The 144,179-nt window shown below is 37.6% G+C and overlaps 2 protein-coding genes and 1 pseudogene across 2 annotated transcripts; all 3 read left to right on the forward strand.

Moving 5' to 3' along the window:
- Positions 1-772: 772 nt before the first annotated feature.
- On the forward strand, positions 773-79,359 carry LOC106985827 (olfactory receptor 1052-like; annotated as a pseudogene).
- Positions 79,360-98,041: 18,682 nt separating this feature from the next.
- Positions 98,042-99,011, forward strand: LOC106985828 (olfactory receptor 5V1-like). Its single transcript, XM_027051496.2, is given in 2 exon segments — positions 98,042-98,097; positions 98,099-99,011. Coding segments are annotated over 2 exon segments (969 nt in total).
- Positions 99,012-119,673: 20,662 nt separating this feature from the next.
- Positions 119,674-120,657, forward strand: LOC106985829 (olfactory receptor 5V1-like). The gene has a single exon (XM_015084007.3). The coding sequence runs from the start codon at positions 119,698-119,700 to the stop codon at positions 120,655-120,657; it is 960 nt and encodes a 319-aa protein (XP_014939493.2). The 5' UTR covers positions 119,674-119,697.
- Positions 120,658-144,179: the final 23,522 nt, after the last annotated feature.

The following is a 144,179-nucleotide window of genomic DNA, read 5'->3' on the forward strand; positions in this document are numbered from 1 at the left end:
TGTCCATGATGCAAGACCACACTCACATAAGAGGAAAGGACCCATGTGGCCTCAGGGAAGATGCCATCTTTGGGCCTGCCTGCTCTCCCACCTTTAGAATGTACTGTTGTTTTAATAAAGTTGCTATCTGCTTTCACTTTGGGCACCGATCTCTAATTCTTTATTGCCTCGGTGCTAAGAGCCAAGACACAACGCTTTTTGTACTGACAATTTCAATATGCAATCGATACAAAGGATTATTAATGGGATAGTGTACATTCTTCTTTCATACTAAGACTTTGAAATCTGGGTTGATGGGGGGGTGGGAGGCAGGGGAGGGTGGGTGATGGGTATTGAGGAAGGCACCTTTTGGGATGAGCACTGGGTGTTGTAAGGAAACCAATCTGACAATAAATTTCATATATTGAAAAAAAAAAGACTTTGAAATCTGGTTATGTATTCCGCTTTCAACACATCTCAATTCAAATGGTGAATCTCCATTGGAAACACACGATCTGTATTTGGGTTTAATAAAATGTACAGTTGAAAAATAGATTCCCATAGCTACATTATTCGAAACATACGTAAAGTTTTCCAATAACTGAATCGCTTTTTAAAACTTCATTGAAATGAAATACATTGGACTTGCAGTTTCAGCCCCCAAAAAGAAAGAAAAGTAGGAGCTCAGAAATGGTGACTCTCATTCTTGCAATAAAATAAAAGCTAAACAAATCAGTGAAAGTCAGTGACTTCTCTCGGACCCATTAGAGTTGGAGTGGCAGTGCAAAGTGCCATGCCGAGATGTGGAGAGAGGCAAATACAGACAATCACATTTAAGCTCTACTTACCTGGAGCACAAGTCTCTGCAGCCAAAAAATTACGAGTCAAAGCTCCATTCATTCCCTTTGGTGGGAATAGCTCCACGTCTTTGGGAATCAGGAGCCAGTCTTTCCCACTATGGGACGACCCCCCTCTACTCCTTCAGACTCACCCTTGGGCTGTGTTCTTAAACGCTGGAACAAACTTGACTCCTAGGCCTGAGGAAAAACATCTCATCTTGTTTCCTGGCCTCAGTGCAAACTCCCAGATCAAGAGGTGTGGCCCTTCAATGGAACTCTTTTGTTATAATACTATTTTCCAGCTTGACCTCCTTTGCCAGAACTCCTCCAAATCATTGGAAGTCCTACATGTACAAGCCTTCATGGCATTGTCTCCAAACCCTGACCTCCACAAAAACCGTAGCTTGTGTCTTGCTCAGTTTAGTGGTCCTAAATCAGGACCCTGACCTAAGGGCCTCTTGCGGAATGTGTTTGGCCACTAACCAAGCTAATAGCCCCCCTCCCAACATATTAGATGACTCTCACTTTCCTCATCCTAACAGACCCAGGATACTCTTGTTGTATGTGGGGGCTACTCCCTCATTTATTTCCCAGGTTAATTGGGACCAACTGTTTCTGATTAGTCTACCTCAGGATGGGGACTTTAAGGAATATTCCAAGCAGCTGCCAAAGCTTCTTTTGTTTTGGGGAAGTTCCCGGTCTTCTCTGGCCTGACCTGGATTGCCTATTTTTACTTGTTGGTGAAAAAACACGGTGTCCGCTTATGTGTCTAAGCCAACCAACTTTAGAACCAGGAATCCTCTTTCTCTTCCTTCTGGGTTTTTATCGGCCTTCAGCCTTGCTGGTAGCACCTCACCTCTTCTTCCCCCCGCCCCCCTCTCTTCCTGTTTCTGCACCACCTTGGGTGCGGCCGGCATAACTGATTCCTATACCATCCTGGGTGCCCCCGGTGCCTTTGGCTCCTTCTTCTACCCTTGCTGTCAAGGAGTAAAGAGCACCCCCTAGACTTATACTACTTCAGATATCCCCACTGGTGCCCTAGGTAAAAATTGACAATGAGGAACAAATTGACCTTTAAGTGGACACAGGTGGAACATAATTCGGTATTTAAACTAATTTAAGTTTGTTGGTTTAAGTAAGATAGGCATGTCTCTAAAATTATCAGCATTATGGGGCTCCTGGGTCAGTTAAACATCTGATTTCAGATCAGGTAATGATCTCAAAATTCGTCAGATTGAGCCGCAATGGACTCTGTACTGACAGCACAGAGTCTGCTTGGGATACTCTCTCTGCCCCTCCCCCACTTGCAGTCTCTCTCTCTCTCTCTCTCTCTCTCTCTCTCTCTCTCTGTCTCTCTCAAAATAAATAAACATTAAAAAAATAAAATTGTTAAAATGATTAGTATTAAGTATGAAATGTTTATTCTACCTAGGTTTACTAAAGGTCAAATAAGCTTGTGTTATCCCTGTTGCAATTTGTTAGCAAAACAATCACTAAAATGATGGCTAATTTGGGGGCACCTGGGTGACTCAGTCAGTAAAGTGTCTGAGTCTTGATTTTGGCTCAGGTCATTATCTCACAGTTCATAAGTTCAAGCCTTGCATCAGGCTCTGTGCTGACAGCATGGATCCTGCTTGGGATTCTCTCTCTCTCCCTTTCTCTGCCCCTTCCCCACTTGTTTTCTCTCTCTCTCTCTCTCTTTCTTTCTCAAAAATAAATGATAAACATAAAAAATGATGAATAATTTTGTCTGTTTTTTTTTTTTTTTTGAGAAAGAGAGAGCGTAAGCAGGGGAGGGGCAGAGAGAGAGGGAGACACAGAATCTGAAGCAGGCTCCAGGCTCTGAGCTGTCAGCACAGAGCCCGACGCGGGGCTCGAACTCACAGACCCAGACCGTCAGTTCATGACCTGAGCCAAAGTTGGATGTTTAACTGACTGAACCACCCAGGCACCCCTCAAAGTCTTTGTTAACCTGAAACTTGAAAGTGTTTTTGGATGATAAATTGGATTTAATTCATTGGATATTTAAGTCTTTTCCAAATAAAATACTGAAGGATTGATCACTAAACATAAGGTTTATCTGCTTTTGACTTCCTATAGCAGAAAAACTAAAGGTATTTAGGGTCTGTTGTGTTTAATTGATTCACAAATTTGCCCTCTAAAGAATTCTGATGTAACAGGTCACAATTGGTTACTACTTAGTTTCCACTGGAGACTAAGTTTTCTAAGAGCTAAAATTCTGCTAAATGCAACTAAGAGTGATGGAAATAAGGGAAGCAACTCTGTATGTAGAAAAGCAGGAGATGTGTAAAAAAGATCTAAGGAATGGGAATACGTTTTTGTTAAAGGAAAAAGAAAATAAATTTGTCCTAAAATGAGACTAGTTGTTGGGAGAAAAAATGGCTTGGGACAAAATCTGCATGCAAAAGAAAGTTGTGGAAGGTTTGTGAAGGGAAATCTTTGGAAAGGATTTTTTTGTGTGTGGTGAAGATGGGCTAAGATTGAAATGAATGGATTTTAAAAATACACTGGTATAAGATTGAAATTCTGCTTTTTCTCTGATGAACAGACCAAGTTTTCTTGGATTGTTTGTTTGCTCTTGATAAGAAAATGTAAACAAAGTTTTTTTTTTCCTTTTATCTGCCTAGAAAACCAAAGTTTTGTCTTTATCAGCTCTTTGATGATCTGTAATCCTATTTAGGCATGTGCTTTTAGACTTTCTAGGGTTTTAGGAGTACCTGGGTGGCTCAGTTAATGGTCTGACTCTTGGTTTCAGCTCAGGTCATGATCTCACGGTTCATGGTTCATGGGATCGAGCCCTGTGTTGGGCTGTGTGCTGACAGTGCAGAGCCTGCTTGGGATTCTCTCTTTCCCTCTATCTCTACCCCTCCCCCATGCCCTCTCTCTTTCTCTCAAAAGAAATAAATAAACTTAAAAAAAAACTTTCTAGGGTTTTAACAAATTTGCCCAATATTTGAATTGTAAATGAAGTCTCTTGGACTAATTAGGCTTGTTTATTTGGTATGTTATGTTCTGGTATAAAGTCTTCACTTCATATTCTGATTATTGAAGTGTTGTGTGCAAAGAATTAACTGAATTTCCTTGTCAATTGCATCACAATGAACTCTTATATCAGATCTATAACAATGTCCATTTCTGAGGGTTTGTTTTGCCTTTTATAATTGTTTTGATGCTCTTGAGAAACGTGTTTAATCTTCGAGGAGATTCATAAGAAGGACTTTTGTTTGTGACAAATATGGTATTTGATATCTTTAAGATCATGAAACTGAGATGGGTAAGAATTTTCAGAAATAAAAAGCTACATTCAAACTAAATAAGAGTTAGTAAATGGGACTAAATGAGTTGAGGAAGATGATTATAGTTTTGTGACTCTTGTTTGAAACATTGCTGCTTCTCTAGTGTTTGCTCTTTCAGATTAAGGAAACTTTCTCTTAAGATATCTAGGATTTCAAGAAATGTGATAAACTATTCATTTGTAATAAATTGAAGTATTGAACTTTTCTCTGTCGCCTGAACTCTCTGAAATTCAAAAAATCTCAGTAAGTATTTTTTTCTTCCATGGTAAGTATAATCATTTGTGTGAGTTCAATAAGAATCTATTCTCCTTCAAACAATCCTAAAATTTGTATGGAACCACAAAAGACCCCGAATACACAAAGTGATGTTGAAAAAGAAAACCAAAGTGGGAGGCATCATAATCACAGACTTTAGCTTCTACTACAAAGCTGTAATCATCAAGACAGTATGGTATTGGCACAAAAACAGACACATAGACCAATGGAATAGAATAGAGAACCCAGAAATGGACCCATAAATGTGTGGCCAACTAATCTTTGACAAAGCAGGAAAGAATATCCAATGGAAAAAGACAGTCTCTAACAAATGGTGCTGGGAGAACTGGACAGCAACAGGCAGAATAATGAAATTACACCATACACAAAAATAAACTCAAAATGAATGAAAGACCTAAATGTGAGCCAGGAAGCCATCAAAATCCTCAAGGAGAAAGCAGGCAACAACCTCTTTGACCTCCGCTGCAGCAATTTCTTGCTTGTCACATCTCCAAAGGCAAGGGAATTAAAAGTAAAAATGAACTATTGGGACCTCATCAAGATAAAAAGCTTCTGCACTGCAAAGGAAGCAATCAAGAACACTAAAAGGCAACTGACAAATGGGAGAAGATATTTGCAAATGACATATTGGATAAAGGGTCAATATCCAAAATCTGTAAGGAACTCACCAAACTCAACACCTGAAAAACAAATAATCCAGTGAAGAAATGGGCAGAAGACATGTCTTTCCAAGAAGACATCCAGATGGCCAACCGACACATGAAAAAATGCTCAACCTCACTCATCATCAGGGAAATACAAATCAAAACCACACTGAAATACCACCTCACACCTGTCAGAGTGGCTAGAATTAATAATTCAGGAAACAACCAATGCTGGTGAGGATGTGGAGAAACAGGAACCCTCTTGCACTGTTGGTGGGAATTTAAACTGGTGCAACCACTCTGGAAAACAGTGTGGGGGGGGGTCCTCAAAAAATTAAAAATAGAACTACCCTACAATCCAGCAATTGCACTACTAGGTATTTATCCAAAGGATACAGGAGTGCTGTTTCCACAGGATACATGCACCCCAATTTTTCTTGCAGTGCTACTGACAATAGCCAAAGTATGGAAAGAGGCCAAATGTCCATCAACTGGAATGGATAAAGAAGATGTGGTTTATATATACAATGGAATATTACTTGGTGATCAAAAAGAATGAAATCTTGCCATTTGCAACAATGTGGATGGAACTAGAGTGTATTATGCTAAATGAAATAAGTCAGAGAAAGACAAATATCATGACTTCACTCATGTGTGGAATTTAAGATACAAAACAGATGAACATAAAGGAATGGAAGCAAAAGTAATATAAAAACAGAAAGGGAGATAAACATAAGAGACTCTTAAATATAGAGAACAAACTGAGGGCTCCTGGAGGGGCACTGGTTGGGGGGATGGGCTAAATGGGCAAAGGGCATTAAGGAGGACACTTGTTGGCATGAGCACTGGGTGTTATATGTAAGTGATAAATCACTAAATTCTATTCCTGAAATCATTATTACACTATAGAAACAAAAAAGGAATTGAGGTTGACTTTATGAAACATGAAGTCAATAAAGCTCTTTGGAAATGTTGGCCTGACATATTGCTTACAGAATTCCCAGCAGCCTCACCAGGTGAGTAAAGAAGGTCACTTCCTGGCAGGTATAGGAACCTCAGGATATTTTGGGGCCTCGAGAAGAGGAATTCGCCCGATCTACAGATATAACAGGCATATCTGATGGCAAGTATTTGTTTGGATTCTGGCCTAGAAAGGCTACTAAAAGTTCAATCAAGGGGCACCCGGGTGGCTCAGTCAGTTAAGCATCTGATTCTTGATTTCAGCTCAGGTCATGATCTCAAGGTTCATGGGACTGAGCCCTGCATTGGGCTCTGTGTTGACAGGGAGGAGCCTGCTTTGGATTTTCTCTCTCTCTCTGCCCCTCCCTCACATGTGCTCATTCTCTCTCTCTCTCTCTCTCTCTTTCTCTCTCCAAATAAATAAATAAACATTAAAAAATAAAAGTTCCATCAATATTTCTTATAAAAGTTCCAGCAAAGCAGATTTTAAAAGGTCTATATGATCAATCACTATTCTTGCTAGCTTATGTAAATAATTAGGCCAAGTTTGTTAAATATTGAACTTGTTTTTCATAAGAATTTGTCTTGATTTGGCTATCTCTGGAAATAAAGGTGATTTTAGAGAGAAAAATTATGTTTCAATAACACACCTTTGTGGATGTTAAAGTCTAGTTCTGATTGTCTTTGAATGTTTATTGTGTGCCTACGCTACACAACTTGTGGTAAACTTCAGAAAAATTGCCACAATAGCTCGTGTATAGACGGTTTTCATGTTTGTTATTCTGTGGAGATAGATAACATGACCTCTTGGGTATATGATTATTTGAACAGCTGGGAAATGAGATGGACTCCCCACCAATTGTATAATTCAACTAGCACTTGACCAATTCTGTGGCTGGAATGACACAATTGCTCTTTAAAAGCCAAAGTGTACCCCCCTCCATGGAGTTAACTATGTACTTATGAAGATAATGGATGGCCCCACTTTCCTTATGATTGGATTGGATGATGCACTTAGTGATACCCACATTCCCAGACAAGTCGTCTTCTGTTTGCCAGTGATTCCTCATAATTAGGATATTGTTAAGGCTAAACATCAAAAGGGGATTCTTTTGTTCCCCCAAATTTTATTTAAATTCTAGTTAGTTAACATATAGTCTAATATTGGTTTCAGGAGTAGAATTTAGTGATTCACCACTTACCTATAATACCCAGTGTTCATCATAACCAGTGCCCTCCTTAATACCCATCATCAATTTAGCCAACCCCCACCCACCTCCCTCCATTAAACCTCAGTTTATTCTATATAGGTAAGAGTCTCTTACGGTTTGCTTCCCTTTTTTTTCCCTCACTTCCCATATGTTCATCTATTTTGTTTCCTAAATTCCACACATGAATGAAATTACGTGGTGTTTGTCATTCTCTGACTGACTTGTTATGCTTAGTATAATGTACTCTAGCTTCATCCATGTTGTAGCAAATGGCAAGATTTCATTCTTTTTGATGGCTGAGTAATATTCCATTGTGTATATATACCACATCTTCTTTATCTATTCATTAGTCAATGGACACTTGGGCTCAAAGAGGGATTTTTGATGGTTTTATCCCTTAGCCATTACTTGTCCTAGAAGCCACCTCTATTGATGTAAAATTACAAATAGAATCTTTAGCAAGCATACAGGAGTCACCTTTAATCAAACCCAACTTGTAGTCACCCACAAATTTAAAAGGTAACCCTCTAAAATCAAATGGCCCTTGACTGCAGCTCAAGGAATAAAACTATGCTTTATTAAAACAGAATGTTATGTATATACTCCAGATACCCACAAAAATGTGACAGGGTTACTAAAAGACTTAAATACTCAAATTGGTGCTTTAAAGGACTCCTCCCTTTCCTTTAGTGATTGGTTAAACTCCAGGACTGGAGGAGGATTTTTGTCAACTATCAAGGGACTCTTATTTGGGCTTCTTTTTCTTTTTGTTATTCTGGTTATGTTTTCCTGTTTTCTCCCACGTATCTCCACCTGGTGGCGAGATTCCTTCACTGCCATATCTTCAAGCCGACGGATGATCCTTTCTACCTGGAAAATTCATACGTGTGGTCTACCTTGGATTCAGCTGCCTCTGCCTTTTCTAATTCCTCCATATAAGTTCCCCCACTGACCAATTTTGATCCATAGGGAGGGACATCCTACACCACTATTCAGCAAGAAGTTACAGAAGGACAGACCTTCTACTCTCAGCAACCTTCAAGATTTAAGGGTCAAAATTGTTCAGGCTTCTTTTAGGCAACAGGCTTGAACAGTGGAAACTTGAGCAAGGGGAAAGGGCCCACAGCAACCACTTGGCTGAATACAGACAGGCCCGTCAGGTGACTCACCTCAAAACATCCACAGGCCCTGACTGACCAATGGGTTACTTACAGCCAGGCACAGGTACCAAAAAGGGGAGAATTCCATACATCCCCATACTTCCTCACCTTCCCCTTCAAATACCTACTGCCTCATTGTAGACAGTCTCTCCTCTGCTATCCTGCCTGTGGCTCCTTTCCGGTGTATTCAATAAGCTTCTATCACCTTTGTTTTGTCTCAGGTGAATCCTTTCACTGCACCACATTTGGGGGGGTCCCCATCTGATCTAAGGGACACACACTAAATGGTTATTTTGATGAATTGGTGGAGGCTGGGTGTGATTTAGTAGGAGAAGCAGAAACTCCTGGGGCCGCAGTCTTAAAGGTGCCTCTCCACTTTTCCGTGGGTCACAATCCTCCAAAAACTCCACCAGGTTTTCATAATGAAGAGCCTAAGAAAAAATGTCCTCAACGCTCTGGCAGGGGGAAGGGAGAAGTAGCCATTGGAATGTGCCCTGAGCATTTACTATAATAAAGGTCTAGGGGCACCTGGGTGGCTCAGTCAGCTGGGCGCCTGAACTTCAGCTCAGGTCATGATCTTGTGGTTTGTGAGTTCGAGTCCTGCGTCTGGCTCTGTACTGACTGCTCGGAGCCTGGAGCCTGCTTTGGATTCTGTGTCCCCCTCTTTCTCTGCTCCTCCCCTGCTCATGCTCTGCCTCTCTCTGTCTCTCAAAAATAAATAAATGTTAAAAAAAATTAAAAAAAAAAAGGTCTACTCTCCCAGGACATTTTATCAAAGGACAATTACCCAACTCCAGCCATCTTTAGCCTTCCTCCACCACCTATACAGAAGCTAAAAAGCAGTTGTTGGCATTACAGTCTAGAAACACTGGTCCACTAAAAGGCTGAGATTTAATCACAAGTTTATAGAATGTTTCTCCTCCTCTGCACTTTGCCATCACATTAATAGAGCTTCAGAATAATAACAGTAGATTATAGTTGAAAGAGCTACAAGGTAGAGTCAATATTTAAGGAGGAGACAAAAACAAGGACAGTGGAATCTGAACCTTCTGGCACCTGTAACTACAGCAAACATGAAGCGGCCCAAATCCTAGCTGGAATAACATAAAACGTCACACTAAAGGCCTTTTACTTCAGTTCCTATACCCATCCATAGGTCTGGCTTTCAACAAAAATTAGAAAGCACACTAAAACACACGCAAGCACACACATACACACACAATTAAAAACAGTCTGAAAAGACAAAGCATGTCTCATAACTAGACTCAGGTATGACACAGATTTTGGAATTGTCAAACAGGGAATTTATTTGTTTTAGGGAGAGATCAAGAGCGAGCAGGGGAGGGGCAGAGAGAGAGAGAGACAGAATCTCGAGCAGGACCCACAGGGTCAGCGCAGAGCCCGATGGGAGGCTTGAACTCACAAACTGTGAGATCAAGACCTGAGCGGAAATTAAGAGTCAGACGTTTAACCGACTGAGCCACCCAGGCACCCCTCCAATACTTCTAACTGTTTAACTACTCTCAGTTAACTATTCTTATCATCTTTGGGAAGCGGGGATTATTACTTGTATTTTACGTTTTGAGAAAACTGTTAAGATAAGGGCCTCCAGTACACCGTAGACAAGAAATCCAGCACTCTCCCACATGGCCTGTACTTAGTCTATGAATCTCCACCACTCAGTCCCCATGCATTTGTTAGTACCCACTTCCTTGTCCTCTGCCAATCCCATGGTGGTTTTGTAGGAAAATGGAGCATCATTTCCTGAGGCTATGAACTGTGCATCTTTCTTTGGCTTTAAAATATCAGGAAAAAAACCCCAAAACACCAGGCATGTAACAATAGCGATCCAGCAAGCTACGGAAAGGAGATTGCACCTACAGAAATCTCGGGCGACTCTGTCTTTTCCTTCTTCTCTCTTGGTCCTGCTCAGAGTTGTCTCGTTGGCAGGCAGCCGCCTGTGAAATGTGCACATTTCAAAGCAAATGGCTCCAGGAGCTCATAATTGCTGCCAAACGTGTGTGGATTTTAATAGCCCATTTTCATTAGCCTTGTGTGAAATCACCTGTCTCTGTGTTGTTACCCAACTTAATTGTCAATTATGGTGATTAAGCTTGGCTTTCACTACCATCGCTGGTAATCATTAGTATTATCTCTGAGGCTGAACGGAGGGGGAAAAAAATCATGCCAGAAAAAGTAATTTTGTAGGTGAAGGCAAGTATTTTGGTGTCAGTGAAAGAGGTAGCGTTTTTCTTCATTCAGGCCGAACCAAACCTGAACCTAGCTGTCATTTCCAATCTGCCTTTAGATGTCTTGGGACAAATCACCTCTCATCTGTCACTTGGTTTCCTGTCATCAAGGAGGGGTTCCTGATACCCACCTCCTTCCAGTTCTCCAGAGGTGTGCCCCATGGCTAATTGGGAAACTCGCTAAGATAATACCTTTAAGATGCTTTCAGCAATGTTGATGATTCTAAGTAGAACAGGTGAACTGAAACATTTTGGGTGTGGCCCAGAAAGTGGGGCCAGTGAGATGCATGAGATTTTGATTGCTGATTTTTTCTACTTTCCTCAGCCCTGTTAAGTTTCAAACACCTTGCCTTGGCTTCCTATATTAGAATCACCTAATTGTCTTAACTAATCATTTACTTTTTCCTGGAGTTTGGAATGAACAATAACAAAAATCAAGTAAATCGTCATTTTTTTTCTCCTCCTCCCTTACACATTTCAATTTAGTAAAATACCCAAGCCCATCTCTGTTAGGCTTTTATGGGATTTCAGGACATGATAAAATAATGAAAGACATTAACAAAATGATATTAGATGTCATCTCTAGTATTTGAATGCCATGTGTGTCCCCAAGCTTTCTAAGACTCTTAAGATTTGATGGTTTCCTTGATCTTTCCAACACACTTTGAGAAAATGAAGAGATTTTTTATTCTAATTTAATGGGAAGAAAGAAATTAAGTCATTCAAGCTTAAGGGATATAGAGAGTGAATTAGTAACTGCTGCCTTGTGGGATAGAGAGGGAACAATCCCACACCATCCTTAATAAAAACACCCAAGTCCATAACATAGCAAAGACCCTCTGGCAAGTCAAAACTGAGGCTGTGAAGAATTATAATGGAACCAGTTTTCTGAATAGTTTGCCTTCTCTTCCAATTTTCCCATTCTCATTTACTGTTGTTTTGAGTTTTTTTAAAGCTCTGATTACAACAAATACTTATGATTATCACTTTTTAAACCCTCTGTACTCAAAATTACTGTCAGAGTGTCTTCTTAAGCTTCATGGCCACCTTCCCATACACAGTAGAGGACTGGAATCTGAACTGTTATGGGATTTTCTAATTTCTATGAATATGTGTTTCTCTTGGGATACGAAGTGATATATATATGTATATGTTTTTAAATTGATATATTGGGATATATCAATTATATCAATATATAAATTGATATATTGGGATATGAAGTGATATATATATGTATATGTTTTTAAATCTTGGGATATGAAGTGATATATATGTATATGTTTTTAAATTTTATTTTAGTTTTGAGAGAAAGACAGCATGAGCGGGAGAGGGGCAGAGAGAGAGGGAGACACAGAATCTGAAGCAGGCTCCAGGCTCTGGGCTGTCAGCACAGAGCCTGACACAGGGCTCGAGCTCACAAACCATGAGGTCATGACCTGAGCTGAAGCCAGACACTTAACCGACTAGCCACCCAGGTGCTCCTGAAGTGATATTTTTATTTTCCCAAAAAAGAGACTATAATGTAAAATATCTAGGAGGGGCACCTGGGTGGCTCAGTCAGTTGAGTGTCTGACTTCGTCTCAGGTCATGATCTTGCAGTTCGTTGGTTCGAGCCCCGTGTCGGGCTCTGTGATGACAGCTCAGAGCCTGGACCCTGCTGCAAATTCAGTGTCTCCCTCTCTCTTTTTGCCCCTCCCCTGTTCACGCACACACACTCTCTCAAAAATAAATAAATTAAAAGAAAAAGGAAAACAATACCACCTAGGAATAAAGGAGGAGGACAAAGTACAGCTCAAATATTTTCTCTTCTATGAAGCTTTGCCAGCCTTTCCTCTCCCAAGTATCCAGGACAAAATACATCACCCCCTTTCCTATGTTCCCATGTTTCCTATGTTTCCTACTTTGTCCAAATGGGTTAAAGTATGACCACATCTTATTACAGTTTTTTGTTGTTTGACCCAAACTTGATGTCTTCAAGTTTTGGTCAAGAGAGAGCTTCTTTTTCAGCTATTCTGTAAGTAAGGATAAGGGTGATGAAGGAGAGAGAAAATTCAAACACCCAAGAACTGTGAAGGATCCGTCCCTGATAGGGAACTTACAGGGTGCCTCACAGTGAACTGATTCAAAAGAGAATAAACTGCTTTGATAACCTGGTTGTGCTGTGAAGGCTGAGTGGTTTCTTTATTGGACAGCATTCCCCACATTCATGGAGATCCCATGTAGGCTTGTGAATGCTTGTGCTTTGTGATAGAAATGCCTCTGGAGGAGAGTAAGTCTAATTCAATACTTTCTTGTTTTCCCTTACAGTGTATGTATCTCCTGTTAGGATAAATTATGTATTGAACTCATTCTTCCCCATCACCTAGCACAGTGACTGGCCCAAAGAAGACAGTAACAAATGTTTGCTAAATAGGCTCAAAGTATTGTATTCCATCCCTATAACTCTATAAGTCAATTGTGAAATTATAAGTAAGGGAGAAACAATGTAAGATACTAATTTTCTTCCTTCAAAGTTTGCAACCTTACTGGATATTCAAGGCAATGAATGAAACAAGGCATAATGATACTTGATATTAGGATCTCAAATTCCAGCTGACCTCTCTCTACCTCTATTTTTTTCATAGAACCTATAACTTCTCTCAAGAGGCTGGCAGGACAAGAGATTGCTGTTTCTAGACCTCCTTTAGCTTCTCTTTTGTGCCATGGAATCTGTTTCTTTCTGGCTATTTAAATTTAGAGCTGCCTTTAAGATTTCAGCCCCCAGTACCAAGTGCTCCCAGTGTATCCCTGCAGAAGTTCCCTGATTCAGCCATCTCTGCCAGTTGGGGTTTCTGAGGAAATGAACCAAAGCCGGCAGTGGTTGCCATGGTGATCAAGTCTCTATGGCATGAAGTCAGGGGAGCATCCATTTGAAGGAATGGGGGAGCCATATTCTAGTAGAATGGCCACCCGCTAAGAATGAAGTGGTCCTGAAAAAGGAGTGGGGTTGGGATTGGGGTTGGGGGTCTCTTAAGGAATGTGGAGAAAATTGGAATGGGTACAAGGAGGGGTGTATCAGGGAGTCAAAAAGCAGTGAGTAAAGTAATTGTCTGAAAAGCAGTGAGAGTCCAACCCATGTGAGATTGGATGTATCAGAGTGGACCCTGGGATTATGGCTTTGTGGTTACTCACAGAAACTTTGAGCAGCCTGGGCATGGCAGACATAAGGAATAAACAGACATAAGGAATAACCCAGAGTTGGGTATTGGCAAAAAAGATACACAAAATATGTCTAGATCAAACACACCTGTGAAACATAAACACACTTCAGATTACTAAGAGCTACACTGTCAGAAGTTTTTGCTTGAATAGTTTGCCACAGAATGAAAAGACTTAAGTGTGCTGGAAAGCAAAACCTTTTATTATTGTAGTAATAATCCCTAAACCACAGGGTTATTATGAAATAAACTTTAAAATTTATTAGTAGGTGCTAACAGATCACCTATTATATACCTTATGTTCTGTAAATTCTTGTCTAGATATTTAAAAAGTTATTCTCTCATTCCAGTTTATGTCCAATCTTAAGCCATACACTGGCAACATTTCTTCAAAGAGATCATAGCCCTTAAAAAGATGTGATGAACTCACCAAATAGTCCCACAAGGTAACTGAGAAACAGGCCTTATTAACCTCGTGATATAAAATAGCAATGTTGACCTCTGGGAGACAGTCAAAGCCCCTCTTGGCTTCTCTGTGATTTGGGATCCAGGAAAACTCTCCCCTCTAACAAGGAGTCGAGATTTGGATTGGCCAGTTGCCAGCAGGTGAAGCTCTTGAAGAGAGCAGACTCAGCATACACACATGTGGTATTTCCTCTTCTCTCCTTTCGCTTCCTTCCTGGGTAGTGCCCGCCATCTTTCTTCCTCCTCTCCCACACCAATGCCGGATCTAGTGCTCAGGATTGAGAACCCAAGGCAGGCAGCATCAGAGGCCAAGTCCGTGAGTCTATGTGGAAACTACAGCAGAGACTTGTCTTTTCCTTGTTGTCCATTATGGGTGCCAGATCTGGGATTGAGGATTGGGTTTGTGGAAGGTCCAAAGAACAGGCCCCACAGATTACTTTCTTTCCAGGCCATTCAAGTCAACTTAACATAGAGAAAGGACTTCTCTCAGCCCAGGCCACTGGAATTTGGGAATGAATCTATAGATACTGCACAGTGTTTCTTTACCTTTACTTGGTTTACTTTGTCCTTTGTCTATAAATATTAGAATCTTTTCAATGGAGGGGTCATGGGGGCAGGAGCGGGGTTTGATCATCCCTGAAACTCCTGAATAAAATACCATTTTAATACAATATCAATGTCACTCTTTAAGAGGATCTCCATTCTATCATGTGCCAACACCTGGTCCATTATTCATCCTATGTCTTGAATCTCAATTCTTTCATCAATAAATGAAGCGGCAAAGATGTAAATTGACTTTAATCTCAGCTATGGAAGGGAGTACTTATCTTCTTGTCTGTCTTTTTGTCTCCAGGTTGGTAAGTAATTTGAAGGCAAGAATCACATTCTGTTTATTTTTTATGCTTCAAAGCTCTGGTTTAGTGCCTTTTGCACAGTAGCTTTCTAATACCTAGTTTGTTGTACCTGAATAAGAACTTCTCTAAGTTGGAAGGTATCTGAGAGGTCACAGGACTCAATCCCACAGCCAGGGATGAATCTCCTCTCAAACCTCCGGGGCAAGAGGTATTCAGCCTCTCCATGGATGCTGCCAGGGATGGGGAGCCTGCGGTCTCACTCATCGGCCCATCCTGTTGTTGGACAGCTCTCACTGCTGGAAAGTGCTTCCTTCTCTTGTGTTGAAATTTATCTCGCTGTGAGGTTCACCCATTGCGCCTTTTGCTCGACTCAGAAGCACGCATAGTCTGTTCCCAGATTCATCTCATAGCTCTTCAAGTATTCAAAGCAGCTTCCAGGTCATCTGGGTTTGAATATCCTCCATTCTTTTATATGTTCTTCAGAGGAAAGGTCTTTCGAGATCCTGTATTTCTCCTTTGGGCCTGGTTGGTCAAAATTTCTCATAAATTGTAGAGCCTGGAATGAACCCCACATAACAGTGAGGTAAAAGCAGCAGAGAATCCAGTGGACAAGTCTTCCACTCATGTAGGTATGAACACTTAGCTTTGCTGGCAGTGGTTCCCTGGGCTCCTGTTTAACTTACAGCCAGTGAAAACACATGCTTCATCTCATACAAACTGCTGTGGAGTCCACTCTTACCTATTCTAAAATTGTGTAGCTGGGCTTGGAGTCTGGGTAAATGGCTTTATATTAATCCCTATTAATTGACTGTCCCTATGGATCAAGCCTATTGAGATGTTTTTAAACCCTGGTTCCATTAGGACTATTGTTCCCTTCCTCAAGTGTTGATGTGAAGATTATCTGAAATAATGCATGCAAAGCACTTAGAATACCCTGCACATAGTAGGTCATATTACGAACTACTTCATGTAATATGAAGTAGGTCATATTATGAACTACTTAATTGTAGTTCATATTATTGAAACCAACTTACTGATAGGTTGAACCGGATAAATTCTAAGTTTTCCACCAGTTGTGGCAATTCTGGGATTTTATTTATTTATTTTTTAGGATAAACATGTAATTTGGAACTCAGTTTAATACTCAGTATAACATTTTTGTTTCATGTTTTTGTACCCTGCCTCTAACCTAAAAAGAGAAGTAACAGTTCAAAGGCAAACCATTCCTTTTCCCACCTCCACAAATGGCTGAGCCAAATGAAGTAAACAGTAAGGTCATCAGATGAATAAGTGTCACCAGCAGTAAATTCTTTACTAAGGGAAAAGACAGAAAATACACAGAAGCATTCATCAAGAATGATTAAGAAGCAGCAGGTTCAATGCTGGGAGTGAAATTGGACAATATAAATAAAACATGATGCCAAAAGAGTCATATTTGTATTTAATGCAAATTTGAGTCAAAAACAAAATAAGTGGATATATGTAAGTATATAAAATGAGTTAAGTATAGCTTTTGTGAGTGAAACTCAACTTTGAGCTGGTTGCATTATTAGGGCCCTGAAAGTTGCCCTCCTGTCAGTAGTGCCAAATTTCTCAAAATGTGACTCTAGGCCTTTGTATATATAAGAGAATCACCTGAGGTCCTTGTTTAAAATGAAGATTTCTAGATATTGTCCCAAACCACTGAACTGAAATTGCTAGAGACTGGCCTGGGAATTTGAATTTTAACAGATTTTCCAGTTGATTATGGTATGCACAAAAGACTGAAAACCTCTGCAGTATAGCAAGTGCCCAGAGGCCAAAGACTACCCCTGCAAGGAGGATAGAGAGGGAACTTGACCACACCTACCTTCACACACATCTACTATAGGCCTTAACTCACCCCCTTGGAGGATATATACTTTGAGAGTCCCATTCATTCTGGACCATACAGGACACCATACAGAGAAACTGGGGTCTTTACAATCATCAGACCTCTGAAATGCCTCAGCAAGATAACCTACCCAGGAGTCAGCTAATTCCTGGGAGGCCAGAAAGTCCCCCACCATTGCTGACCCTGTATATCCAAAAAAACACTTGTAAGAATTAATTATCTTGAGTGCATTGGAATTAATTTCCTGGATCACAATTTGGGACTGTGCTCCTGACCCACTGGAGTTCAGAGTTAGTTGTCATGTTTGTCGCACGTGACTCTGCTGTTCTGGCTAGTAGGAACAGGGATGGACACCTACCCAGGCTGTGACAATCAGATCTTTTCTGGGATTTTGGAGTTGGGTCTGCAGTTGGTTACAATTTGCTAACTCATTTGGTTAGAAGCAACATGTAAATTTAAGATATGTGTCCGCTCTGTGTACAAAGGCACAGAGAAAACTAATTGTAGAGAAGATAGAGATATGATGTAGAGATGAGATGTGTATATAGATAGAGGTAAGAAGAAAGCAAATGGGCAGGGAGAAACAACGACAGTAGTTCTTGCTTCCAGCATCTTCCTCAGGTCCCACTGCTTTTCTTACCTTTGGTTTCAGGAGAGACCTCTGAATCCTTCTACCAAATCGTCCAGCACTCCTTTTTTTTATAACGTATGGATTCAAGGAACTTTCTATTACTTTCAACTAAAAAGATCCTAATTAGCTAAGCCCATTTTGCCACAAATCCGTTTATCCTTTCTCAGCACCCAATATGAAACCTTGTCCTGTTATCTGTCCCTCCGCTTACATCTCTGTGTTCTGTGTTTTTGACTTAATTTCCCACTGTTGCTCTCCCACCCAGAGTTTCTGTGGCATCTGTCATATGATAAACTCTCCTCCATCTTTAACTGATTATTCTGCTTCCTTTAGGCTTTCAGTGAAGTTCAGTTCTCTCCAGAGTCTAACAATTCTCTGTGGTCTTCTGGAGAGGAGGCTACTCTTTTCATATGCCTGTCAAGAGAAGAATGAGATCACTAAGAATGGTTTCGGCCAATCATGATTTATCCTGTAGGCTGGGGTGGAGGCCTATTTCCCTGTGATTAAGGAATGTCCTCTGGAAGTTTATCTGGGAAGCAGTAGGAGATTGGCCCCAGGGTAAGCAATGGTGTGTGTTTGAGATGTCCCCCACTGTCCCCTACCCACCTCATGTGCACACACACACACACACACACACACACACACACACACACACTCCGTTCTCTAGCCACACTAGCATTCTTTTACCTTTGGGCTTTTCCACATGTTGTTCCTACTGCTTGATAATCTCTTTACCTTCTTCTTCACCAGATTAACTCCTACTCATGCTTTAGGTCTCACAAAAATGTCCCTCACCCTGGGAGGTTTTCCCTGACAACTTCAAAAGGCACTTTTCCGGTGCCTTTCCCTGTACACACACTTTCCCACCTTAAAACATGCTGGTTTAGTTGTCAGTCTTTCCTAAAGATTCTAAGTTCCACAAAAGCAGGGGCTTTGTAATTCTTGTTCACTCTTTCCCAGGACACATGATAGAGAGAGGGAAGGGTGACTTACTTTGCATTCTCTGTAGCTAGAACAGTATTAGGGCCATCATGGCAAGAATTCCATAAACAGGGGCACCTGGGTGGCTTGGTCAGTCAAGCACCTGACTCTTGATTTCGGTTCAGGTCATGATCTTATGGTTGTGAGATTGAGCCCCGCATTGGGCTCTGTGCTCGGCATGGAGTCTGCTTTGGATTCTCTCTCTCCCTCTCCCTCTGCTCGTACGCTCTCAAAAATAAATAAATAAACATTAAAAAAAGAATATATTGACCCCCAAGTTTCCATAAAATGAGGACACATCTGAAATCCTAAGAGATAAAGAGGTCTCAGATAGATGCAAAAAGAGACATGAAAGAGTTCTGCAGCTACAAAAGAACAATGCATTATTTTGCAATGAGCTGATTGCAGAACTGAGGGAATTTTTTGGATGAGAGTCTGCCTCCTGACCTGAAGATACAGGACAGATTCAGCAAATGTCTGAGCCGTATGACAGGAGATAACATGCCTGTGCTTATCTGTGTCGCTAGATGGATGAGTCCCCCTCTTTGCCTTCCCCTTCTCTGGATATTCATATCTGGAGCAGCGAGTGGAGAGAGTATGGCTCTGGTCTTTTAAATTTGTCTTCTAGTCTTAAAATCCTTCTTCCCTCCCTTCTTGTTTCTCACCACTCCCCCCCAGGACAAACAATGGTGTCTTTTCTTTCTTCTAGGTATATTAGACAAGAAATTGAATTTAGTTGAGGCAGGAAGCTTTTGGCTAGGTTTCTACCTGGAAATGCTATACAATGGGGAATAAGATAATAAGGAGCAAATAAGAAATAAGATAATAATGGGAGGAGAAGATAATAGAGGGCAAATGAGAGGCAAGTAAGATAATAAGTAAGAAACATCCAAAACTATGTAGAGTGTTATCAGTCAGGATTGGCCCTTTTTTGGAGAGAAAGCAAGTAGCCAATCATTTTCTGAAATTTTCCTTCACACCTGTGTTTCATAATTATCTACATCATGGTCCTGTGTACAGGTGACACAAAGAGAAGGATTGGCAAGATTTCTATTATATTGTTCTTCATTTTTTAAAAACAAAAGCAAAATTTCTTATTTAAATAGCCAACATTTTAAGCAGATGGAAAGTACAAGATTCAAATAAGTCAAACATTTAAGTGAAACCAGGAATCTTTCTCACGTTATCTACCACTGATCAACCTAACCTTGATTTGTGTTCTCAGGCTTCGGCAAAAATTTCCTTCTGACTTATTTGAGTTCTTATGTTGCTCTCACCCCTGGAATATTTTATTGGGATAAATCAGGGGTTTTAGGAGACCGTGATTTCAAAATCTACCTGTCTGCCACTGCTTCCCTCAGTCCAAACCACAAAAGACTTTTCTTTTTAATGTTTATTTATTTTTGAGAGAGAGAGAGAGAGAAAGAGAGCACACGAGTGAGCGGGGATGGGGCAGAGAGAGAGGGAGACACAGAATTTGAAGCAGGTTCCAGCTGTCAGCACAGAGCCCGGTGCAGGGCTCAAACTCATGAACCGTGAGATCATGACCTGAACTGAAGGCAGACGCTTAACTGACCGAGCCACCCAGGCGCCCCCACAAAGGACTTCTTTACTCTTCTTGCCTACTTGACTCTTAGGACTAAATGTAGAACTACTCTGCCTTCCTCTCTGGTTCTTCTGCTCCTCTTTCCTTTGCTTCTTCTCTTACAAACAGCGTAAGTGGAAAGAGAAGGATTAGTCATGTTAATTGTTTGTATCAGTAGTGTGAACCTCTGTGACTATCTTTTTCATGATGAGGGAATAATATTTTATCCTCCTCTAAAAAGAATAGGAGCTATGTCTCTTCAGAAACAGCCTTTTCTCACTAGGGAGCCCTTACTTTTGCACAAAATTATTTTTCATAGCAATTAATTTATGAAGTTGTTGCAGAAGCAAAGTGCTTGAGTTAGAAGAACCATGTGCCTTTTTGTACAAGACAAGCTTTAAGAAAAAAAAAACATGCAAATTGAAAATTTGGCAATGCTTTATAGCAAATATGCTCAGTAATTCCATTTTACCACAAGCCTCCATGAAGAAAGTCAGATGAACACTCCTGTGCCACGATCACATCACAGCTTTTTGTCTTTTCTTTACTTTCTTTCTTTTTTTTTAGCTTCTAAATTCATTTTTTCTCCTCAACTCCAAAAAAGTGCAGAAATGTCAAAGGCTGCCAGCAACATGTCTAGTTGAGCCACTGAGTCACTCCACCCCTGGGAAAATACGATTAGCCTTCTCCACATCCAGAGTCATTTACAGGAGCGAGTGGCCATGTGAGATGCCTCCTTTGCACTCATTCTCCTACATTCAGTTTTCTTTCCTTGAAGTCCCTACCTCCTATGGGTATCATAAGATGAGTCCATGGAGGACGTGACCCACAGGTTTTCCACAGTCACCTGTACCTGCCTTTTGTGTTATTAAACTGAGCCAAATAGTTGCAGGGGAGGTGAATGAATGTCAGAAAGAAAACATTTTCTTTACATTAATTCAGTAGAGGTCTATGTTTTCAGAATACCGTCAAAAGTTGCTAGTAGAGACCCATTCTTTTTCTAGTAACTTATATTTATCACTTGATGTTCTGAACAAGTGACTTAGTCTCTTTTTCCTTACATTTATGTAGGGAGGATACTTAAGTAAGAAGAGATAGAAATCTTAGCAACAATAACTAGTATTTACTGAGTACTCTATGTCCCAAACTCCGTGCATTATTCACTTAATCCCCCAATACTTCTGTAGATTAAATACTATTATTATCTCTATGGTACGGATGAGGAAGCCGAGGCTTAAGTAGTAACCTGCCCAAGGTGAAATAATTATCATAATTGAGATATAGACCTGGGATAAGACCTTTATTTTATCCCCACTCAGCTCCTTCACAGCCCCTGGCTGGCATAAGATAAGGCTAGAGGTATGGCAGGGGCTCTGGGTCTGCCCCAGAGTATTTAGGCTCTTCTGAATGGGGCCACTAGGAGAAGCTGAGAGTTCTGCACTATTATCTAAGGGTTAGTAAGGCAAACAAAGGAAACCAGGAAGATAGAAGGGGCTCCTTACTTACTTACCCAAGTCTGGTAGTTCCAGTCATACCTCTTCACTTCACTTACTCCGGGGGGGCAGGGGTGGAGTGGAGGGTCTTTGAAGGTTATTGTTAAATTTTGCTTTTTTATTTTGGCAGAGTCCTTATGCATAACCTGTTCTTGAATCCCCCTTTTCAACTGAAGGGTTCAATGAAGTATGACGATTGTTTTAGGTTTATAAAATATATCAGTGACAGACAGGTGCAGTATGAAAATTACCCAGTCCTAAATCCTTATGGGAATAATCTTTTCCCTCACGTTGTAGGTTGGAGTTAGCTGGTATAACATGGAGGGCAAGGTAGGAAAGTGTGTTTCAACCACACATTGCTTCAGAAAAGCAAATAATGCCCTGCCAACATTGCTGATTCACTGCCAAGTTGCGCAGTTCTGAAAGGAATCAATTGAGTTATCCTGGGTGCAATCTTTAACCAGCCCTCTCCCTTTTCATACATACATATTCATCACTTTTATCAGAAGATAATCCATTCTGGAAAGGCAGCTGCTTTCTAAATAAATTGCTGTTTCTTAGCAGCTGAATCCAACAGGCTGTTTTTCTCACTTCAGTGAATTTGTTCTGACAACAGTGCATGCCAGTTATTTGCTCTTTTTCTTTCATGATTTGGTTTTATTATTAATCTATTCATTATGTTTATTGGCTCTGTCCATTATTTGAGAGCCTCAATGCATATTTACAAGTGCAATAAAAAGAGACAGCCTCAGCCATTCTAGCTTATAGTCTAATAGGCAATCCAGACAGAAAATGATCCTTCTGTCTCCTACCTCTGACTAAAGCTATGTGGGCAGTTGACTATTTGGCCAGATTAGCGAATACAGTATGATCTAGTCAGATGACGAGATAACATAACAATGAAAGTAGTTTGCCTGAGTTTTTCCCCCACCTAATTCAAATTCAAGGGTTAATTGTTCTATTTAACAATTCACATACCCGAAAATTCTCGCTTGGTAAAGTGTACAATTCAGTGGTTTTTAGTATTTCATCACCACTATTTAGTTCCAAAATATTTTTATCACATCAAAAAGAAACTCTTACCCAGAGCAGCCCCTCTCCTTTATGTCTGTCCCTCCCCAGGCCGTGGTAACCACAAATTTGCTCTCTGTGTCCATGAATTTGCTTATTTGGGACATTTTCTATAATGGAGTAATATAATACGTGACCTCTTGTGTTTGACTTCTTTCAATAAGCATAACGTTTTCAAGGTTCATCTGTGTTGAAACATGTATCAGTATCTCAATATTTTAAAAAATTATTATTGTTAAAGACTTTATTTTTTAGAGCAGTTTTAGGTTCATAGGAAAATTGAGAGGAAGGTACAGAAGTTTCCCATATACTCCCTGCCCCTACCCTCACATGCATAGCCTCCTTCATTATAAACATCTCCCACCAGAGTGGTGCATTTGTTGCAATTGACCAGCCTGCATTAACACGTCATAATTAACCCAAGTTCCTCATTTTCCATGAGTTCACCCTTGGTGTTGTACATTCTTTGGGTTTGGACAAATGTATAATGACAGGCACCCATCTTTACAGTATCACACATAGTGTTTTCACTGTCCCTCAACTCTTGGCAACCACTGATCTTTTCACCATCTCCATAGTTTGCCTTTTCCAGAATGTCATATAGTTGGAATCATACAATCTGCAGCCTTTTCAGATTGGCTTCTTTCACTTAGTAATATGCATGTAAGTTTTCTCCATGTATTTTCATATCTTGATAGCTCATTTCTTGTAAGCTCTGAATAATATTTCGTTGTCTAGATGCATCACCATTTATGTATCCGTTCACCTACGGAAGGACATCTTGGTTGCTTCTAAGCTTTGGCAATTATGAATAAAGCTGCTATAAATATCAGTGTGCAGGTTTTTGTATGGACATAAGTTTTCAACTCCTTTGGGTAAATACCAAGAAGCATGAGTTCTGGATCATATGGTAAGAGTATATTTAGCTTTGCAAGAAACTGCCAAACTGTCTTCCAAAGTAGCTATATCATTTTACATTCCCACTAGCTGGCGTATAAGAGTTCCTACTGCTCCACATCTTCACCAGCATTTATTGTTATCAGTGTTCAGGATTTTGGCCATTTTGATAAATGTGTAGTGGTATCTCATTGTTTTAATTGGCATTTCCCTGATGACTATGAGATGGAGCATCTTTTAATATGCTTATTTGCCATCTGTATATCTTTTTTTTTTTTTTTTTTTTTTTTTTTTTTGGTGAGATATCTGTTAAGGCGTTTGACGCATTTTTAAATCAGGTTGTTTGTCTTCTTTTTGGTGAGTTTTAAGAGTGAGGGGATTCCCACTGAAAGAGATTGTAAAGAATTGGTACAATTACGTCCTTTAATGTTTGGTAGAACTCACCTGTGAACCCATCTGGGCCAGGTGCTTTGTGTGTTAGAAGGTTATTAATTATTGATTCAAAATCTTTAATATTTGTAGACCTATTCAGATTGTCTGTTTATTTTTGTGTAGGTTTTGGCAGCTTGTGTCTTTTAAGGAATTGGTCTGTTCCATCTAGGTTATCAAATATGTGGGCATAGAGTTGTTTAGAGTAATCCTTTGTTATCCTTTTAGTATCCATTAGGGGCTGTGGTGATGTCCCCTATTTCATTTTTGATATTAGAAATTTATGTCCTCTCTTTTTCTTAGTTTAGCTACAGCCTTATCAATTTTATTGATTCTTTCAAAGAAACAGCTTTTGGTTCTGTTGATTTTCTCTATTTATTTCCTGTTTTCAGTGTCAATAATTTCTGCCGATTCATATTATTTCTTTTCTTCTGCTTCATTTGGATTTAATTTTCTCTTCTCTTTCTAGTTTCCTAAGGTGGAAACTTGGGTTATTGATTTTAGACCTTTCTCCTTTTCTAACATATGCATTGAATACTGTAAGTTTCCTTCAAAACACTATTTTCACAGCATTTCAAAAATTTCGATAAGTTAGCTTTCATTTTTGATTAATTTAAAATATTTTTAATTTCTTTGAGATTCCTTCTTTGGATCCATGTGTTATTTAAAAGCATATTATTTAATCTCCACATGTTCTAGGATTTTTAAAAAGTTATCTTCTGTTATTGATTTCTAGTTAATTCCAATGTAGTCTGAAAGCAGACATTATATGATTTCTAATTTTTAATATTTGTTAAGATGTGTTTTAGGGCCCAGAACGTAGTCTATCTTGGTGAATATTTCATGTGAGCTTGAGAAGAATGTGTATTCTGCTGTTGTTGGATGATACAATCTCTCTCTCCTGGACAACTGTAACAGTGTCTTCTGTAGTTTTCTAGAAATCTTTTAGGCACTTAAAAGCACCCCTCTGTCCACATCTTGCATTATCAGTGTTGAAGAATTTGCTTTATCTTCTCTATCAGTGCTCAAGCTCTTGAAATCAGGATTTACAAGTGATCCCAAACTGTATTCTTCTTGGTACTTATCCCAGGACTTTGTGCCTAGTAGGAACTCAATACATATCTGTAAAGGGAATGAATGACCTCTTCCTGCTTCCACTCAGACTGAAGTCCTTGCCAAGTTTGTATAGGACTTAGCATTTGTATCAGAGACTCGTTCCAACAGAGTTGACATTCTGGTGCAAATGACCATCACCAGTGGTCAAGTAGACATTTTGCTTCCCATTAAAGAATGGCTAAAAGATGGCATATTCCCCTAGTTTCTTCGGCACTCTTTCTTTGCAACCAGCATCCAAAGAAATTCAGACATAATTTCTTTGAAAAAAGAAAAAAGAAAACTGATCTGTTCAATGCAAGCCACGTAGATATCTGGCCACATTTTTGGTACGAGGCTCATCTTAACCTATATGTGTTTAATAACCTATATGTGTTTAATGTCACTGAGAACCCCCAGGTAGAAGGGCTAAAGAGTAATAAGTCTCATTATGTTAGTTTTACCATAAAACTGTTGTTGAGGAGTAGATGGAAATAACAGGATACTTTATGAGAGCTCTGGGCTTCTTGAGCTCTCTCATGACTCCTAATGAGAGCACAATCACAAAATTATTATGGGGAATTTTTTTCTTCAACCAATAAAAATGACACATTTTTCTGAGTCTGAACTAGAAAACAACTTTTGCATGTCCCTGCTGTCATTTACCTGCACATGGTGCAAGCACTTATTTTTGGCTCTTAATGAAGGCACGGAGCTTCTAATTATTTAGGGATGTTGTTAAATGAGTTTCCCAGTGACTTGGTGTCGCAGGAGAAATCTTTTAATTTGCACACTCCTACCACTGATGTATCTTGCAAACAGTGACTATTTAACAATCCCCATTGCCACTCATTTGCCACTGCTACTCCAACTCATTGACTTTGAAAGTTTTAATAGTGCCCAATGAAACTTTTAATTGCCACTGATTAGGTTTAGGCTTCCTGAGGCAGACTGTTAGGGCTTACAGCCAGACTCTGCGAAGAATTGACTGCAGAGGTCTTGGAAGAAGAACATATAATAAACAAAATCACCCCTGCCTTCCCCTACTCCCTTTTTGCATAAAGGGCTCAATATCTACTTTTGAAGATCTGCTGACTTAGTTTTTGGTTTTCTTTATTCTTCTCTCAGATGCCTGTTGGAAATCCATAGCCAGAACAGAAAAGCGAAGAGTGTAATAACTTCAACCTAAATTCTGAACACTATATATTTATAGTTGAAAATCCTTAACCTCTACTTCTTTGAACCTGAGTCTCATCAGCCCTGATTTACCTTTCCTATATTTTAGAACCACCAATGGCAAAGCTAATATCAGAAAATGAAAGTCACTGCATTCCACCATGTCAAAATCTTGTTATGTAATCTATATTTGATTTGGAATAATTGTGGGCAGTTAGAGACTAATAATAGGAATGAATTTTAGGAAAGTTGTAAGCAATGTTAATGGAGCAGGAAATAAATGGGGAGAAGGGATAGGGTTTGTGTTTTCCCGAACGAACCACTGTGAAGCTCTAGATTCAGTGAATTTCTTAGCATCAAGGAAAGAAGATTGGAGGAACTAGAAAGATAAGCATGTCAAAGTAAACTTAGGTAGGCTCTGTGGATACAGGGAAGTGGAAGAGAGTTAAGTTCTTGCTGATTTACACAGAACTTGTCTGAGTTTAGATGTGCTCATTGCACTGATCATTTTTGTAGTTCTTTCAACTTTTTACTGTGATGTAGCTTCTATTATGTTTTTCTGAAAAATTCATTTATTTGGCTGTGCATTCGTTCTCATTTGTTCTTGAAGAGACCTGGAAATAATTTAAAACAATTTTCTTAAACATTTATTTATTTTTGAAAGACAGAGAGACAGAGCATGAGCAGGGGAGGAGCAGAGAGAGGGGGAGACAGAGAATCTGAAGCAGGCTACAAGCTCTGAGCTGTCAGCACAGAGCCCGACGTGGGGCCTGAATTCACGAATCATGAGATCATGGGTTGTGCTGAAGTCAGATGCTTAACCGGCTGAGCCACCCAGGTGCCCCAAGACCTGGAAATAATTTAATTAAAACATTTTTGGGAAGTCCAGTATGTTTATCTGAGACTGTGAATCAAAAATTCATCTACCATATTTTCCTTTGTCTTTTAGTTGTTCCATTAGTTAATTTCAATGACTGTTTAGGGATCACTGGTTATGCATTTGCTGAAAATGAAAACCATCTGGTCAATGACAACATTTTTTGAGTACTATTTGAAACAAATATTTCAGTATTTGAGGCCTTGGACTATCACCTTGTTACAATAATAATAGTGCCCTTGGGGGGCCTGGGTGGCTTGGTCCGTTAAGCGGCCAACTTCAACTCAGGTCATGATCTCACCGTCTGTGAGTTCGAGCCCCGCATCGGGCTCTGTGCTGACAGCTCAGAGCCTGGAGCCTGTTTCAGATTCTGTGTCTCCCTCTCTCTCTGCCCCTCCCCTGTTCATGCTCTCTCTCTCTCTCTCTCTCAAAAATAAATAAACGTTAAAAAAAATAAAAAAAATAATAATGCCCTTGACAAATCAGTTTGCTTCTAACCTATGATTTACCATATGCACTTTTTTTTTTTAAGGCTCAAACCCACCTGGTTCATGGAATGACTTTCACTGTGCTGGGTCAGTTTTTCTGGGCTGGAGGCCCCCTGTTTTTTCCCTTTTCTTCCCTTCACTTTTTACATTTGCCTTTCTTTTCTTCTTCTTTTTAAAATTTTTTTAACATTTGTTTATTTTTGAGAGACAGAGAGAAATAGAGCATGAGCGAGGGAGGGACAGAGAGGGAGAACAGAATTGGAAGCAGGCTCCAGGCTCTGAGCTGTGAGCACAGAGCCTGATGCAGGGCTCCAACCCACGAACCATGAGATCATGATCTGAGCTGAAGTCTGAGGCTCAACTGACTGAGCAATCAGGCGCCCCAACATTTGTCTTTCTTCTACTTTACAAAGCAGAACGCATTTCTCATATACCCCAAATCTAAATAAGCTCATTGCCTCAGGATACCAAACAAAGGGACAATTTACAATCTTGACTAGGCAAATCTTCCTTTTCAAGTTATCTCAGTATAACCGTCTTTCACGTAATTCTGTTAAGGGTGAAGCTTCCCGTTAGCAACTGTCATTTTCACCCATGTTAGGTGTTATAAATTTAGATCTGTATCTGCCATGATTACCTTTAGCTGAGACAGGATTATCGTAAGTAAATTTTTAAGTAATTCTAATGAGACTTCTCTAGTGTATCACAGAGTTAGGAGAGGTGATTTCAAATATTGGCTTAATCTCTCATTAACAATCTGATCCAGGGGTAATATAAGGGTACTATAATATATATTATAGATTTCAGTAGCAGTGATGACAGTTTTTCTTCAACATGATCTCACCTGTTCAATTTCCTGGTCAAAAACATATCTTTCCTGAAGGCTGGGTTTTTTAAAATTTATTTTTTAATTTTTTTAATTTATTTTTGAGAGAGAGACAGAGTACTAGTGAGGGATGGGCAGAGAAGAGGGAGACACAGAGTCCAAACAGGCTCCAGGCTCTGAGCTATCAACACAGAGCCCAATGTGGGGCTTGAACTCATGAACTGTGAGATCATGACCTGAGCAGAAGTCAGACGCTCAACCAACTGAGCCACCCAGGCGCCCCTCCTGAGGGTTGGTTTGGGGCTGGTTTTAAGTAGAGCATCAGTAAGAAATAGGAAAGGCAGCAAACTGTGTTTCATTCTTGGGAAGTCTGTCTATTTTGTGTATTTGTTTATCTATCTTCGAATAAAATGTCATTAGTTAGATGACTGTCATGGGGATGCATAGTAATATGTTTATTTAAATTAAGACATGAAGTCACTTTTTTTTTTTCTTATTTGGCTGATTGAGTTGACAATGAGAGTTGGCATTGTCAAATAGATTATGCAGATATTTACCGTCCATTGAATGACGTAGGCATCAAATCACAGCTCTAAGACTTTGATAAAAACACATAATAAAATAAAAGCATTTTATAAAAAATATTACATTGCAAAGATGTATTAAAACGAACAACAATTTGATTTTGGAACCCTTTCTGAGTTTACTGAGTACAACAAATACTTCTAAGTGGAAGAGTAACAGGCATAATTAATAGTAATTGACAAGTCTTAATAAAGTCTTTTTGAGATACTTCCCAGAAAAAGAGAAAGTGAGTGACTGTAATGACTGGGTAATAAGTCATTTTGTGAGTCAGGTGATTTCCAATTCTTTGCTTTCAACTACAGTTAAGCATTAGCTGATATACATTACTATAACTGATTATACAATACTATGTGATTTTGGCTTATAGCTTAGAAGGAACAAAAGACTTGAGTGACTGTGGTATAATAAAATTCTCTCTATTTCCAGCCACTTATTTATTTGAGCTTAATTGCTTAGCACTAAAAGTTATGAAAACAAAAAGTAGGAGTAGAATTGATAGCAAACCCTATTTCATTCTAGCAATAAGTAATATTGGATACACCAACCAACTTTTTAAAACAAGTCCTATTTCCAATGAAATTTTACTTCTTTATATTTAACAACATATTTCAAAATATGAAATAAATTTCTGTTGTTTTGACCAAGTGTGTATTGCTATTTTTTTATGATAATAACTCAATCCAGAGGAAATTTTCTAGTACTTAGAGCTTTATGATGATGGGACATTTAAAAATTTGAATTTCTATTTCTATACTTCAGAACAGAAAGTGTATTACATTTAGATAACATTCTCATAAGATACATGTTTTATAAGAAAATTAAATGGTGTAAATTTCCAACTCTTAAGAGCATGTTTGTGCAGTTTTAAAAATGGGTGGTGGTAGCAATTGAGTGGTCATTTAGATTCTACTGAAAATATTAAAGAAGTGATGTACCCATTTTAATTAAATATGCTGATATATATGAGGCTCTAAGAATTATATCCTATCATCTTTTTAAGTTATGATGAAAATCTTTAGATATTACTTAATGTGGATGGTATAATATAGTTTTTCAAAATTAATTAAGGAGCAATATGAGAAAAAATATTTAAGAACCATTGCCCCTTTCCATGGGGTGCCTGGGAGGTTCAGTCAGTTAAGCATCCTACTCTTTTTTTTTTAAATTTTTTTAGTATATGTGCTGCTGAAGCCAGCACTTTAAAAAATTTTTTTTAACGTTTATTTATTTTTGAAAGACAGAGCACTAGTGGGGAGGGGGAGACACAGAATTGGAAGCAGGCTCCAGGCTCTGAGCTGTCAGCACAGAGCCCAGTGCAGGGCTTGAACCCATGAACCGTGAGATCATGACCTGAGCCGAAGTCGGATGCTTAACTGACTGAACCACGTAGGTGCCCCTAAGCATCTTACTCTTAATTTTGACTCTGGTCATGATCTCATGGTTTGTGAATTCAAGCCCCACATTGGGCTTTGCGCTGACAGTGTGGAGACTGCTTGGGATTTTCTCTCTCTCTCTCTCTCTCTCTCTCTCTCAAAATAAATAAACACTTAAAAACCCCAACATTGCACCTTTCCTTAACTGAATGTTTATGTATCTGTTATTATCAACTTTTCTTTAAGGGATGTTCTGCTTTGTTTTATTTTATTTTTTGCCTATATACTATTTTATTTTTGTCAGCTTTATTGAAATATAATTGACATAATATTGTCCAAGTTTAAAACATACATGTGCTGATTTGATATACTTATGTGTTGCAATATGATTTTCGCCACAGCATTAGCTAACACCTTCATCATGTCACATAATTACTACTACTTTTTGTGGGGCAAACATTTAAGATCTACTTTGTTACAAACTTTATATAATATGGTACTGTTAACTATAATCACAATGCTGTGGACTTAATCCTCATAACTTATTTATCTTGTAACAGGAAGTTTGCACCCACTGACCAACTCTCTCCAGTTCCCTCACTCCCCAACCTCTGGTAACCACTATTCTACTCTGTTTTCTCTTGTTTGTTTTTTTTTAGATTCCACATATAACTGAGATCATGTAATATTTGCCTTTTTCTGACTGACTGACTTCTCTTAGCATAATGACCCAAGGTCCACCCATGTTGTCACAAATGACAGGATTTCCTTCTTTCTCAAGGCTGAATAATATTGTTGCATGTGTGCGTGCATGTGTGTGTGGTGTGTGTGTGTGTGCAAAATCACATTTGCTTTATTCACTCATCTGTTGATGGAAACTTAGGTTGTCTCTCTATCTTGGTTATTGTGAATAATGCTGCAATAAACATAGGATATCCTGTTTTCATTTTCTTTGGATATACACCAGAAGTGGGATTGCTGAATCACATGGTAATTCTATTTTTAAATTTTGAGGAATCTCTATACCATTTGTCACAATGGCTGTACCAATTTACATTCCCACTAACAGTGCACAGGTGTTCTCTTTTCTCCACATCCTCACTAACACTTGTTATCTCTTGTCTTTTTGTCTCTTATCTCTTGTCCTGTTAGTTATTCTGACAGGTATGAGGTGAAATCTCATTGTGATTTAGGTTTGCATTTCCTGATGACTAGTGATGTTGAGCATTTTTGTGTGTGTGTATTTCTCTCTAGTTTTTAATTACATAGATTTTATATAGTTAATATAACAAGTTGGGTATATGGCAAAGATTTTCTCATGTTAACTAAAACTTCAATTTAATGGCTAGATATTTTAAAGCAACAAGCTTAAAAACTTTAAAAATATTTGTTATATGTAATTATATGTTATTCATGTACCTGTTGACCACTTGTATGTCTTCCTTGGAAAAAAAGGTCTTTTCAGATCCTCTTCCCATTTTTAATCAGATTGTTATTTTTCTACTGAGCTGTATGAGTTCTTTCTGTATGTATTTAATAATGGATATAATTCCTTATTCAAAATATGACTTGTAATCGTTTTCTCCCATTCTGTAAATTGTTGTTTCATTTTGTTGATTGCTTCTTTTGCTGTGCAGAAGCTTTTAAGTGTGATATAGTTGCATATATTTATTTTTGTTTTGTTGCTTGCAGTTTTAAGGTGTCAGTCCAAGATCATTGCCAAGATTGATATCAAGACTTTGGAGACTATGTTTTCTTCTAGGAGTTTTATAGTTTCAGGTCTTATGTTTAAGTCTTTAATCCATTTTGAGTTAATTTTTGTCAGTGGTGTAAAAAGGTATGCAATTTCATTTTTCTGCATAAAGTTATCCATTTATCCCACACCATTTATTGAAGAGACTATTGTTTCCTCATTGAGTATTCCTGCCTCCCTTGACAAATACTGGTTGATCATATATGCACTGGAGTATTTCTGGGCCCTCTATTCTGTTCCACTGGTGTGTGTATCTATTTTTTTATGCCAATGCCATACTGTTTTGCTTACTATAACGTTGCAGTATAGTTTGAAATCAGTAAACGTGAAGCCTCCATTTTTGTTCTTCTCTCTCAGAATTGCTTTGGCTACTTGGGGTCTTTTGGCTGTTTCCTATAAATTTTAGGATTACTTTCTCTGTTGATTCCATTGAAATTTTGATAGGGATTGTATTGAAACTACAGAAGGCTTTGGGTAGTTTGGACATCTTAGCAAAATTCTTTCAATTCAGAAACACAGGATATTGTTCCATTTGTATGTGTTTTCTTCAATTTCTTTTATCAAAGACTTGTAGTTTCAAGTGTACAGACCTTTCATCTATTTGGTTAAATTTATTCTGAAGTTTTTAAAAAATTATTTTTAATTCTACTGTGAATGAGATATTCTCCCCCCCCCCCCCACCACCACCACAAATATTCCATTGTTAGGGTACAGAAATGCAACTGATGTCTGTATGTTGATTTTATATTCTGCAACTTTAATGAGGTTGTTGATTAATTATTTTTTGTTTGAGTCTTTGGGGTTTTCTATATATTTGATCATATCATCTACAAATAAAGACAACTTTACTTTTTCCTTTCCAGTTTTTCCTTTTAGTTCTTTATTTCACTTGGTTGCTCCAGCCAGGACTTCCAGTACTATGTTGAATTAGAATAATCAGATTGAGCACCCTAGTCTTGTTCCTGACCTTAGAGTAGAAGCCTCAACATTTCACTATTGAGTATGATATTAGTTGTGGGCTTGTTGTATATGACCTTTATTATGTTGTATGTTGTTAAGGGTTTTTATCATAAAAGAATGTTGTATTTTGTCAGATGCCTTTTCTACACCCATTGAGATGATCATAATTTTTACCTTTCCTTTTTTTGAATATGGCCTGTCACATTTATTGATTTGGATCCCACTGATTTATCCCACTGATAAATCCTGCTTGATCATGGTGTACAGTCTTTTTAATACACTGCTGGGTTCAGTGTGCTAAGTTTTTGTTAAGAAATTTGCATCTATATTCATCAGGGATATTGGTCTATCATTTTCTGTTTTTGTGGTATCCTTATATGCCTTGGGTATCAGAATAATTCTGACCTCATAAATGACTTTGAGTGCACCCCCTCCTCTCTAGTTTCCATAGAATGAGTTTGAGATGTCCCCCCTCCTCCAATTTTTAAAATGAGTTTGAAAAGGATTAGTGTTAATTCTTTAAATGTTTGGTAGAATTCACCAGTAAAACCATCTAGTCTTGTGTATTTCTTTATTGGAAGATTTTGGATTACTGATTCAATCTTCTTATTCATTATTTGTCTGTTCATATTTTCTATTTGTTCATGAGTCAGTCTTTGTAAGTTGTATGTTTCTAGGAATTTATGCATTTCTTTTAGGTTATCTAGTTTGTCAGCATATAGTTGTTCATAGTAGTCTCTTATGATCTTATATATTTCTATGGTATCAGTTGTAATGTCTTCTCTTTCATTTTACATTTTATGTTTTTTGAATATCTTTCTTTTTTCTTAGTTTGACTGAAGGTTTGTCAATTTTGTTTACCTTGTCGAAAAGCTAGCTCTTACTTTTATTGACATTTTCAATTGTTTTTCGGGTCTCTATTTCATTTATTTCAGCTCTGATCTTTGTTATTTCCTTCTTCTAACTTTGGCCTTTGTTCGTACTTCTTTTTGTAGTGTTTTTTGAGGTATAAAGTTAGATTGTTTATTTGAGGTCTTTCTTTTTTCTTAATATATGCATCTGTTGCTATAAACTTGCGTCAAAACTGCTTTTGCAGTGTCTCATAGGTTTTGATATGTTGTGTTTCCATTTTCATCTGTTTTCAGATATTCTTTGATTCCTCTTTTGATTTCTTCTTTGACCCATTCATTGTTTAGGAGTGTGTTAATTTCTGCATATTTAAAAACTTGCCACTTTTTCTGTTGTTGATTTCTAGTTTCATACCATTGTTGTTAGATAAGATACTTGGTGTGATTTCAATCTTTTCAGATTTGGGTCCTATCATATGATCTATCTTTGAGAATATACCATGTTCACTTGAGAAAAATACATATTTCGCTGTTGAATGAAATGTTCTATATATATCTATTAGGTCCATTTGGTCTAAAGTATGGTTCAAGTTCAACATTTCCTGGTTGATTTTCTGGCTGGATAATCTATCCATCATTGAAATTTGGGGTATTGAAGTCCCCTACTATTAATGTATTGCTGTCTGTTTCTCTCTTCATATCTGTTTATATTTGCCTAATATATTTAGGTGCTCCGATATTGCATGTGCATATATTTATAATTGTTATAACCTCTTGATGAGTTGACCCCTTTATCATTATATAATGACCTTCTTTGTCTTTTGTTGACATTTTTGGCTTACAGTCTATTTTGTTTTATACAAGCATAGCTCCTCCTGCATTTTTATTTTTATTTTTTGGTGTGTACTTGCATGGAATGTCTTTTTCCATCCCTTTACTTTGAGCCTATGTGTGTCCTTAAAGTTGAAATAAGTCCATCCAGCTACTCTGTGCATGCCTGTTGATTGGAGAATTCAATCCATTTACATTTAGAGTAGTTATTGATATATAAGGACTTACTAATGCCATGTTAATAATGGCTTTCTGGCTGTTTTGTAGTACACTTGTTCCTCTCTTGCTATCTTTCTTTATGAATTGGTGATTTTCTGTAGTGACATGCACTGAGTCCTTTGCCCTTTCTCTTCATCTTTTGTGAATAGGTTATAAGTTTTTCCTTGGTGATTATCATAAGACTTAAATAAAACGCCTCATAAATTTGTTTTGGGGCACTTGGGTGGCTCAGTCGGTTAAGCATCTGACTTCAGCTCAGGTCATGATCTCACAGTCTGCAGGTTCAAGCCCTGCATCGGGCTCTGTGCTGATAGCTCTGAGCCTGGAGACTGCTTTGGATTCTGTGTCTCCCTCTCTCTCTGTAACCCCACCCCTCCCATGCTCTCTCTTTCTCTGTCTTTCCAAAATAACTAATAAAAACATTAAAAAATAAATTTAAGTCTATTTTGTTGAAAGCACTTAACTTCCCTTTATACTAAAAGTTTTACTCCATTTTTAAAAATGTTCATTTATTTTTGAGAAAGAGCACAAGCAGGGGAGGTGCAGAGAGAGAAGAGGACAGATGATCTGAAGTGGGCTCCATGCTGACAGCAATGAACTGGGTGTGGGGCTTGAACTCACAAACCTTGAGATCATGACCTGAGCCAAAGTCAGAAGCTCAACCAACTGAATCACCCAGCCACCCTCTTTTACTCCTTTTATATATTTAAACATTTTTAAAGTTTATTTATTTATTTTGAGAGTGAGAGAAAGTGCATGTGCGAGAACAAGTGAAAGGGAGGAGCAGAGAGAGAGGAGAGAAAGAACTCCAAGCAGCCTCCATGTGCTGTCAGTGCAGAGCCCGATGTGGGGCTTGAACTCACAAACTGTAAGATCATGACCTGAGCCAAAATCAAGAGTTGGATGCTCAACCGACTGAGCCACCCAGGCACCCTAACTCCATATATATATATATAAATTAAATTTTTTGAAATGTTTACTTATTTTTGAGAGAGAGAGAGAGACAGAGCATGAGCAGGGGAGGAGCAGAAAGAGAGGGAGACACAGATTCTGAAGCAGGCTCCAGGTTCCAAGCTGTCAGCACAGAGCCCTATGTGCGGCATGAACCCACAAACCATGAGATCATGATCTGAGCCAAAGTCAGACGCGTAACTGACTGAGCCACCCAGGTGCCCCCTCCTTTTATATTTAATGTCACAATTTACCTTTTTAAATATTGTGTATTTGTTAAATTATGTAGCCATAGTTATTTTTAATACTCTTGTCCTTTAATCTTTACACTACTTAATACACCATCATATTATAGTGTTAGAATTCTGAAGTTGACTATATTTACTTTTCATATATTTTGTATATTTTTGTATGTTAGCATGTTACTAATTAATGTCTTTTCATTTCAGCTTGAAGATAGTCCTTCAGCATGTCTTGTAAGGCAGTGGTGATGAACTCCCCCAGCTTTTGTTTTTCTGGGAAAATATAATTCACATTTCTGAAGAATAACTTTGCTGGGTAAACTATTCTTGGTTGGCATTTTTTTCTTTCTTTCAGTACTTTGAGTATATCATCGTACGTTCTCTTGGCCTGTACATTTTTTGCTGAGAAATCCACTGATAACTTACAGGGGCTTTCTTTGTAGGTTACAATCTTTTTTTCATTTGCTGTTTTTAGGATTCTTTGTCTTTGATTTTTGATATTTTTTACTATAATGTATCTTGAAGATGATCATTTTGGATTGGAATAATGGGTGATCTATTTGCTTCATACATTGAATGTCCAAATCTCTTCCCAAATTTGGGAATTTTCTAGCTATTATTTCTTTAAGTAAGTTTTTTACCCCTTTTCCTCTCCTGGAACTCCAATGACTTGAGTATTAGGTGTTTTTTGTTTTTTTGTTTTTTGTTGTTGTTGTTGTTTTTTGTTTGCTTTTGTTTTGTTTTGTTTATGGTGTCTGATAGATCACATAGGTTTTCTTCACTTTTTTTCATTCCTTTTTCTTTGTTCTCTTCTTACTCTGTTATTTCAAAGTTTCTATTCTCTAACTCCCCAATTCTTCCTTCTGTTTTATCTATTCTGCTATTGATGCTGTCTATTGCATATTTTATTTCATTCACTGAATTCTTCAGCTCCAGAATTTCTGTGTGGTTCTTTTTATGATTTCTATCTCATTAATTTCTCATTTTGTTTGTGTATTGTTTTCCTGATTTCATTGAATTGTCTTTCTGTGTTTTTGTGTAGCTCATTGAGTTTCCTTAAAACAGCTATTTTGAATTTTTTATCATGTAAATTGCGGGTCTCTATGTCTTTGGGTTCTGCCACTGGAGGACTATTGTGAACATTGGTGATGTCATATTTCCTTGATTTTTCATGTTACTTGGAGTTTTGCATTGCTATTTTCACATTTGAAATAGCAGTCACTTCCTCTAATCTTTACTAACTGCCTTCAGCTGAGAGATATCTTTTGTCAGTTCAGCTATAGATTCTGGGGTTTTCTCTGACTTTGAGTGGATAACTGCAGTTTCTTAAGTTTATATGTCTTCTCTCAATCCTACAATATGCCAGGTTGGCTGCTGCTAACTTCTCTTTTGTTTTCTTGAAGGTGCAACTATAGCTCAAGTTTGTGATTTTTCCCTCATCCAGAGACCCCAGTCTGTTTTCTGTGCATGTTCCCTGTCTGCTTGAGCTTGTTCTTCCCACTTCTTTCAAGAACATGAACAGAGATCTGGCTACAGAATGGGAGGAGGTGTAGGTTTGGTGCTGGGGACTTTGGGGGATCAAATGGGGGAATGTTCAAATGAAGTTTTCCCAGTGGCTTTAGGGGAAGGCTTCTTGCTAGAGTCCAGAAGGCAGCCACCAGGAATCACATCATTTTAATGCCGTCTAATGTTCTTATCTGCCTCTTTTCCAATCTCCTCCCTTCCTCCAGTCATGGAGCTCCTGATTTAATTTTTTGGATACTGCAGGAGAGAAGTTAGTTTCTTTAGCAGCATCCTGCACAGCTGAGGAAGGCCATGCATTCACTTACCACTCTCCTTTCCCTGTGGAAGAAAGAGCTGGCCAGCTAGTTTAACCCTACATTGTGCCATTCTGAGGAACGATGCTGGTAAAATCAAGTCATTCCTCTTAACCACTCCAATGCATCTAAACTCACTTTTTTTTTCTACAGTGGAGTGCTGGAACTTCTCTGGAAACCTGTACTTCCACAAAGGCTCTTTTATCCATTGATATCTGCCCAAGTCCGTTATCTCTGCTTCTAGACTGTGGCTGTGAGGGGATGGAACTAGTTCACACCCCTTTCCAGTTCTACAGCCTGTACTGAGGTCTGTCTGTCTCTTACTCAACACCCAGTTGGGTGAGATTCCTCCCAGGTCCTTGGCATATGGTGCTATGTCCCATGACCCCACAAAGGCATTTTTGTTCATGGATGAGTGCCACTTTTTGTTGTGTATAAGAGGGGGACAAAAGCCAGAAATTTATGCTACCATGATGCTGATGTCAGTCTGTCATGATCATCTTTAAGTGAGATGAAATTATCTTCAGTAAAATTTTAAGTAATTCTAATTTATTAGAATGTCTGGGTGGCTCAGACACCCAGGGTGTCTGGGTGGCTCAGTCAGTTAAGCGTCTGACTTTGGCTCAGGTCATGATCTCAGTTTGTGAGTTCAAGTCCCATGTCAGGCTCTGTGCTGCACTTGTTCTCTCTCTCTCTCTTTCTCTTTACATCAAAGTGAAACTAGAAACTATTATGAGGGATTTCCTCAACTTCATGCCCTTGCCAGTCACCTGCCTGGCTACATCAACATACCAAGAAAGAGAGGTCCATTCCATCTAAGGTTGACCCCTTCTCATGTGCTTTAAATTTGACCACTTCTTATCTTTCTAAGGAGCTCTGCTTCTTCAATTATCCCTCCCACTCTCTCTTACCTCCAATCACTGAAAATCTATTGAGTTTTCCCATTCAACATCTAGAAACCTCAAATTTATCCCATATTAAAATTGGGAAAACAGTCTGTGAGGAAAGGGCATTCTTGTAACGTACTTTGGCAAGTATAAATTGGGATTTCCTTTCTGTAGAGCAAGTTAAAATAGGGATTGAGGCTTTAGAAATGGATGCATAGGGGCACCTGGGTGACTGTTTGTTGAGAATCTGACTCTTGATTTCAGCTCAGGTCATGATGCCAGGGTCATGAAATTGAGTCCCTCATTGGGCTCCATGCTGAGTGTGGAGCCTACTTAAGATTCTCTCTCTCTCTTTCCCTCTGCCCCTCTTCCCTGCTCTCTCTCTCTGTCTAAAATTTAAAAAAAGAGATGTATGTATAATTTGGCTTGTCAGTTTTAATTATAGAACTATATCCTTAGGAAATCATCTAGTATATATGTTTGTATGTATACCTATTTTACAGGGATGTTCATCACAGCATATTTATATAGGGAAAAATTAGATACAGCTTATATGTGCAACAATAGATTTGTTAAATTGGTTATAATTATGCCATTTAAAGTCATGGTTCATTTATTTAATCATAATGAATTAATTAAATTATTCTATTTATTTATAAATTGTTTATAAGTTGCATTATTAAATAAAAAATTAATTACTTAAAATTGAATTTAAAATACTTATTTTGAGAGACAGAGAAAACATGCACATGTGGGAACATGTGCATGTGAGCAAGGGAGCGGCAGAGAGAGGGAAAGAGAGAGACCCAAGCAGGTCCCATGCTCGGTGTGGAGCCTGATGTGGGGCTGGATCCCATGACCATGAGATCATGGTCAAAATCAAGCCAAAATCTAGAGTTGGAGGCTTAACTGACTGAGCCACCCAAGAGCCCCTAAAATATTTTTTAAAATAAGGAAATATTTAGGGGCGCCTGGGTGGCTCAGTCGGTTGAGCATCAGACTTCGGCTCACATCATGATCTTGCAGTCAGTGAGTTCGAGCCCCTCATTGGGCTCTGTGCTGACATCTCAGAGCCTGGAGCCTGCTTCAGATTCTGTGTCTCCCTCTCTCTGGTCCTCCCCCACTGACGCTCTGTCTTTCTGTGTCTCTCAAAGATAAATAAAAGTTAAAAAAATAAGGAAATATTTGATTGAATACATGAGTAGAAAAATTCAGATTATAAAATTATGCACACATACATGTGTGTGAGAAATTGTGTGTGTGGCTTATATATATATATATATATATATATCATATATATATATGATCTATTATATACATCTATGATCTATTATATATATGATATATATATATCTCAAGAAAAAAATGGAAGGATATATCTTCCTGTGAAGATATATCTTCCTGTGATTACCCACCTCTGGGCGTGGAATAAAATGATTTTTCTCTTTGTGTTTTACTATTTATTTAGTACAATTAATATTCATTTATTTACTACAATTAATATACACTTCTTTTTTTAACGCTTCAATTTATCTCTCTCTAGTGGACATGCACAAAAGGAAAAAACTGGAAGAGCCAGGGTGGTGATGGAGTAAGCATTAGCGGATGAGAAATTTCAATAGGGTTCTGATGTAGAAAACCTATTTCCCGATCTCTTTATATCAATGAGATTCAAATTTCTTTTGTGTGAAATATTAAAGTAGCACTTTTATGGTTTTTGCAGATTATTTCTAGCAACAGATTTTTTTAGTAAAAAAACTTTATGCAGAACTCTAAATTAAGGAACAATTAACTGAAGAGCTGCTTCATTGGTGAGAGCCCCTGTTCACTGTCACTGCATTGGAACCTTGGGCCTGGGAAAGTGATTTGAGAAATAAACTACTAACTAATGATTATCATGAATTGGAATGATTTCTTTACCTCTTTTACTGACTTCCCCTTTAGTAAATATGGTTTGTTGTACTAGGTACTTAGTTAACCATTTTTAGAGTGGTTAATGAATGGAGATCATTTGGCATTCTTATTACTTGTATAGTAACTTTCATTAAAAGTATAAATAATGATTTTGATTGACTCATGGGTTCTGGGACCCTTTGAAACTATCTCAATGTTAACATACATGTTTCATCATTATCTCACATTTGATGGGAAGCTTTATGGAGAAGGTATTGGACAGGACTGGAAGTCAGTCTTTGGGATAACCAGTCACACACCTTGAGCAAGTTTCTGGACCTCAATTTCTCCATCTACAAATTAAAGTTCTTGGATTAGATATCCCAAGCCTCTTTCAGCTCTAACACTATGTGATAATATATCATTTTCTCTAGTCTCTTATAGGCCATATCCCAGGTATTCTATGTGTCAGAGATAAGCCAATGATGATGAGAATCTGGTAAATCACAAGAAAGACCAACTGAATTATTTATTCACATGCTTAGAACTGATACAAAGAAACACCCATAAGCTCTCACCTGAATAATATTCAGAATTGCAAGCCTAAATATTACTAGCCACACTTATATCTGTAAGAGGGAAAGGAGCTCACATTAAAAAATGTGATGAGACTCACTGGTAGAGCTTATCAAGGATAAGAGTACTTCTTTTATCCCAGAATAAACTGGATAACATAAATTAATTTTCTACTATTAGGAAAATATTCTCTCAAGTGCCAAAATATTTTAAATTTTTAATTGTTTTCATGGATGATCTTGTAAAAAAGTCAGATATTTTTCTGCTTTCTTAAACAAAGTAGGTAAAACACAATTTTATAATTGATGGGAGAGGGTTATCTTTTTGAAAAAAATTTGTATCCTCTGTTATAATATAGTTATGCCAATAATCACTACTGGAGTGTCTGAAGAAGTGTGTTTCTGGGCTGACTCAGATTGTTCTGCTTTATAAAGTCGTTGTCTCTCTCACAAACAAATGGGAAGATATTCCATGTTTACAGATCTGAAAAATTATTGTTAAAATGTTCATACTGACCAAAGCCTTCTATTGAGTCATTGTGATCTCTATCAAAATTTCAATGGCACTTTTCACAGAAATAGATAAAACAAATCCTAAAATTTGTATGGAACCACAAAAGAGCCCAAATAGCCAAAGCAATCTTGAGAAAGAAGAACAAAGCAGGAGGTATCACAGTTCTTGATTTCAAACTATACTACAAAGTTATAGTAATTAAAACAGTATGACAGTGGCACAAAAATATACTCATAGACCACTGGTCAGTGGAAGAGAGTAGAGAGCCCAGAAATAATCCAGCACATGTGGTCAATAAATATTTGAAAAGGGAACCAAGAACACTCAATGGGGGAAGGATAGTCTCTTAAACAAAGGATGCTGGGATAACTGGACAACCACATGCATAAAAATGACATTGGATGCCTATCTTACACCACTCACAAAAACTAACTCAGAATGGATTAGAGACTTCAACACAAGATCCGATACTGTAAAACTCCTAGAAGAAAATATAAGGAAGAAACTCTTTTGACATTGCACTGGGTAATGATTTTTTAGATATAACACCAAAAGCATAAGCAACAAAAGCAAAAGTCAACAAGTGGGAATATGTCAAAGTAAAAAGCTTCTATGAAGCAAAAGAAACAATTAACAAAATGAAAATAAAACTATAGAATTGGTGAAAGTATTTGCAAACTGTACATTGGATAAGAGGTTAATTCCGAAACATATCAAGAAAAACAATCTAATTTAAAAAATGGACAGAAGAACTAAATACACATTTTTCCAAAGAAGACATCCAAATGACCAACAGATACATGAAAATATACTCAACATCACTAATCATCAGGAAAATTCAAATCAAAACCACAATATCACCCTACACCTATTAGAATGACTATCATCAAGAAGATAAGAGATAACAAGTGTGAGAATGTGGAGATGAGAACTCTTATACACTATTGAAGGGAATATAAATTTATTCAGCACTATGGTAAACAGTATATAGGTTTCTCAAAAAATTAAAAATAGAACTACCATATGATTTAGCAATCCCACTTCTGAGTATATATCCCAAAGAAATGAAAACAGGATATTGAAAGGATTTGCACTCCTATGTTTACTGTAGCATTATTCACAATAGATAAGATATGGAAACAACCCAAGTGTCCATCAACAGATGAATGGATAAAGAACATGAAATATATATTATACATTATTATATAAATATATATATTTATATATACATATATATAAAAATATATATAAATATATGTATATATATTATATACATTATATATATATAATATATATTATAATTCAGCCATGAGAAAGTAGGATATCCTGCCATTTGCAGCAACATAGATGGACTTTGAGGGCATTTTGCTAAGTGAGATAAGTTAGACTGAGAAAGACAAATACTGTGTGATATCATTATATGTGGAATCTAAAAAAGCCAAACTCATAAAAATAGAAGTAGAGTAGAATGGTAGTTACCAGAGACTGAGAGGTGGGGGAATTGGGGGTTATTTAAGGGTACAAACTGGGAACTGGTAGATAAATCTTGGAGAGCTAATGTGCAGTATTGTGATTATAGTCGACAATACCGCATTATAAACTTCAGAGTTGTGAAGAGACTGGATCTTAATTGTTCCCACCATAAAAAATAAATGACAATTGTGTAACTTGGTGAGGTGTGAGCTCTATTTCTTGATAGAGGTGTTTGGTAATCATACTGCAATATAAATGTGTCAAATCGACATGTACACCTTAAACTTACACAATGTTATATGGCAACTATATTTCGATAAAAAATGAAAGTAAAAACATCAAATAGTTGTCTCTGTGTCTAAAGTGTTGTGGCTGTAACCTTGTCAGGCTGTCAGCTGTTGCATGTGTCTGTCAGTGCACTTGTAATCAGTAGAGCTCTACATTTCTTGTTAGCTTTTAGCATCTCTATCTTGGCAGGGGAAGTGGTTGTGGTGATAGATTTTCATGGCCCTTAAAAAAAACACTTGATGTTTCTCAATTGTGTTGTGAATCTATGAGGTTGTTGGGAAGTTAATTTCCGGAGAAATAATATGTAACTTTGTGTCTTAGCTCAGGCTGCTATAATGAAATAGTATAGACTGGGTGACACAAAAAACAGATATTTAATTTCTCATAGTTCTGGAGGTTCAGAAGTCCAAGATCATGGTGCTGGCAGATTTGGTTCCCAGTAAGAACTCTTCCTGTCTTGCAGATGGCTTTCTTCTCACTATAACCTCACATGGAAGAGAGAGCTCTGGTTTCTATTCCTCTTCTTATAAGGACAATGATCCTATCATGGGGGACCCTATCCCCATGACCTTTGTCTAAGCCTGATTACCTTCCAAAGGTGCCACCTCCATATGTCATCACACTGTGAGTTAGGGCTTCCACATATGAATTTTAACATATGAGCATTCAGTCCATAACACTGAGATTCCATGATATTTGTGTTTCTTTTAACCCCAAGAAAAGTAATGAAAGTAATCCAGCATGAACCGGTCATTCACAGGATATACAGTATTTTATATCCTGACTCGACATAATAGGGGTGAGACAATAAACAACTTGAGGTACTTCTCTATTAGAGACGCTAAAGAAAAACAATGTTTTCAGAGTGGAATGACTTTTCTATTGATTTCCAGTTCCTTGCTGTCCCTAGATATCTTTTTAAGGACAACTTTGAATCATCAGGAACAGGTGCAAGCTGTCTTTTCTAATAGAGACTGTGTTGGATGAGGCAGCAGGGGGGATGCAGTGTGCTAAAGCGGACAACATGTCAACCAGGAGGCAATTTCTGATTTCTGTATAAGTGATACAGTTATGAGGAAAGAAGCCACCATTCAAACCTAGTCCTGACTCCGAAGCCAATAAAGGGTACTTTCTATGGGAACCTGTGACCTCCATTCTGTGAGTCCTGGGATGAGTTCCTACATGCGCGCGTGCGCGCACGCGTGCACACACACACACACACACACACACTTTCTCCATGAGGTACGGCCAAGTCTCTTTGGTAGTAATTCTACAGGTAAGCATTAATTAATACAGAGCAAAATTTGTGTGGGTAACCTAAACTCAGGGACAAAGATGACCAATTTAGCTTGTAGCTTAGACCAAAAATTAAAACAAAGAGCTCCATTTCTATGGCTCCCAACAGCAATCCAAAAAGCAAAATATCCTGTTAACTCATTATTTTGCATATAACTTTACATTTTTTCTCTTTAAGTTATTTATACCAAGAGGTTGTTTCAAAGTAGTAACAAACTCAGGGCCGGTGAATTTTGAGACCTACTTCCTGATTATTACTGCCAAATTTATACAAAGCAGTGAGTAACTTTTATGATCTCTTTTATTTATTTGTTATTTTTAAAATTTTTTAAAAAGTTTGTTCATGTTTGAGAGAGACAGAAACAGCATGAGTGGGGGAAGGGGAGAGAGAGAGAGAGAGAAAATCCCAAGCAGGCTCTGCACTGTCAGCGCAGAGCCCAACGTGGGGCATGAATTCACAAAACTGAGAGATCATGACCTGAGCCAAAACCAAGAGTTGGACGCTCAACCAACTGAGCCATCCAGGTGCCTTTATTGTCTCTTTTAGATGTCTATTTATCATTTATTGTCTCCTTGTGTATCAATTTTCACCAAATAGGACCTTTATGTGTAACTACTCTGACTAAAATTTTCCAAATGAATATTGCTGCCATCACAAATTTCCTCTAGGGAAGAAGTGTAATGTGGGTGAAATCCCCACATTAAAAACAGCATGGATAAATAGGGGCATCTGCAGGGTTCAGTTGGTTAAGTGACTGACTCTTGGTTTTGGCTCAGGTCATGATCTCACAGTTTGTGAGATAGATAGAGCCCCATGTTGGGCTCTGTGCTGACAGTGCGCAGCCTGCTTGGGATTCTCTCTCTCTCCCTCTCTCTCTGTCCCTCCCCCACTTGTGCGTGCTCTCTCACCTCTCTCTCTTTCTCAAGATAAATAAATAAACATTTTAAAAAATAGCACGGGTAAATAAAGGGAAAATATATGTGTCAATGTGATATAATAGCCTCTTTTCAATAGATAAAAATCACTCAGATAATTTGTATATGTATTATCAGGGCTCTGAAAAATAATATATTGTGTAACTCTGGGTCAAAACTGCCAGCACTGTTGGTTTTACATAACAATGTGATTAGAATAACTCATACTTTGTACTTTTGCTGACTACAATTTTGTAAATATACTGTGTTGATCAGAAACTTAAATACAGAACAGTTTTTTATAAAAGGCACGATGAGGACAGCTCTAGATCTAATGATATACTAGGGAAAGTCAGACAAGAGAGTTACTTTCTTTCAAAGTCACCAGCTTTTGATTTTTTCCATAACCTGATTCAAATTTTCTGTTCCAATCATACTTTCTTCCACATCTAAACATTTTATCTTTTTTTAAAACTTGACACTATGTAATCAAACCTTAGGCCTAGAAGACAAGTACAGCTGAGTTTGAATGACAGCTTCAACCATTCATTAGTTGTATGATCTTAAAAGTTCTTTAAATTCTTTGATCCTTAGTTTCCTCACCCATATATTGGGTATAATAATAGAATATTCCTCATAATATTATTGTTAGGATTAAATAATATAATATATATATAAGATACTCAGAATAAGGCATGGTATATGGTGAAATAACCATAAATATTAACTATTACCATTTACATCATTAACAAATAGGGGTAACTAGCTCTTCCAATTAATCTATGATGCTTATAAGTGAAATGCCATATCAGTTAGCTTTTTAGATTAATTACTGAATTCTGGAAGCAAAAATAAGTGTGATGAACACTTGAAAAGGGCACTGCTGTGTCTTGATTTGTCAAATTTACATGTAGTTGTTCCTAGTGTCAGCCTCAGAGAACAGTTGGCTCATTAAAGAGCTGAAACAAGGTTGCTGTTCAAGAAAGCATACTGAATTTTCTAGTTTCTTCTACATCATAGAAGAAGTTGGTGAAAATATGAAGTGGGACACAGGGCATTTCTGGTTTCAGAAGAGCAAGACAATTGAGTATGGGTAGTTGCTAATAATATCTAAAACCAGGGCGCCTGGGTGGCTCAGTTGGTTAAGAGTCCATGATCTCATGGTTCATGAGTTCAAACCTATTCCTGGACCATGAGGTCAAAGAATTATAGATGTGACCTTCACTTATAAGAAGGACCCCAACGGGGACCAGGTGGTGAATCCACACTGGGAAGTTGAACAAAATGAAATGATTCAAGACTAAAACAAAAATAAACATTTAACCATGGCAGCATAATTCCTGGATTCTTCAAATGAATAAATAGATAAATAAAGGAAATAAAATCCAGTAGAGTGCATATGTCCCTTCAAAACAGCACACCTGTATCCCTTGGATAAATACCTAGTAGTGCAGCACTATCAACAATAGCCAAAGTATGGAAAAAGCCCAAATGTCCATCGATGGATGAATGGATAAAGAAGATGTGGTATATTACTCGGCAAGCAAAAAGAATGAAATCTTGCCATTTACAACTATGTGGATGGAACTGGAGGGCATTATGCTAAGCAAAATTAGTCAGTCAGAGAAAGGCAAATATGTGACTTCACTCATATGAAGACTTTAAGAGACAAAACAGATGAACACAAGGGAAGGGAAACAAAAATAATATAAAAACAGGGAGGGGGACAAAACATAAGAAACTCTTAAATATGGAAAACAAACAAAGGGTTCCTGGAGGGGTTGTGGGAGGGGGGATGGGCTAAATGGGTAAGGGGCATTAAGGAATCTACTCCCGAAATCATTGTTGCACTATATGCTAACTAATTTGGATGTAAATTAAAAAAAAAAATCCAGTGGATTTGTTTTTATTTCTTCTTGGGGTTTCAACCTAGGGAGATAGTATAGGCCATTGTCACATTCCATTGGAGCCCTTCTGTTACTCTCTTAGAGTTTCTTGAGTCATAGATTTGGTCATATTAGATTTTAGAGATTATTAGTAACTACACATACCCACCAACCTTGCTTTCCTGAAACCAGTATCTTTGGGCACTTATTTAAATATTCAAAGATGATTCCCAGTGGAATCATTATAGGCTGGTGATGGGGAATTGTATTTTTTTTCATCATTAGGATGCTGACTCAGGAAATAAAGAATAAAGACAGGCACATCACTGGATGAAGAAGAGTAACACACGGGATCACTCAGGATCCATACAGCAGAGAGTGTTGAATAAGTTGACAAGTGATAGCGAGGAAGGTCCACATAGCAAAGTCTCAGATTCCAAGATACACAAATCTCTCTAGATAGTGGAGGGCCACCTCAGATAACAGAGACTACAGAATAATCTTATGAATCTATGTCAGTAAGCAGAGCCTTAAGACATATGATAATGAGTGTGAAAGAAAAATAATGGATTTAGGAATAAATAATCCAAAATACACACTTATAAAATAAGACTCCCTTATCAGAAATTCACTTAAGAAAAGGACCCGGGCACCTGGGAGGCTCATTCCGTTAAGTGTCCAACTTCGGTCATGGTCTCCGGGTTTATGAGTTCGAGGCTCTGACAGCTCAGAGCCTGGAGCCTGTTTCGGATTCTGTGTCTCCCTCTCTCTCTGCCCCTCCCCCACTCACACTCTGTCTCTCTCTCAAAAATAAGTAAACATTAAAGAAAAAAAAAAGAAAGAAAGAAAAAGACGAAGAGTCATTACAGGTTGACCCTAGAATCTGGACCCAATATTCTGCATTAGCCAAAAAAGTCTAGAAAATGAAAAAACTATTAAAATTATACTGGAAACAAAGCTTTATCCTGGTATATTTCTGTTGAAAAGGATTTATTTCTGTTGAAAAGGTATATTTCTGTTGAAAAGAGTAGTTCTTACTGCTCTGCCTCAGAAACAAGTTTGTCATTACTTGAAAAGAACTGGGGAAGACGAGTCCAAAATAATTGGAGATATTGGAAATACAAAGAGTGTTTTGTTTAACATTAGATTTGGACTTTCAGTCTGAAAATGAGAAATCTAATTACTTTGGAGTAATTAAATCTGTGCAATAATAAGTAACATGAATTAGGTGAACAGAGATTTGCTTACTCACTAACCTCAAAGTCCTAGAATTGGGAAATGGCAACTTTTGAAACTTATAAAATAAATGTATTAGCCCAAGAAGTAGGTTTCACGGGAAATATAAATGCATTTCGAAAGTATTTGGATAAATTATGACCAAAAGTCATCAGTGAATTTGAGATATATTCAGCTCCTGGAATTAAGAAGTCTTCAGAAGGAGTAACAGAAGTATTTTCCTGACATCTCTGTGGGCAAGAGAATCCAGGTATGAATGGGTCGAATGTTCCCAGACAGCTCATGAGTTAGAGAAGTTTGAGTACTATCTCTACAATAAGAGAATTACCTCACGTTCATTCAGCATACCACTTTTTATCCTCTCTTTCTATTTCAGATCCAAGTACAGTGACGACAACTTTCAGTAGTGGATGTTCCCCTCTGATTGATGGCCAGAGGTCAGGACTCTCCAGCAATTCTGATGAGTATATGTAACTTCTTGGTTCATCTCTATTGTTTCATCTTAAATTCTGCAAATGAGATGATGCAGATGAGCAGCGCTGCAGTTCCTTCTCATTTGCATTTTATTAGCTTTATGACAGTTTCCTTCTTGCATGATATTACCTAATTACATCCTTCAAAGAAGCACTAACATATCCCTCTTCACTTTCAATTATTCACTCCAACGAAGGGAATCATGAAACACCCACTCTCTCCCAGAAAATCCACCCAGCACTGGGTCGCTGTGGGAGGAAGATGATGTGGAGGAGTGAGACCACAATCCCAAGCAGGTCTTACAGAAAGCCTGGCTTTGGCCCCATTTCCTCTCAAGTCAACTTTCTAGCCACACAGGAACGCAAGTCTCATAATCATATACATCGAGATGGTATTACCCAAGTTTATTGGTCATGTGATCCACTGGACTTGTTACAAGAATAACCTGTTTCAAATAATTTTGGGATGTTTCTAAAAATCATCCATTTTGAATCATCCACAAAGAATCACATTTTCCCAGTATTTCAAAGAAAAGATTGTAGTCTCTGAAAATTTCTGAAAAGAGAACATCCAGATTGAGTTTTAAGTATTTCATTTCTAGTTCTCTTTTGTTTGATCACCAATATTTTATTTAAAAAAATAATCAAATCAGCATTCTCCAAGTCTTCAGAGAATAACTTCCAATTGCTTCCAGAAACTTTTCTTGGGCTATACCAAGTATTAGGTACACCTTCATAAAGAATAATATACTACTAGTTCACCTACACAGTGGCAAGAACATATGAGGTGTTTCTGGAGTCTATCTCAATACCCTGACTGATTCTTAGATTCCTGATAAAGTTTTGCACCATATTCAGACTTAGAGAGTGCACCATCTATTATGCTATAGAAAAGCTAAAGATGTAAAAATGAAAGCAGTTCAAGCACATGTACTTGATAAATCCTCAGTCAAGACTCTTCCACTCAGAAGTATTCCTTAACTTACTCTTGCCAATGTCAAAATGCCAACAGTTAAAATGTGAATACAGGTTGCCTGGGGCCTAACGTTACAGGGGACCTTGTGTTACTTTGTGTCAATTGCTTATTTTCCTCCAGTGATTCTTCTAGTTGGATCTAGTTGGATCTAGTTGGATCATTCTCCAAGTGTCATGGACACTACAGCACTCATGGCAAGATTGTTTTTCTAATTCATATATTTTACCATATGAATGATAACCTACAACTGGCACAGAGATCAGGTGTTTAGAATACTCATTATTTTCTGAATCAACACATTTTCTTTACACCAGCACTTTCAAGAAGGCTTTCAAATACAAGGAAAGATCTTGATTTAATAGATCTACTGAGGTATAATTTATATACAATAAGCTGGACATTTCAGTGTACAATTTGATGCATTTTGATATATATACACACCAGTGAAACCATCACTATAATATGATATTTTTATCACCCTCAAAAGATTCCCTTTGCCCCTATCACTTCCCCAAATCCTAGGCAAACAATGATACGCTTTTTTCCCACTACATATTACTTTTCATTTTTTATAATTTTATATAAGTGTAATCATACAGTACTCTTAACAAAATCTAGCTTCTTGGGGCACCTGGGTGTCTCAGTCAGTTAAGTGACCTACTTTGGCTCAGGTCATGATCTCACAGTTCGTGAGTTCAAGCTCCACATTGCAGACCCTGTTGTCGGTGCAGAGCCTGCTTTAGATCCTCTGTCTCCCTCTCTCTCTGCCCCTCCCCGACTTGTGCTCTCTCTCTCTCTCTCTCTCAAAAATAAATAAACATTAAAAAAATCTAGCATCTTACACTCAGCATAATTATTTTGAGATTCACCCGTGTTGTTGTATCAATATTGTTGTATCAATAGTTTGTACTTTTTTTCTTGTTTTTTTCTTTCTCTTTATTTTTTTCTTTTTCATGTTAATATTCTATTGTATGGATATACCACAATTTGTTTAACCATTTACCTGTTGATAAACATTTGAATTGTTTTCAGTTTGGGGCTTTCACAAAGATGCTAAAAATATTCATGTACTGGAATCCTGGGAAGATGGCGGCGTAGCGTCCTGCTGATCACTTAGATTCCACCCACATCTGCCCAAATAACCCAGAAAACCGCCAGAGGATTAGCAGAACGGAGTCTCCGGAGCCAAGCGCAGACGAGAGGCCCACGGAAGCCGGTAGGAAGGGCAGAGAGGTGGTGTGCGCTCCACGGACTGGCGGGAGGGAGCCAGGGCGGAGGGGCGGCCGGCCGGCCAAGCAGAGCCCCTGAGTCTGGCTTGCAAAGGCGGAGGGGTGAGAGGGAGTGTGTTCCGACAGCAAGTGGGACTTGACATCTTGAAGGTTATAAGCTAACAGCTCTGTTCGGAGAACGGGAGGGCTGGAGGACAACGGAGGGAGAGTTGTTGAGCCCGGGATGACAGAGCTCAGCTTGGCGGGGAACAAAGGCGCTGGCCAGCGCCATCTCCCTCGCCCATCCCCCAGCCAAAATCCCAAAGGGAACCAGTTCATGCCAGGGAACTTGCTTGCACGTGCAAACACCCAACGCTGTGCTTCTGCAGATCCGTCCCTCCGTCGGGTCTGACTCCCACCCGGTGCCCCAGGGCCCCTCCCGAAGCGGATCTCAGAGGGAAAAGCGAGCTGAGCCTGCCCCTCCCGCTCCTGTGCACCTTGCCAATCCACCCCAGCTAATATGCCAGATCCCCAGCACCACAAGCCTGGCAGTGTGCAAGTAGCCCAGACGGGCCACGCCACCCCACAGTGAATTCCGCTCCTAGGAGAGGGGAAGAGAAGGCACACACCAGTCTCACTGTGGCCCCAGCGGTGGGCTGGGGACAGACATCAGGTCTGACTGCGGCCCCACCCACCTACGCAAGTTATTCAAGACAGCAGAGGGGAAGTACCCCGCAGTCCCGCACCACTCCAGGGACTATCCAAAATGACGAAACGGAAGAATTTCCCTTAGAAAAACGTCCAGGAAATAACAACAGCTAACAAACTGATCAAAAATGATTTAAACAATATAACGGAAAGTGAATTTAGAATAATAGTCATAAAATTAATCCCTGGGCCTGAAAACAGTATAAAGAACAGCAGAGAATCTCTTGCTACAGAGATCAAGGGACTAAGGAACAGCCAGGAGGAGCTAAAAAATGCTATATAAAATGGAGACAACTATGGCTCAGATTGAAGAGGCAGAGGAGAGAATAGGTGAACTAGAAGATAAAATTATGGAAAAAGAAGAAGCTGAGAGAAAGAGAGATAAAAAAAAATCCAGGAGTATGAGGGGAAAATTAGAGAACTAAGTGATGCACTAAAGAGAAATAATCTACGCATAATTGGTATTCCAGAGGAGGAAGAGAGAGGGAAAGGTGCTGAAGGTGTACTTGAAGAAATAATAGCTGAGAACTTCCCAGATCTGGGGAAGGAAAAAGGCATTGAAATCCAAGAGGCACAGAGAACTCCCTTCAGACGTAACTTGAATCGATCTTCTGCATGACATATCATAGTGAAACTGGCAAAATACAAGGATAAAGAGGAAATTCTTAAAGCAGCTAGAGATAAACATGCTCTAACATATAAAGGGAGACCTATAGGACTTGTGACCGATCTCTCTACTGAAACTTGGCAGGCCAGAAAGAAATGGCAGGAGATCTTCAATGTGTTGAACAGAAAAAAATATGCAGCCGAGAATCCTTTATCCAGCAAGTCTGTCATTTAGAATAGAAGGAGAGATAAAGGTCTTCCCAAACAAACAAAAACTGAAGGAATTCGTCATCACTAAACCAACCCTACAAGAGATCCTAAGGGGGATCCTGTGAGACAAAGTACCAGAGACATTGCTACAAGCATGAAACCTATGGACATCACAATGACTGTAAACCCATATCTTTCTATAATAACACTGAATGTAAATGGACTAAATGCGCCAAACAAAAGACATAAGGTATCATAATGGATAAAAAAACAAGACCCATCTATTTGCTGTCTACAAGAGACTCATTTTAGACCTGAGGACACCTTCAGATTGAGAGTGAGGGGATGGAGAACTATTTAACATGTCACTGGAAGTCAAAAGAAAGCTGGAGTAGCCATACTTATATCAGACAAACTAGACTTTAAATTACAGGCTGTAACAAGAGATGAAGAAGGGCATTATATAATAATCACAGGGTCTATCCATCAGGAAGAGCTAACAATTATAAATGTCTATGCACCAAATACAGGAGCCCCCAAATATATAAAACAATTACTCACAAACATAAGCAACCTTATTGATAAGAATGTGGTAATTGCAGGGGACTTTAACACTCCACTTACAGAAATGGATAGATCATCTAGACACATGGTCAATAAAGAAACAAGGGCCCTGAATGATACATTGGATCAGATGGACTTGACAGATATATTTAGAACTCTGCATCCCAAAGCAAGAGAATATACTTTCTTCTCGAGTGCACATGGAACATTCTCCAAGATAGATCACATACTGGGTCACAAAACAGCCCTTCATAAGTATACAAGAATTGAAATCTTACCATGCATACTTTCAGACCACAATGCTATGAAGCTTGAAATCAACCACAGGAAAAAGTCTGGAAAACCTCCAGAAGCATGGAGGTTAAAGAACACCCTACTAAAGAATGAATGGGTCAACCAGGCAATTAGAGAAGAAATTAAAAAATATATGGAAACAAAGGAAAATGAAAATACAACAATCCAAATGCTTTGGGATGCAGTGAAGGCAGTCCTGAGAGGAAAATACATTGCAGTCCAGGCCTATCTCAAGAAACAAGAAAAATCCCAAATACAAAATCTAACAGCACACCTAAAGGAAATAGAAGCAGAACAGCAAAGACAGCCTAAATCCAGCAGAAGAAGAGAAATAATAAAGATCAGAGCAGAAATAAACAATATAGAATCTAAAAAAAACCTGTAGAGCAGATCAACGAAACCAAGAGTTGGTTTTTTGAAAAAATAAACAAAATTGATAAACCTCTAGCCAGGCTTCTCAAAAAGAAAAGGGAGATGACCCAAATAGACAAAATCATGAATGAAAATGGAATTATTACAACCAATCCCTCAGAGATACAAGCAATTTTCAGGGAATACTATGAAAAATTATATGCCAACAAACTGGACAACCTGGAAGAAATGGACAAATTCCTAAACACCCACACGCTTCCAAAACTCAATCAGGAGGAAATAGAAAGCTTGAACAGACCCATAACCAGTGAAGAAATTGAATCAGTCATCAGAAATCTTCCAACAAATAAGAGTCCAGGACCAAATGGCTTCCCAGGGGAGTTCTACCAGACATTTAAAGCAGAGATAATACCTATCCTTCTCAAGCTATTCCAAGAAATAGAAAGGGAAGGAAAACTTCCAGATTCATTCTATGAAGCCAGTATTACTTTGATTCCTAAACCAGACAGAGACCCAGTAAAAAAAGAGAACTACAGGCCAATATCCTTGATGAATATGGATGCAAAAATTCTCAATAAGGTACTAGCAAATCGAATTCAACAGCATATAAAAAGAATTATTCACCATGATCAAGTGGGATTCATTCCTGGGATGCAGGGCTGGTTCAGCATTCGCAAATCAATCAATGTGATACATCACATTAATAAAAGAAAAGATAAGAACCATATGATCCTGTCAATCGATGCAGAAAAGGCCTTTGACAAAATTCAGCAACGTTTCTTAATAAAAACCCTCGAGAAAGTCGGGATGGAAGGAATATACTTAAAGATCATAAAAGCCATTTATGAAAAGCTCACAGCTAACATCATCCTCAATGGGGAAAAACTGAGAGCTTTTTCCCTGAGATCAGGAACACGACAGGGATGTCCACTCTCACCACTGTTGTTTAACATAATGTTGGAAGTGCTAGCATCAGCAATCAGACAACAAGAGGAAATCAAAGGCATCAAAATTGGCAAAGATGAAGTTAAGCTTTCACTTTTTGCAGATGACATGATATTATACATGGAAAGTCCGATAGACTCCACCAAAAGTCTGCTAGAACTGATACATGAATTTAGCAAAGTTGCAGGATACAAAATCAATGTACAGAAATCAGTTGCATTCTTATACACTAATAATAAGCAACAGAAAGACAAAGAAACTGATCCCATTCACAATTGCACCAAGAAGCATAAAATACCTAGGAATAAATCTAACCAAAGATGTAAAAGATCTGTATGCTGAAAACTATAGAAAGCTTATGAAGGAAATTGAAGAAGATATAAAGAAATGGAACACCATTCTGGGCTCATGGATTGGAAGAATAAATATTGTCAAAATGTCAATACTACCCAAAGCTATCTACACATTCAATGCAATCCCAATCAAAATTGCACCAGCATTCTTCTCGAAACTAGAACAAGCAATCCTAAAATTCATATGGAACCACAAAAGGCCCTGAATAGCCAAAGGAATTTTGAAGAAGAAGACCAAAGCAGGAGGCATCACAATCCCAGACTTTAGCCTCTACTACAAAGCTGTCATCATCAAGACAGCATGGTATTGGCACAAAAACAGACACATAGAACAACGGAATAGAATAGAAACCCCAGAACTAGACCCACAAACGTAAGGCCAACTAATCTTTGACAAAGCAGGAAAGAATATCCAATGGAAAAAAGACAGTCTCTTTAACAAATGGTGCTGGGAGAACTGGACAGCAACATGCAGAAGATTGAAACTAGACCACTTTCTCACACCATTCACAAAAATAAACTCAAAATGGATAAAGGACCTGAATGGGAGACAGGAAACCATCAAAACCCTAGAGGAGAAAGCAGGAAAAGACCTCTCTGACCTCAGCCGTAGCAATTTCTTACTTGACACATCCCCAAAGACAAGGGACTTAAAAGCAAAAATGAACTACTGGGACGTTATGAAGATAAAAAGCTTCTGCACAGCAAAGGAAACAACCAACAAAACTAAAAGGCAACCAACGGAATGGGAAAAGATATTTGCAAATGACAGATCAGACAAAGGGCTAGTATCCAAAATCTATAAAGAGCTCACCAAACTCCACACCCAAAAAACAAATAACCCAGTGAAGAAATGGGCAGAAAACATGAATAGACACTTCTCTAAAGAAGACATCCGGATGGCCAACAGGCACATGAAAAGATGCTCAACGTCACTCCTCATCAGGGAAATACAAATCAAAACCACACTCAGATATCACCTCACGCCAGTCAGAGTGGCCAGAATGAACAAATCAGGAAACTATAGATGCTGGAGAGGATGTGGAGAAACGGGAACCCTCTTGCACTGTTGGTGGGAATGCAAATTGGTGCAGGCACTCTGGAAAACAGTGTGGAAGTTCCTCAGAAAATTAAAAAAATAGACCTACCTTATGACCCAGCAATAGCACTGCTAGGAATTTACCCAAGGAATACAGGAGTACTGATGCATAGGGGCACTTGTACCCCAATGTTTATAGCAGCACCCTCAACAATAGCCAAATTATGGAAAGAGCCTATAAGTCCATCAACTGATGAATGGATAAAGAAATTGTGGTTTATATACACAATGGAGTACTACGTGGCAATGAGAAAGAATGAAATATGGCCCTTTGTAGCAACATGGATGGAACTGGAGAGTGTTATGCTAAGTGAAATAAGCCATACAGAGAAAGACAGATACCATATGGTTTTACTCTTATGTGGATCCTGAGAAACCTAACAGAAACCCATGGGGGAGGGGAAGGGAAAAAAAAGAGGTTAGAGTGGAAGAGAGCCAAAGCATAAGAGACTCTTAAAAACTGAAAACAAACTGAGGGTTGATGGGGGGTGGGAGGGAGGGGAGAGTGGGTGATGGGTATTGAGGAGGGCACCTTTTGGGATGAGCACTGGGTGTTGTATGGAAACCAATTTGACAATAAACTTCATATATTGAAAATAAATAAATAAAAATATTCATGTGCTAGTCTTTGAGCGGATATATGCTTTTACTTCTCTTGAATAAATATCTACAAGTGGGTTTATGGTATGGTACATGTATGTGTAACTTTTTAAGAAGATGCCAAACTGTTTTCTAAAGGAGTTGTTATTTTAGATTCCTATTTGTAGTGTATGAGAGTTCCAGTTACTCCATGTCCTTGGTGAAACATGGTTTGGTCAGTATTTTACATTTTAGCCACTCTAAAGAAGGTGTGCTGGTGTCTTATTTTGGTCTAAATTTGCATTTCCCTAATGACTAATGGTTTTGAGTATATTTCACAAACTTAATCTGTACATCTTTGGTGAAGTGTCTGCTCCAATGTTTGCCCATTTTTTGATTGGGTTGTCTTCTCATTGTTAAACTGTTTTATATTCTAGATACAAGTCCTTTTTTTGGATATATGTTTGCAAGTTTCTCCAAGTCTGTGCTTTGATTTTCATTTTCTTTCCAGTATCTTTTGGAAGAGAAAAATTTTTCATTTTTAATGAAGACAAATATATAAATATTTTCTTTTAGAGTTCATGCTTTTTGGGTCATATCTATGAAAGCTTTACTTAACCAATGCCATTAAAATTTATCCTATTTTTATTTAAAATTTTAATGGTTTTAGATCTTATATTTAGGCCTATGGACCATTACAAGATAATTTTTTATGTAGTACACATAAGTTGTTTTGGCTACCTAGGTCTTTTGACTGTCCACATAAATTTTAGAATCAAATTGTCGATGTCCTTTTAAGAAAACCTATTATTTGATTGAGACTGTGCATCATCTTTAAAGAAATTTGGGAATAATTAACCTTTTAACAATATTGAGTCTTCCTATACATAAACGAGTCCTCAACTTTGTTCTTTTCAAGATAGTTTTGGCTATTTTGAGTCTTTTGCATTTCACTTAACTTTTAATATCTGCTTGTCAGTTTCTGAAGAAAACCTGCTAGAATTTTGATAAGGACTGAATAAAAATCTATAGATCAATTTGGAAATAACATCATCTTAATAGTGTGTCTCCCAATCCAGGAACATTGAATGTTTCCCCATTTGTTTAAATGTTTTAAAACAGTTCTCTCAGCAATGTTTTATAACTTTCAGTGTACAAAACTTGCATTTCTTTTATTAAATTTATTCTTAAACATGGTATTCTTTTTAATGCTTTTATGAATGAAATTATATTCTTAATTTTTATTTTCAGATCATTCACTAAAGGTACATAAAAACATAATTTGTTTTTTGTATATTGATTATGTATCCTGTGACCTTGCTGAATTCACTTAGTAGCTTGAGGAGTTGTTTTTTGTTGTTGTTGTTGTTGTTATTATTTGTTTTGTAATTTCTCTAGAATTTTCTATGTAGATCACCATGCCATCTACACATAGGCATGATGGTCTACACTACTTTCGTTTCCTCTGATATGTATGCCTTTTCCTCCCTTTTTCTTCCAAATTGTGCTAGTAGAAGCTCCAGTACAATTTGAATAGAAGTGGTGAGAATGAACATCTTTGCCTTTTACCCAATCTTAGAAGTGAAACATTCAGCCTTTCACTATTAAGAATGTTTGCTGCAAGTTTTTTTTTCCTTTTTTTATAGATGACCTTTATCAGGCTGAGGAAGTCTGTTCTACTCCAAAACTGTTTTACAGTTTTTATCATGAATAGGTATTAGACTTCTGTCAATGCTTTTTCTGTGTATATTGAGATTTTCATGTGGCTTTTGTCCTATAGCGTCTCAATATGATGTGAAACAATTAATTTTTGGATGTTAAAACAACCTTGCATTCCTTGGTTATGCATCCATTTGGTTATGGTGCATAATCTTTTTTATATGTTCTTATATGTTGTTTCCTAATATTTGCATCTATGTTCATGAAGGATATTGGCCTGTAATTTTCGTTTCTTGTGATGTTTTTGTCTGGCTTTGGTACAAGTGTGGTACTGGCCTCATAGAATGATTTGATAAGTATTCCTCCTTATTTTTTGGAAGCATTTGTGGAATAGTGGTATTATTTCTCCTGTAAGTATTTGGAAGAATTTGTCAGTAAACTTATGTAGGCCTGAGCTTGTCTTGTGGTAAGATTTTTAACTTTTTAACTTTTAATTTTTAATTTTTTTACTTATTTTAGGCATAGTCAGATTTTTTTTCTCCTTCAGTTGGTTTTGATATTTTGTGTTTTTCTAGGAATTTGGCCATTTCATCTAAATTATCTAATTTGTTGCCATAAAGTTCTTCATAATATTCCCTTATAAGCTTTTAATTTAACTTGGAATGTTTCTTTTCTAATATAGGCATTAAAGTCACAAAATTTCCTCTAAGTATGCTTTAGCTGCATGTCATAAATTTTGATACATTATGTTTTCATACTTATTCAGTTCAAACTATTTTCTAACTTCTTATTTGATCCATGAATTATTTAGAAATACAGTAAAACTTTGGATTGCAAGTGACTTGTTCTACGAGTATTCTGCAAGATGAGCCAAGATTTCTAATACATTTTAACTTGATAAGCGAGCAATGTCATGCAATACAAGTAGTATGTGATGCCAAATGTCACATGATCACAACTGAGCCAATGGTTCTTGAAATTCACTTTGATATATGAGTGCTTTGGATTACAAGCATGTTTCTGGAATGAATTATGCTAACAAACCAAGGTTTTACTATATGTTACTTAATATCCAAACATTTGTGGAGTTTTCAAATTTCGTTCTGTTGTGATTTCTTTCTTTTCTTTTAAGTTGGCTCCATGTCTAACATGGGGCTTGAGCTAACAACTCTGAGATCAAGAGTCAGGTGGTGTACTGAATGAGCCAGCCAGATGCCCCTGTTTTGTGATTTCTAATTTAATTCCATTGTGGTCAGGAAACATACCTTGTAGGAACAACATACCTTCAATTCTTTTAAATGTATTATTGCTTTATGGGGTAGTATGTGCTCTATACTGGAGAAAATTCCATGTGCATTGAAAAGAATGTATAGTCTACTGCCATTGGATGAAGAGTTACATAGATATCTGCTAGGTCAAGTTGGTTGAAAGTGTAATTAGAATATTTTGTATCTATGCTGGTTTTCTGTCCAGTTTTTAATTGAGAGTGCAATATTGAAGTCTCCAAATATTATTGTATTATCTATTTCTCGCTTCAACTTTCTCGGTTTTTCTTAAATATATTTTGGGGGCATTGTTTTTATATACATATGTACAATTATTGTAGTTTACCTCTGAATTGAACTTTATATCATTATAAAACGTCTCTTGTTTCAAGTGGGCTTTTGTGTTTTTTTTTTTACCTTAAAGTCTATTTTTCCTGGTATTATAATCATTCCAGCTCTTTTTGTTACTGTTTGCATGGATTTTTCCATCCTTGTACTTTCCATCCTTCCAACCTATTTGTGTTTTTGAATCAAAAGTGTTTCTTTAAAGTTGGATGCTATTTTTAAGTCTAGTGTATCTTTAAAATTAGATCCTGTTTTTAATCTAATCTAACTTCTGTCTTTTATTTGGAGTGTTTAATCCGTTTATACTTAATGTAATCATTGAAATGGCAGGATTTACATTTTCCATTTGATTCTTTGCTTTCTATGTATTTTATGTATTTTTTGTTTCTCCATCTTATGTGTTAAATAGGTGTTTTCAAGTGTACCATTTAAATTCCTTTATTGCTTTTTTTGTTTTGTTTCGGTGACTTGCTTTTTTAAAAACAGACTTTGTTTTTTAGAAAAGTTTTAGGTTCATGGAAAAATTGAATGGGAAGTATGAGATTTCCCATATGCTTGACTTTTTTTACTATGTATTTTGAAGTTATTTTCTTAGTGTTTCTATGGAGATTTCAGTATGCATCTTAATCTAAATCAAACTAGTTCAGATTAGTACTAACTTCATTTCAGTGATAGAGAGAAACTTCATTCCAGTATAACTCCCTTACCTTTCTATTATGAGCTTATTAACATAGATTTGTAGTTATTATTTTATATAGTAGTCTTTTAAATCAGGAGAAGAATTTAAACTATGTATTATAATGTCTTCTGTATTTACTTGGTTCAGTTACCTTTAATGTTACACTTTGTTTCTTATATGGATTTGAATTACTCTCTAGTGTCCTTTCCTTTAATCCTGTAGGACTCCCTTTAGTATGTTTTGTAGGACAGGAGTGCTTATGACAAATTATCTCTGCTTTATCTGTGAATGTCTTTATTTCTCCTTAATTTATTATTTTGAAATAATTATGTATTCAAAAGAGTTGTAATAACAATACAGGCTCTGTAATGATATCCCCTGTTACACTGCTGATTTTGATAATTTGTGTCTTCTTTCTTTGTAAGTCTTATTAAGTTTGTCAATTTTATCAATCTTTTGATTGATAAGTTGAACTGGATTTTTTTTAGATTTTTATTTACTATTTCCTGTTTTCAATTTTGTTGATGTTTGCTCTGATCTTCATTATTTATTTCCTCCTCCTTGATTAGGGTTTATTTTACTCTTCTTTTTATGTTTTTTTCCCTCTTTTTTGGGGTGTGTGTGTGTGTGTGTGTGAGTTTAGATTAATAATTTTAAACAGTTCCTCAGCACTGCTTTAGATGCTTCCCAGAAAGTTTTATATGTTGTATTTTTATTTTCATTCCATTAAATATATTTATTAATTTCTCTTGACACTTCTTTTACTCATGGATTATTCAGAAGTGTGTTGTTTGGTTTCCCAGAGTTTTGATACTTTACTATTATCTTTCTGTTTTTGATTTCTGGTGTGGTTCCATTGTGGAGAGAGAATATACTCTGTATGATTGCTATTGTTATAAGTGTAATAACATTTGTTTTATAGTCTATCCTGGTGTATATGCTCTGTGGGCACTTGAAAAGAAGATGGTATATGTTGTTGTTGAATGGAGTGTTCTGTGAATGAACATTAGATCCTAAAGTTTGATGACACTGTTGAGTTCTTTAATACCTATGCTGATTTTCTGTATAGTTGTTCTATCAATTATTGAGAGACAAACATTGAAGTCTTTCACTATAATTGTGGATTTGTTTATTTCTCCTTTTAGTTCTATCAGCTTTGTTTAGCATATTTCAAAGCTCTGTGTTTTGGTTCATGCACACTTAGAATTACTTGATCATTCCAGTGGATTGATTCTTATCATGATATAATGTCTCTCTCAATTATTGGTATTTTTTTGCTCTGAAATCTAATATATATCCATTCCTGTTGACTCTTGCAAATTAATATTGGCATAGTATTTTTATTTTCATTTTTTTACTTTCAGCATACCTTCATTGTTATATTTAATGTGAGTTTCTTATAGACACATAGTTGGGCCATGTGTTTTTTAATTCACTGTACCAATCTCTGTCTTCTATTGATATATTTAGGCCATTTAAATTTAATATACATATTGATATATTGGGAATTAAGTCTGTTATTTTATTTTTATTTTCTATTTCCTCTCTCTGTGGTTCACTTTCCTGGAGTGTTTTCCCCTGCCTTCTAATGGGTTGCTTGAACATTTAAAAAATTCCATTTTGACTATAAATATCTATATTTATGTATAAGTACTATAAATTCTGAGTACATTTCTTTGTATAACATTTTTAGTGGTTATCTAGGTATTATATATACATAACTTCTGTTATAACCACACAGTTCCCTGAGGTTCTATTAAGTTTTTAAGTCTATTTTCTTTCCATTGTTAAGATTAATTGATTTATATGATTTTATTTGTACAATTGATTTATATGATTTTATTTATTATTTCCTCTGTCACCTCCATTCAGCTATTGTACTCATAATTGCATATTGAATTTTGGTTGTATTTTTTGGTTGAAAAATTTTCGTTACTTTTTTTATGCATCTTCTTTCTTTGCGGAGATTCTCCCCACCCCCATTTGTTTTAGGTGTTTTGTAATTGCTTTGTGAGGCAGTTTTATGATGGTTTCTTTAAAATCCTTGTCAGATTTTAACATATTATGTGTCATCTTGGTGTCAGTGTTTATTGATTGCCTTGTCTAATTAAAGTTGAGGTCTTCCTGGTTTGGGGTATGATAAGTGAATTTCTTATTGGAATCTGAACATTTGAATATTGTTATGAAAATCTAGATCTTATTTAAACCTCTGTTTTCACATGACTCCTTGTACACCACCCTTACAGAGGCAGAGTGCTGCCTCATTACAGCCAGGAGGGGGTGGAAGTCTAGGTTTTCCACTTGGCTTCTATTGGCACCTGGTGGTGGGTAGGGGGATCTTCTATGTCTGGGGAGGAGTGAGAAATCTGGCTTCCAACTAGGCCTCCACTGATACCACCATGGCTGGGAGAGTCAGGCATGACTCCCTACTGCTCCTCACATGGACTTCACTGACACTGCAGTGGGTAGTCTTGTGTGGTAGTAAAAGTTCTAACTCTCCACTTGGCATTCCCTAACACTGACCAAGCAAGGAGGGGAAGGGCTCTTTATTACCTTTGAGTGGGAGGTGAAATTCAAGCTCCCCACCTTGTCTTTACTGATACTGTAGGGAATAGGGTTGCACCTTTATAGTTGCAACCAGACAGTTTGCAATTCTATTCTTCCCACTTTGCCTTTGATAATAGGTGTGGGGTTGAGCTATAGTTTTTTTTTTTTTCTGTAATGTTTAGCTAAAGTAGAACAATTATTATTTAAACATTTTATGCCTTCATATGCTGCACTTTTTCTGGTCCTTAGACTGGAGAGAGCAAGTTTTTGTTTTGTTTTGTTTTTGTCTGTACCCATTAGTATTTCTGGGTTGCCAGCACTTAGTCTCACATATATGTAAAACAAAATTAGAACCCAGAGAATTTACTGTCACACATTTCCTCAGGTCTCAAGATTCCTAGCCAGTTTGCCTTCTTCTCTCCACCTTTTAAAGTTTTTTTGTGTTTTCTAATATAAATGTTCAGGTATGTATATACAGTGGAATATTATTCAGCCATAAAAAAAGTTTTCCCATTTGCAACAACATGGATGGATATAGAGAGTACAATGCTAAGTGAAATAAGCCAGTCAGAGAAACACAAATACCATGATTTCACTCGTATGTGGAATTTAAGAAAGAGCCAACTACAACAACAAAAAGAGACAAGCCAAAAACAGACTCTTAACTATACAGAACAATTAGATGGTTACCAGAGGGGGTGGGTGGGTGGGGGAATGGGTGAAATAAGTGAAGGGGATTAAGAGTATACTTATCCTGATGAGCACTGAGTAATACATGGAACTATATTATACACCTGAAATGAATATAACACTGTATGATAACTACACTGGAATTAAAGTAAAATAAAGTAAAATAAAATAGAATACATGCACAGAAAAATGTCCATGGCTTTCAGCTCTACTTAATGGAAGGCATAGGGGAAAATCATTTATGCTTCATCTTTTGAAGCAAAATCCCTGTATGTTTCATTCTGAAGGAGATATTCTTTCTTATGAATATAGAATTATTCATTAACATTTTTCAGCACCTTGAATATGTTATCCCACTGCCTTTCTGCCTTTATAGTTTCTGGTGAAAAGTCAGCTATTAATCTTACTCATGATCCCTTGTATGTGATACATTATTTTCTTTTGCCACTTTTAAGATTTTCTCTTTGTTGAAGGCATACAGATGGACAACAGACATATGGAAAGATGCTCAATATCACTAATGCAAATCAAAACCATAAGAGATATCACTTTACACCTGTCAGAATGACTAGTGTCAAAAATACAAGAAATAGCAAGTGTTGGCAAGAACGTGGAGGAAAAGGAACACTCATACACTGTTGGTGGGAATGTAAATTGGTCCAGCCATTGTAGAAAACAGTATGGAGGTTCCTCAAAAAATTAAACATAGAAATACCAGATGATTCAATAATTCCACTACTGAATATTTCCCCAAGGAGAACAAAAACACTAATTTGAAAAGATATATGCACCTCTATGTTTATTGCAGCATTATTTACAATAGCCAAGATATTACTCATTTATAGACAAATGGATAAGGAAGATGTTATATGTGTACACACACACACAGACACAGACACACACACACACACACACTGGAATATTATGCAGTCATAAAAAAGGATGGGATCTTGCCTTTTGCAACAACATGGATGGACCCAGAGGGTATTATACTAAGTGAAATAAGTCAGACTGAGAAAAACAATACCATATGATTTCACTCATATGTGGAATCTAAAAAAGTGAATAAACAAAAAGTAGAATCAGACCTATAAATACAGAGAACAAACTGATAATTGACAGAAGGGTAGGAGGTGGGGGATGGGCAAAATGAGTGAAGAAGAGTGGGAGACACAGGCTTTCAGTTATGAAATGATTAAGTCATGGGAATAAAAGGCAAAACATAAAGAATATAGTCAATAATATTGTAATAATATTGTCTGGTGACAGATTATAGCTATGCTTAATGGTGAGCATAGCATAATGTATAAACTTGTCAAATCACTATGCTGCATACCTGAAACTAATGTAACATTGTGTGTCAACTATACTCAAAACAATCTAAAGATTTTTCTCTTTGTCTTTGGTTTTCAACAGTTTTACAATGATATATCTAGGTATGAATGTTTTTCAGTTTATTTTCATTAGAGTTTATTGAGCTTCTTATATGTGTATGTATTAGTTTCCTAATGCTGCTGTAGCAAATTACCACAAAGATAGTGGCTTAAAACAACTCTGGAAGTCATGGTCTGAGATGTGTTTCACTGGGCCAGCACCAAAGTGTTAACAGGGCTGCATTTTTTCTAGAGGCTGTATTTTTCCCTTTCTTTTTCTAGCTTTGAGACTGACTGTATTTCTTGGTACCTTTCGCCATCATTAGAATCAGCAACTGATTCTCACATCTTTGTCACACTGCATCCCTGTGGTCTTTCTACCTCTATCTTATAAGGATCCTTGTGATTACCTTAACTCCACACAGATAATTCAGGATAAGCTTCTTACCTCAAGATCCTTAACTACATCTTCAAAATCCTTTTTGCCACATAAGTTAATCTATTAATAGTTCTCAGTGATTATGGACACGTACATCTTTGGAGAGCCATCATTCTATCAGAGTATAGAATAAAATTGTTTATCAAATTTGGAAAGTTTTAAGAAATTATTTCTTCTTTAAATATTTTTACTTTCTTTTCTATATTCTATCCTTTTGGTAATCTAATTCTGCAAATATGGGTATTTTTATAATGTTACACAGTTCTCTGAGCTCTGTTCATTTTTCTCTTTCTTGATTCTTATGGTTCCTCAGACTGCATTATCTCTATTGACCTATCTCCAAGTTTTTTCATTCTTTCTTCTCTCTGATTTTTTAATAAATCCTGTGAATTTTCATTTCAGTTATTGTATTTTTCAACTCTATAAATTCTATTTGGTGATTTTTGTAATTTGTGTCTGTTTATTAATATACTCTATTTGGTGAAACATAGTTTTCATACTTTCTTTTAATTATTTAACCATAGTTGCCATTAGTTCTTTGAAACTATTTGTAGTAGCCACTTTAAAGTGTCTGTTTATTTAATCTAACATCTGGGACCCCTCAGAGATCTTTTCAGTTGAATGCATTTTTTCCTATGTATGAGCCATACTTTCCTATGTCTTTGAATATCTTGTGTTTTATTGTAGTTGTTAAAAACTGGACATTTTAGGGTTGAAGATATTGTAGCAACTGTGGAATCAGATTCTCCATCCATCCCCCAATTTCACTGTATTGCTTTTCTTTTCCTGTTTGCTGTTCCTTGTTTCATGATTTTCCTGGATCAGTTCTGTATATGTTACATTTCTTGAAGGGCTCAGCTACTGAGTTCTCAGATTCCATTTTAAAAGTTTTGGTTTTTATTTGCAAGCCTAGGTTTCTAGGTCAGCTTAATTTAGTGGTCAGCCAATGATTGGTCAGACTGTTTCCTTAAATGGTCCAGGAAGTCTTCTACCTTTTACCAAAAACTTGTGTGTGAAGGCGTATCTTCGAATCTAAGGTCGTTTGCAAGTCAGCTGTAGCTTTCGCTTTTTGCTTGCAAAGGGCTGCAAGGTCACCCAAATGTAAGTTACTAAGCCCTCTGTGGTTTTTCCTGTCCTTGCACATGTCCCTGTACGTGCGTGTGTAGTCTTCTAGATCCTCAGGAATCTTAGAGCTTTTCAAAGTTCCCTGTGGTCATATAGTTTCTTTTCTCTAAATTTCCCATTTAAACTTTGGGTGAAATTTTTTGTTAAGGGCTGAATTGTGTCCCTTGTCAACCAATCCATTTGTTGACATCTTAACCACTTGAGAGTGTGACTTTATTTGGAGATAGGGTCTGTAAGGATGTAATTCGGTTAAAATCAGAGCATTAGGGTGGGGTCTAACCCAGTATGGATGGTATGCTTATAATAAAAGGAAATTGGACACAGAAATGCATGGAAGGAAGACAATGTGAAGACACAGAGAAAAGATGACCATCTCTAAGCCAAGGAGAGAAGTTTCAGATGAAACCAACCCTACCAACACCTTGATTTCAGACTTCTGGCCTCCAGAGTTATGAGTGAATACATTTTTCTTTGTTTGTTTAAGCCATCTAGTCTGTGGTACTTTGTTATGGTAGTCAGTCCTAGAAAGCTAATACACTCCTCTTTTCCCCAGCATAATTCATAGCTTCAACTGACTGCAATGTTAACATTTCCAGCTGATGGCTATTGTTTTCCATAACTCCTGTAAATAGAACTTTTTCCATGGAGTTGAGCTTCAAGTTAAATTAAATATTGATAGTGCCCTATGAATGGGGCTTTTCCAGGGAGCTTCTGAAAATATTGTCAAAATATTGACAGTTCTCAGGGTATAGGACATTTCACAAAGCTCCAAATACATTAATTGCCTCCACGCCTCTTGACAGCACCACCCTGGTGTTGGGCAGTGGGTGGGTGGGAATAGTTCCAAGTTAAAATGTCACAGACCCCATTGTCCTTATGAAATTCAGCAGTTTTCCTTGAATAAATGCTTTTTGGTTTAATTCATGCTTTTGGTTAATTTCCAAAGTCCTAACATGGTTGAGTTCTATTGTTTTGTCAGTATTTTTGTTGCTTTTGTAGGAGGAGGGTTCACTGAAGTCCTAATGCTGCCACTCTGAAAGTCTTGCCCTTCACCTTGTTTTTGAAAGGTATTTTTGCTGGATATAGGATTACAGGTTTACAGGTTCTTGTTCTTCTTTCAGAACTTTAAAGACGTTGCTCTATAGTCTGCTGGCTTCCACTGCTCTAATGAAAAAGCTGCTGTCATTTTTGTCCATTTTTCTGCATGCAATGTCTTTTTTTTACTAGTTGCTTTTAAAGTTTTCTCTTTACCACTGGTTTTAAGTAATTTGATTATGACTTTCTTAGTGTGGTTTTCTTTTGGTGCTTTCTGTTTGGGGTTTGTTGAGTTACTTGAAACTTTGGGCTATATATTTTATCAAATTTGGGAAATTTTGGCCAGAATTTTTCTACATGTTTTTGTCCCCTCCTCCTTCTGGGACTCCAGTTACAAGCATATTAAATTCTTGGTGTTGCCCCAAAGCTCATTGATGTTTTGTTTACTTTTTTCAGTCTTTTTTCTCTCGTTTCATTTTGGATAGTTTCTGTTGCTATGCCTTCAAGTTCAGTGATTTTTTTCTGTATCTAATCTGCTGTCAATCCCATCCAGTGTTCAATGTTATGTATATATTGGTTTTGGTTGTCAAATGGTCCTTTTTAAAATATTTTCCTTTGTAGTTCTTAACTAGCTGGGCATTTCACCACATCTCTATTCATATCATGAGAGTGGCAGCCATCATCATTGTAGCCCACCTATTGGGCAGTCCCCAGGATCTTTTCAATGGTTCCAGGGTGTTCTCTGGCTAGAGATCAGTGTCACATCTGTTGGGCAATGTTGACAATCCCATCAAAAGTGATATTTCCACTGTGCTTACTGTTTTTCTGCTTTTTTCTGGTTTTTTGTTTTGTTTTGTTTTGTTTTGTTTTGTTTTGTTTTGTCAGTTCCTTGAGGGCTTTGACAAGTTGGGAGCAGAAGGTACCACTTCAATCCGGGCTTGTCTATTCTGAATGGGCAGTTTCACTGTAATCCTCAGACTTTTCCAATTACCAGTTGCCTTGGGCAATCTCATCACCAACCTTTTTTGGAGACAGACAGAGGGAGCCAATCTTTAGGGCCAGGGCAGTGGTGGCACCAATCTCCCATCGGTGCACCTTAGGTAAACGACTTTGAATTCATTTGGGTCGAACTTAGGCAGCATGGAGGAGGCAGCTGGTGTTGGATAAACTTGGATTTTGGGACAACTGAAGGCAAAGTTGCACCATTGCCTGCCCCAAGCAGAAAGTTATAAATTTTAATTTTTTAATTTTATTAAATTTTAATTTTTAAATATATCAAATACATACATTTTTTCCTTGTCTTTCCTTATCATGTGCATGGTTTCCTCTGCCTTCTTGAAAATAACACTGCTTATAATAGCTGTTTTAATGTCCTTGTCTGATAAGTCTATTACTGTGTAATTTCTGAGTCTATTTTCAGTTATTGATTTTTTTCCTTCAAAAAATTATTTTTATTTGAGAAAGGTGGGGGGGGGGGAGAGAGAGAGAGAGAGAGAGAGAGAGAGAGAGAGAGAGAGAGAGAATCCCAAGCAGGCTCCATGCTCAGCATGGAGGCTGATGTGGGGCTTAATCCTACAATCCTGGGATCATGACCTGAGCCAAAACCAAGAGTCCAATACGCAACTGACCGAGACACCCAGGCACCCCTAATTTTTTCTTCTTAATATAAGTTGAGTGTCCTGACCTTGTATGTCTGATACTTTTGATGCCTGATGTTGTAAGTTTTACATAGGTGATTGAAGACTTTTTTAGTGCAGTTGACCTTTGAACAACATGGGTTCGAACTGTGCAGGCCCACTTATACACAGATTTTGTTTTGGATACAATACAGTACTGTAAATGTATTTTCTCTTTCTTACGATTTTTAATAAGTCTTTTTTCTATTTACTTTATTATGAGAATATATAATACATATAACATGCAAAATACGTGATGTTATGTTATCATGAAGGCTTCCAGCCAACAGTAGTTAAGTTTTGGGGGAGTCAAATGTTATATGTGGATTTTCAAATATATGGGAGGTTAGCACCCAACCCCCACATTGTTGGAGGGTCAGCTGTATTACGTTAAGTGTTTTTGAAATTTGTGCTTAGACATAGTTGCTTAGAAATAATTTGATCCTTTTAATACTAGCTATTAATTTTTGTAAGCTGGGTTCAGAATACCTTCTTGTCTAGTGCTCGTTTTGTCTCTTTACTAAAGTGGTACCCATCTGATGACTCTGTGTGTGATAAAAGTTATTTATATTCTGAGTGGTGAGAACACAAACCAAAAATCCAAGTTTATCCTAGCCCTCTGTGAGCTCTGGATCTTATTCTACCTGATCATCTCTAATGATCTTTCCTTTGGCTGTCATGTGCTAATGAACATTCTGCTAAAGAGTTTAGGGGAATCTTCTGTGGCTCTCTAGATTTCTCTATATGTGTGCATCTCTTTCCTCTTCAAGACTTTGCCACATAAATGCTAGGTACCTTGGTCTCCTTGAACTCTGAATTTTATCTCATTAATGCATGGAATCACCGAGCTCTACTTTTGTGCTCTTTCCTTGTGCTGTGGCGTGGAAACTTTCTGAATGAAGGGAACTAAGGCATTCACAGGGTTTGCCTCATTTGTTTCCCTTCTCTCAGTGTTCTCCATCCCATACTACCTGCTGTTCAATATCTGAAACCTCTTTTTTCCTTTAATTTTGCCCAGTTGGTAAGACAGAAGGGCAAATCTGGTTATAGTATTGTGTCATGGCTGGAAGCAGAAGTACAAAAATCTGATTCTTAAAATGCACAGTTGGCACCTGGGCTGATAATAGGGAGTACAAGAGGGCTAGGAACTTATTTTGTTACTATTTAGATTAAATGAGAATTTAAAGACAAAAGGCACAAAAATAAAAAGGATTATAAGAAACTCCTATGAATAGTTACATACCAACAAACTGGATAACACAGAAGAAATGTGTAAATTCCTGGGAACATATGATATACGAAGAATAAATCATGAAAAAATAAAAAAATCTGAATAGACCAATTACTAGTAAGAAGATTAAATCACCAATAAAAACTTCCCGAGAAACAAAAGTCTAGGAACAGACAGCTTCACTGGTGAATTCTACCAAACTTTCATAGAATAATTAATACCATCCTTCTTAAACCCTTCCAAAAAATAGAAAAGGGGGGGAATAGTTTCACATTCATTTTACAAGGCCAGCATTATCTGATACCAAAACCAGAAAATGACACCTTAAGAAAAGGAAATTATAGGCCAATATCTTCAATGAGCATAGATGCAAAAATCTTCAACCAAATATTAGCAAACTGAATTCAACAACACATCAAAAGGATCATATACTGTAATCAAGTGGAATTTATTTCAGGGATGTAAGGATGGTTCAATATCCATAGGTCAATTGATGTGATACAACACATTAACAAAATGAAGAATAAAAATCGTATGATCATCCCAATAGATGCAAAAAAAAAAAAAAAAAACAACCACTTGACAAAATTCAATATTCATTTATGGTAAAAATTCTCAACAAAGTGGGTATAGAGGGGATGTACCTTAGCATAATAAAGGCCATATATGACAAATTCACAGATAACATCATACTTAATGCTGAAAAGCATCAGGAACAAGACATGAATGCCTATTCCACTTCTATCCATCAAAACTTTGGAAGTCCTAGACAGTAATTAGGCAAAAAAGAGAAATAAAAGCCATCCAGATTGGTAAGGAAGATGCAAAGCGGTCACTATTTGCAAATGACATGATATTATGTGTAAGAAACCCTAACAATTCCACCAAAAACCTGTTGGAACTAATAAACAAATTCTGCAAAGTTACAAAATAAAAATCAGTATACAAAAATCTGTTGCATTTCTATACACTATTAATGAACTATCAGAAAGAGAAATTAAAAAAACTATCCTGTTTATAACTGCATCAAAAAGAATGAAAATACTTAGGGATCAATTTAACCAAGAAAGTGAAAGAACTGTACTCTGAAAATTATAAGACATTGATGAAAAAAATTAAAGAAATTTTACAGCCCTCTAATTTTACACAAGTAAATGGAAAGATATTCCATGCTCATGAACTGGTAGAATGAATAATTTATAATGGCCATACTACCCACATCAATCTATAGATTCAATGCATCCCTATCAAAATTCCAATGGCATTTTCACAGAAATATATATACATGCACACAATGGAGTAATATTCAGACATAAAAAAGAAGGAAATATTGCCATTCGCAACAATGTGGATGGTTTTGATGCTAAGTGAAGTCAGGCAAAGAAAAACAAGTACTATATGATCTCACTTATATGTGGAATCTAAAATAAGACAAAAACAAAACAATTCAGAGATACAGGGAACAGATTGTTGGTGGCAAGTGGGGTGGGTGGGTGAAATGAGTAACTGGAGTCAAAAGGTACAAACTTTCAATTATAAAATATATAAGTCCTGGGGATAATGTGCAGCATGTTGACTATAGTTAATAATGTTGTATATTTCAAAGTTTCTAACAGCATAGAACTTAAAAGTTCACATCACAAGAAAAAAATTGTTAACTATATACGGTGACAGATGTGAAATAGACTTATTGTGGTGATTATTTTGCAATATATACAAATATCAAGTCATAATGTCATACACCTGAAACTAATATAATGTTATATGTCAATTATATCTCAACAAAAAATGAGAATTTAAGTATCAACTTTCAATCCAAATACAACATTCAGAAGTTAACACAGTAGGGAGTGTAGTTAAAACTCAAATTTGGGTCTGTGAACATATGTATATGATAAAGAGTAGGTTCTGAGCACTCCAACTGAGAAACCATAACAACTTACCACAAATTTAGCAGCTTAAAACAACACAAATTTATTATCTCACAGTTCTGTAGGTCAGAAATCTGGGTACCACATGACTTGGCTGGTTCCTTGACTTAGTGTCTTAAAAGACTGATATCAAGATGTCAGCAGGGCTGTGTTCTTTTCTCAAGATTCTGCAGGAGAATCCCTTTCTAGGCTTATTCTGATCATTGGCAGAATCCTATATGGTTTTAGAATGTAATCCCAGTTTCCTTTCTGGGTGTCCATCTAGAGGTCATTCTCATGCAGGCTGCCTCTACCCCCTAGTTTGTATTCCCTAGTTTCATAGGTAGATTGGATCCCTCAAGCTTTGAGTCTCTCTGACTCTCCCCTCTGCCTCCTCTTTCCTGCTACATCTCGTTTCACTCTAGCTGGAGAAACTTGTCTGCTTTTAAGGGCTCAAGTGATTAGATTTGGCTGACCCAGATAATCCAGGATAATCTCCCTATATTATAGCCCATAGTCTTAAATTCATTTGCAAAATCTATTTGGCCATGTAGCATAACATATTCACAGGATCCAAGGATTAGGTCATAGTCATCTGGGGTGGGGGGACGCATTATTTGGCTTACCATATCAGCGTATTGGCTAAAACCCTCATCCTATCCTTGACCTTTATACTCCAAGAAGACCTTTATACTCCAGAGAAATAAATAATTGTACCCCTGGGAGATCTCTGGCATTCTCACCCTTGTTGTTATTCAGTTTCATCTTGGAGAAGACAGAAATAAGCAGATACCAAATATCATCACAAAATCTCAAAGCTGGAATCACTTATTCCAGCCCTCTAATTTTACAGATGAGAAAAATTAATGTTCAGAGACAGGAAGATGCTTTGACTAGTTAGTGGTAGAGCTGAATATTGATTCTGGAGCTACAGATCTTTGCCAATATGTGGTTTCATTAATTATATGACTATGCATTTACCTATCTTTTCTAAGCTTCAGTTTGTTCATCTGAAAAATGGGAATAATCATGATCTTTACTTCTCAAAGATGTTGTAAGAATTAAAGGAGGGGCGCCTGGGTGGCCGAGTTGGTTGAACGTCTGACTTCAGCTCAGGTCATGATCTCACATTTTGTGAGTTTGAGCTCCACGTGGGGCTCTGTGCTGACTGACAGCTCAGAGCCTGGAGCCTGCTTCTGATTCTGTGTCTCCCTCTCTCTCTGCCCCTCCCCTGCATGCACTCTGCCTCTCTGTCTCTCTCTCAAAAGTAAATAAACTTTAAAAAAAAGAATTAAAGGGAATTAGTGTGTGTAAAGTGCATAGTACAGTAACTGTACCTGGCACTTAGTAAATGCAAGAAATGTGAGCTATCATTACTGTTGTTGTTGTTAATATTATTTTATGAATCAAGGCTGCATCAACATATAGGCACTTTCTCTTGACTGAATTGATTCGATAACTGAGTAATTTAGTTGAAGCAATTGTGAATGTGAGACTTTTATGTTCTATCACTGCTTTTTCAATATGGTTCTTTCTTTCTGCTTGAGTGACTTAAAAATTTAGATAGGTGAGAAAAATCTATACTACCCAAACTGAACCTTTATTTTAAGGTGCTAAAGCAATATGATCACATCCATTCTCTATTTTAGTAAACTTGGTCATGAATGCACTCATAAAGCAAATGCTTTCTGAGTGTCAGTTATAGGCCAGGAGATATTATAGAGGTGAATAAAACAGTCATGATCCTTGTGGTGCCTGGCTTGCTCAGTGGGTAGAGCACAACTCTTGATCTTGGTGTTGTAGGTTCGAGCCACATGCGTATGGAAATTACTTAAAAATAAAATCTTAAAAAAATGTATTTAAAACAGACATGATCTTTGCTTACTCAGGGCTTATTGACTGGGGAGAAACTGACATTCAGTGAGTAAATAAATATGTAAATAAAGGTCACTGTAAATTCTTTGAAGGAAAATAATAGGATGATATAAGAGATTTTAAAAAACCTATACTAGATTGGAGGTCAGAAGGATTCTCTGAAGAGTGACATTTTAGCTGAGGCCCAAAGAAAGAGAAGGAATCAGCCATGTAGAGAGTGTTCATGTGGTTGGCCTTGGAGACGGAAATAAATACACAGATTTGGAGGAGAGGAAGAGGGAGAAGGAGAGAAGGAGTGAAGGGGAAAGTTTGGCTGAAAAGTTAGATACAGGCAGGTGATAAGGGAAGGGATGGCCTCAAGATGAATCCCAGGTTTCTGACTGGAAGTTGGGGAATATTGTTAGAAGGAGTTTAGAGGCATTAGGTCTAATTTTATCAACCACTTGTCATGTTGCGTGTAGCTTCACATGATATTTGGCTTTTTAATTTCCAATTTCAGAGGAAATATTGTATAAAAAAGCGTGATAATCAAATCTACCTGCCTCCCTCAAAGGATTCTTGTGAGTATCTGTTCAGAAATGTAGTTATAAAAAAAGAAAAAAATGAAAAGAGAAAAGAAAGCAGATACAATCATGAGTATTTGTTTTATGGGAGAGAAATAGGTGAATTTAATTACATATCAGTTGCTTAGAAGTGGAGCTGGTAGAGATGGTGAAATTAAAAGATTAGAGAAGGGAAGTCAATAAATAGAAAACAGCATTTCATTTTTGATGCAAACAGTGTGTCATTTGAGTCAATCTGGAGAAAGATAAGGGGAAATAACATTTTTAAAGGGGAACTTGAAATGGGTGCATTGGCATAATGGAGAGACAGTAGGTAGCTCACTGCTCTGTTATTTATTACTTATTTTAATCTCAACCAAAACTCTATAATCCAGACATTATCCCATCTTAAACATGAACAAACTGAGGCTTATAGTAGCTAAGTAAGTTGTTCCAGGTTAACAAGTGACAAAGCTGTGATTTAAACCCACGTCTGTCAAACTCCTAAACCCAACTACTGACACCCGAGGCTGACAAACTTGTTCATAAAGGGCCTGAAACCAGTTTAGGTTTGTGAGCCATATGGTCTATTTCTCAACTACTCAATTTTGCCATTGTAGCACAAAAGCAGCCATAGATGATACATAAATGAGTGGATGTGGCTGTAAGCCAATAAAATTTTACTTATAGAAGTAAGTTGGTGTGCTGGATTTGGCTGCTGACCACCGGCTCACGTTAAAGAAAAGAGATGGCTTAACAGTTTCTGTGGAAAATGGTGATGCCAGAGCACACAAAGCCTCATTTAAAGACAGTCCACAAAGAAAATTATTTCAGATGCAAATTAATGAACTTCCAAGTTTCTTAGAATTCGCAATGGTTATGTCACAGCCTAGCAAACATTTGTTGTTCATGGTAAAGCAGAATGGGAAGACACTAATTAAAATTCTAAAATCATCCAGAAATATCTTACCCAACAGTTCCAAATTTGTCTTTCTCCCAACCTTTTACTGGAGCTACTTACTGACTAGGAAATTGAACAGTGTACAGTGACTTTTTCCTTTGTGTTCCCTCTATCAATTTTGGGGGGGGGGGGGCAGTAAGAACTAGCCACAGGAAAAAAGGTAAAAAGAGCAGACAGAGGGAGGGTGGTCACAGATTTGAGTATATTGGATTAAATCACTTCTGAGGCTTCTAGATTAGTGGTCTGTCCTAATTAGCCCCCGACAATCCTAAGTTTCACACGGGAAGTGAGATGTTCAATGAATGTATTTTCTATTGGCACCGTAAAAAATGACCACAAACTTAGTGGTTTAAATGCTTGCTTATTATCTCATGGTTCTGTGGGTCAGAAGTCCAGGCACAGCATGGCTCCCATGGGTCCTCTGTCTCACAGAAGTCCAGGCAAAGTACGAGGAGGACTCAAGCTGAAATCAAGGTGTCAGCTGAGCTGGGTTCTTATTTAGAGATTTCGGGGAAGATTCCCCTTCCATGTTTATTCAAGTTATCAGCAAAATTTAGTTTCTTGTGATTTGAGGACCAATGTTACCTCTTTCTTAACATGTTCCCCCCTTCATCTTCAAGCCACTGACGACACCTGGAATCCTATTTGTGATTTGAATTTCTGACTTCATTTTCTGCTCTGCTTTTAAGGGTTTGTGTGGTTAGATTAGGCCCACCTGAAAAATCTCCATATATTAAAGTCATGTGACTAACAACCTTAATTATATCTACAAATCCTTTCTGCCACATAATATAATGTATCCATGTGAGTTACACCGGGAGGCAAAGGTCATGGAGACTATTTCACATGTAGTAAGTTAGAATTTGTTATTGCAGCTACTTTCCAGGAAAGAGGGAGGTTGGGAGGAAAAGTATTTGTGTTCTAATTTAACTCGTCAGCTGTTGTTTTTCAATGTCAGTGCTGAAGACTGAATTTCCTTCCTTCCTTCTTTCCTTCCTCCCTTCCTTCCTTCCTTCCCTCCTTTCTTCTTTCCTTCCTTCCTCCCTCCCTCCCTTTCTTTCTTCCTTCCTTCCTTTTAACAAAAGTTTTACAGGATACATATAAATTAAAGAGAGAGATAATGGACCTACAGACTGGTAAGGAGCCTAACAGGCTAATAGTTACTAGTGATTGGCATGACAAGTAAACACAGGGCAAAAGATCACAGCAGAGAGGGGGAATGCAAATATTTCAGTGTCAGAGTATTGAGCTACACTATCTAGAAGGGATGTAATCTCATCCACCAAACAAAGGATGAGTAAAAGTTATTAGCTTTGGGGCACCTGGGTGGCTCAGTCAGTTGAGTGTCCAACTCTTGATTTCAGCTCAGGTCATGATCTCATTGGTCATGGGATCGAGCCCTAAATAGGGCTCCACTGCAGCACATAGCCTGCCTCTCTCTGCCTCTCACTCTTTCTCTCCCTCAATAAAAAAATAAACACTTTTTTCAAAAGTTAGTTAGCTCTTCCAATGTTTGTCATTGTATTTCATTGTCTTTTTTATTTCTTTCCTAATTGTCATTTCAATTGAGTAAGAACTGAAAGAAATAGAAAATCGAACTGTGGTCACTGTAATTATCATTCCAGGATATCCCAACCATCCTGAATTACAAGGGTTATTTGTCTTGATCTTCTTGATCATTCATCTGATGACTCTTCTGGGAAATGCTTTCACATTTACCGTGATCAAAATCAGTCATTTCCTCCACATTCCACTGTATTCTTAGCAACTTGAGTTTCTTGGACATCTGCTACTTGTCCATCACCATTCTGGTCATGCTAGTGAACTTATTCCAGGAGAAGAAGACCATGTCGTATGAGTGCTGCCTTTCCCAGATGTTCCTGTGACCTGTGCTGGGGAAATCTTGTGGCTGCTATGACTTATGAACACCATGTAGCCATTTGCTACCTTCTGCACTATCTGTTTCTCATGATCTAACAGTCTGTGTGCATTGGTTGACTGGAGCTTGGCTGGGTGGGCTTGAGAATTCTGTGACATACTCAGTGCTGGCAGTCACATTCATTCTGTGTGGGTTCAACCAGATCACCTGCTTTCTCTGTGATATCCCGCTGCTCCTGGAGCTTTCTCAGACACTTCTCTCGCTGAGTTTGTGCTCCGTCATGTTGCCAGCACCACCACTGGCTTGAGCCCTTGCCTGTTTACTGCAATGTCTTACATACTTATCTCTGCCATCTTTAGGATTCCTTGAGGACAAAAACAAGGCCTTCTCTATCTGTGCATCCCACTTCACTGTGGTGGTAGTCTTCTTTGGGATAGCTGACTTCAACTATGACAGCCCAATGTAGGCTACAGCCCAGATATGGACACCCTGGTCTCTGTGCTTTTCTGTGTTGTAATCCCTTGTTGAACTCCATCATCTACAGCCTATGAAACAAGGAGGTCAAGGGTGCCCTGAGGAATCTGGCTGGAGAAGGTAGATTCTGTAGTAATAGTAGTAATATTCTGTAGTAATATCAGATTAACATTTTTCATCTGCAGAGTCCTTATTTTTTCTTTCTTTCTTTCTTTCTTTCTTTTCTTTCTTTCTTTCATCTTTCTTTTTTTCCTGTTGATAACTTTTACTTGTATAACCTTTTAGTTATTTTATTAAAATACCATGTTTATTAATTTTTAAACCATTTAAAAATTATATGTATTTAAGGTGTACAAGATGATAATTTGATAGACACATACATAGTGAAATAGTTACTATAGTCAAGCTAGCTAACACATCTCCACACATAGTTACCCATTTTTATGTGTGTATGATAAGACCACTTGAAATTCACTGTTAGCATATCTCCAGTATTCAATACCCACAATTCCTAACAAAAATCTAGTACTGAAATTCACTTGCACATGTCCCAAAAGAGATAAGAACCAATCTTCTCATTGTATGCTGGGAAAAGATGATTACCATAACTTTAATGAATACATGAGAGAATTAATTGTTTTCATTTCTAACAGTTTCTATTTAAGCTGTTGTCCTTGAATTCTGTTTGTACTCTGAGGTATCTCAAAACAGCCACTCAGAGAGAGATTACATGGTTATTCCCAAATGGTCAGTCCACAAGCATTTATAAATGTCCATTCCAGAAAAATGAATTCATTGAGAGATCTAAGAAAGATTTTTGACTCTCATATTAGGCAATGAGTATACTCAAGGTAGGTCCTGCAATGGCAGGCCTCCATCATGATGGATGGTAATTGATAGCCTGTTTTACCAGAGAATATCCTTTCTAGTCTGGGAGAGAACCAGAGTAGGAAACAGGAAGCCCTGCCACAAAGTCAGAAATCCAAAGCTTTTGGTGAAAGACAGTGGTAAGTAGTTTATTTACTATCACAGTTGAGAAAAACTCTGCCCAGTATCAGGATATACTTACTTCTTAAGAGCATACTATAAAATATTGTACATATTTTCGTTACTACTTTTATGACCTTTATGTAATGACATATGTGTAATATTATTTTCACATTGATTAATGTCTGCAATAGTAATAATAAAACCAGAATTTAAATGACCTGAGAAATTATCAACTTAGCCTGAGAAGTGCCTACATTCTTTAAGTAAGGTAATAGGGGAAAATTTGTTCATGGTAAATAATATATGATGCATAGTATTACTCTTACTCTAATTTTGACAAGCAAGACAGAAAGAAATAATTTTTAGGCAGAAAGCATATTTCCTATGCATCCATTATCATATGATAATAAGGATGCGCAAAATATTTATTTAAATAAAATATAATTAAATTTGTATAATTCATATTTGGAAACTTTTTTGTTCACTATGCTAGCAGTTCTCATATTTATATTACAATACAATGTGTGAAGGGTGTCTTGCAAGCAATTTATTAACTATCATAAATCCCTGAAGTTCATGAGTCATAGTGACTGGTCCTGCCCATACTCAAGAAAAGAGGATGATAGTAGACCCATACACCAAGCGTTGGGTTTTGGGGGATCATCTTAGAATTCTGCCTACCATAAATGGTGACCATCTTCCATATTTCCTGTTACTTATGTCTTCCTATAAATGAGTAACCTTTTCATTTGTATCCTGTGTATTGTTACTAACAATCATAGGACTTTTGGACAGAGCTGTGCAGATAGAAAGGATGCTGAGATTGTTTGTAAACTGACTTTTTAATATGGTCAATATTATATGACATAAACAAAAGGCTAGGATACACACCAAACTGTTCACAGTGGTGCCAGGCAGAATGTGGCATGAAGGTGAAGATATTTCACTTTCATTTGACATGCCTTCGATTCCAGTAAAGTTTTAGGTAAGCATATGCTTTTTTTGAAATTTAAAATCCCACAAAATTTTTAATTTTAAAAATATTAGACCTCCTTGTACATTTCTTTGTAACTCCCCATGAATCTATACATATTTCAAAATAAAAAGTCTTTAAAATGTAAAAGGTAAATATTAAATAAAATTTGGACCTATGTATCTATCTATCCATCTATCTATGTATCTATCTCTAACATCCAATTAGACCAGGAAGGCTTTCACTCATGTGGAATGTCACCATCCCAGAGTATGTTCATAAATGTTAAATGGGGATTTTCCCAAGGTACATAAAAACTAAGGCTACATTGATATATTAAGAGTGATCCAGTCATAGGAATATGAAAATTTCAAGGTCTTAATAATGCCATATTTTCAGGTATGCAACAACATTGGCAGAACTATGTAATACTTGGTCTGAAAGGAACTGTACAAGCAACTCAAATGATCTTCACTTGAGACTTGAATCAATTCTCTGCAAGAGACGTAGCAATCTAGACTGCTTGAATATCTCCCATGATGAGGTTTCATTATTCCCCATGTGTTATAAAATTCTTGCATATATAGTCTAAATACAGTTACTAAAACAAAAAGTTGCAAGGCTAAATAAAGTAAAGGTAGAATAGATACCAGACCAATTAAGCACAAGAGGTGAGGAGATTTCAATTCAACATGAATTTGACAATTTGGCCAAGCGGATTACCAAGAAATACTTGAAATGAAGCAAGCAGAGAGATTTGTGAGCAAATATCACATCACTCGTATATTAGTATGGGGGAGTATTGCTCAGTGGTCAAAACAGACTACCAGGATAACCTTTTCAAAGTTTGAGCTTCTGTTTTCTTACTGAGAACAGAGCTAGTAATAGTAATTGCACTTCCAAGTTGTTTTGAGAATTCTTGGGGCAATCATGAAGAGTGCCTGGTTCATAGGACATGTTCAACTAGCACGTTGAACACAGTGGGAGGCATAGCGATGATATTAACAATATGTACAAGAGGATAAGAAAACACAGTGCCCTACTTTGAGGTGGTCTTGATTAGATGATCTCAAATTTGGTAGGAAAGTTTCCAAAGCTGAACAGATGAGAATAGGGCCATCTTTTCATTATCACCATAGTTTGAGATGAAAGGGGTTTCCATCCAACTCACCTGATGTAAATACACATAACTGGCATACACATTAAAGTTTGAGAAGCATTTGCCTATTTAATGACTTCTGACTATTTCATCTGGTCTTACATGCCCGTATGATGGGGAAGGGTACAAACAGAAATCTGGGCAAATCAAAAATAGCTTATATTTCATAGCAATAAATGAACTTTGCCACAATCATCTCAAATATTCTGGACTTTCTTTTATAAAAATTATCCTGAGTACTCTTAGTAATCTGTGTGTGTGTGTGTGTGTGTGTGTGTGTGGTGTGAATTTACTGGGCAATGTGAAAATTATATTTAAAAATTTTAATTATTGCTTTGCATTACTGGAAATATAAATAGATGTTTTCCTTATGTGCTCTAAGGGTTTTCACAATCACACTAATTACCATGGTTTATATTGTACTCATTTTGTTTCCTTGAAGGAAATAAACCCCTAAGGTTGGTCAGCAAAACATTTCATAAGTGCTAACTGTTCTTACCTAATGTGTGTCTCTACTCATTATTTAGTTTGGAAAATCCTAGTTGGATTCAGGCATGTTGCTTCCTTCCAAAGTTAACTCATTGAGTTTTGTTTTATTTTTTGATTAGATGGGTTGTACTGAACTTATTCTAATCTTTAAAGAAAAACATACCTCTTTTAAGCTAAATTCAGCAAGATTTTTTTCAAGTTGGCCATTTTTGTTTTTACAGCCAGTCTATAAAACCTCATCCTCAATCTCTTTTTCTTACAAACTATATCCTCACTTAAAAGTGGAGAGAAAGGTCATTATCATAAAGCAGAGGGTTTGAAATTGAGATTCCCTATTCATATGCAATAGCATGTAAATTCCAAGAGGCAAGTGTCCAGAGTATCCCATAAACTGTAGTGTATAAGTGGTGCTTGTTAATGGTGGGTTTTGATGAGGAGGAGGATGATACACCACTGTTGCCACATATAAACCACATGAGCATGAGGAATATAGAAATGAAACAGATGTCACTCCTCACTCCATCCTCCTGGCCTAGACTAGCCAGTTGGACCAAGAAAAAAAATTTATTATGGTTCTGATTCTACTGCGTGTGTGTGTGTGTGTGTGTGTGCGTGTGTGTGTGTGTAATGCCCCATCAATATGTTCCTCAGGAATGGACTTCAAACCATATTTTAAAACATTTAAAATATGCAGTATATACAGCTTCAGGGACCATATTGTTTAAGTCCCTAAACATTAAAAATTCACCTTTACAATTTAGTTATACACAGATCATACCTCAATTTCTCTTTGTGGGGCCACTTCTCATGAAGGATTTCATTTCTTCCTATGAATAAATCTAACTATTTACCTATAAGAGAGTGTTTACCTCTACATTTTTAATATTGTGAACTAAGAGAATGCATGTCATTGATTTTTAATGAAGAGAAACCCATCTATGCAGTTGATAGAGAAAATAAAGAATAGTACACATGTATTACATAAAGGTTTTCTAAGAGGACACACAGATGGAAAGGCCAACCCTAATGTTGCTTTACTGTGAAGCAATGCCCACAGCTAACCTAGAGAGGGTGATGAGTATAGGTAAACCTCTGTCTTGGATACATCTTTCACCATAGTCCCCGTGAACTGTGGGGATTAAGAGTGTCCCATCTAGACTTCTCTTCTCACTCCATCTATTCTCTTTGGTTGATTTCATGTACACCTATGTATCAACAGCCACCTTCAAAACAATGATTCCCAAATCCATGTGTAGACAGGTCTACCCTGTCTCCTGAGGACAAATCTTTCTTTCAAGTGCCTGTTGGGTATTTCCACGTGGAGATCCCACAGGTACCTAACAATCAACATTACTCAAATCTTAATCCACTATCTCCTCTCCCCATACCTGCTGTACCTCATTCATTTCATGTTTTATTTAATAATCCCTGTCTGCCCAAACTGATTCAGTGCCTTCACCATGACCTCACCACCCATCATATTCAAAGTGCTCCAAACACAGCTCCTTCTCTGTGTACTATTGCTTCATGGATTTTCTCCAACCTTCCAAACCACTATGCTTCTGTTACAGACCATTTCATTTTGATCTGGTTTTAGTTCTCAGACTACTCTCTTTGACTGAACAACGGTGTTTTAACTGAAGGCACATAGACTATGAAGGACTCTGGAGGTGGGTTTCACAATTGTATGACTCCATCGAAATGACATGGACATTTCTGTGCATAGGTACATATTTATCTTCTAGATCTATAGATTTTTATGCTTTTTAAAGCTGAATATTTTCTAAAACCTAGGCCATTACCTTCCAGATGTTGCCTGCTTCCAGTCTGCCCTAACTAGAATGTGGTCTATGGGCCGTTGTTAATACTCTGCAATCATTCCTACCCATTCTCACACCAAGGCCTGGCTTCCAGATGGCCCAGACATCTAGACTCCATGCTGCTCCATAAGGGAAAAGATATTTTCTGAGACCCTGTTGGAGGACTGCTCAGGTTTTTTTCCCCTAAGGAGTTTGCTCAGAGGGTAGATCTGATACAGCCTCTACATGCCAGTCCTGTTCCCTAAAGGCAGGTGATTCCCCTACACATTCTCTGGGTTAACTAATGAGGTTGTGCTCAAAGTGAAAACCACTAGGTTGCTTAGAATTAATGGAGGAGTTTGTTAGCAACCAGACAAGGTTGACCTACCAGCTCCCCACAGCTAACAGGAATCTCCAGGGTTTGGGGATACAACTGCAGGTGAAGGGCTCTCAGCAGAGTTCAGAACCTTGCAACCTTCCTTCCTCTAGTAGCAACACAGTTCTCAGGAAGGTTCACTAGTGTTCTAGAGACCTCTGGGTCCTTTCTCCTATAAACATAAGGATAGCACAAGTACTCTGAGTTTGGTTGGCCTTGGCTGGACAGACCCATGTCTATTTTACTTGAAATTTCTGCCACCAACACGATCTGGGATACCAATCTGCCATCTTTTTGCTTATGGGACAGTGTACTCACACATGGCACCTCCCCCAACAACAACAACAACAACAACACACACACACACACACACACACAAGTGAGTATGACCTACAAATTAATCATTGTGAGGAGAGTGAATTATGCTTGTATATGCCTGAAGGGGCAAGACTGTAGGCAGGAAAACAATTTGAAGGCAGTTACAATAGTCTAGGTAAAAGTGATAAGGTACTGAACTATAATTGTGGTAGAGAGAAAGTAAAAAAGATAAGAAAATGGAAAAAAATATTTAGGAAGTTTTAGTGATTGGTTGGACCTGGGTGTGACCAATACTGAAATGAAAATTGCATGTAAAATACCTCCTGCTTTTATCTTTTCCATATTTTATTTTTAAAAAGTGAATATTTCACATATAGTAAAATGCACAAGTCTTAAGTGTGCAGGCTGATGAATTTATATATATATATATATATGCACCCATGCAACCACTATCCAAATCAAAATATAGGCCATTTTCCTCATTTTAGAAAATTCCTTCATACGCTTTTCTCATCAATGTCATCCAGAGGTAACTACTATGAATGTTCACTTTGTGGCCAGAGATTAGTTTTGCCTATTTTTCCACTTCCTTTAAATGGAAAATACAGCACAAATTCTTGTATGTCTGTCTTTTTTCATTAAAGAAAAGTGTTATAGATTCATCAGTGTTTATAGGTGTGTCAGTATTTAAAATAACTGTGTAGTATTCCATTGTATAAATACACCACACTTTTATAACCATTCTCTTATTGATAGGCATACTATTTATTTCCAGTTTGTACTACTAGTAAAGAAATTGGTTTTGAACAAGTCATTTTATGATCATATATACCCACTTTTCTTGGGGGTATACCTAGGAGTAGATTTTCTGGGTCATAGAATAATGTATATTTGAAAAAACTTACAAATCATTTAAAAAAGTAGTTGTATAGCCTTCCACTTTCAACTCAGAGATTTAGAGATCCAAGAAAAGTATTGCTTTCAGCATCACCACAATAACAGTAAAGCTGGACATAATGAAAATGAATGACTTTTCATGAACCCATTAGGGAATTGAGGTTTCAAGGCAAACACTAAATGGAAAACTGGGGAGATATAGTCTCTTACAGAGGAAATAGGATACATGCATTTTTATTTAACTTGGAGCAGAAGCCATCAGATACCATATAAGCTGATAAGATTCAGCTTCTTTGTGAATTTATTTTTTAAATGTTTATTTATTTATTTTGGGAGAGAGAGAGAGAGAGTGCAAGGGAGCATGAGTGGGAGAGGGGCAGGGAGAGAGGAAGAGAGCAAATCCCAAGCAGGCTCCATGCTGTCAGCACAGAGCCTGATGCAGGGCTTGATCTCATGAACTGTGAATGAGATCATGACTTGGGCTGAAACCAAGAGCTGGACACTCAACTGACTGAACTACCCAGGGGCCCCAAGATTCAGCTTCTTTGTGAATTTAGTGAATGTTAAACACTAAATGTGGGCTAGTATGTGAGTGTGAAGTTCCTGGGGGCCATAGACAAGAGGTTTTCAACATCTTGCTTTTCCTCCATGAACTCCACTATATACTCACAGTGAAGGCCAGGAAGTGTTCTGAGAAAATTTCAAACCTAACAGGGATATCTGGGAGAAGACTGTGGGAGGAATAGCTGTTGCTGTCAAAACTCCCAAACTCATTTACCACATTTTTCCTACAGAAGTAAAACTAATCTGTAGGGTAGAAGCAACAACAACAAAAAAACCTGTCACCTTAAGACACTGTGGAAAAACACTGCAGCTGGAGAAGGCACAGAGACAAAAAGCTTCCCCCTCAGGTAAGTGCAGGAATATGTGTTAGGCCCTGCTGGGGACAGGCAGAATCACATGTGAAGGCCACATCCCCAAGATCCAGGTTCACAGTACCCAAAACTAAGACTTAACCAGAACATCAGAGAATACTTCTCTTCTGTTCCCCACAAGCCCACTAAAAAATAATAAATAAAACTAATAGTTGAATATAGCTGGATAATCTTCATGAAAGAGATTATCTCTGGGGTTGGTGTAAAAAAAGAACCCAAAACCAAGCAGGGGGTAAAAATTGAGAAAAATAAAAACTCTGGTAAACTTGCCTAAGCCCTAAGCTCAAGATATCACTAGAGAAATTTGAAACCTGCAGTGCACTGAGGGTAACAATACCAATAACAAACCAAATTAGCCTAGCTCCTCACTAGATTAATTCAAACTTCTACACTAAAGGCCTAGCAGAAGGGTGGACATGCTCATCTCCAAGCACCACTACCCCCCCACCCCACATAAATTTACTTCAGTCTCTACTATTCTGTACAACGTTTCCAGTTTCCACAAAAAGTTATGAGGTATACAAAAGGGTAAGAAAAAACACAGCCTGAGAGGACAGAGCAAACATCAGAACCAGACTCAGATATGACAGAGATATTAAAACTATCAGACAAGGAATTTAAAACTACTATGATTAATCGGTTAAAGGATTCAATGGAAAAGGTAGACAGCATGCAGGATCAGACAGGTAATTTCAGCAGAGAGATGGAAACAGTAAGAAAAGATCAAATGGAAATGACAGAGAGGGAAAAAACAGTGACAGAGATAAAGGATGCCTTCTATGGGCTCATCAACTGAAAAAAACAATCAGTGAACTTGACAGTGTGATAAAGAAATGACTCAGGGAGCCTGGGTGGCTCAGTCAGTTAAGCGTCTGACTTCAGCCCAGGTCATGATCTCATGGTTCGTGAGTTTGAGCCCCATGTCAGGCTCTGTGCTGACAGCTCAGAGCCTGGAGTCTGCTTCGGATTCTGTGTCTCCCTCTCTGTCTGCCCCTCCCCAGTTCATGACTCTTGATTTGGGCACATGTAATGATTTCAGGGTCATGGGATTGAGCCCTGTGTTGGGCTCCACACTCAGTGTGGAGCCTGCTTAAGACTCTTTCTCTCTCTCCCTCTGCCCCTCTCCCCACTTGTGCTGTCTCTAAAATAAAAAAATAAGTAAATAATAAAATCTTTTTTTATTTTTTTATTTAAAATTTTTTAATGTTTATTTTTGAGAGAAAGAGAGACAGAGCGTGAGCAGGGGAGGGGCAGAGAGAGAGGGAGACACAGGATCCGAAGCAGGCTCCAGGCCCTGAGCTGTCAGCACAGAGCCCCACGCGGGGCTCAAACTCATGGACCGTGAGATCGTTACCTGAGCTGAAGTCGGATGCTCAACTGACTGAGCCACCCAGGCGCCCCAATAATAAAATCTTTAAAATAAGTAAAGTTATACTAACTCTTGAGATATGGAAGTATAAGTTACCCAACTTTATTTTTGTTCTTCAAGATTATCTTGACTATTCTAGATCCTTTGAATTTCCATATATATTTTAGAATCAGGTTGAAATCTTCTCAAAACGGATTACTGAAAATTTTATTTGGACCGTATTTAGTCTGTAGGATAACTTTTTCTGTAATTTGTCTCAGCAACATTTTGTACTTGGACAATGAAGAGATCCTATACACTTGTTGATAATTAAAGCTATTGCAAATGGTATTGTTTTAAATTACATGTCCAGTGTTTGTTGATTACAGAAATACAATTGACATTTGTATATTGACTTTTCTTCCTGAGATGCTTAAAATATTTCTTGGTTAATTCCTTTTGATTTTATACAGACAAAATTATGACATCTGTAAATAAAGGCAGGTGAGCATCTTTATTCAATTAGTTATGCCTTTTATTGTTCTTCTCTTATTGCATTGGTTAGAACCTCTAGTATAATTCTGAGTAGAAATGATAGAAGTGGACATCCTTGTTTTGTTTTATATATTATGTAGAATATGTCATAATTAAGTTTGATATGTGTACGGTTTTTGCAGATAAACTTTAGCAGATTAAAGAAGTCCTCATTTATTCTGTTTGTTGGATTCTTTTATTATAAATGGGTGATGAATTTTGTGAAATATATTTTGCCAAATGTGAACATTGAGATGTTCACAGTTTTTCTCTTTTATTTTATTAATATGAGGATGGCAAAGTGGAAAACCAGTTACATTCCTGGGGTAAACCATACCTGTTCATAGTGTTGGATTTGGCTCTGTAATATTTTGTTCAGAATTTGTGTGGCTATGTTCATGAAAGATATTAGCCTGTAATTTTCTTTTATTATAAGGAACTTATCACATTTTGGTGTCAGGATTACACAGTTATCATAAACCAATTTGGGGGTGCCTGGGTGGCTGAGTTAGTTAAGTGTCAGACTCTTGGTTTCAGCTCAGGTCATGATCTCAGGGTCGTTGAGATTGGGCCTCATGTTGGGCTCCATAATAAGTGTGGAGCCTGCTTCAGATTCATTCTTTTCCCCTTTCTGCCCCTCTCCCATGCATACATGCATGTTCTCTCTCTCTCAAAAACAAACAAACAAACAAATAAAGAAATAAAGTTGGAAAGTATTCCTTCTTCTTCTATTCTCTGGAGCGTTTTTGTAATATTGTACTTTTTCTTCATAAAATGTTTGGTAGAATTCACCATGAAACCATCTGGGCCTGGAATCTTCTTTTTGGAGAGGTTTCAAATTATAGATTAAATGTCTTTTAATAGATATAATATTATTTAAATTTTATATTTCTTATGTCAATTACTTTGCATATTTTAAAGAGTTGTGTTTTTCAAGAAATTTGTCTATTTTAAGTTGTCAAATTTAATGTAATAAAGTCATTACCACTATTTTATTATTTAATTAATGTTTGTAGGATCTGTAGTGGTATCCCCTTTTTCATTCCTGATTTTTGTAATTTGTATTTTCTCTTCTTTTTCTTTGATTAGTCTTCCTTGAGATGTATCATTTTATTAGCAAAGAACCAAATTTTGGCTTCATTGATTTCCAGTTAGAGTCTGTTTTCTATTTTATTAATTTCAGGTCTTTATCTTTTAAATATTTTGGGGGATTTAATTCTATATTCTATGTCTAACTAATGAGTTAATAATACTTCTATTCAATAGGGGTGAAAGCCTAGATCATTATTTTAAACACTTATTTATCTATTTATTTATTTATTTAATTTTTAAATTTATATCCAAGTTAGTTAGCATATAGTGCAAAAATGATTTCAGGAGTAGATTCCTTAAGCCCCTTACCCATTTAGCCCGTCCCCCCTCCCACAATCCCTCTAGCAATCCTCTGTTTATTCTCCATATTTAAAAGTCTTTTATGGTTTGTCCTCCTCCCTGTTTTTATATTATTTTTGCTTCTCTTCTCTTACATTCAACTGTTTTGTATCTTAAATTCCTCATATGAGTGAAGCCATATGATATTTGTCTTTCTCTGACTAAATTTCATGTAGCATAATACCCTCTAGTTCCATCCACCTAGTTACAAATGGCAAGATTTCATTCTTTTTGATTGCTGAGTAATACTCCATTGTATATATACACCACATCTTCTTCTTTTTTTATTTTTTTATGTTTTTTTATTTTTTAATTTTTAAAAATTTACATCAAAACTAGTTAGCATATAAACACTTCTCTTCTAATAAGGTATTAAAAACTATAAATTTTCCTCTAAGCATTGCATTAGCTGCACCACCAATTTTTTGATTAGCTATATTTTCATTGTCATTACATTCAAAATATTTTCTACTTTTGTTATGACTTTTTTGATCCATAAGTTTGTAGAAATGTTTGCTCAATTTCAAAATATTTGGGGATTTTTCAGAATTCTTTTTGTTATTAATTTCCAATTCAATTCCATCATGGTCAGGAAACACTCCATATCATCAATCTTTTTAATTGTATTGAAACTTGCCCAGCATATGGTATACTTCAGTGAATGTTCCATGTGCATTCACTAGAATGTTTATTCTGAAATTATTGGATATAATGTTCTATAAATGTCAGTTGTGTCAAGGTGATTGTGTTGTTTAAATATCTATTTTACTGAATTTTTTGTCTACTTATTCTATAACTATTAGTGAGACAGGAATATTTAAGTCTTTAATTATGACTGTGAACTTGTCCAACTCTTTTGTCAATATTTTGAAATTATGTTACTAGATGCTTTTATACATTTACAGTTGTTATGTCTTCTTGATGAGTGGATCTTTTTATTATTATAAAATATTCCTTTTTACTTTAAGCAACTTCTCTATCTTAGTGATATATTTGTTACCATCCTTTTACTTTGAACATATCCAAGATCTTATATGTAAAGACTTATAAAGTATACAAGTATACTTTATCACACAGGGGATATAGTTGGTTTATTTTAAAATCCAGTCTGACAGGGGCGATTGGGTGGCTCAGTCAGTTGAGTGGCCGATGGCTCAGGTCATGATCTGATAGTTTGTGAGTTCAAGTCCCACACTGGGCTTGCTGCTCTCAGTGCAGACCCTTCTCTAGATCCTCTGTCCCCCTCTCTCTGCCCCTCTCCTGCTTGTACTCTTTTAAAAATAAATTTTAAAAACATTTAAAAAATCCAGTCTGACAATCTGTTTTTTTTTATTGGAATGCTTAGTTTCTTTATTATTTTCTGGTAATACCAGTATGATTGAATTCAAAATCTAGTATTTTACTACCTTTTTTCTATTTGTCTCTTCTAATCCTTTGTGCCTTCTTTTGAACTGAGTTTATATTTTTATTTTATTTCATTTCATCTCCTCTGTCAGTTTTTGGATATATTTTGTATTATTTTTTAGTGCTTACTGTATGTATTTTATTATACATTTTTACTTAATACAGTCTATTTTGAATTAATACTTTATAACAATACATAATGCAAGAACATTACAAAATATTTTACCACTTTTTCACCCACCCTTTGTGTTGCTATTGTTATATATTTCATTTCTACTTATGTTACAAGCTCTCTAATGCATGCTATTTTTTTCTCTAAATGGTAAGAGTCTTTTTAAATTATTTTTATTTTTACATTATTTATTTTTGAGACAGAGAGAGAGAAAAGAGAGGGAGAGGCAGAGGCAGAGCGTGAGCAGGGGAGGGGCAGAGAGAGAGGGAGACATAGAATCTGAAGTAGGCTCCAGGCTCTGAGCTGTCAGCACAGAGACCAAGGCAGGCCTCAAACTCAGAGACCACAAGATCATGACCTGAGCTGGCCAGACATTTAATTGACTGAGCCACCCAGGAGGCCCGTTAAATTATTTTTTAAAATGTTACATTTGCCCACTTATATTTTTGGTTTGAGTACATTTTTTTATTATTCCATTACAGACATGAGCTTTTTTATTTCAATTCCTATTTTAGACGTGAAAATATTAAGCAAAGAGAATAAGTAACTTACCCAAAGTCTCATGCTTTAAGGATTACAGAGATGAGTTTTGTTCCAAGGAAATCTAACTCCAGAGCTCACAACTTAACCAGTGTAGTAGGCTATCTGTCATTAATGAATGCATTTGAAACAAGCTTCTGGGCTCTAGTTTGCAAAGGACTTTTCTATAGCCTTGAGTGGTGCCCTAGAAACCTGTTTGCATAATCATATTGCTAGAAATTTTACTAAAGTAAAACATTTTCACATTAAAAAAAAAAAAAAAGAAAAGAAAGCCCCCAGGGGTGCCTGGGTGGCTCAGTCGGTTGAGGTCTGGCTCTTGATTTTGGCTCAGGTCATGATCTCACAGTTTGTGGGTTCGAGCTCTGGATCTGTGCCGACAGCGCAAAGCCTGCCTAGTATTCTGTCTCTCTCTTTCTCTCTGTTCCTCTCCCACTCACTCTGTCTCTTTCTCTCCCTCTCAAAATAAATTAACATTTTAAATAAATAATAAAATAAAATAAAGAAAACCCCCAAAATGGTATGTTTTAGGACTTGGCAAATCTGGATCTTCCTTCTGAAGCCATGTGAAATAATCTGAACTTCATCTGATAGAGAATGTAGGCCAATAAAGGATTTTAAGATAGAGAGGGGCTAGATATATTTTAGGGCTTAGAGACATCCCTGCTTTCAATAGGATAGCATCCAAGGAGATGATTTCCAGTTTAATGTGGATTGAACAGAGTTGTAGGGAGGCTGCCCTTTAGGTTACAGAGCAAGATTGCTGATTAAGTAATCTGATAAATCCTTCTACCCCTTAATAGTTTGAAGAATCAGGTTTGGGAATACATTTAAAAGCCAATCAAGTAATATATATCAGTGGGTTCTAACAGGCTAGCTTTTGCTGTAATAGATAACCTATATGAGAGAAATAAAAATAAGCTAGGTTTTATCTTTACTTTGTTACTAATGAGGATTATTTATTATATAAAAAGCCAATGTAGAGTAAGATGTTAAAATTCCCAATGTGTAGGGGTGCCTGGGTGGCTCGGTCAGTTAAGCGTCCGACGTCGGCTCAGGTCGTGATCTCACTGCTCGTGGGTTTGAGGCCCGCGTCAGGCTCTGTGCTGACAGCTCAGAGCCTGGAGCCTGCTTCAGATTCTGTCTCTGTCTCTCTGCCCCTCCCCGACTTGAGCGCGCGCACGCACGCGCGCTCTCTCTCTCAAATATAAATAAACATGAAAAAAAAAAAAACCCCTAAATTCCCAATGTGTAAAGTTTTCCACTCTAAAGAGTAAAATAGACTGTTAGGCACAATGGGCTGATATTCATAGGTTAAGAGAGAGATACATTGAAGAATAATTGAGTATAATTAGGCAAAATGGAAAAGAATTAGACTAGATTTTCTCTCAGGAAATATGAATTCCATAACCACCTAGAAGAATAGATTTATGTATTCATTCAACAAATATTCATTGAGCACAAGCTGTACGCCAGGTTCTTTCTCTTAGGTATTAAGGGTAGAGAATGACCAAAGCTGAGCCCCTGGCCTCATAGAGCTTATACTACAAACAGAAGCGAATAGGTCAATACTTTCATGTCAAGTGTAGCGTAAGTGCCACAGAAAGAAGTAAATAAAGCAGGGTAAGGAGGTAAAAAGTGATGGGACTGTTATTTTAAATAGAAGAGTCAGAGAAAGCATCCCTGAGGAGGTAACAGTTCACGAAAAACCTCAATGAAAATAGAAACTGGGACATGCAGATATCTGGGGGAAAGTATTTCTGGCAGAGGTAATAGCCAGTACAAGCCCTTGAGATCGGAAGGTCTTTGGTGGGGCTAAAAACAGAAAGCAGTCCTGCGTAGCTCAGGCTAAGTGAGCAAAAGGGAAGAACCGTGGAAAGTAATGTCAGAAAGGCAGTCAGAGGTCAGGTCCCATATGCTTTATGATCTTTAGATTTCATTCTAAGTGAGATGGAAAAGCTTTGGAGTGTTTTGAGTTTAGGAATGGCATGATTTAGCTTACATTGTAAAAACACGCTCCAGCTGCTGCTGTGTGGAGACAGATTAAATGGGAACGGGGATGGGAAGAAAGTGAAGGTCTGCTGCTGTTGTTGAGGCAAATGAGAAAATGGTGGCTTGGATGGTTGTGTCAGTAGCGACTGTAGTGAAAAGTGATCATATTTGTAAAATTTGGAAGGCGGAGTCAAAGAAAGTATTTTATTTTGAAACGTTTTTGTATGTATTAAAAATAATAGCTGTGATAACTACAGTTGATTGAACACCTGTCACATACAAGGCACACTACTCATATTATCTCAGCTACTTCTTCCCAAAACTCTGGTATAGACACTATTAACATGAGAATGCAGCCAGCAAACTGGGAAACAGAGTCAGCTGATTTAGCCACCATCTACAGCTGGTAAGAAGCAGGATTTGAATCCACATCTATCTGGCTCAAGATATCTCACCTCCAAGAATGAAAAAGGTGCAGAAATCATAGTTCAACGGCTGTGAAACTATCAGATGGATAACTTAACAGAAAGCTAGTAATTGTATCAATTATTTTTTCAGGAAGCATGCAATGTTTGAGGATTAATCTTGGTTTAATAAAGTTTACTTCAATAAGGTGATAAGATACCTTTAATAAGGTAACATACCTAAGTATATATGATTACTTAAACGTTTTCATATCTTTTAAGCCCTGAAAAGATAATAATCCAACTGACTAAAAAAAACAGTATATTTAAAAACACAGAGACTTAAAAATTTACTCTGAAGAGATAATCAGATATGCTCATATATATTTTTCTATGAAAAAGCCCATTCCAGTATTTATAATAGTAAAGAAATGGAAGCATCTGAATGTTTAATCAAAGGAGAGATATTAAATTTATTTTGTTTGATGAAATGCAATGCATACCTGGGAAATTGGGCTTTCACTATTTTTGACTATTTTTAAAATAGTGGAAAAATAGACACAATAATCATCATTTTAGCCATTTGGAAGTGTACAATTCAGTGACACTAAATATATTCACAGTGTGTATAGCCATCACTTCTATCTACACCCCAAACTTTTTCATTGTCTTCAGTGTAAACCCTGAACCCTTAACAATAACTCCCCCCAATTCCACCCTCCTTTCAGCCTCTGGTAATCTTTACCTTCTGTCTCTATGAATTTGCCTGTTCTAGGCACATGATATAAGTGAAATCATACAATATTTGTCCTGTGTCTGGCTTAGCATAATGTTAGCATAGTGTTTTCAAGATCCATTCATGTTGTAGTGTATATCAAGATTTTGTTTCTTTTTATGGCTGAATAGACCATTGTATACATATACCACATTTTTTGTTTATCCTGTCATCGGTTGATGGACACTTAGGTTGTTTTTGGCTATGGTGAATAATGATGCTATGAACACTGGTCTACAAATATCTGTTTGAGTCTCTGCTTTCAATTCTTTTAGATACATATTAAGGAGTAGAATTGTTGAGTCATATGGTAGTTCTATGTCTAACTTTTTGAGGAACTGGCAAACTGTTTCCCACAGTAGATGCACCATTTTACATTCCCATTAGCAATGCATGAGGGTTCCAATTTCTTCATACAATCACTAACATATATTATTTTCCATTTTCTTCATTATAACCGTCCTGATAGGTGACCTCATGCTTTTGATTTGCATTTCCCTAAAACTAATGATATCAAACATCTTTTCATGTTCTTATTGGCTGTTTGTATTTTGCCTTTGGAAAAATGTCTATTCAAGTCCTTTGCTCATTTTTAAATTGAGTTCTTCTTTTGATTATGGTTAGATTTTAGGAGTTCTTTATATATTTTTGATGTTAGTCCCTTATCAGGTATATGATTTGCAAATATTTTCTCTTATTTTATAGGTTGTCTTTTTTACTTTCTTGATAGTGTACTTTGATGACACTTTCTTAATGTTGATGATGTACACTTTATGTATTTTTTTCTTTTGTTGCCCATACTTTTGGTGCCATATCCATAAAATAGTTGCCAAATCCCATGGCATATGGATTTTCCCCAATTTTTCTCCTAAGAGTTTTACAGTTTTAGCTCCTAAGTTTAGGTCTTTGATCCATTTTGAGTTAATTTTGTGCACTTCATTCTTTTGCATGTGGATATCCAGTTTTCCTGAGCTGTTTTCCTCATTGAATGGTCTCGGCACCTTTGTTGAAAATCATTAGCTATATATGTGAGAATTTCTTTCTGGACTCTCCATTCTATTTTGTTGGTTTGTATGTCAGTCCTTGTGCCAGTGCCATACTGTTTTAATTACTGTAGCATTGTAGTAAGTTTTGAAATGAGGAAATGTGGGCCCTCCAGATTTATTCTTTTTTTTTTTTTCAAAATTGTTTTGGTTATTCAGGGCTCCTTGCAATAAATATGAATTTGAAAACTGATTTTTTGTCTTTTTTTGTGAGAAAATGATACTGAAATTTTGATAGAGATTGCACTGAACCTGTACATCACTTTGGGTAGTAGTAACATCTTAACAATGTTAAGTCTTTTTATCCACGAACATAGGTACCTTTTCAATTAGATTGTATTCTTTAATTTCTTTTAGCAATGTTACAAAGTTTTCAGTGTATACACCTTTCACTTCCTTAGTAAGATTTATTGTAAGCACTTGATTCTCTTAGATATTATTGTAAATGGAATTGATTTAACTTCCTTTTTGGATTGTCCATTGCTAGTGTATGGGAACATAACTGATTTGTGTGTGTGTGACTTTGTTGAATTTGTTTATGAGCTATAATAGTATTCTTCTGAACTCTGGTATTTTCTATATATAGGATTATGTCATCTGTGAATGTTTACTTCTTCCTTTCCAATTTGGGAAATTTTGCTCCTAATATTTTATTTTAAGTCCAGTGTAGTTAACATACAGTGTTATCATAGTTTCAAGTTTCAAGTTGTATGGATTCAACAATTCCATACATCATCCAGTGCTCATCACAAGTGCTCCTAATATTTTAAAGGTATAAGTAGAGATTAAGATTTACATAACTGCCAACAACAAAAACAAAAACAAACCCACAACACTACATTTGTGAACACCAAAAGGTAGCACTGACTTTGATTCTGCAGGTGATTAAATTCTTGTTTGTATCTTTCTACATTTAAAAGTTTTTTTGCAATAAAACTTTATTTCTTAGAAAAAACTGAGATGCTTACCAACAAGGGCAATGTAGGAGGTAGATACTACTAAGACAATGAGACATGAGGCCACACTAATTCAGAGGTTAGTGGTTTATTGTTGGGTTTAACCAAGTCTACATTTATTTTGATCCACCAGTAGTCATGCAAATCCATGGGAGGTCCATGGGCCTGAGCTGGCTAGATCTGCTGTTTGAGAAGTTGTAATCTCTCTGAAGACACCCCTGCACCTCTCCCTCCACAATCCAGATCGTTCTATATCCAACATCATTTGACATGGGTCTGTAAGTTTATATTTGGGGGTGTTTTGCATGCATTTTCATTATGGCTTCTTTTTTTCTCATTGTTTTGTAGCTATGACACCACTTGAACAATCAGACAGATGTCACTGAATTCATCTTCTTGGGATTTTCCAACCACCCCAAACTACAGGGCTTGTTTTTCCTGGTTTTCTTGCTCATTTACCTGACAACACTCCTGGGGAACATGCTCATTATAACAGCCACTAGAATCAGTCCTGCTCTCCACACTCCAATGTATTATTTCCGCAGCAACCTGAGTTTCTTGGACATCTGTTATACATCCACCACCATCCCCGTCATGCTGGTGAACTTCTTCCGGGAGAAGAAGACCATCTCATATGGGGGCTGCCTCTCCCAGATTTTCTTCCTCGTCACATGTGCTGGCACTGAATGTGTCTTATTGGCCGCTATGGCTTATGATCGCTATGTAGCCATTTGCCACCCTCTTCAATATCCCGTCCTCATGCATGTGAAGGTCTGTATTTTTTTGGTGGCTGGGTCCTGGCTGTGTGGGCTAGTGAATTCTGTGACACACACAGGGCTGGCAGCCACACTGACTCTCTGTGGGCCCAACCAAATCAGCCACTTTCTCTGTGACATTCCTCTGCTCCTGAAGCTCTCCTGTTCAGACACCTCTCTCAATGAGTCTGTGCTTCATGTGGCCAGTGCCACCATTGGCCTGAGCCCCTGTCTGTTTACTGGAGTGTCCTACATACTCATCATTTCTTCCATTCTTAGGATTCCCTCTGCTCAGGGCAGGAGCAAGGCCTTCTCTACCTGCGCATCCCACCTCACTGTGGTGGTGGTCTTTTATGGAACAGCCAACTTTAACTATGACAGAACCAACATAGGCTACAACCTGGACACAGATATCCTGGTCTCTGTGCTCTTCTGTGTCATTACCCCCATGTTGAACCCCATCATATACAGCCTGAGAAACAAGGAGGTCAAGGGTGCTCTGAGGAAGCTATCTAGGTAATGTGGGTTCTCGAATGAGATCAGCAGTTAAAGTTTTCATTTTGGAAAATTGCTTACACAATAGAAACATGGACCTTCTAGCTGCAGTTACAACAATGCTCTCTTTCTATATATGATCTTCTGATAATTGTAATGCCCATTCCACCCAGACAAACAGCTATCCCTGTGCCAAGCATTTCACACACCATGATCTCAAATGTCCTGTGTTCTCTAAGCCACTGATATCTGAGAACATTTTCATAATCCACCACCCTCACACACACACACACACACACACACACAATACCCAGTACCAACATATTAAAAAAAAAGCTCATTCCCCATATTCTCCCAATTTAGCAGCACTAGACAACCACTAATCTGCTTTCTGTATCTATGGATATCCCTATTCTGGATGTTTCATATAAATAAAATCATAAAATAAATATGTGTTTTGTGTGTCTGGCTTCTTTCACTTGGGATGTTTTCAAGTCTCATACATATTGTAGTATCTATTGTTACTTCATTCCTTCTTATTGCTAAATGATTTCTGTTTTATGGATATGCCATATTTTACTTATCCATTCATCATTTGACAGACATCTTGGTTGTTTCCACTGTTTGGCTGTTATGAATACTGCTGCTATGAACATACATTTTTATTTATAATGAGTTTACATCTAAGAGTGGAATTGTGGATCATATGGTAGCTTTATGTTTACCATTTTGAAGAACTGTCAAGTTGTTTTCAAAACAGTGGTGCCATTTTACATTGCTAAGGGCAGTGTATGAGGATTCTAATTTCTCTACTTCCTCACCAACATGTTATTATAGGTTCTTTTTAGTATACCCATCCTAGTATGTGTGAAATACTAAATCACTGTGATTTTGGTTTGCATTTCCCTGAGGACTAATGATTCTAAAGTCTTTAATAAGTGCCACTTCTGTATTTCTCCTTCATATATGGAAAAACTCATGTCACTAGAGAAGTGTTTGAGCTTTAGACACTTAACTCTTGACATTGTCTAATGTTTTTATCCGAATTTTGGTGAAGTAAAATACTGCAAAATTTCCAAACTTACATCCTTCTTCCCAACTGTGACCTACAGAGCTGTTTGATGGCTCTGCCTTTTTCTCCTTTAAAACACTGTATCAATAATGTAATCATCAGGTCATGAGCACTGGCAAGGCCAGAAATCTGGGGACATGAAGACATAAGGATGCTGGTGGGGGAAGAAGGAAGCACCATGTCCAGGAGAGCAGCCCTAACTAGGAGAAGCTTAGTGCCAACAGAGTAGGTTTTATAGCTCTAATACACCATCCAGTTGCACAGCATAAACTGTCATGGAGTCCAAGTGTAAGGGGAAAACTCCTCATGCTGCATAGAATCCAACCAAATAAGCCCACACCCACACTTACTTGCCTCTCTTCTTCCTGATGATAATGAGAAGAAGCCAATCTCATAGGCTTCTACCACCCTCAACTCCTTAATAGAAGCAATCTAGTACTGAACTTTACTCATCAATGTCCCTAAAGAGAAAGGATGCTGAAATCCTCATTGCATGCTGGAAAAAGATGATTGCCATGACTTTAATGAACCCAAGAGAGAATTAATTGTTCATCACCTCTGTGCCTTCTATTCAGTCTGTTGCTCTTGAGTTGTGGTTGCACTCTGAGGAATCCCAGAACAGCTGCTTAGAGATTACATGAGTATTCCCAAAAGATTGGTCCACAGGCACTTATAAATGTCCACTCTAGAAAAATGAATTCATTGAGAGATCAAAGAATTTTTGACTCTTGCATTAGGCATTGAGTATGCTCAAGGCATCTCCTGGAATGGCATGTCCTCACCACTAGGCATGGCAGTCAACAGTCTGTTTTACCAAAGAGCATCCTTTCCATTCCAGGATGGAACTAAAGTAGGGAGCAGGAAGTCCTGCTGACAAAGCCAGAAATCCAAGGCTTTCTGTGAGAGTCAGTGGTAAGTAGTTTATTTACCATCACAAATGAGAAAAACTGTGTCCTATGTCAGGATATATCTACCTATTAAGGGCATATTATGAAATATTATGCATATTTTCATTATCATTTTGAAGACATTATGTAATGACATTTTTAATATTTTTCCATGTGTATGTCAATTTCTATAATAGTGCTTATATCAAGAACCAGAGTATAATTACCTTAGCAATTATCTACTCCCAAACCTGAGCAGGTGCCTGAATTACTTAACGAAATAATATGACTGAAAATTTAGTTTATAGTAAATAATATAGAATGCAGTGTGTCAGTACTCTATTTTTGACAAACAGGACATACAGGAATAATTTTCAGGGAGAAAGGATGGAGTCATTTTTTTATATGGTACATTATAATGTGATAATAGGCACACACAAAATATTTATTTAAATTAATATAATTAAATTTGCATACCACTTCTATTTGGAAACATATTATTCACTAGCTGGACATTCTTACCTTCATGTTGCAACTAACTGATGTTTGGGAGGTTGTACTGAAAGCAATTTATTAACTGTAATAGAGCCCTGAAGTTTGTGAATGATTTCTTTCCCCATAATCCCTGTGTTAGAAATCTCATAGATTCAGGGTTATTCCTAAATGATTTCATTCTCACTCATTTGCCTTTGAGAGGATTTATAGCCTGGGAAAGGAAGAGGCAGAATTGCCGCCGTCTGTATGGAAACAGCCAACGCCACCAAAAGGTGGGAACTTTTGGAACCACTGCTCTTACAGGAAAAGACAATGTTAAGATCAGCACAGGCCAAGAGGCCATGCTGCCACATTTATGTGCCTGTAGGCTGTTATTTTTCTCAAGTCAGGAAATGTTTGCACCAAAACTGCTGGAGAGAAATGTCTTCCCAAGTTCAGCTGAAATGTCCCTTCTTAATTTCTTCTTTCTCTGTGGACCTGACTAAAGTGCTGGATCTTGTATTTTTCCTGTTGCACAGACTTCAGCCTGGGTTGTTGGTGAGAGCAAACTTTACACCTCAAGGTTTTGTCCCCATTCAGCTTTAGTAGGCAGGGGGATCAGCTGCCATTGGGAGTATCAGGCTTCATGATGGCAGGGTCAAGGACCTAATGTGCCCCTCCTGGAGAGGTCATTGGTGGAAGCCAGTCCCCTTCCATTCTGACAATCACATTCATAAAAGGAAACTCACATTTTAACAATGGCTTTATATTGTCCATGGGATAGTCTAGGGGAAGGGTGTGATTTCCTGTGAGACCCCTCTTCTCAAATCTAAGACTAAAGACACTGGTTAAGAGATGCTGATCTATATCACGCTTGAGCCAGAACTGATGCTGAGAAATCCTAGCCTGATGGGCACCACATGCTCTTATGCTGGGGCCACCCATGGGAGGGACAATTGGTGGAATAGTCAGTAATTGACTCTTTTTATAAGCAGAATTCCAAGAAAGTGGTTTGACTAATGTTAACAGTAACTTTTGTGGGGTTTTTTGTGTGTTTTTTTCTTTAATGCTGATTTGACTGAATTCTTCAGAAATTCAAAAGATAGAGATATCTCCCTCTATTTGGTGTTCTCTCTCATTCCATGGAAAATTCTCTGCAGGACAGTGAGTTGAAAAGATTATGGCCTTCAGAGTCAGATAGACCTGGGTTAAATTCCAGTCCTACTTAAGCAGCCATGCAACCTTAAGTATCAGTTTCCTCACCCGCAAATCTTAGTAAGTACTTTCTATATTGGATTGTTGTGAACATGTGTACAAATGCCCATGTACATCCTGGTACATCATAAGTATTCATAAACAGAAGCTACTACTATATTTGGGGCTGTTGATTGTTTGTTAAACTTTTATTTGGCCACCATGTATGCAATTTAACAAAAGACTGGAAGGACACACACCAAACTATTAACAGTGGTGCTGAGGACAGTGTTATATGATGGTGAAGATACTTCATTTACTTTTTATGTATTTTGACTTATGTGAAATTTTTTTAGAGAACATGTACTACTTTTGAAATTAAAAATCCCATATATTTTTCATTTAAAAATGTAATGACAGTCGTCTGTACATTTCTCTGCAATTTCCTGTGTATCTATAATGGTTTCAAAATAAAAATTTTGAAATCTTTAAATAAGATAAATAACATAAAATAAGGAAATTTACATAGTAGATTAATATTAAACCATGCATTGATATATTGGGACTGATGCAGCCACATGAAATATGAAATTTCCATGGTCTTACACATGCTTTATTTTTAGATATATAATGACATTGGTAAAACAGTAAAATCTCAGGGCTGAAAGGAACTGTAGAAATAATTTCAGTGATCTTCACTTAAGACCTGAATCAGTCCTCTCCACAGGAGATCTAGCAATATAGGCTTGGCTTGAGCATCTCCAATGATGAGATCTCATTACTCTCTATTTTATAAAATTCTTGGGGTGGCTCAGTCGGTTAAGTGTTGCACTCTTTATCTCAGCTCAGGTCTTGATCTCAGGATTGTGAGTTCAGGCTCAGTGTTGGGCTCTGTGTCTACTTTGAAAAAAAATGCTTGTCTATCTAGTCTAAGTTCAGTTTTTGAAACAAGAAGTTGCAAGATTAAAAAATAAAGAATGCGTGTAAGACCTTGATATTTATATTTACACGTCTCACTTAAGGAGAAAGATGAGGAGATTTCAGTTCAGGATGCCAAGTGGATTACCAAGAAATGCTTGGAATGAATCAAGTAAGCAGAGTTGTGAGCAGGCAATTGAATCATACATTAGTGTGGGGAAGGTGGCTTATTCAGTGGTCACAACGGAAACTCTGGGATAACATTTTGAAGCCTCAGTTTCCTCATCTGCAAAACAGAGTTAATAATAGTATTTATGCCTTAAAGTTGCTTTGAGAATTCATGGGGGCGATCTACATAGAGTGCCTGGCACATAGCATGGGCTCGGCAAGTATTAAGTAAGAGGCATGGTAATGGAATTTATAATATGTACAAAAGGATAGAAAAACACAATACCCACTTCAAAGTGCCCCTGACTGGCTAATTACAGATTTGGTAGAAAGGTTTCCAGAACTGAACTGGTGACAACAGGTTCATCTTTCTATCATGACCATAGGCCGTTTGAGATGGGAGAGGTCTCACAGGTGAACTAGTCTGGATCTTTGCTTTGGAAATACGGCACAAAAGTCTAAATCATGCTCTAACAGAAACAAATATGTAGGTTTACTCTTCCTGTTTGGAAAGAGATGTGTGGTCTGGTACAACATGTGAGAGGGACAAAACTTGGGGTAATTCAGGAGAAAAGAAGCAACTCTGGGCATCTAACCTCCATGTCTTTGCTTCTCTGGTTTCTCTACCTCAAATGCCCATCCCTTTAGGGTCCACAGCCATGCAATGACCTTATTTTTTTTTTTTTTTGTCTTTGAAATTTAGAATTTATTTGAGCATCAATTTTATACTTTGGACATATAAAATCAACAAATTGGAGAGGTTTTTTTTTCAGTATTAAAGATATATAGTTGCCAAAGAAGTGTTTTTTTGGCTTTTTAAGTTTTTCTTTTAATTCCAGTTAGTTAACACAGTGTATTATTAGTTTCAGTCTTTAAAGAAACTTTTTGTTGTCTCTGCTCCCATAGATGTTCTTTATGGCCCTTCTTCATCTATTAAACATTTATTGAGGGCACACTATATGCTAGGTCCCAGCCTGGTTTCTAGCAGAGAATTGAAAAGCTTGGACCATGACCTCAGGGAGCTAATGTTCGAAATGGAATGAGGGGATTGGATCAAGTAACGAGTGCCCTGTTCCTAGACCTGTTCAAGCACAGGTTGTGTGGCCATAGAAAAGTTTCTTTTTTTTTTTAATAACCATTTTAAAAGTAAACAAAATGTTACAAAGCTTTCTGCCTTATACTACAATTTATCTTCCCATTAGATTGTAAGTTTGAGGAGGGCAAGAACCTTATTCCCTTTGGATTTCTTCATAATACCTAGCCTAGGGCTATATTAGACCTTAAGCAGGAACTAAATTGATTTGAATTGAAAACTACCAAGATAAGAGTGTTGGAAAATATTACAAGGAAATGAGAATTTCACAGCTTGAAGAATTTTATAGCTGGAGGGCTCTTGCGTACCAAAAAAGGTAGTAATTTGTCTTACCTTTCGACTTTACATTAGGAGAAGCATAGGTGAGATATAAAGGCTGAAAGAAGTGTTAATGCTGGAATGAATTTTTGAGACAAGATGTAGACTTTTTCTTGGTACATTTAAGAAAGGACTCTTAACCTACTAGTTACGGGCCAGGCAGCTCTGATTGCTAGGTGGGAATAGCCTGGATGGACTCGGGGTGGGGAGGGGGAGCTTGGGCATCACCTAAGAGCTTGCTGAAAATGTAGGTGATTTACATGTACATTAAAGTTGGAGAAGCCCTGTCCTATACAGTGACCTCTGATTATTTCATCTGTTCCCAGGCACCCATATTATAGAGAATTGTACAATAGGAATCTGGACCAGGTGAAAATAGGTCATATATTCCATAGCAATGAAGTAACTTTGCCACAAGCATGTGAAATCATTTGGATTTTCTTTTAGATAAAGTTTCCCATGTGCTGATATTGTGTGTGTGTGTGTATTTTAAGTAGATCAGCAATTTACATGAAAATTAGATTTAAAAATTTTCATCATTGCTTTGTGTTATTGAAATAAAATATGAATAGATGTTTCCTTTATGTGCTGTAAGGGTTTTCACAATCACACCAGTTACTCTGATTTAATTTTTCCTCATTTTGTTTCCTTTGAAGAAATAAATTCCTTAAGGTTAGTCAACAAAACATTTCATTTATCGCCAAGGCAAAAAAAATTTCCTCTTTTAAGACCTCTAGGCTTATTTTCCACCATTTATATTTAGATTTTTAAAATTATGTTTAACTTCAGTACCAACTTTCTATTGAAATTTAAAAACTTTAATTTCCTCAAAGCCCGGAGACTTGGGATTTTTAGTGAAAATTGGGTTTGCTATTAATCATGTGCCTTGAATTATTAGAATAAAAGATAAGAATGCATGTGCTTTGAAGACTATAAAACACTTTACAAATATAAGATGTCATTATCAGGTAACAAAGTATCATTTTTAATAACAATTATGATTTAAAAATAATAACAATTATGAATATATGAATTAAACTTTCTGTGCCTCAGTTTCTTGATCTACAAAATGGGCACAGTAAGTGGTCTTATTGGTTGTTGTGAGAACCAAATGAGTTAATACATGTAAGAAACTTAGATGTTATTCATGTAAGAGGTTAGCACATAATAGGTATTTAATAAGTAATAAGATTACTATCTAATGTGTGTCTGTATTCATTACTCAGTTTGGAAAATCCTGGTTCAAGTATGTAAAAATGTTGCATCTTTTCAAAGTAATTTGTGTTTTGTTTCTTTTTTTTTTAAGTTTTATTTTTGAGAGAGAGAGAGAGAGTGCAAGTGGGGAAGAGGCAGAGAGAGAAGGAGACATAGAATCTGAAGCAGGCTCCAGGCTCTGAGCTATCAGCACAAAGCCCAATGCAGGGGCTAGAACCCATGGACTGTGAGATCATGACCTGAACCTAAGCTGGACACTCAACCGACTGAGCCACCCATGTGCCCCAGTTTTATTTTTTGAATCCATTTGGACGGATTATACCAAATTTAATCTTTAAAAACCCCATCTTTTAAAAACAACATTATGCAAGATTTTTAAAGTTTATTTATTTATTTTGAGAGAGAGAGGCGGGGAGGGGCAGAGAGAGAGTACCAAGCAGGCTCTGCACTGTCAATGCAAAGCCTGATGGGGGTGGGGGAGAGACGGGGGGAGGGGGTGCTTGAACTCATAAACTGTGAGAATATTGACCTGAATCAAAACCAAGAGTCAGATGCTTAACTGACTGAGTCATCCAGGCGTCCCAGGCAAGATTTTTTTTTTTTAAAGCCAGACATTTTTGTTTACAGAAGCAGGGTAAGAAAACTTAGTCTCAAATGATTTTTCCTATGAAATCTTCCCCACATGCTTGTGGAAAATGAAATCATAATTATACAGCCAAGGGTTTGAGATGGAAGTTACCTATTCATATGTAACTATTCGTATGTAGGTAGATTCTGAGGGGCAAGTGTCTGTTGTATCAAAGTGTAGTGCATAAATGGTGCCTACTAATGATGGATTTTGATGATGATAATGATATTGATGATGATGATAATGGTGATAATTCAACATTGTTCTATACTGACAGAATGCGCACATCAGAGATTTAAAAAAAAAAAAAAAGAATGGATTGGACATTGCTTCACACCCCACCCCATTCCCCTGGCCTGCAAGAAATTACGCAGACCAAAGGAAATGTTTTATTGTGTTCTGTTTGCACTGCGTATATATAGTATATCCCATGAACATGTTCCTTGGGGACTGACTTCAAGTAATTAGAAGTCAAATTTTAAGGCCTTTATAAGAAAGCAGTATATATAACTTTAGAAACCATATTATTTAAAATTCCCACACATTGAAAATTCAGTTTTTCAATTTGGATTTCCACAAATCATACATTAGTTTCTTAGAGTAAACCCTTTTGGAACCATCTTCCATGAGGAATTTTATGTCTTTCTACAAAAACATCTAGACATCAATTTTTTTTATGTATCAACACTTATGCTTTTTTTTTCTTTCCAAGTTTTGTTTAAAAAAATTTTTTTAACGTTTATTCATTTTTGAGAGATAGAGAGAGACATAGCATGAGCAGGGGAGGGGCAGAGAGGGAGGGAGATGCAGAATCTGAAGCAGGCTGCAGGCTCTGGGCTGTTAGCACAGAGCCTGATGGGGGGCTCAAACCTACAAACTGCGAGATCATGACCTGAGCCAAAGTCAGAGACTTAACTGACTGAGACACCCAGACACCCCTCCAAGTTTTTATTTAAATTCTACCTTGCTAATATACAGTGTAATATTCGTTTTAGATATAGAATTTAGTGATTCAGCACAAACACACAATACCCAGTGTTCATCACAAGTGCCTTCCTTAATAACCATCACTTATTTAACCCATCCCCCCGCCCACCTCCCCTCCCATAACCATTGTTTGTTCTCTATAGTTAAGAGCCTGTGTCTTGGTTTTCTTCTCCCACCTCCTCCCATGTTTGTTTTATTTCTTAAATTTCACATCTGAGTGAAATCATCTGGTATTTGTCTTTCTCTGGCTGACTTATTTTACTTAGCATAATACACCCTAGCGCCATCCACGTTGTTGCAAATGGCAAGTTTTCATTCTTTTTGATGGCTGAGTAATTTTCCACTATATATATAATATTCATATATATATCCCATCATATAATATTCATATATATAATATTCCATCATATATAATATTAATAATATTCCATCATGTATAAAATCCGTATATATAATATTCCATCACATTATAATTTTAATATATATTCCATCATATATAATATTCATATATATTATATAATACATATACTATATATATATATATGAAGTAGTGTCCAGTCCATATATATAGCACCTTTTTTTTATCCATTCATCAGTTGATGGACATCTGGGCTCTTTCCATAATTTGGCTTTGTTGATAATGTTGCTATTATGTGCATACCTTTGAATCAGTATTTTTGTTTCCTTTGGGTACATACCTAGTAGTGCAATTGCTGGGTCATCCTGGTAGTACATTGCATTTTTAACTTTTTGAGCAACCTCCATACTGTTTTACAGAGTGGCTGCACCAGTTTGCATTTCCACCAATAGTGTAAGAGGGTTCCCCTTTCTCTGCATCCTCGCCAGTACCTGTTGTTTCCTGTGTTGTTAGTTTTAACCATTCTTCCTGGTGTGAGGTGATATCTCATTGTAGTTTTGGTTTGTATTTCCCTGATGATGAGTGATATTAAGCATCGTTTAATGTGTACATTAATCTTTAAAAGAGATTGTCATATCTACCTTTTTGATATCAGGTGTTCATAAATATACATGTTATTGATTTTTAAAAAAATATTTATTTATTTATTTATTTATTTATTTATTTATTTATTTTTTTAGAGAACCTGCATGAGTGAGTGTGAGCAGGGGAGGGACAGAGAGAGAGGGAGAGAGAGAGAATCCCAAGCAGGTTCCACACTGTTAGCACAGAGCCAGATGAGGGGCTTGATCTCATCATGACCTGAGCCAAAATCAAGATCTAGATGCTTAAAAGAATGAGCCGCCTAGGCGCCCCATGTTGTTGATTTTTTTTAATGACTTCAAGTTCATCTATGTGGTTGATACAAAAACAGAGAATAAAATATACATAATAACATAATAAGAACTTTCTAAGAATACTCATAGATGCCCAACTCAATTCCAATATTGAATTTCTGTAAATCATTGCTAATAAAACTTAGGGAGAAACAATGCCTATAACTAACCTAGATGGAGTGGTGAGTATTTTTGAATCTTTCGTGGATATTTTATAATCTTCTATATTTCTTGTGAGTATCAAGCATCACAAGAATCCTGCTTTACTCTTCTTTCCTTAGTCAACTCTCTTTGGTTGATTTCATGTACCTCCGTGCCTTCAGCAGCCATCTTCAAGGCAATGACTCCCAAACCCACATCTGCAGTTCTAGCTTGTTTTCCGAGGACAAATCCTTTTTCCACTGCCTGTTGGGAATTTCTACATGGATATCCCCCAAGTACCTGACCTTAACATTACTCAAATCTAACCTACCATCCCTCCCCATACCTGATACACCTCTTTTTTCCCCGTTTTATTTAATAATGCCTGCCTGCCCAAACTGATTCAGTGTCCTCAGCATCCATAACGCTCAAAGTGCTTCAAACACAGCTCCTTCTCTATGAACTGTTTCAGGCATTTTCCCCAAGCTCTAAAACTCTGTATCTTTACAATGTGTTACAGATTGTAACATATTAACATGTAATAAAAAAATAATATGTTACTTTGCTCTGGATGTAGTTCTCAGACTACATTCCTGGAGTAAACAAAATTGTTTTCATTTTTGTTTTTAATTTTTTAATATGTATTTATTTTTGAGAGAGAGAGAGAGAGAGCACGCGCGCACACGAGAGAGCACGTGCGCACGAGTGGCGGAGGGGCAGAGAGAGGAAACACAGAATCTAAAGCAGGCTCCAGGCTCTGAGCTTTTAGCACAGAGCCAGACTCTGGGCTGGAACCCACAAACTGTGAGATCATGACCTGAGCTAAAGTTGGATGCTTAACCGACTGAGTCATCCAGACACCCCCCAAAATTGTTTTAATCTAAGGCACATAGCCTCTTAGGGACCCTGGGGATGAGTTTCACAATTTTCAATTGCATAAAGATTCTGTGCATGTGTGTATTTGCATTTTCTGGATCTACAGATTTTTTTTTATCAGTTTCTCAAAGCTGATGCTTCTCTAAAATCCAGGCTATTACCTTCCAGATGTCCCTTGCTTCCAGCCTGCCCTAACCTTGAAAGTGGTTTATGGGACATTATTGATACTCTGCCATCATTCCTTCTCATTCTCACACCAAAGCCTGACTTCCAAGCAGACATCTGAGCTCTCTGCTGGTCCATAGCAGGAGAGAGGCCCCTGATGTCGGAGAACTCAGTTACTTTTGTCCCCAAGGACACTGACCAGAAAGACAGGCCTGGCACAGCTTCACACAGCCTAGCCTGTGCCCCAGGGGCAGCTGATGCCCTGCTGTCTCCTCTGGACAACTAATGAGGTTGTGCTTGAAATAAAAATCACCACACTACGTGGTGCCTGGCTGGCTCAGTCAGTAGAGCATGTGATTCTGGATCTTGGGGTTGTGATTTGGGGGTAGAGTTTAGTTTAGACACATCACCAGGCAACATAGAATTAATCGGCTAGAACTTGGCAGCACCTAGCTGGGTTTACCCCCTCCACTCCTTGCAACATAGCAGGAATGACTAGAGATAGGAGATACAGCCATAGGTGAGAGGGCTCCTAGCAGAACTCAGAATCCAAAAGCTTTCCTGGTAGCCGTGCAGCTCTCAAAGTTCACTCCTTTCCCAGAGATCTCTGGGTCCTTTGTTCTGTAGCACTGGAACAACCCAAATACTCTGAGCTTGTTTTCCTTTGGCTGGGAAGACCAAATGCTTGAGATTTCTGCCACCTGTTTTGCCTGGGATACCAACCTGCTATCTCATTATCCAAGGGGCAGTGTCCTCAGACATGGTTCCCTCCCCAGTTAAAAATGTATGCTCACACCAATTGCATTCATCCTTCAAAGGAACTGTTACAAAGAAAGTGACTTGATATGATTTGCAAAAGGTGATGTGTACTGAATTCTTATTGTGGCAGAGAAGGTGAGAGGTGCAGGGGTGCCTGAGTGGTTGTTAGCTGGGCATCCAATTCTTGACTTTGGCTTAGGTCCTAATCTCGTGGTTTGAGCCCTGAATCAGGCTCTGCATCATCAGAATGTAGAGCCTGCTTGGAATTCTCTCTCTTATCTCTCTTCTCCCCTGCTCTTGTGCTCACCTGCCCTCTCAATCAAAGTAAATAAATAAAACGTTAAAAAAAAGAAGTAGAGACATGCAAAAATGGGGAAAAAATACTTAAGTCTTAGTGACTTAATATTTAGGATGCCTCCTGCTTTTTCTTTCACCTTATTTTTTAATTAATTAATTAATTAATTAGAGAGAATGAGTTGGGGAGGGGCAGAGAGAGAGAGAGAGAAAATCCCAAGCAGGCTCTGTGCTGACAACATGAAGCTTGATCCCACCAACCACGAGATCATGACCTGAGCTGAAATCAAGAGTTGGACACCAGACTAACTGAACCACCCAGGTGCCCCTTTTTTTTTTCATTTTATTTTTAAAATTGAATTATAATTCACATTTAGTAAAATGCACAGATCTTAAGTGTATAGGTTGATAAATTTCTATATATATATATATATATACACTATTAAATGAATTATATAGAACATTTCCATCAGCCCCAGAAAATTCTTTCATGCTTCATTCCAGATAATAGTGCCCTCAACCCACAGAAGTAACTACTGTTCTCATTTGATTACCATAGTTTGGTTTTTCCTATTTTTGAACTTCATTTAAAGAAAACACACAATATGTATTCTTTTGTGCCTGGCTTCTTTCATTCAACAAAATGTTTATTTAGATTCATCAATGTTATAATGTGGATCAGTAATTTGTATGGTTTTTTTTTGGATAATCGTGTAGCATTGCACTGTCTGATAAACCACCATTTGTTATCCATTTTCCTGCTTATAGGCATACTGTTTGTTTGAGATATTCTGAAAAAATCTTTTTTGAACCTCCTCATACAAGTCTTTTGGTGAACCATGCATCCATTTTCTTGAGACTATGCCTAGGAGTGGAATTATTGGGTCACAGAGAAACCACATGTTTAACTTTATTAGAAACTGCCAAATAGTTTAAAAAAGTGGTTATGTAGACTTTGAATTTCAGCTTAGAGATTTAATGAGCTGGGAAGCATGTTGTTCCCATCATTATTCCAACAACAAAAAGCAGGAAAAAATGCAAATTAATTACTTTTCTTGAACCCATAAGGGAATTGAGGTTTCAAGGCAACCAATGAAACAAAACTGGAGAGACAGACAACCACACGAGCCGTGGTTTTTTTTAACCTAAGGCAGAAACCACTAAATACCTTGTAAACCTATAAGAAGACTCAGTTAAAACTATATAATAAATTGTTCAAGGCTAAGTATAGGCTAGCATAAGAGTATGAAGTCCCTGAGGGCCGTAGACATAAGGTTTGCATCCTCTTGCTTTCCCTACATGAACTCAACCAGATGCCCACAGGAAACATTCTTTGACAGCTTCCCTAACAATGCTATTTGAGGCCAAGCTGGGGTGGAGGGCAAATAACGGGGAAAAGGAGTAGCAGCAACTGTCAAAACTCTTCCAAGATCCATTTCCTGTGTTTTTACTACAGAACAAAAGCTGCCATCTGCAAGGGCAAGAGCTATGAAAATTGTCACCTTAGGGGACTGTGGAATCCCATTACACCACAGGAAGGGAACAAGGCAAAAAAAAGTCCTACTCCTTGGGGTTGGGGAGCAGGAATATACTCTAGGCCCAGCTGTACAGCTGGAGGGGGGGCAGGAGCACTCGTGAAGGCTACACTTCCAAGACCCAGGTTCATGGTATCTAAGATGAAGGGTTAACCAGAACATCAGAGAATACCTCTTCGTTGTCCCCCACTGGCCACTATCAAGCACTGAGTATAAATAACAGTGGAATACAGCTGGGAGATCTTGAAGAAACAGATTATCTCTAGAGAGCAGGGAAAATGGAAAACACACAGGTAAAAGGGAGCAGAAATGTGGGCACATTTCACTAGTACACACTAGTCCGCACCCTAACCACAAAATATCAGAGTAATTTGGAGCGTGTAGTCACTCAGGATGACCATGGGAAAAATGGACTCAAGTCCAATTGCTCACTAGATTAACCCTCACACTAAAGAGTTAGTATAAAGAACGTCATGTTCATCTCCAAGCAAATAAATTTATACTTCAGTATTTACTACCTTATACGTGTCCAGCTTTCAACAAAAAGTTATAATGTATACAAAAGATAAGGAAAAATACATTCTGAAGAGGCAATATAAACATCAGAACCAGATCCAGATTTGAGAGAGATTAAAACTATCAAATAAGGAATTTAAAATAAAAATAATCAATAGGTTAGACATTTTATTAGAAAAAGTAAACAATAGGGGCACCTGGGTGGCTCAGTTGGTTAAGCATCTGACTCTTGATTTCAGCTCAGGTCATGGTCTCATGATTTAGAAGATTGAGCCCTGTGTCAGGCTCCAATGATGACAGCACAGATCCTGCTTGGGATTCTCTCTCTCCCTTTCTCTGCCCCTCCCCTGTTCTCTTGCACACGCTCTCTCTTTCTCTCTCAAAATAAATAAATAAACATTTAAAAAAGTAAACAATATACAAGATCAGACAGTTAATTTCAGCAAAGTGATGGAAACTGTAAGAAAAGATCAAATAAAAATGTGAGAAATAAAAAACACTATAATAAAGACGAAAAATGCCTTTAACAATTTTGTCAGTAGACTTGACACAGCTGAAGAAAGAATTGGTGAACTTAAAGATAGGTCAATAGAAATTACCCAAATCAAACCACAAGAACCAAAAAAATGTTAAGGAAAAAAGAAGAATGGAGCATCCAAGAGCTATGACATAATATCAAACTATTTTACACATTATTAGAATCCTAGTAGGAAGAGACAGAATAAACAGAGCAAATATATATATTTGAAGAAATAACAGCTGATAATTTTCCAAAACTTATGATACATTGAGAAGTTCAGAGAACCCTGAGGATTAATACAAAAACAAAACAAAACAAAACAAGCCACCTACAAAACCCTAGGCATATTATATTCAAACTGCTATAAAGATGGGAAAAAATTTTTTGAAGGCAACTAGAAGGGAAAGACCCAACTTGACAGAGGCCCATGAATAAGAATTACAGCAGACTTCTCATCAGAAAGTATGCAAGCAGGAAGACAGTAGTGTGGCATTTTTAAAGTGCTTTAAAAAAAACCTGTCAGCTGAAAAGATATCCTTTAAATATTAAAAGAAATAAACATATTTTTTAGACAAGCGAAAACAGAAGAGGTGCTTTGCCAGTGGACATACTCTAATAGAAATGTTAATGAAAGCACTTCAGAAAAAGATTGTGATACAGGTCAGAAACCTGGATCCTCATCAAAACAGTGGTAAATATTAGAAATGCGTTAAACGAAGGTAAGTGTATTGGGTTGAATCTTCTCTCCCCAAAGTTCATGTCTACTGAGAACCTCAGAATGTGACCTTATTTGGTAATAGAGTCTTCGAAAATGTAATTATTTAAATTAATATAAAGTAATACTAGATTAGGGTGGACCCTAAATCCCAAGACTGGTGTCCTTACAAGAAAAGGGATGGGCACACAGAGATACACATAGGGAAGAAAGCCATGTGATGAGAAGCAAAGATTGAAGTGATGCAGTCACAAGCCAAGGAACACCAAGGATTTCCAGAAGACACCAGAAACTATGAAGGGGCAAAAAAGAATTCTCTGTTAGAGCCTTCAGAGAGAGTATGACTCTGCTAACACCGTGATTTCAGAACTCTAAGTCTCCAGAGCTGTGAGTGAATATTTTTGTTTGTTTGTTTCAAATCACCAGGTTTGGGATAAGTTGTTATGACAGTCATAGAAAACTAAGAGAGTGAAATAAAATTCACTTTTATTTTTAATTCTCACAATTGGCAGTTTAAACCAAAAACTGCAACAATGTAGTGCATGTCCATAGCATATGTAAAAGTAAAATATGTGACAATGATAGCAAAAGGAAGCAAGGGAGAAATTGGAAACATAAAGTCTTAAAACTACACTGAAGTGGTATATTATATGAGGTAGACTCATATTATTTACAATGCATCTTGTAATTCTTAGGGCAACAACCAGAAAATTTTACTAAAAAGATAAAAAAATAAATAAATAAAGGAGATAAAAAAGGAATCATAAAAGATGCTCACTTAAGCATACAGACAGAGACAGAAAAGGAGAGAACAAAAAACAGTAAGTAGAACAAGTAGAAAACAGCTAGTAAAATGGTAGCTTTTAATACATACATATCAATAATCACTTTAAATGTGAATGATCTAAACAGCAGTTAGAAGGGATTGTCAGATTGGATTATTTAAAAAACACTATCCAACTATATATTGTATAAAATAAACCCACTTTATTGTTTTTTAAATGGAGATGATTTTTAAAGTTTATTTATTTATTTTGAGAGAGAGAGAGAGAGAGAGAGCATGGGAAAGACAGAGAGACAGGGAGACAGAGGATCCCAAGCAGGCTCTGCATTGTCAGCACAGAGCCCAATGTGGGGCTCAAACTCACGAACCATGAGATCATGACCTGAACTGAAACCAAGAGTTGGATGCTTAACTGACTGAGCGACCCAGGTGCCCCAAGAAACCCACTTCAAATATAAAGAGATAAAAGTGTTAAAAGTAAAAGGAGACAAAAAAACATACTATGTAAACACTAATCAAAATACTTCATTGATTTTTTAAAGTAGTCTCTATGCCTAATTAGGCCCTCAAACTCACAACCCCAAGATCAAGAGCCCCACCTAACCCCACCATCTATATATATATGGCGGCTATGGCAATTTCAGACAAAACAGACTTCAGAAGAAGGAAGATTATCAAGTATAAAAAGGAATATTGCATAATAATAAAGAATTCAAATCTCTAGGAAGACATAACAATCTTTAATGGGTACATGCCTAAAAGAGAGCTTCAAACGACATAAAGCAAAAACTGATAGATCTGAAGGGATAAATAGATCAGTGCACAATTATAGTTGGGAGACTTCAGCTCTCCTTTCTCATTAACTGAGAGAACAAGCAGGCAGAAAATTAGTCAGTATATAGATGACCTGATCAACTATCAACTAACTTAATTTAATTACATTTATAAAAGAACCCACATGACAAGACCAGAATATATACTCTACTCAGGTGCATATAGAACATTGGCTAAGATAGATCATATTCTTAACTCTAAAAAATTTAAATTTAAAATAATAAGTGTCATGTAAAGCATATTGTTTGACTATAGTGGAATAACATTAACAGTAAGATATCTGGAACAATCCTTAAATGTTTATATATTAATCAAATATATTCATCAAATTTCAAATAACTCATGGGACAAAGGAGAAAGTCTTAAAGTAAATGAAAAAATATTTTGTACTGAACAAAAATTAAAGTACAATATATCCAGTTTTGTGGGATACAACTAAAATATTGTTGAGGGAAACTTATACCATTTAATATTTATATTAGAAAAGCTTACATCTAAAATCTTAACCTAAGTTTCCACCTTAAGAAAGTAGAAAAAAGATCATGTTAAACCCAAAGCAAACAAAAATTACAATAACAAAATTAGAGAATAAATCCATGAAATTAAAAATAAAGAAAATCAATGGAACTAAAAACTGTTTCTTTGAGAAAAACAATCAAATTGATAAATCACTAGTGAGACTGGCCAAGTAAAAAAGATAGAAGGCATAAATTTCAATTTCAAGAATAAAAGAGGAGACATCAATACCGACCCCCTAATAAAAGGATAATTATAGAATATTATGAATGACTCTATGTTTATAAACTCAATGAGATGAAATGCATCACTCTCTTGAAAGGTACCAAGAAGTGCCAAAACTCACGTAAGAAGAAATAAATAACTTAATGTTATGTATGCTAAAGAAATTAAATGTGTAATTTAAAACCTTTCAGAAAATGAAATCCAGGCCCAAAACAGGTTTATGTTTTGAATTTGACCAGGAATTTAAGGAAGGAATAATACCAATTCTACACATTCTCTCCTAGAAAATTAAAACGGAGAGAAACTTCCAAATAAATTTTTTAAAAATTTTTTAACATTTATTTATTTTTGAGACAGAGAGAGACAGAGCATGAACAGGGGAGGGGCAGAGAGAGAGGGAGACACAGAATTGGAAGCAGGCTCCAGGCTCTGAGCTATCAGCCCAGAGCCTGAGGCGGGGCTCGAACTCACCCACCGTGAGATCGTGACCTGAGCTGAAGTCGGACGCTCAACTGACTGAGCCACCCAGGCGCCCCAAAACTTCCAAATAAATTTTATAAGACCAGTATTACCCTGATAATTGATAACAAAACTAGACAGACATTAGAAGAAAACTATAAACAAAAAAAAGAAAGAAAAAAAAGAGAGAAAACTATAAGCCAATATCATCCCTAATGAACATTGATGCAGAAATCCACAAAAAAATATTAACAAATTGAATCTAGCAATATGTATATATATGTAAAGGATAATACATCAAAATCAACTGAAGTTGATCCAGGAATGCAAGGCTAGTTCAATATTCAAAAAGTCAATCAATATAATTTATCATAATAACAGGCTAAATAAGAAAATACATTATAATCTTGGGGGCCCTGTCAGTTAAGTATCTGACACTTGATTTTGGCTCAGGTCATGATCTTTGGTTTATGAGTCTGAGCCCCACATCAGGCTCTGTGCTGATGGTGCAGAGCCTGCTTGGGATTCTCTCTTTCTCCCTGTCTCTGCCCCTCCCCTGCTCTCTCTCTCTCTCTCTCTCTCTCTCTCAAAATAAATAAATAAACTTAAAAAAGAAAATACTGGGGCGCCTGGGTGGCTTGGTCGGTTAAGCGTCCGACTTCAGCTCAGGTCATGATCTCACGGTCCGTGAGTTCGAGCTCCATGTGGGGCTCTGTGCTGACAGCTCAGAGCCTGGAGCCTGTTTCAGATTCTGTGTCTCCCTCTCTCTCTGCTCCTCCCCTGTTCATGCTCTGTCTCTCTCTGTCTCAAAAATAAATAAACGTTTAAAAAAAATACATTATAATCTCAATAAAGGCAGAAAAATCATTTGACAAAATTCAATTTCTATTCATGATAGAAACTGTCAATAAAGCACATATAGAGGGACTTTCCCAGCCTGGTAAAGGGCACATGATTTGTAATATCTCATATTACTTTTTCCAAGAGCCACAAGTTGAGTACTATTAATATCAGAATACAATGAGGAAACTAAGGAACTGAGATCAGCTAATTTAACTACTGTCTCCATCTAGTAAACAACTGATGTAGGATGACAATCCACATCTATCTGTCTTAAGAGCCCACTCTTTCTGCTATAACATCTCACTTCCCAGTTTGAAAAAGAAATGGAAATTGCAATTTGCAGCAATGGCCTGGAGATTAGAATGGACAATGTAATAGAAAATTGGTACTTGCATTAATTAACTTTTCAGAAAATACATAAAATTTGGCTGAAGATAAACTTTGGATTACTAAAGTCTACTTTATGAGGAAAATTATGTTAGTATATATGACCAGTTAAAATGTCATATCTTATAAATCCTAAAATATAAATGTTCTTATTGAGAAAAATGAGATCAATTTATAGAAAACAAACCAATAAAATTTTATTCTGAAGAAATTAAAGTTGTTCACAAATATTTATGTATGAAAATTTTCATTCTAGTGTTTAAAATAGCAAAAGGAATGGAAGCAATCTAATGTCCACTGAAAAGGAGAGATTAAATTTATTTTGTATGGTAGAATAAAATGCATTTGTGGGAATTTGTGCCCCCGATATTTTAAGCCTATAAATAGAGATCAAGATTCATATATAGAAAAAGAGACTAGAATGGAATACACTAAATGGTAACATTGATGCTGTGAATGGTTCTATTCTTTATTTCTTTCTGCATTTTCTTAATTTTTCACAATTATATTACTTAAAAAAATAAAATATAAAAAAAAGAATTTAATGCAGCAAAGCGTACAATGTTAGGAGGAAAGTTTTGCACAGCCAGAGAGAGATGAGCTTACTCTAACACAGGGATTATCAGTTTATTGAAGGTTTTGACCAAATCTCCATTTATTTTCATGCACCAGAAGCCACACACGAATCTGTAGGAGATCCCTGGGCCTGAGATGGCTGGCTTTGTTGAATGAAAAGTTGTGGTCTCCCAAAGGTCTTTCTTATACACTTCCCTCCACAGTCTAGACCGTTCTATCTCCAACATTATTTGACATGGCCTTGCAAGTTAACAAGCCAATTTGGGGTGCTCTTTGTACATTCTCATAAGGCTTTTATTTTTCTCATTGTTTTGTAGCTATGACACCACTTGAAATGAACAATCAGACAGATGTCACTGAATTCATCTTCTTGGGATTTTCCAACCACCCCAAACTACAGGGCTTCTTTTTCCTGGTTTTCTTGCTCATTTACCTGACAACACTCCTGGGGAACATGCTCATTATAACAGCCACTAGAATCAGTCCTGCTCTCCACACTCCAATGTATTATTTCCTCAGCAACCTGAGTTTCTTGGACATCTGTTATACATCCACCACCATCCCCGTCATGCTGGTGAACTTCTTCCGGGAGAAGAAGACCATCTCATATGAGGGCTGCCTCTCCCAGATTTTCTTCCTCGTCACATGTGCTGGCACTGAAGGTGTCTTATTGGCCGCTATGGCTTATGATCGCTATGTAGCCATTTGCCACCCTCTTCAATATCCCGTCCTCATGCATGTGAAGGTCTGTATTTTTTTGGTGACTGGGTCCTGGCTGTGTGGGCTAGTGAATTCTGTGACACACACAGGGCTGGCAGCCACACTGACTCTCTGTGGGCCCAACCAAATCAGCCACTTTCTCTGTGACATTCCTCTGCTCCTGAAGCTCTCCTGTTCAGACACCTCTCTCAATGAGTCTGTGCTTCATGTGGCCAGTGCCACCATTGGCCTGAGCCCCTGTCTGTTTACTGGAGTGTCCTACATACTCATCATTTCTTCCATTCTTAGGATTCCCTCTGCTCAGGGCAGGAGCAAAGCCTTCTCTACCTGCGCATCCCACCTCACTGTGGTGGTGGTCTTTTATGGAACAGCCAACTTTAACTATGACAGACCCAGAGAAGGTTACTCCCTAGACATGGATATTCTGGTTTCTGTGCTCTTCTGTGTTATGACTCCCATGTTGAACCACATCATATACAGCCTGAGAAACAAGGAGGTCAAGGGTGCTCTGAGGAAGCTGGCTGGAGGGTATATGATCCCTGGCAATATTAGTGTCTAGATCAATGGTCTTCAACCAGCATGAAAAATTTCCGAGATATTTTTAACATGAATAGTTTTAGAGTCTATATCCAGATCCTCAATTCCTACATACCAGTTCCCAAAATTGATCTTCTCAGGAACTTCTTTCTCTCCTCTTTTTCCACAGGTACTCTGTTTTCCACTTTGCAAAGTCATAATGTGTCAGATATTTTGTATTTGTTCTCAGCACCATCTCGATCCTTCTAAGTTCTCCCCACATCATGGGAGCTGAAATCCTTGGAAACCCTACCAGCATGTTTCCATTTTAAATTCTCCCAATGTAGGTGCCTGGGTGGCTCAGTCAGGTGTCTGACTTTGGCTCAGGTCATGATCTCACAGTTGTGGGTTCAAGCACTGTGTCGGGCTTTGGACTGACAGCTCAGAGCCTGGAGCCTGCTTCAGATTCTGTGCCCTCCTCCCACTTCTCTCTTTCTCTCTCTGCCCACTTGTGTTCTCCCTCTTTTTCAAAAATAAATAAATAAACATTTTTTAAAAATTAAATTCTGCCAATGTAAGGGTCATACACAAGAGATTAGGAAAGGAATATAGAAGAAATTGTCTTCTCTGGATCTGGTGCCAGTGGCATATAAGCACTGTGGTGGCAGAAACAGACTTTTGGGTGGCATTAGCTGATGTTTACAGTCTCCTGCTGTTCTTGAGACATAAGGTCACACAAGTATGAAATGAGTATTTCTCTATAGGGAGGGTAAGAGGCTTCCATAAAGAGGGTAATATAACCTGCCTTCCCCTTTTCCCATTCTTCCAGCTTTTCCAACACATTGATCACTTATTTCCTGTGTTAAGTTCCTCTAGGTTGGAATATCTAGATTAGTTTTTATTTCTTCCATGAACACTAACTGCTGCAGCATTTTATATCAGGAATTGTTCTAGGAAACTCACCCTCAAAGATAGAAATCTGGATTGAATATCTGGTTGGATGGAGTTTAAATAATTTGATGGCATCATAGCCAATGGAAAATGGGGAATCTGATCATTCATGGCATTCAATGACAAAAAGCTGCTTAAAATTATCAATAGACATTGTCTGAAATAAAATGTCTGTTAGAAACCAGGCTTTGAAATACCAAATTACTGCTACAATTGACCTTTGTGGTGGGAATGAAGACTACGAAATAGTTTACTGACTGCTATTACTGATTGCAATGGAACATTTATAGGAAGAAAATGACAGTCTCAGGCATTTAAATTCCTCACTCAAGTCAAGGTCAAACAATCAGAAAATCTTATATCTGTCTAAACTGATAAAGTGTAATTCAAAGCAAAAATCTGATTTTATGGTTTGCACAATTACAAAGTAGATTGTAAATACATAATTTCTCCAAGTCTCTTATGTACCAGTTGGGACATTGACTTGGGAATGAGTGAGACTCATTGCTAAAATGGGAAAATACAGTGGATTTGGATAAATCTTAGAACCTTGAATCCCTAAATCTCCTTTAACCTTCCCTCCCATCAGAAGTAGCCCCTCCTCCCCTATCTGAGGAGACTAACCATCCCTTAGGTGAAACCCTATAATTACCTATAATTACCTCACCTGAGACAATTGTCTTACAATTCATTTCCTCTAGACTCTTAATTGAGGTCCAATCCCAGAATACCTCAGGCTAATGGCACAAGGTATAACCGAGGAGATTATAATGTTCACACCAAAATAAAATTTCAAGATTTTACCAGTTTTTTATTGGTAAAAGCCCTGAGAATATGTATGACAATGGAGACTTAGTGTGCTAGACCAAAGAGGACAGAATATATTGCTGGATAATTCTGAATATATTCATATGGATTCATTTACCAGAAATTTTGGGTTCAATGTGTTATCTTGAGCAGATGAGAGGGGCTCCAACTGTTTCTTTGGTTGGTTAACTGAAACCTACACTCAGTAATGGACTGCATTCAATAAAATTCAGATGCCAGGATATTCCTGACATAATTCAAAAGATGGAATCCAAAGCTTCAGGGAAATAAAAATGTTGGAATGGATTTATTTTACATGACACTCTTACCCTAGATCCACAAAGTATGCAAAGAGGGACCAAAGTACATTCTCTTTACCAAAATCTCCTGCAAAATGCGCTGATAAAGAGAGTACCAACATCCTTGTAAAGCTTGTAGTGGCTCTCCTCTGCAGCTTGGGAATGACACTAAGAGAGGGCATCATTAAAATGGACTTCCTTATTTCAGTGGGAATAGTGGGATTCTGAAGCAGTAGCAGTCATGTGGTTTTGCAGAAATTGGAATATTTTAATCTGTCGGGATCTTTGGCAGCGGCTAAATGATCACATTATCTCTAGATCTGAAATGAATGGGCATCTTACTAAAATGAAAAACCCCAAGTCCAGTAGCTAGAATCATTACTTGAATCATCACGATGGAGAGCTACCCTCACCCATTCTCAGACTTTCTGAACCAACAGATCTAATGAGTTTTGAAGAGTCTGTGGCATATGGGCTGCCATACAAAGCCCCTGAGGCACCAATAGGAGAATCACAATGCCAGTCACCTAGAATCTGGAACAAACCCATGTTCTCTTCAGAAGATAATTCTTATCCCTTTGAGAAAAAGCTCCTGGCTGCTAATGGGTCCCCAAAGAGACTGAATACCTGGCCATGGACTACAAAGCTTTTAACAATGTGATCTAAGGTATTTATATGAACTGTGTTCTCTGATCTACCAAGCTATGAACATGGGTAAGTGAGATAGCACCTCATCATCAAGTGAAAGTGGTATATACAATGTCAAGTTCCAAATAGTCCTGAAGGCCCAAATTAGTGACATGAGCAAGTGGTTCAGACTTCCACACACCTTACTTTATTGTACTGGCATCTTCCTCAACACAAATGAATGGCCTCACAGGAAGTTCTCCAAGGTCAGTTTACTGAAGACGAGAAAATTAAAAACTGCTTTGCAGATAGTTCCACAAGAGACTCTGGTACCAGACATGGCAAACTGATCCTGCACGATAGCCCCACTCAGGAGTGGCCCTGAAGGACACTGAGGAAAAGTAATCCTCCCAGTGGGTAGAATTTTGAGTCATAAATCTGGCTCTCTCTTTTGTCTGGAAAGAGAGATGACCAGATATACAAAGTGATACCAATTCACAGTGGCCAATGATTTGAATTGATGGTCAGGAACTTAAAGCTGGAAGATTGCTAACAAGAGCATCTGAGGAGGGGTGCCTTGCTGATCCAGTCAGTAGAGAATGTGACTCTTAATCTCATGGTTGTGAGTTCAAGCCCCATGTTGGGCATTAAGCCAACTTAAAAAAAAAAAAGAGGATCTTAGGAAGAGGTATATAAATAAACCCCTCAGAATGGGGCAAATTATGAAGACATATGCATTTTATGGTAAAAATCATTAAAAGACACTTATTATAGAGAACTTTTCTGTCACTAATCATATGGAGAGGTGACATGCTCAGTAGAGGTCAGGTAGCCTTTCCCAACCCACCCAAGTGCTTGCTCAGTAGACTCATGTACAAAGTAGTCATGTTGGCAATGGTGGATATAATGCATGAATTCAACACTATTGGCTTTCCCTTCATCAAGTCTTATATGACTACCACCAATGCAGAGTGTTCAATTTACCAACAGTAGAAGCCAAATCAGAGCCCTTGATATGGCACTATTTCCAATAGTGGCACTATTCCCAGTAGTGGATGACTCCATCATGGAAGGCAGAGACCTTCTTTCCTCATCCTGTTTCAAGTTTTTACTTAAATTCTATTTAGTTAAAATATAGTGTAATACTGGTTTCAGGAGTAGAATTTAGTGATTCATCACTTACATATAATACCCAGTGCTCATCACAAGTGCCCTCCTTAATACCCATCACCCATTTAGCCCATCCCACACCCACCTCCCCTCCAGCAACTCTCAGGTTATTCTCTATAGTTAAAAGTCTATCTTATGGTTTGCCTCTCTCTCTTTTATTTCCCTATGATCATCTGTTTTTGTTTCTTAAATTCCACACATGAGTGAGATCATACGGTATTTGTCTTACTCTGACTGACTTATTTTGCTTAGCATAATAGACCCTGGCTCTATCCATGTCATTGCAAATGACAAGATTTCTTTTCTTCTTTTTTCTTTTTTCTTTTTTTTTTTTTGATGCTGAGTAATATTCCATTGTATATATACCACTTCTTTATCCATTCACCAGTTGGACATTTGGGCTCTTTCCATAATTTGGCTATTGTTGATGCTTCTATAAACACCAGGGTGCATGTATCCCTTTGAATAAGTTCTTTTATATCATTTGGGTAAATACTTAATAGTGCAATTTCTGGGACTTAGGGTAATTCTATTTTTAACTTTTTGAGGAACCTCCATACTGTTTTCCAGAGTGGATGCACCAGTTTGCATTCCCACCAACAGTGTAAAAGGGTTCCCCTTTCTCCTCATCCTTGCCAACATCTGTTGTTTCCTGTATTAATGTTAGCCATTCTGACAGGCATGAGGTGGTATCTCATCGTGGTTTTGATTTGTATTTCCCTGATGATAAGTGATATTGAGCATCTGTTCATGTGTATGTTAGCCATCTGGATGTCTTCTTTGGAAAAAATGTCTATTTGTGTCATCTGCCCATTTCTTAACTGGATTATTTGTTTTTTGGGTGTTGAGTTTGATTAAGTTCTTTATGTTTTTGGACATTAACCCTTTATCAGATATGCCATTTGCAAATATCTTCTCCCATTCCATAGGTTTCCTTTGAGTTTTGTTTGTTGTTTCCTTCACTGTGCAGAAGGTTTTTATCTTGATGAACTCCCAACAGTTCATTTTTGCTTTTGGGAGACATGTCTAGTAAAAAGTTGCTGCAGCTGAGGTCAAAAAGTTGCTGCCTGGGTTCTCTTGGATTTTGATGGTTTCCTGTCTCACATTTAAGTCTTTCATCCATTTTGAACTTATTTTTGTGTATGGTGTAAGAAAGTGGTCCAGTTCATTCTTCAGCATGTTGCTGTCCAGTTTTCTCAACACCATTTGTCATAGTGTTGGAAGTCATAGCCTCAGCAACCAAACAACAAAAAGAAATAAAAGGCATCCAAATCAGCAAGGAAGAAGTCAAACCTTCACTATTCACAGAGGATATAATATTCTATGTAGAAAACTCACAAGACTCCACCAAAAAATTGCCAGAACTGGTACACAAATTCAGTAAAGTCTCAGGATACAAAATCAATGTACAGAAATCTGTTGTGTTTGTATACACCAATAATGAAGCAGCAAAAAGAGAAATCAAGGAATCAATCCCATTTACAATTGCACCAAAAACTGTAAGATACACCAAAGAGGTAAAAGATCTGTACTCTGAAAACTATAGAACACTTATGAGAGAAACTGAAGAGGACACAAAGAAATGGGAAAACATTCCATGCTCATGGATTGGAAGAACAAATATTAAAATGTCTACACTACCCTGAACAATCTACACATCGAATGCAATCCCTATCAAAATACCACCAAAATCAAAAGTTTTCACAGAGCTAGAAAAACAACTTTTAAATTTGTATGGAACCACAAAGGACCCCAAATAGCCAAAGGAATCTTAGAAAGAGGGCAGAGATATTTATACAGGAAAAAAAAAAAAAGAGCCACATTCATTCAAGGATTCATTTTATTATCACAAATAACATGTTTAATGACCCAGGAACTCATTTCACAGCAAAACAAGTGCAGTTAAGGTCTCTTACTATGTATCATATCACCTACAGGCAAATAGCCCTGTGGAATGTAAGAATAGCCAGTTGAACGCTCAGCTAAGGTGCCAGCCTGGAAATAAGACTGCAAAGTTTGGATGTTTTATACAAGATGTAATATATATATATAGTTTAATGAAATTTATTGTCAAATTGGTTTCCATACAACACCCAGTGCTCATCCCAAAAGATGCCCTCTTCAATACCCATCACCTACCCTCCCCTCCCTCCCACCCCTCATCAACCCTCAGTTTATTCTCAGTCTTCAAGAGTCTCTTATGCTTTGGCTCTCTCCCACTCTAACCTCTTTTTTCCCCCCATGGGTTTCTGTTAAGTTTCTCAGGATCCACATAAGAGTGAAAACATATGGTATCTGTCTTTCTCTGTATGGCTTATTTCACTTAGCATCACACTCTCCAGTTCCATCCACATTGCTACAAAAGGCCGTATTTCATTCTTTCTCATTGCCACGTAGCTCTCCATTGTGTATATAAACCACAATTTCTTTGTAATATATATTTTGAACCAGTGAACAACATATGGTACAGTTTTTTCCATAGTCAGAAATCATGAGTCTGTAGCCAAGTGGTGAAAATGGGAATTTTTTCCTTTCACTATTTATCTAAAATCCATTCATAAGATGTTTGTTTCTGGGCTTTTCTGGTATAATTGTACAAGTTATCAAAGGAAGAATGCTGTTAGGGAACATAGCGATGATTCCATTGATCTATAAGTTGAGATTTCCCCTGCCATTTTGGGCTCTAGAAGTAACTGAACCAACAATCAAAGTAGGAAGCTGCTATATTGCTTAAGGTAAATATTGCCTATTGTAATAAAAAGAAAGATTCCATTTTATTTTTCATGTATGACTGCTGGAAGTTTCCAGGTCCCATTCTTTCACTCTCTCCTTTTCCCCTCATTTCCCTGAGAGTCTTGGCACCAGTGGTAAGTTTAAATTATGCAAACCCAACCTGGCCTCACCTCCTAGACACATTAAAAGCCAAAGCCAAAGCTTTGCTCTTCTTTCACTCAAGAATGAACTTCTCTGGCAATCCTTTTGGTGTTTACCATGTGAGTAATAAACTTTATTTCATATCTTTCATCTATATAAATTCCTAGAGGAAGAGATGCTGCCGAGCATTCAGCAGAGGATGTTATGTGTCCATATAAGACATTTATTATCTCAGAGAAATAGTTTTAATGAATAATGGTGGAGTTACTTATTAAGCCTGAAACCAAGAGGACTCCCTAAAGGTGGCTTTTAGGAATACTATGACCAATAGTATTAGTTAATGGAAGACTACAGGAAGCCCAAAAAGAGAGAAACATAAGGGCTCATAATTCTTAGAATTAGAGGTTGCCATCACATCTTTAACTGAGGCAATAACTCTGAATGGAAAGAGAGCAAAGAATGGTCTCTTCATGGGGCATATGGGTGGCTTAATCGGCTAAGCATCAGACACTTGATTTCAGCTCAGGTCATGATCTCACTGGTGCATGAGTTCGAGCTGCCACATGGGGATCTGTGCTGACAGTGAGGAACCTGCTTAGGATTCTCTCCCCTTCTCTCTGCCCCTCCTCTGTTCATGCTCTCTCTCACAAAATAAATAAATAAACTTAAAAAAAAAAGAATGGTCCCATCATATAACAGATATGGGGGCTATAGCAACCATGCATAATTACTTTTCTTTCTTTTTTTTTTTTTTTGCTTTATATATGTGTATACACTGACTAGGCATTTTCTCCCTTTATTTTTCTTGCTATTCTTTATAAAAAGTGTTAATGGGTGATTAATTTAAATATTTAGCCTGTTGTGATGGTTAATTTTATGTATCAACTTGATTGGGTCACGGAATGCCCAAATATTTGGTCAAACAGTATCCTGGGTGTTTCTATAAGGGTGCTTTTGGGTGAGGTTAGCATTTAAATCAGTAGACTGAGTAAAGCAGTTTGGGTGGCCCTCATCCAATCAACTGACATCATCTAATCAGTTTTCTATCAGTTAATAGAACAAAAAGATTGATCTACTCTGAGTACAATTCTTCCTGCCAGAGAACCTCTGAACTGGGACATCAGATTTTTTTTTCCTACTTTCAAATTGAAACATCAGCTCTCCCAGAATCTCCAGCCTGCCAGCCTTAACACTGGAACTGTACTTATGAGGTTTTGGATGAGGGTGGGGTTTGTGGAGTTTGGAGCTGATGGTCAAGAAAAAGTTCTTGATGTCTTTGGTGCAAAAGGTGATTTTATTAAAGCACAGGGACAGGACCTGTGGGCAGAAAGAGCTGCACTGGGGTTGTGAAGAGTGACTCATTTTAAACTATGGGGCTGGGGAAGGTAAAGTCAAAAGGGAAGTTCCTAAAAAGATTTTCATATGCTAAAGACTCACAGATTATGGGAGGCCTCACTATAGTCAAGCTAAGGTTGTTTTTCCCTCTAGCAAAACATTAAGACAGTAGGGAGTTCCTGGACTTTAGGCTATTAATGGGATTGCCTTTTTCTTATAAACTGGTGGAGATTTTTACCAGTTTAGCCACTTGGTTTTTTTGTCCTTTCCTGTTTTTGAGTGGCCAGGAATGTCCAAGTAATATCATACATGTCCCACCTGAGTGGTGGGGCGGTGGTGTGCTAGCTTGTACTTTGCCTTTTGCCTGCCTTATGCTCCCTCATCGTATAGCATAGGCTCTTCTGGTTCTCAGGACTTGAGACTTGAGCTAGAACTAAAACCATCAGCTCTCCTGGGTTTCTAGCTTGCAGATCTTGGGACTTGCCAGCCACAATAATCACATGAGCCTATTCCTCATAATAAATCTTTCTTTCTACATATACATCCTGTTGGTTCTGTTCCTCTGGAGAACTCTTACTAAATCAGATTTTGGTAGGAAGAATGGTTATAGAGGAAAAAAACATTTAGGATGAATTTTCTGAATTGGTTCTGAAATTTCTGGAATTGGCTTTCTAACCTGAGTAGATTTAAAGATGCTAATGACTCTAGTAGTGAAGAAAGCACTGATAATCTATGACATGATCCTAATCAACCACTTTTAAGAGACAAGGATCTAGACAACTGTGTATATGATACTTTCAAACATTTTTGTCAAACTAATGAATATAATTGTCTGGTTGCTCCTAATGTCACTGGATAAAGTAAGGAAAGAAAAGGATGAGCTCAGGGATTTGAATTCCCAGCTCAAGCGCTATATAAATAACCTGAATGTGTCTAAGTGTTCCCTGAAGGAGAACCTTTCTTCTATAGCCACAGGATTGAGGGACTGCTGAAAAATCAAACCCAGAATCACATCCTGTGCTTGGCTGGATTATGATGCAAGTTGAACCTTCAGCCTCAAAGGGCATCTACTATTTAAGTGGGAGAACTGATTAAGACACTGAGCCCCTAAATTCTGAGGAGACTTCTTTGCCAGTGGAAGCAAACTTTCCAATCCTAGTGGAAGAGCCCTCTCTATACCAAGTGGAAATGTCCTCCTCCCACTTAACCTTGCATTGCCTGAGAAAACCTTGCAAGACAATGAAGATTTTCCTCAGGATTTATCCCCACCACCCTTCTTTGCTTCTAGATCTATAGCTAGACTCAAGTCCCAGCAGGACCTTGGAGATAAGGTACAAAATGAGACTCATGTGGAGATGTGCTACATTCTAAAAGAGTGACTTGAGGGGCACCTGGGTGGCTCAGTCAGTTAAGCGTCTTACTTCAGCTCAGGTTATGATCTCACAAGTTTGTGAGTTTGAGCCCCACGTCGTGCTCTGTGCTGATAGCTTGGAGCCTGGAGCCTGCTTCAGATTCTATGTCTCCCTCTCTGTCTCTCAGCCTTCTCCCTATTCATGCTATGTTTCTCTCTCAAAAATAAACATTAAAAAAAATAAAAAACAAATAAAAGAATGACTTGAGCCTTCTAACTTATACAGATAGAAATCTGGGGAATATATATGGGAACAGAAACTAAGTATGTGGGATAATAGTGGATCAGGCCACATTTATTGATATGGGCTCAATAAGCAAAGATTCTGCATTATAATGCTGCAGCTTCAGGAATTAGAAAGAACTCTGTTTGTCTAGCTTAAAACATAAATCAAAAGGTGGCCTACAGTATGTGAGTTAGAAATGCAAGACCTACCTTGGTTTAATGTAGGGAAAGGGATTCAAGGGTTTATGGAAATGGGAATGTTAGAGTGTATTTGTCATTTAACACCAGCTTATCCACCCTAGAAGGGTCTAAGAGATATACCTTTCACCATGACTGTGAGAAATAAATTTGTGAGGGAAACCTCAGCCTCCTTGAAGACCTCTATGGTTGCTCTCTTTGTAGGCCAGACTTTAGAGGAGGAACCGTGTCACTGAATTGGAAAACCTGAATGCAATGGGAATAATTGGATCCCAGGAGACAAGTGGCAGCACTCAACCACCAAAGGCAAGGTGTATGGTAATGGAGAGAAGAGACAAAGCAACAACGAGAATAGTTTGACTTGCATAGACTTATGCTGTTTGCTAGTTGAGCATGATGTTCCTAGAAGTGAAATAGAGATGAAGCCTATTAAATTATTACTTGATCTATATAAGCAGAAAATTTCTTGGTCAAGGGAACATAAGTTAACGTTATAAAAATCAGAGAGTCACAGCCCCTCAATCAGTTCCCAGACCTGAGCCACTTTATAGATTCAGAATCCCTTGAATAAAGGGGAGTCTAATTCTCCTTGAGGAAGAAGCCTGGTAATTTATATTGTTAATCTTTCTCCAGGTCTTCCCCCAAAAGGAACCATGAATTTTACTAATGTAACTGTACAGTGAGGAAAAGGAAATAGACCTTTCAGGGATCACTGGACTCTGGCTCTGAACTGACACTGGAAAGAGACCCAACACATTACTGTGGTACACCTGTCAGAGTAGGGGCTTATGAAGGTCCGGTGATCAATGTGGTTTTAGCTTAGGTCTGTCTCACAGTGGGTCCAGTGTGTTCCCATGCCCATCCTGTGTTTATTTACCCAGTTCTGGAATGCACAGTTGGAATAGACATAGACAACAGCTGTCAGAATTCTCACATTGGTTCCCTAACCTGTGAAGTGAGGACTATTATGGTGGGAAAGACCAAGTGGAAGTCACTGGAACTGCCTCTATGCAGAAAAATAGCAAAGCAAAAGTAACATAACATTCCTAGATGGATTGCAGAGATTAGTGCTATCATCAATGGCTCAAAAAATGCAGGAGTGGTAATTCCCCCCACACCCCCATTTAACTTGCCTATTTGGCCTGTGCAGAAGACAGATGGATCTTGGAGAATGACAGTGGATTATCATAAGTTCTACCAGGTGGTAATTCTAATTGCAGCTGTTGTACCAGATGTGGTTTCCTTGCTCGAACAAATAACACATCCCCTGGTACCTGGTATGCTGCTATTGATCTGACAAATGCTTTTTTTTAATATAGATATCAATCGATAAAGACCATCAGAAGCAGTTTTCTTTCATCAGGCAAGGCCAGCAATATGCCTTCACTGTCCTACCTCAGAGATATATAAACTATCTAGCACTGTGTCATAATTTAGCTCACAAGGATCTTGATTGACTTTGCCTTCTACAAAATATTCTGGTCCATTACATTGATGGCATTATGCAGATTGGACCTAATGAGCAAGAAGAAACTACTCTAGACTTATTGGTAAGACATTTGTGTGTCAGAGATACGGAAATAAATCCAACAAAAATTCAGGGGCCTTCTACCTCAGTGAAATTTCCAGGGGTCCAGTGGTGTGAAACATCTCATAAGGTGAAGGATAAACTGTCGTACTTGCCCCTCCTCCAACCAAAAAAGAGGGAGGCACAAAGTCTAGTACACTTTTTTGGATTTCAGTGGCAACATATTTCTCATTTTATGTGTTACTGTGGCCTGTTGACCAATTGATCTGAAAAGATACTACTTTTGAGTGGGACCCCAAAGAAAAGGCTCTGCAATATGTCCAGGATGTTGTGCAAGCTTCTCTGACAGTTGGGCTATGTGATCCAGCAGATCCGGTTGTGCTTGAAGTGGCAGTGGCAGATAGGGATGCTCTCTGAAGCCTTTGACAGGACATAACATATATGAGACCCACAGCAGCCATGCTTAATTTGTTTCTTTTTTGCTCTCGATATGAGCATATATAAGTAGGTATTTTCTCCCTTATTTTTCTTGCTATTTTTGTGAAGAGTATTGGTTGGTAATTAACTTGATTTTTTAGCCTTTAGTTATAGGATATCTGCAATGCATTGTGACTAAACTACAAACAAAACTCACCTAGAGAAGAATATGGATGATGAGTCTTTGGGACACTGTAATCCGAAATGAGAGGAAGTGTGTCTTTGTGTGACTAGTGCTTCGTGTAAGGCACAATCATTATATTACTGTTTAGAAGTTTAAATTGAAGTTTAAGAGTGTATGTGGATGACTTACCAAAGGGGTAAACTATGCCAGGTTGTGTCTTGGCACCCAGCATCCTCCTCACCATTCTATGCTCTCTTCTGAGTCACAGGGGCTGAAAATCTGGAAGCAGAATTTCCAAGATTCCCTTACTACTGGAGTTCTATGTTAGGTCCAACCAATGAAAACACAGATGACACACTATGAAGCACAGGGAGAGTAAAAACATTTTCTTCTGACTCTGGCAGTGATGGTGACTATAGACTAGGATAGTTTCTTGCAGTTGTGGTATTAACTACAGGCAGACATGGGATCAAATGAGCTCCAGCATGGAGGGTAGCAGCTTATTACATTTCCTGATCTCTGATCTCTGGGAGGTACCATCTTCCTTCCATGTGTGCTCCTTCAATGTTTCTAAAATTCATAGAAATGAATTCTCCATATTAAATGTTTTTCTATTTCAAATATCAAGAGTGTCTTCCATTTTCCCCGACTGAATCCTAACTGATAGAGAAGACTTAGTCTCACCCTTTCTAAATCTTACTATGGTGCATCACCCCCCAGGGTATGGTAATCTCTATCTTTTTTAAAAAAAGATTTTGTTTTTAAGTAATCTCCACACCCAACGTGGATCTTGAATTTACAACCCTGAGGTCAAGGGTCATGCACACATGGACTGTGCCAGCCAGGCACCCCCGTGGCAATCTCTTTAGACCCAAATGAATGTAATAATTAGACTCATTGGTAACAATGATAAAAACATTAAATAAATGAGTAACAATTTTTTTTTAGGAAGTTAACTATTGAGAAAGGCATTTTCATGCCTTTATTCTCATTCAGTCACATAAGTATGGGTCTTGGGCCTGGAACGCCTCCTTACCAAGATATAAAGAGCCCATACAGCCTGAGCTGGGCTTGTCATCTTGCCTGTGAATATTTTTCCCTATTTCAAACTCAGTGTGTGCTCTTTTGTTAAGCTTAAGTATGTATCTTTAAAAAATTTTTTTAAATGTTTTATTTATTTTTGAGAGAAAGAGAGAGACAGATCATGAGTGGGGGAGGAGCAGAGAGAGAGGGAGACACAGAATCTGAAGCAGGCTCCAGACTCTGTGCTGTCAGCACAGAGGCCAACATGGGGCTCAAAATCATGAACCGCAAGCTCATGACCTGAGCTAAAGTCAGAAACTTAACTGACTGCACTGCCTAGGCACCCCTTAAGTGTATATCTTAATGGCCTTTAGACATGCCCCCAGCTTTCAGTATTTTGGATTCCATGGAGAGAGGGAGAGGTCCTTCCTGAAGCATTGAGATAGATACATGTAGGTAAATTTCCCTGCATAAGTTGTGGGGAAAGGTCCATTGGCCATGAGAGATTAATGCCCCCTTACTGATGTTGATCTTGCTTTTTCTCTTCTCTCTGTAAGTATTGCTTCATCCAGTGCTTGGCAACCTTGTATTTTACTTGATGCCACAGGAATACTCCAATACCAAAATGGAACAGGACAAAGCGTTTAGAGTCCTCCCCAGGATTGGTAACCTGTCCATGGTGTTATGCTCCCTTGGGATAGATAACTGGTGCATGGTATTTTGCTCGATATTAAGTAGTTCCTAGTTCTTTGTTTTCAACAAAATTAAAGGAGGACAAAATTCAATAATTAGCTGATAGGTCACTTTTATATTTATTCAGACATTTACCATTTACTGTTAGACATTTACCTTTTCTGATGCTCATTATTTCTTGAGGAATCAAGATTCCTTCTGTATAATTTCCCTTCGTTATGAAGAACCTTAGCATTTCCAATAATGCAGCTCTTCTAGCAATATATTCTGTTTTCTTTTACTTGAAGTTGTCATTATATCACCTTGATTCTAGAAGAATATTTTCACTAGATACAGAATTCTGGGTTGGCTGCTTTTTTTCATTTGACATTTAAAAAATGTAGCTCCAGGAGATGATCCAAGCTGGCAGCCTAGCAAAACCTTGAAATCACTTCCTCCCACAGACATGCAGAATCTACACCTGCATATAGAGCAATTCCTAATGAAGAAGAATTAAATGCTACTTGAACTTCTGCACAGCAAAGGATACAGGAATCACACAGAGAAGATTTGGAGAGACAGAGACATGGTAACTACAGGAATCCCATTCCTAACGTGATGATCTGCAGTGGGGGGGGGGGGGATGTAACTGAGAAACTCCCATGTAGGCTCACTCACCCTAGGGCACAGCAAAAAAACCCAGCAATTTAAGGGGAAAATGTGCTATAAGTGAAGGAAATCCATTTACCAACCCTAGAGCATTCACCAAACTGTGGGGGACTGCTGGAACTCTCTCTGGGATTGGAGATGCTGGTAAATCCATTCTTTACATTCTTTCTCCACAATGATAGCATAAATGAGAGCAGAATCCAGGCACTCTAGCTGGCATGCTAGGGCTGCCCTTGCAAGACCCAGGCTCTTGGCCCATACCAGCTCCAGCCATCGAACCAAGGTGGCTCCCTACCCCTGCCCATCTTAGTTCCAGCCATCACACTTAGGTGGCCCTGGTGCTGTGTACTCTAGGATCCCCAGCCCATGTCCACTTCCAACTCCAGTGATCTCACCAAGGTGGCCGCAGCACAGAGTGCCCCAGGATTCCCCAGCCTTATGTCAGTTCCCATGCCAGCTCGAGCAATCCTGCTAGGGTGACAGTATATTCTATACTGTAGAATAGCCCAGAAGTCCAGAGCCCATCTCCACTCCAGCTCCAGCCATTCTGCCAGCTAAACAAACCCACTTCTAACGTGATACTCAGTGATAAAAAGCTGAGAGCATTTCCTCTAAGATCAGGAACAGGATGAGGAATGCCCATTCTCACCACTTTTATTCAACATAGTATTGGATGTTCTCACCACAGCAATTAGGCAAGAAAAATAAAAAAACATTCAAATTAGAAAGAAAGGTCTATTTCACTTTTGTTAAGCTTAAATTTTTTAAGCTTAAATTTGTTAAGCTTAAAAAAATTTTTAAAAGATACATGTCACTATTTGCAGATGACTTGATGTTATATACAGAAAACCCTAAGACTCCATCAAAAAACTTAGAGCTAATAAATGAATACAGTAAAGTTGTAGGACACAATATTAAAATACAGAAATTATTTGCATTTCTATACAGAATAATAAGCTATCAGAAGGAGAAATTTAGAAAACAATCCCATTTACAGATGCATCAAAGAAAAAAGATACCTAGGAGTAAATTTAACAAAGGAGGTTAAAAACCCCTACCCTAAAAAGTGTAAGGCATTGATGAAATAACTTGAAGAAGACACAAATAAATGGAAAGATATTTCATGGTCATGGATTGGAAGAATTAATATTGTTAAGATATCCATAACACCCAAAGAAATCTATAGATTCAATGCAATCCCTATCAATAAACTCAAAATGGATAAAGGACCTGAATGTGAGACAGGAAACCATCAAAACCCTAGAGGAGAAAGCAGGAAAAAACCTCTCTGACCTCAGCCGCAGAAATTTCTTACTTGACACATTCCCAAAGGCAAGGGAATTTAAAGCAAAAATGAACTATTGGGACCTTATGAAGATAAAAAGCTTCTGCACAGCAAAGGAAACAATCAACAAAACTAAAAGGTAACCGACGGAATGGGAAAAGATATTTGCAAATGACAGATCAGACAAAGGGCTAGTATCCAAAATCTATAAAGAACTCACCAAACTCCACACCTGAAAAACAAATAATCCAGTGAAGAAATTGGCAAAAAGCATGAATAGACACTTCTCTAAAGAAGACATCCGGATGGCCAACAGGCACATGAAAAGATGCTCAACGTCACTCCTCATTAGGGAAATACAAATCAAAACCACACTCAGATATCACCTCACGCCAGTCAGAGTGGCCAAAATGAACAAATCAGGAGACTAGAGATGCTGGAGAGGATGTGGAGAAACGGGAACCCTCTTGCACTGTTGGTGGGAATGCAAACTGGTGCAGCCACTCTGGAAAACAGGGTGAAGATTCCTCAAAAAATTAAATATAGATCTACCCTATGACACAGCAATAGCGCTGCTAGGAATTTACCTAAGGGATACAGGAGTGCTGACGCATAGGGGCACTTGTACCCCAATGTTTATAGCAGCACTCTCAACAATAGCCAAATTATGGAAAGAGCCTAAATGTCCATCAACTGATGAATGGATAAAGAAATTGTGGTTTATATACACAATGGAATACTACTCGGCAATGAGAAAGAATGAAATATGGCCTTTGTAGCAATGTGGACTGAACTGGAGAGTGTGATGCTAAGTGTAATAAGTCATACAGAGAAAGACAGATACCATATGTTTTCACTCTTTGTGGATCCTGAGAAACTTAACAGCAGACCATGGGGGAGGGGAAGGAAAAAAAAAAGGTTAGAGAGGGAGGGAGCCATAACATAAGAGACTCTTAAAAACTGAGAATAAACTGAGGGTTGAGGGGTGGTGGGAGGGAAAGGAGGGAGGGTGATGGGTATTGAGGAGGGTGCCTGTTGGGATGAGCACCGGGTGTTATATGGAAACCAATTTGACAATAAATTGCATATTAAAAAAAATACCAATGGCATTTTTCATAGAACTAGAACAAAGAACTCTAAAATTTGTATATAACCACAAAAGGCCTCAAATGGCCAAAGAATTCCAAACTATACTGCAAGGGTACAGTAATCAAGGCAGTATGGTATTGGCACAAAAACAGACAGATCAATGGAATAGCAAAGAAAACCCCAGAGGGAGGGAGTAAAGATGGCAGAGAAATAGGGGGACTGGGATTTTCTTTGTCCCTGATACGCAGCTATATTGAGGTCAGATAACTTTCTTGCCACCAAGAAATTGATCTGTGGAGTGGCAGAAGGATCTCCACAGTTGGGGGGAGACAGCTTGGCAGGATCAAGGTGCATGCATGTGAATTGGAGGAGATAAAACAGCATAGGCATGGAGGGGAGGGAATCATCTCTGTGGAGAGACAAAAGGGAGAGAAGGAGAGAAAGGTTGTGAAAGTGTGGCATCGAGTCAGCACAAGAGGAAAACCTCTCCAGACCACAGGCTGGGGAACAAGAAATATGGAGAGTTTCTTTTTTTTTGCCAACAGCCTTAGGAGCTGAAATTCAGAGGTTTGGAAGTGCACGACCTTCTCTGGACTGAAGCCAGGAGGTTTGGCTTGTGCACCTGGGGAGAAGAGAGCCACCCCAGAGTGCATAGCCTGGGGTAGCAATCTCTGGGGTGCACTGAGAAAGACTAGTCCCCTTCCTTGAATGCTTTGGGAAGAGGGTTTATTGCCTCCCCAAGGACAAAAAAAAAAAAAAAAAAAAAGACCCTGCAGGTGCTAGCCAGCCAAAGGCCTTTTATCAGAAGAGCAGAGTGTCTCTACACCAGAACAGGGCCTGCGTGGTACAGGGTCCTTTAAGACATTGGGTTTTGAATCCCAGCCAAGCACCTAGAAGACACTAGAGAACTGTGGAGCAAGGCAAGCCAACCACCACACTATTCTGTGAAGGCTGCCTGAACAGTGTGGTTTCAGACACCAGCTCTAGGAAGAAGAGATTGGGGTGTCACCATTTTTCTCCCCAACAGCAACATGGTGGGACTTCAGAGAGCAGCACACTGGCCCCCAGTGGAGGCAGGACCTGCTTACACCAAACCCCAAACCTCCGTGCCTGGCAACTGCTTATCTACTGGAGCAGGACTGACACTGACTTAACCAGAGTGTCTCTCCTCCAGACCAGCAGAGCCACCTGTCCCAGGCACCAACAGACAACTGTTTTTTGTTTATTTCATTTTATTATTTTATTGTTCTTTGTACTCTCTTCTTTTTTTCTTTTGGAATCAGGATCATAGCTTCTGATTTGTTTTTGGTCAATTCTTATTATGTATATATAAATTTTTTGTTTGTTTAATCAGGCATTTTTATTCTATTCTTTTTCCACCTTTTCTCCTTCTTTGTTATTTTCCTTTCTCTTTCTCTGGATTTAGCTTTATAGCTTTTTAATTCTTTGGTCTTCTTTTCTCCACTTTCATTTTTCTCTTTTTATGGGATCAGCGCCCCCCCTCCCACTTTTCTTTTTTTTCCCCCCAAGGTTACTTCAACAAACAAATCAAAGCAAACCTGGTTGGGGGGTGCCTGGGTGGCTCAGTCAGTTAAGTGTCTGACTTCAGCTCAGGTCATGACCTCATGGTTCATGAGTTCAAGCCCTGCATCAGGCTCTGTGCTGACAGCTCAGAGTCTAGAGCCTGCTTTGGATCCTGTGTCTCCCTCTCTCTCTGCCCCTCCCCTGCTCACTGTCTATCTTTCTCTCTTAAAATAAACATTTAAAAAAATTTTTTAAAAAGCACACCTGGTTGAAGATCCAAATGATCCACCACTATAAGCAAGGAGGAGTTCTGCAGAGGACTAACCAGTAAGAGCAGCCAAAACACAATAACAGAGCGTATGCAACATACACCAAAAACTTCCTGAAGTGCCAGGCACTGGACAGTGTATGACCCTTCTTAATATGGTAGTACTCTCAGGTGCAGGACACTTAACAAGCTTCTAAAATATGCAAAAGACAGAAACTTAGCCAAAATGACAAAACAGAGCAATTCCCCCCAAAAGAAAGTTCAAGAAGAAATGACAGCCAAAGAATTGTTCAAAACAGACATAAACAATGTATCTGAACAAGAATTTAGAATAACAGTACTAAGGCTAATAGCTGGGCTTGAAAAAACATAGAAGACACCAATGAAATTCTTGCTGCAGAGATCAAAGACCTAAGAACTAGTCAGGATGAATTTTAAAATGCTATAATTGAGGGGAGCCTGGGTGGTTCAGTAGGTTGAGTGTCCGATAGTTCATGAGTTTGAGACCTATATCAGGCTCTGTGCTGATACTTCTTGTGTGTCCTCTCTCTCTCTTTCAAAAATAAATAAATAAACATTTAAAAAATTTTAAAATGCCATAATTGAGATGTGAAATAAACTACATACAGTGACAGTGAGGCTGGAAGTGAATAGGTGAAATAGAAGATTAAAATATTGAAAATAATGAAGCTGAAAAAAGAGGGAAATCAAATTATTAGATCACAAGGGGAGAATTAGGAAACTAAGTGATTCCATGAAATGAAACAATATCTGTATCCTAGGAGTTCCAGAAGAAGAGTGAGGAAGAGGGACAGAAAGTTTATTTGAACAAATTATAGCTGAGAACTTCTGTAATATGAGGAAGGAAACAGGCATCCAAGTCCAAGAGGCACAGAAAACTCCCTTCAAAATCAGCAAAAACAGGTCAACACCACAACATATCATAGTGAAACTGGCAAAATACAAAGATAAAGAAAGAAGTCTGAAAGTAGGTAGGGACAAATGGTCCTTACTCTACAAAGGAAGACACATAAGGGTAGTGGAAGTCCACTGAAACTTGGCAGGCCAGAAGGTAGTGGCAGGAAATATTCAATGTGCTGAGTAGGAAAAATATGCAGCCAAGAAATCTTTACCCAGCAAGGCTGTCATTCAGAATAGAAACAGAGATAAAGACTTTCCCAGGCAAACAAAAACTAAAGGAGTTCATGACCACTAAACCAGCTCTGCAAGAGATCCTAAGGGGGACTCTCTGAGTGGCAAGCAGCAAAGACTACAAAGAACCAGAGACATCACCACCAACATGAAATCTGCAGATAACACAATGGCACTAAAGTCATATCTTTCAATAATCACTCTGAATGTAAATGGACTAAGACATAGGGTATCAGAATGGATTTAAAAAAAAAACAAGATTCATCTATATGTTGCCTACAAAAGACTCATTTAGAGCTGAAGACACCTGAAGATTGAAAGTGAGGGGATAGAGAACTATCATCCTAATGGCTGTCAAAAGAAAGCCAGAGTAGCCATACTTATATCAGACAAACTAGAATTTGAAACAAAGACTGTAACAAGAGATGAAGAATGACATTATATCATGATTAAAGAAAGGGTCTGTCCATCAAGAAATGCTAACAATTGTAAATATTTATGTCCCCAATGTGGTGATCCAAATGTATAAATCAGTTAATCACAAACATAAGCAAACATATTGATAATAACACCATAAATGTAGGAGACTTTAATACTCTACTTACAGCAATGGGCAGATCATCTAAGCAGAATAATAAGAAAACAATGGCTCTAAATGACACATTGGACCAGATGGATTTAACAGATATATTCAGAACGTTTCATCCTAAAGCAGCAGAATACACATTCTTCTCAAGTGCACATGAAACATTCTCCAAAATAGATCACATCCTGGGTCACAAAACAGCCCTCAACAAGTATAAGATTGAGATCATACCATGCATATTTTCAGATCACAATGCTATGAAACTTGAGACCAACCACAGGAAAAATATTTGGAAAGACCCCAAATATATGGAGGTTAAAGAACATTCTACTAAAATATGAATGAGTTAACCAGAAAATTAAAGAAGAAATTAGAAAATAATGGAAGCAAATGAAAATGAAAACATGACAGTTCAGACCCTTTGAGATGCAGCAAATACAGTCCTAAGAGGTTAATCCATTGCAATTCAGGCCTATCTCAAGAAGCAAGAAAGGTCCCAAATATACAACCAACCTTACACCTAAAGGAGCTAGAAAAGCAGCAGCAAATAAAGCCAAAATTCAGGAGAAGAAGGGAAATAATAAAGATTAGAGCAGAAATAAATGATATAGAATCTGAAAAGAGAACCTAGAAAAAGTCCATGCATATATGGCCAATTAATCTATGACAAAGAAGGCAAGAATATACAATGAGGAAAGGGCAATGTCTTCAATAAATGGTGTTGGTAAAATTGGACAGTTAGATACAAAAGAATGCACTTGGACCACTATTTTATAGCATATACAAAAATAAATTCAAAATGGATTAAAGACTTGAGTGTAAGACCTGTAACCATCAAACTCCTAGAAGAAAATATAGGCTTATGTAAGCTTTTTGACATTGATCTTAGCAATATTTTTTTGGACCAGTCTACTCAGTTAACAGTAACAAAAGCTAAAATAGATAACTGGGATTGCATAAAACTAAAAAAAAACTTTTGTATAATTAAAAAAGCCACCAACAAAGCAAAAAGGAAGCCTACTGAAAGGGAGAAGATATCCACAAATAATACATTCAATAGGAGTTAATATCCAAAATATATAAAGAACTTACACAACTTAACATAAAAAACCTGATTAAAAAATTGGCAGAGAACTTAAATAGACATTTTTCCAAAGAAGACATATAGATTACTAATAGGTACATGAAAAGATGCTCGACATTACTAATCACCAAGGAAATGCAGATCAAAACCACAATAAGATATTGTCTCACCCCTATTAGATTGACTATTATCAAAAAGACAAACACAACAAGTGTTGGTAAGGATATGGAGAAAAAGGCACCCTTGTATGCTGTTGGTGGGAATGTAAATTTACATTGCACATTTACCAATTGGTGCAGCCACTATAGAAAACAGTATGGAGGATCCTTTAAAAAAACCATATAATATAGCAGTTTCACTTCTGGCAATTTATCCAAAGAAAACAAAAACACGGATCTGAAGAGATTTATACACCCCTATGTTCATTGCTACATTGTTTACAATAGCCAGTGATATAGGAGCAACCTAATCAATAAATGAGTGGATAAAGAAGATGTGAGATTCACACACACACACACACACACACACACACAGAGAGGAATATCACCTAGCCATAAAAAGAATGAAATCTTACCATTTGCAACAACAGAGATAGAACTAGAGGGTGTATGTCAAGTGAAATAAGTCATACAGAGAAGACAAGTACCATATGATTTCATTTATATGTGGGATATAAAGAATAAAACAGAGGAGGAGGAGCCAAGATAGCAGAATAGCATGGAAGTTTTTTTTTGCGTCTCTCATCACCGAAATACAGCCAGACCAACACTAAGCCATCCTGCACGCCTAGAAAACTGATCTGAGGATTAACACAGCAATCTACACAACCTGAACCACAGAATTCAGCAGGTACATGGCACAGAGAGGTGAACTGGGGGAGAGAGAAGCTGCAGAGGGCAGGGAGCTGTTTCTGTTTGGGGAGAGAGGATGGAGATGGGGGCGGGGGGTTAGTATGGGAAAGCATCCCCCCCAACCCCCTGCCTGAAAGCAGCTGTAGAGAAAAGAAAGAATATGAAAGGGACTGAAAAAAAGGGAGAAAGGAGAAAGGAGAGGGTTTAAATTCCATTAAGACTCCATAAACAGGGGGAATGCAGAATCTGAAACTCCACAGCTTGATACCTGGCAGTGCTCTGGTGGGAAAGGTGAATCCCCAGGAGCAAAGAGCGAGGTCCTCAAGGTCCTCAGGACACATAGGAAGGGGCAGTTCTGCTGCTGGGAGGACATTCAGTAGAGGCCCTGCAACCACCCCACAGGCAAAGTTCCCAGCAGACCCTGGAGAACAACTGCATGCACTGGTGCTGGAACAAGGTCATTAAGGGTGAAGCCTGGTGCCAGATGTGTCCTGTGATTTTCCATAATCCCTGAAACGCTGCTGCAACAGATCATGTGAACTTTTTCTAGGGCGGACTTGCACCCAGCCGCAATCTGCACAGCAGCAGCATGGTGTCAGAAACGTTCCTGGGGGCTGGCATCCGGCCATTGCTCAGTGAGACCCTCCTCCAGAGGGTCTGAGTGGGTCAAAGCAGCATGCAGTCCCTCATAAGTGAGGGGTTGGGAAACACAGCCGCATCTGATATATATATATATATATATATATATATATATATATATAAAACTCAGGAGAGAAGTCCTGCCTGGCAACCTGAGAGCTTGGTCACGGACAGTATAAAAGCAGGGAGCACATGGGAGGTGGAGACACCAGCGATTGCTAGTTGGGGAGAACAGAATTCCAGTACTAGAGACTGGGTGATGCCATTTTCACTGCTCCCGCACATGCGCTCACACACCAACAAGCGCAATAATCCACCCCAGTAAACTGAGCAGCGCCATCTAGTGGAGAATTAAGCTATTACACTAAATGCTGCCTAACTGGGCCAAACTCACTCTTAGGAACGCAAATCTCTCTGCCTGCTTAGTTTCCAGACTATAAACTTAGTTTGACTTCTAGGGGAAACTGATGTAATTTCAATCATATTTCAGTCTGCTTGCTGGTCCATCTATTCAATTTTTTCCTATTTCTTTTCTTTTCTTATTCTTAAATACAGAAAGAGAAAAAATTTATTTTTATTTTCATTTTTTATTAAAAATATTTTTCTTTATTTTTTTCTACAATATTTTTTCCTTTATGTAAAAATTTCAAATTCTATTTTATTTACATCATTTCACTTTATTCTATTTCATTGTATT

This window comes from Acinonyx jubatus, chromosome C1 (assembly GCF_027475565.1).
Source record: "Acinonyx jubatus isolate Ajub_Pintada_27869175 chromosome C1, VMU_Ajub_asm_v1.0, whole genome shotgun sequence".
Lineage (NCBI taxonomy): Eukaryota > Metazoa > Chordata > Mammalia > Carnivora > Felidae > Acinonyx > Acinonyx jubatus.

Coding starts and splice junctions, on each gene's coding strand:
- LOC106985829 (XM_015084007.3), top strand. CDS start 119,698: ATGACACCACTTGAAATGAACAATCAGACAGATGTCACTGAATTCATC.